This window comes from Gouania willdenowi, chromosome 12, assembly GCF_900634775.1.
Source record: "Gouania willdenowi chromosome 12, fGouWil2.1, whole genome shotgun sequence".
NCBI lineage: Eukaryota > Metazoa > Chordata > Actinopteri > Blenniiformes > Gobiesocidae > Gouania > Gouania willdenowi.
Genome location: NC_041055.1, coordinates 31483896 through 31628074, shown reverse-complemented (window position 1 = coordinate 31628074; position 144179 = coordinate 31483896). Strand labels below are relative to the sequence as shown.

General features: G+C 36.4%; 7 protein-coding genes across 12 annotated transcripts in view; 6 read left to right on the top strand and 1 right to left on the bottom strand.

Annotated features, from left to right (window-relative positions):
* Positions 1–2317, top strand: part of LOC114472953 (KN motif and ankyrin repeat domain-containing protein 1-like) — a 10790-nt gene extending 8473 nt beyond the window's left edge. The window contains exons 9-11 of the mRNA XM_028462272.1: positions 71–271; positions 1289–1384; positions 1483–2317. Coding sequence (XP_028318073.1) covers positions 71–271; positions 1289–1384; positions 1483–1539 — 354 coding nt within the window. The 3' untranslated portion in view covers positions 1540–2317. The remainder of the gene's footprint in view (positions 1–70; positions 272–1288; positions 1385–1482) is intronic.
* A 3789-nt stretch (positions 2318–6106) lies between these two features.
* On the top strand, positions 6107–17055 carry LOC114473055 (probable global transcription activator SNF2L2). Of its 4 annotated transcripts, none has more exons than XM_028462446.1 (7): positions 6107–6210; positions 6398–6438; positions 9001–9227; positions 9834–9939; positions 12316–12417; positions 12510–12654; positions 15495–17055. In XM_028462446.1, the coding sequence occupies exons 1-7, from the start codon at positions 6135–6137 to the stop codon at positions 15620–15622; spliced, it is 825 nt and encodes a 274-aa protein (XP_028318247.1). In that variant the 5' UTR covers positions 6107–6134; the 3' UTR covers positions 15623–17055. The 4 variants fall into 4 exon arrangements, with proteins under 4 accessions (XP_028318247.1, XP_028318245.1, XP_028318248.1 ...); XM_028462444.1 differs by having other exon boundaries at positions 6398–6513; XM_028462447.1 differs by having other exon boundaries at positions 6111–6210; positions 6340–6438.
* Positions 17056–21372: 4317 nt separating this feature from the next.
* tnpo1 (transportin 1) lies at positions 21373–51833 on the bottom strand. 3 transcript variants are annotated; one of them, XM_028462419.1, is made up of 25 exons: positions 51731–51833; positions 51492–51609; positions 47010–47085; positions 44713–44862; positions 43923–44029; positions 38317–38450; positions 37402–37483; positions 36954–37076; positions 35838–35956; positions 35534–35594; positions 33521–33689; positions 33275–33427; positions 32976–33201; positions 31624–31795; positions 31355–31441; positions 31147–31254; positions 29680–29838; positions 29515–29602; positions 29303–29401; positions 28601–28696; positions 24398–24473; positions 23375–23474; positions 23218–23292; positions 22467–22600; positions 21373–22367 (listed from the first exon to the last, which is right to left on the bottom strand). In XM_028462419.1, the coding sequence occupies exons 2-24, from the start codon at positions 51594–51596 to the stop codon at positions 22493–22495; spliced, it is 2673 nt and encodes an 890-aa protein (XP_028318220.1). In that variant the 5' UTR covers positions 51597–51609; positions 51731–51833; the 3' UTR covers positions 21373–22367; positions 22467–22492. The 3 variants fall into 3 exon arrangements, 2 of the variants coding, with proteins under 2 accessions (XP_028318220.1, XP_028318219.1); XM_028462418.1 differs by having other exon boundaries at positions 51492–51612; positions 51731–51832; XR_003675212.1 differs by lacking the exons at positions 21373–22367; positions 24398–24473 and having other exon boundaries at positions 22535–22600; positions 51492–51612; positions 51731–51832.
* A 3650-nt stretch (positions 51834–55483) lies between these two features.
* LOC114473060 (MOB kinase activator 1B) lies at positions 55484–70262 on the top strand. The gene is made up of 6 exons (XM_028462451.1): positions 55484–55790; positions 60221–60387; positions 62661–62754; positions 64172–64305; positions 67704–67867; positions 67962–70262. Exons 1-6 carry the CDS (start codon positions 55777–55779, stop codon positions 68037–68039), a joined length of 651 nt encoding a protein of 216 aa, XP_028318252.1. The 5' UTR covers positions 55484–55776; the 3' UTR covers positions 68040–70262.
* Positions 70263–73161: 2899 nt separating this feature from the next.
* On the top strand, positions 73162–76839 carry dck (deoxycytidine kinase). Its single transcript, XM_028462450.1, has 7 exons — positions 73162–73317; positions 73607–73722; positions 74673–74866; positions 75250–75397; positions 75473–75588; positions 75727–75826; positions 76498–76839. Exons 1-7 carry the CDS (start codon positions 73236–73238, stop codon positions 76522–76524), a joined length of 783 nt encoding a protein of 260 aa, XP_028318251.1. The 5' UTR covers positions 73162–73235; the 3' UTR covers positions 76525–76839.
* A 1798-nt stretch (positions 76840–78637) lies between these two features.
* Positions 78638–124422, top strand: LOC114473030 (electrogenic sodium bicarbonate cotransporter 1-like). The gene is made up of 25 exons (XM_028462407.1): positions 78638–78972; positions 86879–86952; positions 88026–88187; positions 94598–94730; positions 97496–97656; positions 97744–97923; positions 101062–101138; positions 101657–101814; positions 101889–101976; positions 104384–104538; positions 105466–105576; positions 106861–107035; positions 110494–110627; positions 111756–112018; positions 113134–113186; positions 113315–113500; positions 116005–116118; positions 116935–117096; positions 118688–118866; positions 119098–119170; positions 121219–121287; positions 121885–122058; positions 122634–122798; positions 124135–124208; positions 124307–124422. The coding sequence occupies exons 1-25, from the start codon at positions 78953–78955 to the stop codon at positions 124410–124412; spliced, it is 3246 nt and encodes a 1081-aa protein (XP_028318208.1). The 5' UTR covers positions 78638–78952; the 3' UTR covers positions 124413–124422.
* Positions 124423–134097: 9675 nt separating this feature from the next.
* Positions 134098–136807, top strand: LOC114473047 (neuropeptide FF receptor 2-like). Its single transcript, XM_028462436.1, has 3 exons — positions 134098–134425; positions 135736–135835; positions 135919–136807. Exons 1-3 carry the CDS (start codon positions 134098–134100, stop codon positions 136805–136807), a joined length of 1317 nt encoding a protein of 438 aa, XP_028318237.1.
* Positions 136808–144179: the final 7372 nt, after the last annotated feature.

The window sequence follows — 144179 nt, the reverse complement described above, 5'->3', positions numbered from 1 at the left end:
TATCATAAATATAAAGTGAGGCTCAACTGTGTGAACTAACCCGCGTTTGACCGTTCTCTCCATGATGCAGGCGGGTCAGACGGCTCTGATGCTGGCTGTGAGCCACGGGAGGATAGACATGGTGCGAGCACTGCTGGCCCAGGGGGCAGAGGTCAACGTCCAGGACGACGAAGGCTCGACGGCGCTGATGTGTGCGAGCGAGCACGGCCACACCGACATCGTAAAGCTGCTGCTGGCTCGGCCTCAGTGTGACGCTACACTCACAGACAGCGTACGTGAGTCTGAGAAAGAAAAACAATATAGTTTCACTGATGTTAATAATATTTGTTAAAGGGTCAATGACGTGACACCTAAATATTCTGCATTTATTTTAGTTTAAAAAAGGTTTAAATGCATAAAAAGATTCCAAATATGTCGTAACTCTGAGTATATATGCGCTCACTTTGATGTTTGAGAAAAGAACCCATCATAGAAAACTAAAACTTTGCTTTTACAGTAATTGGGACATTCTGATCTCAAATAGCAAAGAACTATTTTAGGCAAACCCAGAACTTCCAAAATCTACTTCCTGTATAAATAAATCGCATTCTAACGTACTACTCATACAGTCTGACATCAAAATGAGTATGTAGTGCGTAGATAGATAGTATGCATGGTGGGCACAATAGTCATAGGCCATGTTGTAAACGGCACACACTGTACTATACACTACAAACTCAATGAGTATATACTCTTTTCTGTCAGAATTCTAAAGAAAAAAACTCTGAATACTTTATTCTGAGAGAACTAGTCATAATCAACTGTCCCGTGATGCATTGAAAAGTGACTGTAAAATGGCTCTGGGACCAGCTTCAAGCTAAAAATCATACATCCCCATTCCAAAATAAAAGCATCTCTTCTTGTCTTCCTTTAGTTTTAGCCATTTTGTAAATAGGGCTCTTGTTTTGAAGTTAACAGGAAGTTTCACCAGTAGCTCAATGGAGGGTCTCTGAAAATGTGTGAAATGTGTGAATGAAATGTGTCTACGTGAGTTTTATGGATCAAATGAGCACATGTTGATATTCTACTTGGTCACTTTCTCACTTCAAATGTTTTCAGAACTTTCAAAGTAAAAGTGGAGAATCGACAGAGATATTTAGCCTTAGTGTGAACAAGGTTTTTAACGCTGTAGGTTCCAAATGCATCTTGGGAGACTTGGACGTATACTTCAGTGGGAACGCTCATCATGATAATCATACTTGTAATAGATAGTCCACAGTTGGACTTTATTGGTTGTGGTTTCTTCCAGGACGACAGCACTGCTCTGTCCATCGCTTTGGAAGCAGGACATCATGACATAGCGCTGCTTCTTTATGCACACGCCAACTTCTCCAAAGCTCACACAGTACGTGTGTCTCCTCCTCACACACTGATCTACAGATCTATAGTCTGACACCAGAGTTTCCTTTAACATCTCACCTCCTCGTCTCTGTGTCTCTACAGGCATTTGCTCATCACAGTGGGAAGTTTCTCTCCCCTTCTGGAGGAAAAGACGTCTGAACGGTTTCTGAGCAGTGGCTAAACAAAATATGGCTCACTTATTCTGTAATATAACTCTTTACTACCGTACAACTATCCATCATATTATTTCCTAATAATTTCTTACTGTTATGTAATGTTCTGCTCTATTGCCACTTTAAAGGAATTCTCTGGTTAGTCAGTTATTCATTATAATAAATAACCATCCAAAGTCTCATGTTACATCAAAAAGGACTACTTTACATCATTTAGCAGCTTTTTACATAATTTAGCAGCTTTTTCAGTCAAAATAACAACTTGTGCTGCTTTTTGTTGCCCTAAAAAACCAGTAAAAGTTAAAGATGTCGACGTAAATCTCTTTTGTTTACTAAAAAAGGATAAAAACAGTTGTGACCTGGGAAAAAAAATCAGTGACCGCTGGGGGTGACAGTTCCAACTCTAAGGTTTTGTAAATAATCTTAATATCCGTTAAACAGTGCGCTGACACGCTATGGTGGCTGAAGTTAGCGAGTGATCACAGATTGTTGAAGGACTCCCACCCAAAAGGACTTCTATTATAAGTTCAGAGACCAGCGCGTCAGCCACGCACTGTTTAAGGGGAAGTAAAGGCTCCTTAGGAGAGCTCTTCTTCTCTGCTTCATTGTCGACTATGAAAACTCATAGTTGGAACAGTAAATAGAAATAGAAACAATAGAAAACAATGGGATGTTTACAGGCAGTGGGGCCGTGTGACATTTTAAGATGGAGGAACACAGGCTCTAAAACTGTAAAGTAGTCCCCATGTAAGGCAATTAATTTAATATGGTGCAAAATAATGTTTTTTTTTAGACAAAGATCAACTAATAAGTAAATTTTAAAGATTTTAGGCCAAACTTGTAAAAACAGTGAAGGATCCCTTTAGAACAGAGTGGTAAAAACTGCATTTATACAAGATCCAAACATTCGACGTCAAAGCTATAGATGAGAAAATAAATCAACACCTTTGGAAATTGGGTAAATTCAGTGATAAATTCTACTCTGAGAATGTCGAGTGCCTCGTACCTCCGTTGATTTACAAACACTTCTGCTGCAGTTTGCTCCTCACACACAAGATGGTGCTGCTTAGTCTATGTATATGATATAGATTATTCAATGAAGCAAAGCCTGTTATTATATTTGTTAATTAATAAATGATATTTGATACTTGATTTTTTTTTTTAAACCAATACCGGTAACGTGTCAATAGCATCGTGCATCACTAAAAAATTAACTGCATATATTTATTATTTTGCTTTTGGTATACATTTTGTTTTTCCCTCTGTGTGTATATATATATATATATATATATTACATTTGATTTACAGGGGTTCTTTTCCCTAATCCAAACAGTTTATAACACATGAACACATTTCTATTGTGTCTTATGTGTAATGTCTCACAGTTTCAGCTAAATGATCAAATCTCATAAAATAAAGATGTGTTTTTCTCTCTGTTCGACCCCTGTCTGCATGCTTTATATATTGTCTGTTTTTTTTCTAAGCATGAACAACAATAAATGGAATTGTCAGCTCATGAGTTGACGCTGTCACCTTTTGTCGTTGGATTTCTGCTCCTGTTCTTTTTTGTCTCTCCAGTGCCTCCTGAGAGCTCTGTGCACGTGTGACAGAACAAAACCTCTCCGAGTCATTTTCCAAGCAACAGCAATAAAACACAATGATCTACGAGGTCCATTATCAAAAATTTCCAGTTGCCATGGCAACAGCCTTCACTTTTTGAGCGAGTGTTTGGTGCCATAATTTACACGTAACGTCTGCGACTCATAAAGGTGAACCGCTGTCATTGCTAAAAGCGATCAGATTATGAAGAAGGATAAAAAACATCCTTTTTTTTTTTTTTTTTAATCAGTATCAGAGGTCGTTTGAATGTTTGAGGTCGTTTCATGCGACGCATGAAAAATGAGCCTTCATTTTGTTTGTTCGCAGGGAGCGACACGAGCTCATTACTGACGACATTTTCCACCTTCACGACACAAAGTGGAATAATATTAATCCAGTTTCTCACAATCATGTTTTAATTCAGATGTTTGGGAACTAAGGTGGAAAATCAAAGTACCGGCACAAGATTACATCTGGAGTTTATCTGTGAAATTCTGCAAATGCATTTACATAAAAACCTCCAGCAAATCAAACGTGTGTATTTGGAGCTAATTTGTGGTTAGACTCACAAACTTTTAGAGGTGAATTTCCGTCTGTTTGTGGTCAATTTTATTGCATCAACAATGGAGAAAAAGGAGAAAATCAAGACTTTTTTGCAAATCACTTAAATAAGTTTAGCTCTTGTTTTTTCTTTATTCACTCAAAACAGTCAGTTTATCCAAGTGTTGCTAAATGTTAACATCGTTGCTTTTGACCACCTGAATAAATAATGGGCGTTTTACTTTAAACCAGTGGTTCTCAACCTTTTTTTAGCCCACGACCTCCAAAATAAAGGTCCCAGAGAGCGGGGACCCCCACTGAAGGTGGTTGAACACAGACATGAACATTGAAGAACAGTCATGTGGAGACAGGACCATCTATAAGGGGGAATAAAGGGGAGAGATTTTTGGGGTTCATCCATAAAGTCAGTAAAATGATGGTCCATTGTTTTATGAATCTGTGATAACCACATTTATTTATTCATCTGAATAATATCCACTGTTATCCAGGAACGTTTATTATTATTATTATAGTCATCTTAAAGATGAAAATCCTGGTTTTAATCAGAAATAAAATGGGTTCAAAGTGACCAAAAATGGTGGAAAATTTGGTGAAATGGGATTTTTTTTAAAAAATGGTTAAAAGTTGCAAAAAAGAGTGGGTAAAAACAGATGGAAAAAGTGGTAAAAATGGTTCAAAGTGTCAATACTGGCTTAACAGTTAAAAACAAGCATGTTGCAAAATATGACGAATATGGTGAAAACAGTTTAAAAGTGACAATAATTCCACATTAGGTGTAAAAGTGGTGGAAAGGGTTTATAAGTGCTGAACATGTCTGGAAACTGGAAAAAATGTTCAGAAAAGACATTGAAATGTGATGTAGAAGTGTCAGAAATTTGAGTAATGTAACAAAAACACATTAAAATGAGCAAAAAAATGGCAAGAAAAAGTGATGAATATAGGTCAAAATATGGAAAGTTTGGTTGTAGTTGCAGAAAAAGGCTAAAAAGAATTTCTTCTTAGTCTCTTAAAGGCATCTGATGACCACTCCCAGTGTTGAGAATTTGCATCCACATTAATAACCCTACAGGCCTACAGTATAGGTCCAAATGTACGGGAACCCCATATTTTTAGGCCGTGCTACCGGACTCAAAACGCCCTCACTTTGTTGTTGTTGTTGTTGTTGTTGTTGTTGTTGTTGACACTAGTTAAAATCACTACTCACTACTACTTTGGTAGCTATAATCTATGGATGCGTACGCATCAACGCTCAGAGCCAGATTTTTGCTATGGAGCCCAGGACAGTTGGTGGTACCCAATCATTGGCATATCTCAATATATGAATGCGGCCCATTGCCCCGTACGTGTCACAGGGGCACCAGGGGGCCCCCTTATTCAAATGACTACTCCTCCGTTAGTTCTCGTTGAATCGGGCTGTAATTTGACATGGATATTCAATGAACGGATGTCAAGAGCCTCTCGGAGACCTTTTTGAAGGGGGGAGGACGGAGGCCACCCCCTTTTCCATTCAGTTCTAAAATTATCGGAACATAGTCGTGTGATATATCGTTTCAAAGGAAATTTAACGTAGATTAGGATTTTACCTCCAACCGAGTCATTAGACTGAATTCCACGTTACGCAGGTCCAGCTGTAGTTCATCCAAACTTGTCAATCATTTAATGTTTTTACCACTGATTATAAATATTTTCACTGCTGATTTTATTGTTCTTTTTATGTTTTCTGTTACACTTTTTAAATAATGTAAAACTCATTGAACTGCTTTGTGTATGAAATGCGCTATACAAATAAATGTGCCGTGCTTTGTCTTTGGTTAAAAAAAAAATTCTGAATTCTGAAATGCCAGTAAAATTATTATAGAGTTAGTGAAGTTAAATATAGAAACAACTGCCAAAATTAATGATGGATGGATGGATGGATGGATGGATGGATGGATGGATGGATGGATCAGGCTTTTGTCCTCACTTAAAATACAGATTATTTTTCTTGTTTTGACTCCAACACAAACTTTGTTGTTTTTTTCCATCAGGCTTTTGCACAACTGGGTGAAGAAAAAAAAAAATACCAGTAAACGAAATGAATCCCAGAAACCAGATGTGTGTTTAAAAGTCAGCCCAAAAACACCCTCCACCCCCTCCTCCCTCCCTCCCTCCCTCATTTGATGTCTTGGCATCAGTATTAAGTGTAATCTGAGTACACATGCATGCATTAATCAGCCTGCAGGAATTTTCTGTGGCTTGTGCACACATTGTGTAGAAAACTTTGTGTGAACTCTCCCACATATCTGCATAAATGGATGTTGTGTTATGTATATAAAAAAAAAATTGGAGCCGATAACTTTAACAGCGGGGTAGGAAGAGGAGGGGGGGGGGGGGGGGGGGGGGGGGGGGGAACAGGGTCTGGCAACAGTGGATATTAAAAACATGCAGTGGGAGACGAGCTCGGGGCCTTCCAGAGTCAAGAAAAAGACTTCATCGCAGAGACAGAGGCAGGAGATGGGTAATGCATTTGTCTTTCCCCCCCTCCACCCCCCACCCCCCCACCAATTGATGTGTGTATGAAAACATAGCGCGTTCCTTTCCTTCGTTTATTCTCCCCCCTTTTTGGGCTCTGCTTCTGAGTGATCAGCTGATGAAGAGACTAGCAGCTCGCCGCTATGCTGGTTTGTTAATTCTCTCCCCCACAGCCGCAGCCCATCCCGACAGCACGCCTGCAGACCACGCGCAGGTAACAGCCGCCTCCTCCATGTCTCGTCTTCCTCAGGATTCATCGCATGGGAAGAGAGGAAGAGATGGAGAAAACGTGCGTGCGTGAGAGAGTGCTTGCATGCATGTGTGTGTGTTAGTGTGTGTGTGTGAGAGGGAGGAAAAGAGAAGGGGGAGGTGTGTGTAGGTGTGTGTTGTAACACACGAGAGGGAATCGTTGCAGATTAGTGCTAGAAGAGGAAGGCTTGTTAGGATACAGCACGGGAGCATCACATGCACACGCACGCACGCGCACAGTCAATCAGCTGGTGGATTCAACTCCATCGGTTGTGATGTGAAGCACTGCAGCCCCCCCACAGGGAGCTGAGTGATGATGAGGAGGAGGGTTTCCATTGTTGTCTCCCCTGATGCTGCTATTGCTGCTGTTTCTAACTGTATTTCCTCAGCCTGTGCACATGTTCATGTGTGTCCTAGTCTGTCTTAGTGTGTCCTAGTGTGTCTTAGTGTGTCCTAGTGTGTCTTAGTCTGTCTTAGTGTGTCCTAGTGTGTCCTAGTGTGTCCTAGTGTGTCTTAGTCTGTCTTAGTGTGTCCTAGTGTGTCCTAGTGTGTACTAGTGTGTCTTAGTGTGTCCTAGTGTGTCTTAGTGTGTCCTAGTGTGTCCTAGTGTGTCCTAGTGTGTCTTAGTCTGTCTTAGTGTGTCCTAGTGTGTCCTAGTGTGTACTAGTGTGTCTTAGTGTGTCCTAGTGTGTCCTAGTGCATGCTTTTGTTCCACGACGTATGATGACTGATGCATTATTAGACAGCATGTGGTTTTTTTCCCTGTTTTTTCCTCGTGGCTGATGCTGCAGAAAAGCTTCTGCTGCATGAATGCATGTACGATGCTGCTGCTGCTGTTTGACTCTAATTGGCTTTGGTAGAAAACAAAGTGGTGGCTGCAGATGTTTTTAAAAAAAAAATAAAAATCCATTTTCTTTATTTTCAATTATTATTATTAAGCACAAACAGCAGGAATTAGGACTGGGCAATATATCAAGATTCAAGGTTCAAGGTATATCAAGTTTTTTTTCCTATTTTGGTGATATAGAAAATTACAATATCGTATTAATCGATATATATTGTATATATTTTTACAGCTTATTTTGTTTTAAAACACTTGTTTTAGGAGTCGCTGCTTTCACTACTCAGCATGAAAAGCACGGTTGGATGAATTACTGAGTGCGTTCTAACCCAGGCCTTCACCTAAACAAGCCACACTACAGAACTCACTCACACGTGCTGTCTCTTATAGTACTCTGGTCTGTTAGGGGGGGAATTGTGCAAATTTGTCAAGAAGCATGAAGTTTTTGACCTTCTGAATTCAGATCTGTTGGGAGGCGGAGCCAATTCTCAATGGGGTCACCATATTGGACAATTCAAAATGGCGGCCACCCAAAAACAGGTTTTTAATTGCCAACCAAAAGTTCACATAATTAAAATTAAAAAAAACATTTCTAGGGTTCTAATGGTAGAAGTTCTAACATCTATTGGTCCTCACACCAGCCTCACAGTAGGTAAGTCATCCACCAGATTATCTGGTTACTATTTGGACCGTAACACCAGAAAACAAAACAATAAATCCTAAAAAGAAAAAAACCATTGTTTGTGTGGAGACCTGATCCAGGACCAGTGAAGGGAAACCGGGTTCAGTGGACTTCAGTTCTGGTTCTGTTTAATATTTTAATTTTAAAACAGAAAAACACTTCTTATCTGGGTTTTTTTTAAATATATTTGTGTTTTGGTTTTAAGTCAGTAAAATAAAATAACCACACCGTTTAATTGTTATTTTGATTTGGTTTTAAAACAGAATAACCAAAGAATGAACAGTAACGGATTTGCTTCCCGTCAGGTTCAAATCTATATTTTTGTAAACACAGTCGGCGGCCATCTTGGATCTTAGCTTCTAGCCAAAATTGTCGGGATTTTTGTGAGCAACGTGGGGGCTAATTTTTTTCAAATAGGTCCATAGAAGTTTTCGGAAGCTCATTGCATTTACAAAAAAAAAAAAAAAAAAATTTTGGTTTTTCTGAATTGAATTAATTTGGCCCTGTTTTTCTGTTCTTGAAGGGAATATTTTTCATTTTTTTCTGAGTTGATGAGATATAATAATATTTTTCTTTTTCAGTTCAGAAAAACCCAAAAATATTTGCCATAAAAAAATTATCTCATCAACTCAAATAAACCAAAAAAAAAAAATTTTCTATAAAAACAGGGCAATTTTTAGATTTTGTTATTTTTATCTCATCAATTCAGAAAAACCCAAACTTTTTTCTTCTGTAAATGCAATAAGCTTATGTAGAAGTCAAAACTTAACAGCCCAAGATTTTTCTCTGTTTGAATAATATTACTTAATCAAGAATTTTCTAACAATTCACACTAAAAAAAATAATAAATTCCATATGTACGATCGTTGCAGATATCGTATCGGCCAATTTTCGTGGCAGCAATATCGAATTGGAAGTGAAAAAGTCATGTCGGACGGCGCTAATATACTGTATGTATAAGTCAACAATGTGTTGAGTTGATGTTTTGCTTCCTGCGGCCTCAGCCTGCAGCAGAGAACGGATCCCTGGATGACATGGATGAGGACGTGAGTCTGAAGAAGCGTAAAGCCGACCACCAATCAGAGAAGGAGCTGACGGTCGGCCCAGAAACAGGAGAGAAGGTGAAGAGGAAGCGAGGACGTCCCCCCGCTGAGAAACTACCTCCAAACCCACCTGAGCTCACACGGACGCTGAACACGCTGGTGGACATGGTCATCAACTACAAAGACGGGTGAGTCTGGTTCAAAGGGCAGACGGAGAAACGAGCCGGACGCGTTTCTTAATCGTTTATTTAGAATTTGAAATGTGATCGTGTGCACACATCATCTGAGTTTACCAAAGCTGTGCCCGTGTGGGAGATTTCTGTGCCAGCGTAACATCATCACAAGTGGCAGAAACAGTTTATTCACTTGTTGCTTTTCCTGAACATGAAAATCAATAAAATATAGATACAATTCAAACATGGAACAGCTGATCAGCTGTCATACTTAGCCAGTTAGCTTCATTACAGCTGTTGTACTGGGGTAAGCATGGAAAGGGATTTTTATTAATTATAATAAAATTACAAAATGTGTACATTTGTGTTTGTGTATGTTTTTTCATGTACATAACAGCATATTTTGTGTTTTTTTTAAAGATATTTGATATCTTGATTTGTAATATTTTTGTAACTATTTACAGTAGTTGTGTAAAATATCACTTTCTGAATATGTTTTATTATTATTCTACTTGTATAGTTTTTTTTAAATATACTTCTCCCCTTTCCTTTAAATACTCTGCATATGATATTAGGGATTTGAACTTTGAATGAAACCCTTTATTTAAACTGTGCTCTCAGGTTGGGACGACAGATCAGCAAAGGCTTCGTCCAGCTTCCGTCTAAGAAGGAGGTCCCAGAGTACTACGAACTGATCCGAAAACCCGTGGATTTCAGGAGGATCAGAGTATGTGTACCTTTACTCTGTTGCCTAGGTTACCAAAGTGGGGTACGGTCATGAGGGTACGTGAATAAAAATGTAAAACAGCGAAACAACATCGGAGACTAGAATATAAATATAGTAGTAGTCAGGAGCCTCCATGCATTGCCACTAATTACACACTGGCCTCTGTCAGACTGCCCTCTAGTGGTGACAGAGAAAATCTGACGAGAGCTACATTGCTTTGTGCGAGTAAAACGTGCTGGATGCTAACACGTACATGTGTGAAAGTGGATTTTCAGCTTCGAAAAACATGAAAACAAAATAGAGAAAAAGACTGTGTGAAAAATATTTAAGACTCAAATTAATCCAAACATTAGCGTTTTCTTAATTTTCTCAACCTCAGCTTCTCATTAAAGTTGTCGTGAGTTGTATTTCACAGTTTCAGGGTGATGAATATGTTGTATAACTGATAACTGAATTATTTATCCCAAAAAAAGAGATTGTTTCTCACTAAAAATGCCAGTAGATTATTTTGTTAAATAAATCAGATTATATATATATATAATTTTCAATGTAAGGCTACAATGAATATGACATTAAGTTATTATAGGGTGAACATATTTTGATTTCCAAATACTCAAAGTATTCAACGTTTACTTGAATCAACCTTGATAACGACAAAATACAATTTACAAAACAAATAAGTCGTTATTGTCCATCCATGAGATTCTCATATATACCTTCCTAAAATCTATACTATAACAGAACAGTAAATAATTAATAAATATACTCTTCATTTAATAATTTTTTCAATTAAATCCACTGATATTTTAGTCTCTTAATCTCCCTTTCTTGGACTTTACTCTTCCTCCTCTTTTCCTTGTGACGATTTTGTCAAACAATTTTAAATTTACTGTAATTACCCACATTGGCTTTAAAGAGCAACTCGTTAGCTTTCAGAAACTGGTGGAATTTATTAGACAGAGCAAATATTAGAGGGGTTACTTTCTTTTAAATTAACGTGTTCCTCAAATATGCGTTCAGGGTCCCTGGGAAACCTGGACAATTTTATCAATTTGTGAAATATCCCTGGACCAGACGTGAAAAGAAGACATGTCTGGGTAAAACTGGACGTACGGTTACCCTAATTATTGTGTTTTTTAAGGTACAGTGTCTTAAGGGGTACGGGACCAGGAAAAGGTTGAGAACCATTGCTTTACTTCATAATGACGACAAAAGTTTTGAATACTGAAGAGATTTGTCAGTGTTTAAAGTATGGGATCAAATTAGGGTCAGATATTTAGTGTGTGTAAAAAAAAAATCAGTGTGTGAAAAAAGTATTCGTATTTGTAAAAACCATTTTGTATCTGCAAAATACCTTTAGTGTGTGTGTGCGTGTGTGTGAGAACTTTAACTACGCAGCTGCTTAAACTGTCTACCATAATCAACAATTAAAATTCACTTCCACGTCCCTTGTTAAAGCAGAACTAAGTCACTTTTTCACCTTAATAACAAACACAATTAAACCAGTTTCACAATTTGTCTGTATTTGGTTTTGTACTTGTAAGAGAAAAGTTCTCACGCACCCAAAATGTCTTTTACAAATACAATTTTTTTTTTCACACAGATTTTTTTTTTTTTACGCACACAATCTTTATGACCCTAATTTGATCCCATATTAAAGTCATTTAACTTTGACATGTTTATAGACCAGGGGTCTGCAACCTGTGGCTCTGGAGCCTCACGTGGCTCTTTTACTTTTTTGCAATGGCTCCTTATAGTTTAAAAAAATCAATTAAAATCATGAATTGTTATTTCTTACAGAGGATATTGGTGATTAATGATATTAACTTCAAATAAAATTATGATAAAACCATTTGTTAACTTAAAAAGAAATCATGTTGTGCAATAACATTCCTTCTTCACCTCCTTCAACATCGACAGTTCATCAACTTTCCTACACCTGTGGCTAACCTTAAGTTTTAAACCTCTGGTAAAATAACTAAACTAACAAAAAAGACTATTCTGATAGAAAATAGGGATTTTATGTGTGGGGAAGGATTTACTGTATTTAACTGTCAACATGCTGGTTTAGTATGCATACTTGATATGTTGCAAGAAATTAGCAATTAGCTTGTGTTGACTGACGTGTGTTATTTTTTGTAAATAAATACATGTTTACATAACATTATTTGATATAGTTTTAACTGTATACAATTTTATACACACATTGTCTTCAATGAGAAGGTATTTTTTGGCTCCGGAAGCACTTTAATCCAGGTGAGTTCAGGTAAAATGGCTCTTTTGAGAGTAAAGGTTGCAGACCCCTCGTGTAGACACACCTAAGCTAATTTATAGTGTGATTTATTTAAAGTCCAGTTCCTCTATTGTGCGTCACAGGAACGTGTGCGTAACCACAAATACAGAAACGTCGGGGATTTGGAAAAGGATGTTTTCCTCTTGTGCCACAACGCTCAAACGTATAACCTGGAGGGATCTCAGGTGAGGTTTATCTACTTTAGTATAATAAAGCTACTGTAAGGTGTGTTCTAATCTCCAGTGTGTGTGTGTGTGTGTGTGTGTGTGAGCCTCAGATCTACGAGGACTCCATTGTCATTAGGTCTGTTTTTGAGAGCGCCAGACAAAGAATCGTGACAGACGAGGACACAAAGGAATCAGTCAGTACCAGTCACAGCGATAATGGAGGACGAGCTGAAGACCAGTTCATCCCATCCACAGGTGAAGGATGAACCAATAATAAGTCGCTATTTTATTTACATTTAAAAATGAGGAAGTGACTTATCGTGCAGTGCGACCTGCCTGTGGAGATATTATTTTATTTTTTTAGCCAGTTGGCAGCACCCTCTAGTGGGCAAAAACTAGAATTACTAGTTTGAAACGTGAACGGCTTTGTATGAACGTAAACGGGTCATTACATGTCATTTCAACAAATTTTCAGGATTTTCAGAAATTTTTACCAATTGTTCCATTTTTGTGCAATAAATGATTGTAAGACACTGAGCCAAGTGATCATGGCCTCATGTAAAGGATTTTCAATATTGACGAGTGATGAAATAATTCAAAGTTGGGGCCCAAAATAAAAAATTAAAAAATGTTTTATATCCCAATAAAGAGAAACATTTATACTATAAATTAAAACAGATCAGATTTGTTTCTTACATTCCTACATGCAGTTATGGGCCAATACAAAGAGTTAAAAACAAAGTATGTTGTTCATATTTCCAGAGCGTGTGAGTCTAGAACCAATGCATATCTGTGACTAATCAATAGTGATGTGAACAGTCTATGTTCATAGCTCTAAGCTGATCACATTACAGGGAGCTGAGACATATGTTAAGTAGTTTACTGAAGACACAAACATGTTCCAGACCCAAACACACACTGACTTAGTGACTATTTAGAGGAGCTGACTTGTCCACCAGATATATAGGATGTATAGCAGATCTATTTCTATATTCTGAGAGAGTGGGTGGAGCTTATTACTATACCATATTTACCTTTCTATGTGATGGAGTTACAGATGTTTTGGAAGATGAACATGGAAGAAAAATACGGACACACCCCCCCCTCACTAAATTGTCCATATCTCAAAAAGTATTGATCAGATCAAACTGAACATTAATTTTAAATAATAATAAAAACTTAAATATTTCCGAATTCTTTTAGATTAAAGGGCGTGTCCCATTTGTTGAAATGACATGGAATAGTTTCCCAAAATATGGTTTTTGCTCCCGATTTGAAAAGCAGATCTTAACCCTTCAACACCTGCTGCGTCGCCGGCGACGCATCCTGGTATGCGTACGTTATAATGACCGTAACTCTGTTTGAACTCACTTTATCGGAAAGATTCCAACTGTTTCTGAAAGCTAACATGTTGTGCTTTACTGACAACCTACAAACTTTACGGTAATCATGTTCCCTCCTTCGTAGAAAAGCCTGCAAACAATCACTTCAGCTTGCGATTGTTTATAGTTGCCATAAAATGGCCGTTTTTGCACATTTAGAAACATGGAAACATTTTTTTTGTTGTTGTAAATAGTTCTGTACATTCTAAATTTTATATATTTTTAGAAAAAAATCTGTTATTCATGTGAGCTTTCACTGTTTTCTTCCTACTAAATCTCAAAAAATCTATTTTGCTTTTGTGTTTTTCTTCATTTTAAACTGATATTACACTGATAGAACATGTGATGAAACGTTAAAAAAAGACAATTATTGGAAGTCTAAAGCAGTGGTTCTCAACCTTTCTTGTCTTGTGTACCTTGAGCCTTTTTGTCATACCATGAATACCCCCTCACTCATACGTGTGAACATAACAACTGAATATTTAACGCAAGTCATTTTATTTCATCTTCTTAAACTGAACAATTAATATTCAGGCATTATCTTCTTATTTAACTCAAATTAAACATAAAATGACGTTGCCTTCAAGGCAATAAAAATGATAAATATAAGAAATTATATTATAGTAAACATTTGTATTATTAATACTAATATATTATGATTATATTGTTATTAAAGAAGAATAATGAAGTTGAAATTAGAAAAATAATAATAAATAAAAATAAGTTATATAAATAAATATAAAACAAATAATTAACCTGCCTGTGTTATATATAACTTTTATGACATTTACCACAAAATGTCCCCTTTAAACAGGCATTTAAACTTTAAAAACAAGTCACTACGCACACGTACCATTTTATTGACGAACTTATGAAATGAATATTTTTTATTATCTTGGAAATAAATTCTTAATTTTTCCACGTACCCCCTGCAATGTGCTCACGTACCCCTAGGGGTACGTCTACCCCTAGGGGTACGTGTACCCCTGGTTGGGAAACAATGGTCTAAAGTGTTATGGCATAAAAGCGTAAAAGCACTTCATAAAATGACATTTATTGACCATTTTATAGACACAATAAGCAAAAAAAAACCCAAGAGGAGATATTAATATTACAGGTTTTAAAGGGTTAAATACTAAATGTTTATGGTTTTAATTTGAGTTTAACATAATTAGGAAGGCTAGCAGTAACTTAAAAAGTTCTGAAATGTTTACGTTTCAACATACAACACTGTATTTCTCCTAATTTATGCAGTTGTTTCATTTTCATTACATTTCATAGATAATTATCATCTTCCTATTTTCCTAGCTACTGAAAAACAACTTTCAACTAATCGTAAAACATAACATTAATGTAAAATGTAACAATTATGTCATAGTTTCAAAATGTACCTTAACTTTATCACGTGCAGCAGTATTTAACTTTAATAAATATTAACTACATCTACTGTCTATTTATCTTTGTTAGTTTGAATCTTAGGAAGTAAATCAGATTTCAGATGCAGCTCATTGGTGACTAGAGCACCTGAGGGCCCATCACATGGTCCATGTGGGCTACCTGGGGCCCGCGGACACCATGTTGGTGACCACTGATTTATATTATCTCTTTTTCAAATGTCTTGAGAGGTAAAGCATCTTACCTGGTTTGTTTCCGTGACAACCAATGCACTGAAGCATATACCGACTCAGTTTTCTGCTTTTTTCTGGTTGACAGTGAAAGCATCACTAGTCCAGACCCTGAATGAGGAAGGAAGCAGAAACACATCGTTGGTCCATCAGATCCACAGTGGCTTCAACATCGATGACGACTTACACGGAAACATCACAAAAGACGAGGGTTGAAGTCACTCTTTTCTACACCTGTCCATCACATCCCTTTTTTCATTCTTTTTTACTGCATTTTCTAATCAAAGGATCATGTGATCATTTTAAAATCATTCACATTTCTCCTGCTTTGGTCTCTGTCATTTGCTTTTGCAGATTCCGTGTGTTACACCGTGTGGTGCTGAATGTAAAAAAACTCAGTCACTGGTTCATAAACGAAGACATGTTTTGAACTTTTAGCTCATTTTCATCACATTTGGCTATTTTTTCTTTAATTTGAGGCAGAAATTCATGTAAAACAGCATGTTCTATACATCATTGTTAAAAGGCCGTGGCTATGGATACATTAAACATAGACTCGTATGCGCCCTCATTGGCCAGTTTACGCCACGTGATAGGTGCATCACGTGACTTTAAGTTCCATCAGTTTTATTTTAGCTCATATTTATTTTTAGCTTCCCCGCTAATGCTTTTATTTTAGCCCGAACCGTAATCCAGGAAATACCCTAAAATGTTGATTTTTTTCCTCTCATATGTATATTTAAAGGTGGAATTTGCCGTGTTAAATATGTTAAAATGAAAAAATGTATATGTCAAATTTGGGATTCGAGCCCAAGGCAGAATTCTTGAGTTAGACGTCTTAGACCCCTCAGCCATCCTGACACTTTGAAAAATGGGTAAAGTTGAAAAATAAATCTAAATGTGAAAGTTAAATGTAAATCTAACTGTTAAATTTAAATCCAAATGTTAAATTGGTCGCCAAGTGTAAAGCGTTTCAGAAATCATACAAAATGGTAAAGATTTAAATTTACATTTAGATTTAATGTTTACATTTAGATTTAACATTTAGATTTACATTTAACATTTAGATTTAACGTTGACATTTAGATTTAACATTTAGACATAAATTTAGATTTTAACATTTAGATTTACATTCAACATTTAGATTTAGATTCAACAGTGATATAGAACATGCTGTTTTACATGAGTTTCTGTCTCAAGCGAAAGAAAAAATAGCTAAAAGATCAAAATAAATCAGCTATGAAATAGTGACTGAGTTTTTATTTTATTTTTTACATTCCATATTTCAACAGTTTTCCTTCCTGTGTTTGTAATAAATACCTGAATGAGTCTCTGAGCAGCTCCTGATCAGATGAAGCAGAGGAAAGACACCATGTGGACTATTGATTACTTCATTAAAAAATATGTGAATGGGACAAAAAGGACGAAATATCTTTGATAAAAACATACAAAAGGTTTTTTTTTTTTTTTGTGTGTGTTTCTGATACATAATAATGATGATAAATAATGCTTTAATTTGTACTCCACGTGCTCTAATATTCTCACTTGTACAGTTTGTGTGAAACCTTGTTCTCCTCTACTTCTACTTCTACTGCCCCCTGGTGTTTGGGATGACGGGAAAAATATCATTGTTCAGACAATCCCTGCAAAACGTGTAACACTTACAACACTTTGAAAATAAATTTAAACAAAAAGTTTGCACTGCTGTTAATGTTTTTTTTTTTTTTTTATTTCAACCAATGCCCTTTCAAAAATATTAATGAACTAGAATCCATAGTTCTCTATTATTTAATTATTTAATCTATTTTAGAAAACTAAACTATTATTATTTTAAATCAATTGGCATTATTAAAAAGAAGAATTTCAACAATTAGACATAACTAAATAACCAATTTTTTAATCACCAAGTATTGTAAGAAAATACTTTGTTACAGAGGCTTGAGAAATATTGTAAATTAAAATGAAAAGAAACACTAAACAAAAAAAAAAGAAAGAAATTAGAAAGAAAAGGTACATAATTAAGTAGTAGACTGTTAATTAAATGGGGATTAAATACAAATGAACACATCACAGTAGAATACTGCTACTACTATTAATATTAATATTAATAATTCAAATATTTATAATCTGAAATTGGAATTTGTCTGCATATGTTTCTGTTTATTGCAAAACTTCTCTTTTAAACAGACAAAAAAACAATGTAGGAATAGAATTTTTATACACAATTTTACATCTAAACATTAACTAGATATTAACTTTTATAATTAATTATTCAGGGTTTTCCCCCTCTCATACGGACTGGTGATTATATTTCCATTACTTTGTCGCCACCTAGCGGTTAAAGTGCAACATGAACACTGTTCATGAAACAAACGATTCCTCACCTTTTAGAGTTTATCTTTTAAAAACTGTAGACATTTGTGTCCTCATATTCATATAACAACTATGTTATATGCATTTAACCTAAACATATTTTATGGAATAATTATAGCATGTGTTTAATTTTTAATATTGATATTTCTGTAATAATTATTGGCTATGTATCAACTTAAATTGTTTATAAATTATGAGGACATTTAAGTAAAACCAGTGTTTGTATATATATATTTTAAATAAAGATCTATGGTCTCAAACAAAGACTCTCCGCTACACACAAACCAAACTGAACAGACAGAAAGTTTTGTAGTTATTTTTGTGTTTAATTTGTCACTTTGGTTGTTTTTGGAGTCATTTTGTGTGGTTTTCTGTCCTTTTGCGATATTATTTGTATCTTTTAGCACATTTTTGAGTCATTATGTGTGCATAAATTGTCATTATGGCTGTTTTTCAAATCATTTTGTGTGTTTCTGGTATTATATTTGCATCGTTTGGCGTGCTTAAGTTGTCCGTTTGGTTGTTTAAAGTAGTAATTTTGTGATTTTCTGTCTTTTAATGTGTGTGTGTGTGTTGTTTTTTTAAGATGTTTTGTGTATTCTTTGTATTATTTAGCACATATTTTGAGTGATTATGTGTGCTTAAATTGTCATGAGTGTTTTTGAAATTATTTTGTTGTCGTTGTCATTTAATGTGTATGTGTATTATTTATGCAGTCATTTTGTGGGTTTTTTTGGAGTTATTTTAAAACTTTCTGTGTCCATACGTTTCACAGTCATGTACCAAATGTCACTGTCATTTTTAATTACTGTATGTTCATACTATTAATTTAAATGACAGTGAGCAGATGATGGTCAGTAAATATCCTTTTGGCTGTGCAGGGAAAAGCAGCTTTTAACAGAATAAAAAAAGTGATAAAAATCTGACCAAAACAGTCAAGTACGCTACAAATAATGAAAACAATTTATTAGAACAATGTACAGATTCAAGCAATGGTAACCAGTCACACACCCACTGTATCGTCTTACAAAGATTACAAAATTACTACAGTACAATATAGAGTCTTTGCATGATCCAAAATATTTGGTGGCCCCAAAGTTGCTTTTTTTTTTTTTTTTTTTTAATACATTTTTAAATTCAGCAGCTTATTTTTAAAAAATCAAATCATGTCTATCAAAATGACGTTCATTTATTTATTAGCAAAAAGGATGAAGGCAGGCTATCTGATCAGGATTAAAGGCTGATTTAACAGTTGGGCACAGAAGCTATTTTATAAAATACATTTTAATTAAGATTCAAAATAAAACATGTCACAACCAATTCAAACCTCCCTAGTTTTGTCCAATTCTGTTCATCTGATGGAAAAACCTCTTAAAAGCTTCTAAGTATCTGCTCTAAAGGCATTGATCACCGTAGAGTGCAAGTACATAGAATTACATCTACACGTTAACACCCACATGTGAAGGGCAAGCGTTTTACTTCTCAGTAGTCGATGACGAAAAACACACAATGGCAAACAAAAAAAAAACAATAAGGAAAATAATACAACAAACAACAATAACAACAACAACACTGGACACAAACAACCTGAGGTAAACACAGAAAACAGATTCAAGTGGTGAGACTATATGACGTATAGCAGCAGTCGATTCAGGAATACAACACAGTAACAACAGGATAAACACACACACACACACACAGTGCAGTTACTGTGTTATTTACACACCAAACAGCTGGAATGTGAGACAAAAATCACTTTGAAACACAAAAAGTGACGTGTACACACAGACGCCCTCAGTATTCCATGATGTGCTTCATCCTGTCCTGACTTTTATTCATAATTAATACATTTACTACAATAATCTAAAACGTTAATGTTCTACAACGTTGCAAAAACCCAATTGCATCAGACGCTTATTGCATGTCTCGACTACATTTGATTTTTTAGTAGCAATAAATTAACACTAATAGTCATGAGCTTTTTGGCTACATCGTTCATTTCCAGCACTTGTTTTTAAATTCTAAGTAAAATACTGCAGTTCTCACTCTGACCAGCAGAGGAGTAGTGACTGGCTGTGCGTGAGCAAAACAACAACAACAACAACAAACAACTTTAGTTTATCTCCATCCCATCATGGAATACATTCAGGCTGTAACTAAAACACTCAGACACTTTAAAAAACAAAAGTGGAACAGCGCAAAAAACAAACCAAAAAAAGAAAACAAAAACAACGAGAATGGACGTCGACATTCTTGTAATTTCACAGTTTTAAAGACATACTCCACTGTTTTTACAAATGTGGCCTAAAACCTTCTCGATCTATGTCGAACAAAACACATTATTATGCACCATATTCATTTAATTAAGATTTAAAAATGTCTCTACTTTACAGTTTTAGAGCCTGTGTTCCTCCATCTTGAAATCACGTGACTGATGATGTCACACGGCCCCACTGCCCGTAAACATCCCATTGTTTTCTATTGGAGTGAAACATCCAGGATGATTTTTACATAATTTATCAGATATTTCAGTCAAAATTACAACTTTTGCTGCATTTGGTTGCTCTAAAAAAAAAAAAAAAAAAAAAAGATCAACAAAAGGTAAAAAAGTCGATGAAACCCTATTTTGTTTACTGAAAAAGGATAAAAACTGTTGTGACCGGAAAAAATCTGTGACCGCAGGGGGCGACAGTTCCAACTCTGTGGTTTGGTAGTAGACACACCAGCCTGTCATTGCCCGATCTCATTAGATCTTTGAAGCGAAGCCGGTCTGGATAGTTTGGATGGAGACCACTGAGAATTCCAGTTACTTGGGCAAGGCACTTCACCCACATTACCTAGTATGAATGTAGTGCGTGAGTGAGTGTTGGTGGTGGTGGTGGGAGGAGCCGATGGTGCACCATGGCTACAATAGTAGCTTACCACCACTAAGTGTGGAGTGAAAAAAAATGAAGCCTTCATTCTGTAAAGTGCTTTGAGTGTCTATGATAAAGCACTATATAAAATTCTATGTATTATTATTTTATTATTAATAAAGCAGAGAAGAAGAGCTCTCCTGAGGGACCTTTACTCTCCCTTAAACATTGCGCTTAAGTTAGTAAGTAATCACAGACGGAAGGACTCCCACCCAGTAGGACTTCTATCCTCAGGGTTTGTGTGTCTTTAACTGTCCGTGATTACTTAGTAACTTCAGCCACCAGAGCGTGTCAGCGCACTGTTTTTACCCTCTTTCTGGTTGCTGATTATTTACATCAACCAAATACAGCACAAGTTGTCATTTTGAGTAAAAAAGCTTCTAAATGATCTAAAAAGCTGAATGTTTCACTCCAATAGAAAACAATGGGATGTTTACAGGCAGTGGGGCCGTGTGACATCAGTCATGTGATTTCAAGATGGAGGAACACAGGCTCTAAAACTGTAAAGTAGTTCCATTTTTAAAAGACAATTAAATTAATATAATGCATATTATTGTACATAGATCTATTAATAAGACATTTAGAAGATTTTGGCCTCATTTGTAAAAACAGTGGAGGATCCTTTAAGAGCCATACATCCAGCTAAAGGGGTTTAGAGTTTGAAGGTTTAAGTCCCCGTGTTGTACGTCCCTCCCTCCCTCCCACGACCCCCCCTCACTGGGTTGTGAGGGGCCACCAACATGCAAGAGATGAAAGCATCCACACACCCGACAGCGACGACCATCCAACACGTTTACAGTCATCCTGGGATCATGCTGTATGTAGTGCAGTAAGAAACAAAACGGCTTTTACAACTACTTCCATGGTTTGAGGTCACACACAGGTTTGTGTCGTCACCGTTTGGAGTCCAAGAATTAAAAAATGAAATATACTAAGATCCAAACTAACACACAGGAGGTCACTGCGTGCTCTTCCTTCATTTTAACCACACGACACAAAGAAGACGCTTTCTGATGACACGAAAAACAAAAGAATCACTCCGACAGCTACACTTTCTACTCTTTGTGTGTGTGTGTGAGCCCTGCCATGCTACGTCACAGCTAGCTGCTATCCAGTCTCCAGAGGAAACACAACGCGATTTAAATACAAATTACGAGATCAAAGAAGAAGAGCCTGTAACACGTTACTAATGATTCCCACAATGACACGAGCAACGAGCATGCTACCTAAACAGAGCCGAGCTGCTCATCAACACGTCTGCTGTTATTACGTTAACAGAACAAACAGCTTCTGCACTGCTGGAAAAAGGAAGGTGGGAATAATCTTGGATGAAGGTGAACGGTTCTTTTTTTAAAGCAACAGCAGCTCTTTTATGAAGAAAAGCGTTGATGGAATTTATCAAACGGTTCCTAATTTTTGGGATGATTGATTAATCAGTCACTAATTGTTTGTACGTAAGTTTTCCTCCCGTGTAGCTTTCTGCCAATTCCCTTTTCTCCCTCCGTTGCCGGTGCAGGAGGAGCTCCAGGAACTGCAGCTACCACCTCCCTCCCACCCCGTCCTCCAGGTCCAGGAGGGGCCCCGACCCCTTCCCTTCCCTTAACAGGTCCCCTCCATACAGGGGAACGTGTTCCCTGGGATGGTTCCCAATGTTGTCTCCCATGGTGATTGACCTGCACACAAACACAGACAGGCCTCGTTAGCATTAGCATGTAGCTTAGCATTTTCTCATTAGTTAAGCTTTTTTTTCAGCTTCAGGGGAGGAAACTGACCCCGAGTGATGAGGCTGAAGATGCAGTTACACGCCGTAAAATGTGGCCAGTCGTTCCTTCAGAGGCATCGGGAACTGATCTGAGAAACGCCTCCAGTTTTCTTCACCCACTTGGTTTTTGAAACCGTGAAGAATCTGAAATCAAACACCAGGAAGAGTTCACATCATGTTCAAACATTTCTTAGAATGTACCACTAGGGGACAGCCAAGAACACTATATCAGGAAAGAGAGCTTTATGTCATATCATCAAGGCTCTTAAGGCCATGCTGTAAATGTCATACTAACATTCTACTCATACTAAGTGTGAAATGAGTAGCCTAACTGAGTATGTAGTGCGTTCACATTAGATAGTATGAAAAGAAAGAATAAGTGAGAAATACCTATATGTATACTATATGGGGACATTTTTTAAGTATGCATGGTGGGTTACTAGTCATAGGCTGTGTTGTAAATGGCAAACTCTGTACTATACACTACACACTCAATTAGTGTGTACTGTCTTAAATTCAAGAGGAAAAAGTCAGATTTTTTTAATGCTAATGAAAGAAGTCAGTATTTCTTATTCTGAGAAAAAAGTCAGACTTAAAACATTTTGGACTTTGTGGCCCTGATCCTCTTCAGTAATTATAGGACAATCTTGTATTTGGCTTCAAATATATAAAATAGAATAGGTTTAAATTATCTTCCAGGTTTAAATCTGTTAACATCGCAATGCACAACAAAAATGATTTATGTTCTAGATTCTCTTTACCTTACAGAACATGTCTCTGAGATCATCCTTGGGGTTTATCCAGGAGGCCACTGCATCACAGAAGAATATAAAATCCTGTTCCAGGGAAGAGACGTGAGGAGACGCGACAACGTACACAACAAAAACACAACACAATAATAACACAACAAAGTCTCACCTGCACTACGCCTCCAGGGTTCACGCTGATCATTGTACAAATCCCCCTGAACGCAGAGTCCTTCTCTTCATTGTCTCTGATGTTGCGCAGAGACGTGCACCTGGAAAGTGGGCGGAGCCAATTTAGCTTGACAAATAAAAATAAAAAAGTAACTTTAAAAAAGAAAAAAAAAAAGAGAGAAAAAGAGAAGACATTTTCCTCGTAGCTGTAGTAACTGTTGCTATGAAAATAAAATATTTTGTGAGAAGTAACAGCAGCCAATTGAGTATAATAAATTAATGTTATTATTGCACTAATCTGACTATATGAGGCTATTTGTTTATCTTCTTCTGATTGTCTGACATTAGCAGCACACATGAAGCATGCACACACACAACAGACTAGACTAGAACACATGTAACATAGTCTACAGCTCCTCTATAGCACCTTGAATCTAACATTACTTTAGTTTTTGTTTTATTTTGGAGGGATTGACTATAAACGGACAAATTTGGGGGTCACTTGTGGACACAGGCACATGCAGCTGGGTGACCACGACATGAGAAAGGGCTTTTATATTAAAGGACTGCATCCTTTCTCTGGTGCTGAACCAGCGGGCATGTGGAATAAATCTGATCCCATGCATCTTTTCAAAGTGACGATTTAACCATGGACAAAAAACTAGAAATCAAATGGATTTAAAAGTAGAATAACATGAAGGAAGGTGCTACTGAGGCAAAAAAAAAAAAAAAAAACACAAAATCACAGAGAGGACCTAAAAGAGGACAGGGTTAGTCACAAGGTTTGGCAATGATTACAAACTGAGAAGAAAACACAACAGAAAGGACTTTTTTTTCAGAAGGAAAGTGAGGAAAAGAAGAAGAAGATGAAGAAGAAGAAGAAGAAGAAGGAGGAGGAAGAGGGCGACAGAGGAAGAGGAACAATCAGCCGACAAATGAGGAGAGAAGAAGAAAGACAGAAAGAAAGAAAGAAAGAAAGAAAGCAGAGGAAGATGAATTAAAAAAAAGATTGAATAATACACACCAGGGTCTTATAAACTGCTGTAGCATGGGTGCCACCTCTTGAGGACAAACGTAACCAAGACGACCAATTGTTATTGCTAAGGTAACGTAATCACGGTTACACACCACCAAACGGCAACCAAGACATGAGCAATGAGGAGGGGGAGGAGAAAAAATAAAGAAAAAACAAACAACTCAGAGACATAAATCAAACAGAATCTGTGTATGATAATAAACAGAAGAATTCACTGGCACTCATTGTTACTGCCCCCTCCCCTTTGCTTTCAGGGGGGGGAGAAATGTAAAACATGACACTCTAAAAAAAACACATAGAACACGTTTAAGGGAGATCACATCGACAGCTCAGACAGGACATTCATAGAGAATATAAACACTGGTTTCACTAATCATCTGCTGGAATCGTTGGTGAATTAAAATTACATGCTAACAAAAGGTAGCATAGCATGTGACTGCCCCGGTTAAAGGGATCCTCCACTGTTTTTATGAATGTGGCATAAAATCTTTGAAATGTCCTTATTAATAGATCTATGTCTAACAAAACACATTATTTTGCACCATATTCATTTATTTCCCTTTTAAAAATGGCCCCACTGCCTGTAAACATCCAATTGTTTTCCATTAGAGTGAAGCATTCAGCCTGATTTTTAGATCATTTAACAGCTTTTTCAGTCAAAATCACAACTTTTGGTTGCTCTAAAAAAACAGGAAAATTTAAAGATGTCGATCTAACTTTTGTTTACCAAAAGAGGATAAAAATAAATCTATGATTAAAGGGGGCGACAGTTCCAACTCTGTGGTTTTATAGGAGACAATGAAACAGAGAAGAAAAGCTCTCCTAAGGGACAATTATTCCCCCTTAAACAGTGTGCTGAAACGCTCTGGTGGCTGAAGATAGTGAATAAATCACGGACTGTTGAAGGACTTCTATCCTCAGGGTTTGTGACATCATCAATCATGTGATTTCAAGATGGAGGAACACAGCCTCTAAAACTGTAAAGTAGTCCTATTTTTAAAAGGTTATTAAATGAATATGTGCATAATAATATGTTTGTTAGACATAGATCTACTAATAAGGACATTCCAAAGATTTTCAGCCACATTTGTAAAAACAGTGGAGGATCCCTTTAACAGATTTCTCCCTTAAACTCACACATCTTACTTTTACATAATAAAACAGAAAGGTCTAGATTTGTCTCTTTTTGAAAAGCAATGACAGGTTTACTCCAAGCCAACTACATGTAGGGAGGGAGACTAGTGTCCAGCACAGCAGGTTCTTATGAGGCAGTGTAGGAGGGAGAACCTAAGTTTAAGAGACACAGAACTATGCAAACATTCTCATTAACAAACAGGCATTTATGAACAGTCCAATGACACATGCAGAAAGCAGATGGTAATGCTTATTAGAGAGAAGTTCAGTGCAGGATCAGCTGATCCAGCGTCATCACACACACACACAAAGGGAATTTATAGCCACGCCCACCTCCTTAACGTGGTGTCTAAACGCGACATATGTTCACATTACATCTATTCCAGGTTAACACTCCACTCTCATGGAAATGATTCGAACTGTTAAAAAAATGGGTTTCCAATTTGAATTTAAAAAAAATGAAAGAATCTTCAAGAATAATTAATTTTTGTCTTTTTTTTTTAATAATATGTTAAGGTTTCATTTATTTAGACAACTTTTTTCAGAAAATGTAGCTTGATCTAGGGCTGGACAATATATCGAGATTCAAGCTATTATCCAGTCTTCTATTTTGGCGATAAGAGAAAATTACAATATCGTCTATATCGATATAGTTTTTTACTTTATAGCTTATTTTGTATTAAAAGGAGGAGTCACTGCTATCATGAAAAGCACAGTTGGATTGATTACTGAATGCGTTCTTACACAGACCTTCCACTAAACAAGCCACACAACAGAACTCACTTACACGTGCTGTCCCTTAGAGGAAAAAGGCAAAAGTCGCAAATATTGTGCAGCAGTTTGTTAATAAAGGTCCCAGTCCAATTATGCATCTTTTCTCTTTTTTGTACTTTTGTTCTTTTGTGTATTTCTCTGTTTATTTGCAAGTTTTTGTGTGTGTATTGTGTTTGCCTATGAAGTATGTGTTGTTTTTTCGTGCATTTTTCTGTTAATTTATGTTTTTGTAGTAATTCTGTGTATTTTTTGCTACGTGTGTTGCCCATGTTTGTCACACACACACACACACACACAAGTGTGGCTATTTGTTCATTTAACCCTGAAATGTCTTTCTGGTAAGACGTCATCTTGATTAAAATGATTGAAATTTATATCGTATATCACCATTTTGTGAAAAAAATAATGAAATATGAATTTTGGTCCACATTGCCCAGCCCTACTTTGTTCTTCCTCTGAGGAAGACTGACAGTTGGTAGTGCAAACAAGTCAGGAGATCAAAGTACATTTCCAGAGAAAAGTAATTTTAATTAATGAAACCTAAACAAATTAAATGTGTGTGTGACGGTCACCATTGTATCCTGCATTAAACACTGGCCATTCTTAACAACATTTAACATTTATTTAGCAGATATGCATCCACATTTAGAGAAACAGTAAATTAAAACAAATAAACTTGACAGCAAACAAACAAGAACAGATATACACAATCCCTTGTGGATTTTATTTTGACGGGGTCACACTTCGCACTCACAGGTCGATTCAGTTTCTGACCTGCGACTGTGAAATGTGACCCTAGGGTGAGTTTAAATGGCTCCTGGACTAACTGCTCTATGTTTTGTCAGTGCAGGCATGTGCTATGAATGTTCAGGGTTAGTGATTGATTAGAGGGTTAGTGGATGTGCTTACCAGTGTTTCTGTGGGTGTGTGCAGGTGTCAGTCATTCCGTTAGGATAACATTTGTGACGCAGCGTCACATCATATTCTTATGATCAAAATTTAAAATTGATTTGAGTAATGCTGTGCGATATAAAAATATTTAGCGTACAATATAACCCTCTAATGTTTATATGTCTAATGTAATGTGTGTGGCCCTGGTCCCACTCTAACCCTAACCCGGAATCATCAATTAGTCTGGTTACAAACTGTGTCACTACAGCAAATATTGACTCTTCCAAGCAAAATAGCTGCAAACGTGTCTCACAAATGTTAGTGTTAATTCATCTTCTGCTGCTCTAGAAGGACTTTTAAAGAATAGAACTTCAACTATCATATTCGACTCCATCTTTGAATCAAATTCACTACAGGTACGATTTAAAACCATAGCAGCGGCCATTATTGTTGGGTTTTGCGCCCCCTGGTGGCATTTCCACATACACATTTACAAATCAGAACACGTGACAACAGTATATGTACCAAAAGTCACAAAGATTCCTTCATTGAGAAGATTCTTAAAGGAGAAGCACCATTTATTTTGGGAGTCTTATATATAATAAAATAAATAAATAATAGCAATTTACCATTCATTTGATGTAATTTTAAGGAATAAATACTGCATCAGAATATACATTGTTATCGGGATATAAATCTAACTATATTGTAATATAAAATGTTCTCCATATCGCACAGCACTACATCTGAGCTAGACTACTAGTCGATAGCAGAAGGTTTTAAAACTAAGTCTGAAGCTATGTTGTAAATGTCACACTACTATACACTAATACTATAGTATGATTAGGATGATGAGCATTCCCACTGAAGTATACTTCCAACTTTCCCAAGATGCATTTGGAACCTTCAACAAAAACCTAAAGCACACTGAGGCTAAATATCTCTGTTGATTCTCCACCTTTAAAAATTCTGAAAGCATTTTAAAGTGTAAGTCCACCCTAAAACCACTTTTTTCTGCTGAATACATAAATAATTAAGTATAAAGTAATGTAGTTTGTATGACTAGTGTGCCCACTGTGCATACTTAAAAAATGCCCCCATATAGTATATATCTGGGTATTTCTCACATACTCAGTCTTTCTATACTATCTAATGTGAACTCATTACATACTATCTCTGACATCAGACTTAGTATGAGTAGTACATTAGTATGACATTTACCACATGGCCAGTGTCTCTGCGTGACTAAGCTGTTAGCAGGTGGCAGGACACAGATCATCACTAAGTTTGTCTTTCTCTGTGTGTGTCCGTGTCCGTGTGTGTGTGTCCGTGTGTGTGTGTGTGTGTGTGTGGCGACCTGGCTGGCTGGCTCACTCTACCACCCAGTGGTACCTGTGTTCTCCAGGAGAGTCTTTGGGGTGTTGGGCCTGTTAATGATCTCCACCAGCTGATGTAGCACCATGGCAACGTATGGCTGCATTTCAGGCCCTGTGAAGAACCAGTGAAACACATTAAAACTGTAGATAAACAAACAAAGGTTACATTGACATCTTTAAATTTTCCTGTTCTTTTAGATCAACCAAAAGCAGCACAAATTGTCATTTTGACTGAAAAAGCGACTAAATGATCTAAAAATCTGCTAAATTATGTAAAAACAGGCTAAATGTTTCACTCCAACAGAAAACAATGGGATGTTTACATACAGTGGGGCCGTGTGACATCATCAATCACGTGATTTCAAAATGGAGGAACACAGGCTCTAAAACTGTAAAGTAGTCCCATTTTGAAAAGGTTATTAAATAAATATGGTTTTGTTAGACATAGATCTACTAATGAAGACATTTCAAAGATTTTAGGCCACATTTGTAAAAACAGTGGAGGATCCCTTTTATAATGTTTGGTACCATTTCAGAAAGTTTAAAAGCCAGTAATGTCATCTGATTAGGTAAAACTAGTGAAATGGAACATGGTGAACTCTAAAAAGGAATTCAGGAAATTTTTAAACTGGAAAATTGAAGCTTCAACAAGACATCCAAGTGAAATCTTTTTGAGATTAATTCTTAAGTTTTGATTAAGGGATTTTGCAGCACTTACCCATCTGTATTGATATCTCGCCAATGGCCCAGGTTGCATTGTTGCACACTGATATTAACTCTGGGTTTAGGTTGGTGCCCAGTATAGGCATGAAATCAGCTAGAGGAGAGAGAGCGAGAGAGAGAGAGAGAGAGAGAGAGAGAGAGCAGCTCTTAGCAGATGATTTATAAAATAAACAGATATCATATCAGTGCCGACTGTAGCAAACCTACCAATGCATGATTTGACGTGTTGGAAACACGCTTTGGTCAAATCTCCCAGGAGAGCAAAGGAGCTCTGACGGACCTCTGGCATTTTGTCCTGTTACAATAACAAACGGTCAGCAACACAAGGGAACTTTCCCATCGGATTACGGTGGTTTAAAGTGGCCGATTTACCTGCATGCACTGGTACATGAGGGTCAGGATGTTGCTTCTAGCCACCAGCTGTTCAATGGTTCCTCCTAAACCCTCAGCCAGTCCACTGAGCAGATCCAGAGCCACGATCATGAAGTCTTTATCTGGGGACTCGTACTGATCCGGCTGTGAGTGATGGAGCTACAAAGAAGGATTAAAAGTTTATTTAATCCTCCGTGGTCGCATTTTTCATCAATATTACAGATTGAGAACACAATAAGTTGCACTGAGACACAAAGAGCAACTGAGGCTCATGTGACACTCATATTTTGTGTTCTCGACAGACTAAAAGAAACACAATAACATGAACTAATAACATGACCATAAGAACCTTTCACAGTATGGCAATCAACCATAGTTAACATCTACTAGTGTTTAAATATACAGTTACTCATAGATGGTTTATTAGTGTGTAAGTATACTTTACTAGTGATGTGAAACATGTCACCAGTAAGCATTATATACTAATGAGGAGGCGGAGAAAGCAAATTCAGGCTTGCTATTGGCTTTTGAAAACATTACAACCAATCAGGGAGCTAAATTGGGTTATAATTTCACTTTACTTTGCATTACTCGTAATTAAGGGTGTAAGAAAAAAAAAATATTGATGATTATTGGATCAATCCAAAAAATGTCCAAATTGATTTTTTAATCATGTTTTTTAACGGAAAAAACATTATATTGTGCTAACATACGCATAGCATGTAACGGCCTGGTCACAATGCATTCTAGTTTGGAAGTTGATGTACTTTATTTTATAAAACAGACCTGGTCTAGTGCTAGTAGTGAGATTTTTTGTATTAGGAATACTAGTTAACATTTGTTTGCTAGTAAATTGCACAAAATTGTCTAATAGACGATTTTATGTCACTAGTAATATGTCTAGTAGACTTAAAATGTTATTAGTAAAAACTCAAAGCTTTACTAGTACTGCTAGTAACCATTTTGCTTCACCAGTAAGCTCTACTCGTGCACTCGGGCACCAAAAACCTTTATGAGCAGAACAAAATGTTTTGTTTACTTGTAATATCTCATGAGAAGTACTAGTAGACTGTTTTTAGTCCACTAGTAGTACTAGTAAAGCAAAAAAAGATTCACTAGTACTAGTCGACCTAATGCAAATAAAGTAGAACCAATTAGAACCAAATCCAGCTCCCTGATTGGTTGGAATGTTTTTAAAAGCCAATGGTCAGCCTGACTGTGATTTTCTCCGCCCCCTTTATTAGTAGTGAAGCTTCATAGTGACACGTTTTGCTTCACTTGTCGTACTATTGACACTTTTGACTTCACTATTAAATTGTAAATTGAATTTAAGTACTAGTGCAGTTTAACTATGATGATAATTTATGCTTAAATACTTTCCATATCAGTGTCTTCTAATCTGACGCACTATTTCATGAACATATAGATAAATTAACTAAATCTTAATGAATGTGTGAGCAGACTCACCATGGCTTGAGCGAGGGTCTTCTGGACTAGATTTACACATCGTTGATAAACAGGTTCACAGTACGGCAGGAAGCCACTCTGCAATGCCGTTGCTACAGACGACAAACACTGACGGCAAACAAATAAAGTAATTAAATGAAGTCAGAAAACTTCCAAACAAAAGCTACCGTTTCAAATCTTTCCTTTGACAAGAGAAAAAGAAACTGACTTCCAACAGAGGGAAGAGATCTTTGTCTTCATCTTTCAGTTGGTTCCACTTCTGGATCAATGGTGGCATCAACATTTGAATAAACTCCTGAAAATAGCAGAAATAATCTGTGTATAACAACAAAGAGTTGTTTATTCATAATTAACTCATACCATTACAAAGTGTGTTGGTGTTTTAACGTCAACTTACCATCACTGCCACAAGTGAAGTACAATAAGGATTGAGAAGATAAAGTGAAGGAGAAGTGGGACGACGACTCGTTAGCCTACCGGTTTGTTGAGGTGATGACCCACAGAATCAGCCAGGGTTCCTATGGCGTCATACAGAATGAGCAGATTCTTGTGCTGGTATTTACTAAAAGCAAACACCAGCGTGTCCAGAATGAACGCCAGGTAGGGAACCAGCTCCGTGCACGCCTCCTCCTCTAAAGTAGCGAAGGCACTGAGCGAGAAAAAGAGTACAAAGTGTGAGTCACAAGTGACAGTAATGTGTCAGAAGTAAAGAGGAAACCCACGTGTTTATGGATGGGTACCTTATAACAATTCAAGATTAAAAATGACTGCCACTGTGTGATACAGGGTTCGCTCCTGCGCTGTTGAGCGTAGGGGACCCCGACGTTGTAATTTTGCTCCCCTATAGAATAATGTCACCCCCTATATTCAGTTTTCAGCAACATAATAGCTATTTTCAGTTTTTTCCTTTTTTAATCAGTTAATGTACATAAGTTCCGCCTTCATCCTATAGACCCCTACACAAATATAAAATCGCGCCACGATCATCTAGCCAATAGGTTTCGACTTCCTGTCGCGGAGACTGACAAACAAGGCCACGCTTCACAACAGCAAACACATATCTCTCTGAGCAGCATAGCATCATGGAGGAGCACTCCGGAACGCCAAAGCTTCTAGAAAAGTCCGGGTACAAAGCTTCCAGATAAACTTCTTTGTGACCGCAACAAAATTTATCTCAAAGCTGCTTTTCAAAGGGGGAGGGACTTGCTGCTTTTAAAAGAAATCTGAACGGACCAGGATTTGGTGACATTTCTCATGGACAGGTAATAAACATGTTTTAATCAAACTACCATAAGTGTTTTATGAGTGAAAAACACTCATAACACTCAGAATGTTGGTATGTTAAAGACGATCAGAAATTGGATCATCGTTATGCTATGCGCGTGCACAAAAGTAGAGACGTAACTTCTGGTAAATTGTCAGAGGCAGGCGGAGGAAGTGGAGCTGTTTAGGAAGGGACATTGAGACGTTCGCTTTTGAATTTTCTCTTTTTTCATCCTCCAGATAATTGCCTTAAAGTATGGCTGGAAGAAAAATTAAAAAAAAAAACCCAACAAAAGAAATCAACTTTAGCTTTACTTCACTAAATTTGGCCCTTTGAGAGTTATACATTTTAAAATGTTCTGCCCCGGTGGTGCTTGCTCGTGCGCCATACGATCCCCCCATGTTGTGAAAAATTCCTGGTGAGAACCCTGCTTTCGGTACCCAAACATGACACCGATTAATTTTACGTGAATCGGTACAACAGAATTCGGTCGGTACCTAAAAACGTACTGAATTCGGTACTCATCCCTAGATGTGTGAGCACTGAAGCTGCTCTATTAGCTTACCTGCAGGCAGCCTCCTGCACACGTTTGTTGCTGTCCAGAATACGCTTGAGTAGCTCAGTCATTAAAGGCTTCAGGTAAGTGTCGGGGGGCTGGCTGACTACCCAGTGAGCGTAGCGGCTCAGCGTCCAGCAGGTGATGGACCTCACCAGGGCTTTCTTATCAGACAGACACTGGATGAGGTGGGGGATGAGCTCAGGGAGGTAAGGGATCATTCCCTGCATACAGCCTGGAGATGAAAACATGTGATTAACCTGAACCTGTAGAGAGAATAGTTTTACTGATTATTACTGATTCCTTACCCTCAGCTATGGCCCCAAGCACCAGGATACCAGACTCTTTAATGACCCACTCAGGGTGGAACAGCAGCTCCTTCAGCAGAGGGAGGATGGGCAGCAGCAGATCATCTCTGAACACGTTGGCCAACACGTCCAACGCTGCTGCTGAGCACTTCCCTAACATCCACAGAGCAGGGTTACACACACACACACACACTAACACACTGTGCACAAACATGCTGCTTCCATCCACACACACTCTAAACTCACGCAGGTTCCAATCAGAGATGGTGTCATCATCATCCAGCTCATCATCCTCGTCCTCTTCGTCTTCTATCCCATCACCCTCGTGTTGCTGGGCCACTGTGCGTGAACGGTGGAAACGAGGTCTAATGTCCTGCTCGTTGTCTGGAATGGCCTCGTCCTCCTCGATGTCCCCCTGGTTACAACAATGAATATAAATATAACATGTTGATTTTAAAACTGAACTTTCAATCTATTTGCATGTGATGGAAGTGAAATAACCTGTGTGTATTTTGCATTATGTGAAGTCAGAAGATCATATAACAGGGTTTCCCAGACATTGTGTGTGGAATTTTACAGGAAATGATGCAACCCTACTCCTATTAGGGAGCATTCTGTTAACAATGTTTGTAGAAGTCAAACCTGAATTCAGTGCAGCAAGCACAACTCAACATACACCAAGATTAAGCGTTTGCCATCTAAGCAACACAATTAAATTATTCAACCATTATCACAATTTTGGACGCATCTTTTTTTCCCCTATTCAGGGTTTTTTTTCCTCACTTTGTGGCTATTTCATATGTTTAAACAAGGTTTATGTGTCAGTATCAATCGACCATCAATCAATCACCAAAACCTAATTAATCATATTACAAAAGAAATGAAAAAATATAAAAATAACTAAAATATTAGCTTATTCAGCTCATTCAATCTGAACCAACATAAGCTAGATTTTCAGTAAAATAAAGACTTTCAAACAAGCAGCATAAAGCACGAGAAAATAAAATGTTTTGCAAAGCAACTTTAAAAACATAAAACCAAAAACAACATCAGCTCTCATAACACTTGTAAAATTTGGGTTTTAAATAAACAGTGGATGGAGGAAAAAAAAAAACAATTAATTAATAAATCAGGTCAAACTTTGGTTCCGTGAGCAGCGGCCGTGTTCCCATCGTTTAGTTATTATGAAAAACAATCATTTTTGAACATTATGAATAGTTATTGATTTGTCACATGTCGAATCACAATTAATCTAACAATTGATGTACAGTATTGGCTCACTTCTACTATCAGGGTTGGGGTCAACTACATTTTTTAGTTACAATTATGTTTTCAATTACCCATGTTCAATTACAATGTAATTACAATTACAGTTCCCAGCATTTTTTTCAATTTCAAATATTTTTTCTTCTTCTCAGAAAGTCAATTACAATTACATCCTCAATTACTAAAATTTCATTACAATTGACCACAATCACTGAGCCTGAAATAAAAACCCTAATAAAAGTTAAATTTCCTCGTGTTAGCATCTCTTAAGCTAACGTGTCCTAAATTGGCTGTAAAATACACTAAAAACACATATCAGAATTCTTTTCTATCTATTGATCACCTCGTTATGCTTCCTAATCAATGAAAATATAAGTTTTAATATTTTTGGTGTGGGCATTTGAGTCTTTTTTATGTCACTATACTCCTAGATTTCAATTATTTTAAATGGTAAAATGTGGGAAAGCTTGATATGAAATACATTTCAATAATTGTTAACTACATATGTGTTGAACTGTACATAGAATGGTAACATTGTTCCCCAGTTTAGTGTTAAATTGTGATTTTTGTTATTTATCATTTTCATGGCAATTACAATTACAATTTAATTAGGATTACGACAGCATTATAATTTTAAAATTTCAATTACAGTTATAATTACATTATTGTAATTAATTATCAATTACAATTGTAATTGACCCTAACCCTACCTACTATACTGAGATGCATTCAGATTAAATGTTGTACTTTAAGTTCAGGCTAGAATCGATCAGCTGTTATAAATGCATTGATTTGTCTCACCGTATTAGGCTACTTTGGTTTGTTTTATTGACAGATACACAGTATTCTTTGTGTGTGTTTTCTGTACACACTGTCAGGTATCTATTGATAATGTGGTGCTGAGAGCGTAACAAATGTGTTTCATGTCACCTCGAGTCATTGAGGGATTGATCACAGCACCTTTGTGTAAACGTATTAACCACATAAACTGACCTTGAGCAGGATGATGTCTATCTCAGAGTACTTCATCCCGTTGACCAGAACCGGAATGAGTCTAGAGCAGCAGGAGGAAATATTGAATCAAACGGAGGCCAAGGAGAGGTCAGAGCTCACAGACCATCACTCACAGCCACTTCCTACTGAGGTAAACATTTAATCAGCCAGAGGTGAGGAAGAAGAATCTCATCTTGTTACAAGGTCTCTGCTAACTCACTGCCAAGGATGCTATCAATCAACTGCACTGGGTGTCAGTCTGTGTAACGTGTGTGTGTGTGTGTGTGTGTGTGAGCATCCTTACTGGGAGAGGTGACCACACAGCACTTCCTTACACACCGGCTGCTCAGCCAGTGTGAGCCAGAACTCACAGGCCTCCAGGGCCACGTTCTCATCGTGGTCCTGAGTTCTCAGCAGCATGTACTGATGGAGGAGAATGAAATAACTTTACAATAAATCTTTTATCTGTTATCATTAAAGGCCAATAATAAAGACAGTGGGAGCAAGAGAGGTCACATCAGGACAAAAATATTGATTTCTGCCTTTCTGCCACAGATTACTGTTACCGTGGAAACAACACAATATCATAACAGTATTGAAATGTTCTCATACTCAGGACATTTAGAGCCAACAAAACATAAGAAACACTGAGGGAATCTGAGCTAGTAGTTCAGGTTCTGTTCAAACCTGTAAACTCATACTCATCCATCACTGACTAATAACATAGATAATATAATATCGTGATAAAAGAAGCACCAAAACTCAACAAAAAAACAAACTGATTTTATACAGTTTTTGCATATAGATTTAATGCAAATTATTAAAAAAAAAATGAATTTGTCTGCATTTGCTAGTTTTTGTTGCCTAAAGCAGGCACCAACTGTGTGCTGTGAATAACTCAAGTAAAAGATCAAACCAATAGAAACGCTATTTATGTCTTAATGCTACAGACTGAAGACGAGCTATTTACTGCCTTCCAGTATGTGTTTACCCTCCATTAATTTAACCAAACACACTGTGGCTTGTTCTCACGTTTCAAATAAAATGAATGCATTGGATACACTGGATATTTATTTCTGAAACTTTCATAAGCTATTGTGGTGTTAGTATGGCGTTTACTGTTGGGTTTTTTTTTAGCTCAGCAGATGCAAAAATACTTTTGGGTCACAGAAGAAAAAACCCTTTAGAGGGAGTGCACGATCCAGCAAAGAAACTGTACCCAAAATATTATCAGATGAGCAAAATCATCTGATAATATTTCAGATTTGTTTATATAAGTCTGAATGTGAATGAAACAAAACTACAGTAATGAGTGTAAATTGAGACGTGGGTGCTGATGTGTCAGCATTCTGCATTATTGAACAAATAAGGGTGCAAAAATAATTTTAAAAACATTACTACGAATAATTCATTCATTTACCTCTATGATGTTGTGCATATGTGGCAGGAGACGATCCAGACGGACCTCCAGCAGCATCACCAGAGCTCTGCACACATTCTTCCTCACCTCTGGCTCTTCATCAGTCGCCAGTGCAAACAGGTTCTACAGGAGGACAAAAAACACAAAGGATCATCAAACTACCATGACTAACACTGACACGGAGCTCAAGTTTTTTATGGAATGTGTGCGACTACAATGATTGATTCAGTAGGAAATATCTGTAAGATACAGTTGGCAGTCGAAACATGTCAGGAGATCAAAGCACATTTCCCAAAAAAAGTTGCAAAAAGACAAAATGAATTTGCTGGAAGTACAAAAAAAAAACCACATATGAATGTAAATAAATTATTTTTTAAAAATCACACAAAAAAATAACTGCAAATTCAACCATTTAATTAGAGTATGTGTGCATTGCGGTAGGACTTGCCTCAATGAAGGGGTCGATGTGCAGCATGAGGGCCTGGGTCCTGCTGATAATGAACTGATTCACACAGGCGATGGCATGAGACCTGCAGCACAATGACAAACACTTTACAGTCAGACCCATGTGTTTTTATAGCTCACATGTTATGAATGAAGCCACTGTAATTCTCACAGCACTAGGACACTCAGACATCACATGTTACATCAGCAACGCAAACCTTTTGTTTGAAAAACATCCTCACAGCCAAACTCTCAACTATGACGGCGTATTAAACCACATTAAAATTAAGAGAAATCTGAATCAAGTTGTCATTTTATGAAAAAAAAAATCTTAATTTTATGTAAATAAAAACTAAATTTTATTAATTAAAGTCGTAATTTTATGAGAATAAAACTGTATCTTTAAAAACTAGTAATGCTGAGAATTTCCTGCTTTAGTAAACGCAATGTAATAGCGAAATCCCTGAAGTCAATCACTTCTTCCTCCACAATAAAAGAGGCTATTTGCTCCAAATCAGTCTGGTTCTTTGGAAGAAACAAACGCAAACGTCTGCAAAATGTCTTAAAGTCCTTAAAGTGATAACAGTGGTGATGATGGGCCAAAAGGCTCAGTATTTCACCTTGTGTGAAACAAATAGAAATATAATCTCACTAAATGCTCCATACACAATATCCTGTTTGTCTTTCAATTTTATTGTCATAAAATTACGACTTTAATCTTGAAATACTATGACTTTAATCTCATAAAATTACAATGTTATTAAGATACGACTTCAATCTCGTAGTGTCCAGATTTTTATTGTATTTTAATGTGGCCCTAATACGCCATCGTACTCAACAGCCCTTGTTGCACAATGGAATTTAAAGTTTAATTGGATGTAGTCATAAAAAAACAAATAAAATAAAATAAAAAAATTACCTAATCTTTGGACTGTTGTGCTTGAAGAACTGTAAGAATTTAGGAATCATGATGTTGAGAGGACGGTCCAACATGTCACTGTCCAGGATTTCAGCCGAATCCTCGCAGATCTTCTGCAGAGCACCGAACGCTCCCTGGAAACATAGACAAACAGCAAAGGCACGTTTTAACCACCCAGAAAACAGAAACCGTACACGTGGAGCTGCAGGTTGAACAGGTTTCACTTGAAAATACTGAAAAAGTGGCACAATATTAAAGAAAAATACTATGGGTGTGCATTGCCACGTCAAATCTACAACACATTCTGCCTTTTTTTTTTTTTTTTTACAGTAAAAAAACGTCAAAGAGGCTGACAAGAATCAGCTCGGCTCAAAAACCGACTTTGTCTGGACTGTGTTTCCATGGAAACCACTACAAGTCGACATTCCTGTCACATAAAAAAAAAAAAGAAAAGTGGAGCAGCCGATGGTAATGATGAGGAAGGACGGGGGGGGGGGGGGGGGGGGGTGTCAAGGTCACGAACAGGAAGTGTTTTCCTTTGGTGAAACAATGACCGTCAACTCCAGGTGTGATGTCATCATTAACTCATTCAGTGCCAGCCATTCTCAGATTTTCAACCTCCCTCAGTGCCAGCCGTTTTTGAGCATTTTGACTGATTTTAAAGACCCACAGAATATTTTCTACTATGACTGATGATTATGTCTATGATCTGAAATCTGACAGCAGATTCTGATAGATTGAAGACTCTACTTTCATCAGCAAAAAAAATGTGTTTCCGGCTCGTTTCGTTTCAGAGCAAAAAGCTCAGTGAGTTTAAAGCTATTTTTTTGCTTTAGTGACAACTCAAACATCTGAACATCGTTTCCTTATATAAAACAAAAAAAAACACAGACCGGGTTTGTGATCGCAAAATTATTATTATTTTGCTATCTGGGTCAGAGTTGAATGGATTTATTACTGTATTTTGGCATTCCTCCAACTTTCTCTCCCGTCAGTCTGCACACACGCAACTTCCTCTTCCTCCCAGACATACAGAGTGTCACTGCTTACCCCGTTTTTTATGGTTTTATCTCACAATCGCCACATTATCCATGAATTCCACACTTGCTCTGGTCGGAGTGTGCGCTGCTGGGAACGTCAACCCTGTACGTAGCGCCATTTTCTGTCTCGTGAACGCCTTTCCTCTCTCACTCTGAGCTGTGCTGAGCATGGATGATCTCTCATCCAAAAGTGCGCTGCTACCTCCTACATGTCACCTATTATTTTGCTATCTGGCTCACAGGCTGGGGGTATTTTGTACCCACCTCCACACCCCCCCTCCTCCCGACATGCAGGGATGACCCGTTTGGCCGGATAGTTGAAGGTTTTATCTCACGATCACAACATCATCAATAATCCACAACGGTACACACATGTTCTGTGGTGTTGTGAGCTGCTGGATACGTCACAATGTCACTCTGTAGCGCCATAATTTCCCTTCTTTTCCTGCTTTGCTGGGTAGCATCAGTGGCTAATCTCTCAGGACACAGTTGGTCACTACAACACCCCACAGCTTAGATATTGATGAGGGACCTCCGCCAGGGTGTTTTCTAGTAATCCCCGTGAAAAAATGCAAATGACGAGTTATCTCGTCAATGGCACTGAGTGAGTTACAGGAAATATGGAAAATTCAGCGCAGACTTTGTGACGACCCTGACATTGATGTAATTAGTGAATATATAGTAAACATTTCTGCCTTTCACATCTTTTCAAACAACAGAGAAGGGCAGAGCAACGAGAGGGACCTTGGATCATTCCTAAGACATTAAAGCAGGGGTGTCAAACTCATTTCAGTTCAGGGGGCCACAGAGTTTATGCTGTAAAACAAGTAATTTAAAAATGATTGTGTCCAAGTTTGCACTTTTACGTATACATAAAATATAATATATGTAAGAAACCGACTATATCCAAGCAATAAGTGACAGATATCTGTCTTAACAAGATGTTCACTTTAAATTTCTGAGATTTTGTGACCAATTTCTATTTAATTAAAGGAAATATTCTGTCACAATTTGAGTCAAATTTAAGGATTTTGCAAGAATTTTTTTTTCCCAACAATTTAACATTAAAATTGACTGCAATCATGTGGTATAAGCTCCGGGAAAACTGTGAGCCCTGCAAATATTCTTGAGTTTCATTTACACAATAATTCACATTTTCTCTGTCATTTTTACTTTCTCCTGCGGGCCAAATTGGAGGCTCCATCTGGCCCCCGGAGCCTTGAGTTTGACACGTGCATTAAAGTGCCTCTGAAGGTCAATCAACACAAAAACTCACTTCATAAACACGAACAAAGTCAAAGAAACTTCCTTTCAAACAGCTGAGCTGAGCAGCATCTTTGAAAAAAAAACTGATGTAAAGACACAAATAAGCATTAAGTTGACTAAGTATTATCATTAATGATCATGTGATTCCTAGACTCCGGTGCACTTTACACCCACTGAGCCAATGAAATCACTGTCAGCTGCACTGAATCATGACAGTAAAACTGCTTTCAAGGCAGAAGCTAAATAAAGCCACACACTGACATTACATTACACTTAGCATGCAGCACACCTGCTTGTGTCTTTTTATAGAGCTGCTGGGGGTGGGGTACTGTGTGGCGGAGGCATGCGGGGGGGGGGGGGGGGGGGGGTTAGCAAGAGGAAAGCAGAACAAGACCAACTGGTACAGCAGCACCTCTGGATGTCACCTAAACACTGTAATTCTGAGTTTCTAAGCAATCATGTTCATGTTTAGAAAGCCATCATTGGCCACATTTAGATGACAGCTAAAATAATAATATAATAAAAATTAAATCCTCTTTAAACTGACATTGTAAACACTTAATTCTGTATTAAACTTTAGTCCGGAATAGGAGGCTGGTTTATTATGATTTTAATTCCGAATTAAATAATTACTCCATCTTGTAAACATTTAATTTCTCTTCAAGTTAATTCCGGTCGTTCCGCACATACTCAACTCAACTTGTAGTGATGACGCGCTGGAGACAACATAATCCAAGATGGCTGCCTGAAGCAAGCATTGGACTCGAGCAAAGACTATTTAATAAGAGCCTTAGAATACATGGATATAATGAAAAGAGTGAATGGACGAAAACATTAACATGCAGACATTCACACGAACTTATTTCACACACATCGGACATATTACACGTCGGAAACACTTCCGTTGTGGCCGGTTTGCATTCGTGTTGTGACCTGTTTGCATTCGTGTTGTGACCTGTTTGCATTCGTGTTCGTTTCTGTAAATGTATTCACCTGACACTTCCCAGCCACCGTATGTGGCTCATGTTGAACCGTTAGAGACTCTGAATAATTGATGTGTCCTTTGAAGTTTCCTTGTCTGAATGAATGAAACCGTAACATATTCTTTAAAAAAAAAAAAAAAGAATCTTGCTGGAATTAACACAGAGAATCGTATATAAATCTGTACTAACGGAAAAAGTGAAAAGACGTGGATCTTTCAGTCAGTATCAGACATTAAGACGCTTTCCAACCACCAAGCTGCTTTTGAAAAACATAACAAGACCCAGCAGGAGTTTCTACATTTGGTCGTGGAGTGTTAAGCCTGGCGCGCACGCACACACACACTTTAAGATCCTCTGCAGTAAGTAGCTGACCTACATCACAGCTTCTGAATGAGCAGGCAGTCATTTTAAATCCAACAACCCTCTTTTCGCTGAGGAGTAGTGGCCTTGGAATCACCCGCCATCCCTCCCTACAGTTGATTATATCTCTACAGTGTAGTGCAGGGGTGTCAAACTCGTTTTCATCCAGGGGCCAAATACAGAGTAGTTTGATATGTAGTGGGCTGCAGATTTTAGGAGCAGGAAAAAGTAATTTCAACATTAATGTGCCTTAGTTTGCACTTCTTTTGCAATAAATGACATATTTGAGTCCTTCCAGGATCTTTACTTCTAAATTCCTTGGTAATTTACACATTGATAAATGTATTCCTTTCTCCTGTGGGAGAAAGGAATACTCTAAAGCAGGGGTTCTTAACCTTGGGGTCAGGACCCCATTTTGGGTCACGAGACACTGGGGGGGGGTCACCAGATGCCTTCAAGAAACTACAAAAATGTTTTGAGCATTTTAAACCCATTTTTGCTTATTTTTACCCTTTTTCTTCAACTACAACAAACTTGCCATATTTTTTGCTCCTTTAAATGTGTTTTTTCTACATTACTCCCATTTGTGACACTTCAATGCCCTTCTTATAAACCCTTTCCACCACTTTTCCACCTAATGTCACATATGTTGACCCGTTATTGTCACTTAACCTTTTTTCACTAGATTTCATGCTTATTTTTGCCAATTTAACCACATTCACCATTTAGATAGATACTTTATTCATCCCGCAGCAGGGAAATTTACTGACATGACAGCTCAAATATAAAGTGCAACAGAAAAGACAACAGAAGGTAACAAACAAAAAAACCAGAAAGACACCCAAAGAAATAGTACAATGAAGATAGAATGAAATAAACAATATAATAATAAAAGCTATACATAAATAGAAAAAATAATCTAAAAAGACTAAAGGACAACAGATATATACATATTATTATCATGGCCATTATTAAAGTTTAAACCTACTTTTTAAAAAGACATTACCCCAACACCCCTAGCCCCATTTCTGCCAGTTTTAAGCCATTATTGACACTGAACCCTTTTTATTACTTGATATATATTTGGCCACTCTAATTTGCTATCTCAATTTCACCACCTTTTCCACCATTTTTGGTCACTTTTGACCTATTTTATTTCTGATTAAAACAAGGATTTCCATCTTTAAGATGACTATAACAATAATAATAAACTTTCCTGGATAACAGTGGATATTATTCAGATGAATAAATAAATGTGGTTATCACAGATTCATAGAACAATGGACCATCATTTTACTGACTTTATGGATGGACCTCGTGCCTTGAGTTTGACACACGTGGTATAATGCATTACTCTATTCTAATAATCCAACAGACACAACAAGCTACTGCATTGTAGTTTTTAAGTTTGCAAAAGAAGAACTGGAACTAATTTATAATGTAATACATGCAGAAGTGTCTCCTTTGTCAGAAAAGAAAAAGAGGCTCTACTGTGCTTTGTTTTGTTTGGGAGTAAAGTGTGAAACTGGTGAGGAAACGGGGTCAATGGGTACGTCTCAGAACAAACGAGCCAGCGCTGAATAATCTGTGGGTTTTAGCCACTGTTCCAGCTGGAACGCTGCCTTCAGCTCATCAGGGCCAGCAGGAAACTGTCCAGATGCTGCTTTACAGCTGAGCCAGTGCAAATAAATTAATAATAAACAAATAAACATGCACACACACTGACAGACTGATGTGCTCAATTATTACACACACACACACACACACACACACACACACAGCTGTGCCGTGTGCAGTTGATCTCAGCCTGAGGATTAATTTGTCATGGAGCTGCAGGAAACAGCAAAGAATCAGAAATCTATGGACCCAGTAACTAAGAAGTGGTTGTTTGATGACAATTTAATTGAAAAGAGCGAATAAAATCATTTATTCATGAATAACTGTGGTTCCTGCTCACCTCGCATGTGTTATAATCCTCAGAGTCCAGCAGCTGGCACAGTTTAGGCAGAAGATCAGGCCAGTTTTGTAGCTCTCCTTTAGAGGCAATAGTAGTGATGAGGATACCTGGGATGAGAAGAAAGGACCGTTAGTGGCACAGAATTAAAATTATTAACCCTCAAATAAAGACAAGTCAGATAAATTCAACATTTCAATCATTCAACCAGTTTTTAACAAAAATACACACAAAGTGGTACAGCTGTGACTGGGAAAAACAGCAACAATATAAAAAAATGAAGCCATATTAAATCAAAAAAAAAAATCTGAGCACTACGAGACGAGAAGCTGTATTATTTTGAGATTAAAGTGGTAATTTTATGAGAATAAAGTTTTAATATTTATTAGATAATAGTCGTATTATTAGGAGAATAAAGTTATAATTTTGTTAGATTAAAGTCGTAATGTCACTTTAATCTCGAAATATTACACATTGAATCTTGAACTATTATGACTTTCATCTCGTAAATTTACAATTTTATTAAAATACATCTTTATTCTCATAAAATAACTTCATTCTCAAAATATTACGTCTTTAATCTTGTAAAATGTAATCTTGTTAAACATCCTAAATTCCCTAATACAATGAAGCAACAACAAAGTGGATAACTTTAGGGAATACACATTTAAAAAAAACAAAAATGCAATGACAGTTGTTGAAATCAATTTTACATGTTTTTATTTTTAGTTCAGTGCTCAGAATAATATAATTTCTCTTCAATGGAGCGCAAAAAGCAGAAAACGTGACTCACCCACAGTGGCCCGTATGAGGGGGGACGAGTCTCCAATGTTTTGGAGGCACTCGCTCTTAATAAACTCAGACACTCCATTGGGGAAGTTCTGGTAGTGAGCTTTCACGTTGTTCTTCAGGATCAAACCACTCAGAGAGCGGGTGGGTTCGTCTAAGGAGAGATGCACATTTTAGATACTTTTCTTTATTTACATGTCCAACCCCCATGGGTTTATAAAACACCAGAGATAAAAATAAAGTGTTCCCCAGATAAAAGACAACACTAAATCATAACAGAAAGTTATATGATCTATTCACAGCTCAATAATAAACAATAAACTCAGATTAAAGCAGAATTAAGTAACTTGCGCTTAGCGCTCCCCCTAAATGTCCCTTTTGGTTATGTCACTGTCGTAAACACCGAGGCAGCAGCTCCTCCCTCCCGCTACAGTGAGACGGGCAGCGGAGGCTTCCTAAACGTACTGGGACAAAATTAAAGCGGTTAATCTTGAATAAGCGTATACATTCTGAGTGAACTCATCCTTTAGTAACTCAGTAAGTTGATCATTTATACCTTAAAAACTGTGCTGTTTATAAGTGAAGTGATCAGCCAGTTGTCTCCCGTCACCCTGCTGTGCACACACACACACGCACACACACGTGTTGCTGCTGAGCTGTCACTCCATGGAGTTGCTCCGTTCTTCAGACAAAGGTCTTCTCTGCCTTTTTTTGCTGGCTCTGCCCTGATATACGTTTGAGAAACATGAATGTGTAGACAACCGTGTGCAGCCACGGGGCTGGTCATAATCTAGCATTAGTTTGTATTGGGCAGTCGTGAAGCAGTACGTCTGCCACCGGGTCAGAGGCAGGAAAGTTACAAGTGCTGCTTTCAGGCCAGAGACAGCAGTGGGAGATGATAGAACCCCCCAATCACCCCATAAACACTTGTATTACCCTCACAGGGACTATGAGAAGGATTTATTAAGGTGAAAAAGTTTCTTAGTTTTGCTTTAAATCTGCTATAGTTAAGGTTAAAGGTAGGGCTGCACAATTAATCGAATCTTTATCGTGATCACGATTATATTAACCTGATCGTCAGCAATACTAACATTTAACATGTGGGCTCTGCTGCGTATCTAATCAAGCACTTTCTCAACCATTAGTCAGCAGCAGCTTTGAGTGATTTGGTGGATTGATGAGAACTGTGAGCTGTAATTGTTTCCAATGAGTTGCATTTCATAAAAGCACTCTGTAATAGTGTATTTATTCAGTTAGCCGTTGGTACATTTTAAATTCTTGGGTTTATTTCTTTTATTTTTTGGTATTATTTTTAATTAGAGCTTCATTTTGCACTGTAAACTGTTCATATAGTTTGTTTTTTTAAAGTAGTGCAAAAGAAATACTGATTTTTCCCTAACATAAGTAATCGCGATTACAATATTGATCAAAATAATCATGATTATCACTTTGGCCATAATCGTGCAGCCGAAACAGAACTCAAGTTTTTTGTCATCATCAAACCAGGAAGTCAGCATTAAAAAACAAATCTCTTAAATCATCTACACAGACAAATAAGATATGGATCTCATTCTTAATTTCACCAAAGATACACAATAAACACTGTTTTCTAGTTATGATAGTTCACATAAGACTCTACCTCGTTGGTAGTTTTAGTTTGTACTACATATTGACAGACCATTTCTGTCTGTACATAGTAAACGTTGAACTTCCTGGATGACACAATAAAGACAATTTTCAGTGTTTTAGCCCAGGGAAACAGTGAGAAACATCTCAATTACACATCTTTTTAGTGAGTCTCTGATTAGACATCCGTCTAAGTCTCTCCAAAGCCGCAGCATTTCACATTTGTGTCTGATGTTACATATACATACATTGGTAAAATGTCACTATGTGCTATAATGAGGTGTTACAGTCATAATGCATGTAAACTCATTTATTATCAACTCAGAAAAACACTTTTAAACTACCACAGTGAACAAATGCACAAATCTTTTGCGGTTGCATCCTAACACCACTTAACATTTGTGTCCATTACAGAGCAGACAGTTTGAGCCAAAAGCCGAGCAGTGCCAGGAATTGGATTTAAAATTAGAGTGACCCATATCCCCCCCCCCCCCAATCATCATCATCATCTGCAGCAAAGCCTCCACCACAGGGTCGCAGAGTTACAGCCAGTTACAGGCGACGACGACAACGTGTCCCTGTGGCTCAGCTACAGTACATCACACTGACAGCTGTGTTTATAACCACAGCAGCTCAGACACACACACACGCGCGCACACACAGGAGGAGGCTTACCTTCAGACTTTAACTTGGTCAGAACAAAAATCAAATAATTATTAAAATCCGGAAACTGGTTGAGCTGCTCGAGTCTCTGTGGAAACGGTTGAGGACAATAAAGTTGGAGCTGTAAATGATCAAATATAGCAGGGGTGTCAAACTCAGTTTAGTTCAGGGGCCAAATACAGACCAGTTTGGTCTCAAGTGGGCCACTGATTTTATGCATTTAAACAAGTAATTTCTACATAATTGTGCATTAGTTTACAGTTCTACGTATACATAAAATAAAAAAATATGTAAGTCCCAACATGATCTACATTATAAATTTCCTAGATTTTGTGACCAATTTCTATTAAATTAAGGGAAATATTATGAAATAATTATAGGAAAGTTTTAACAATGAAAAACAACTGCCATCATGTGATATAATCTCCTGCAAATATTGTTGAGTTTTATTTACACAATAATTCATGTTTTCTGTCATTTCATCCAATAGCTGTGAATACGCATTATTAAAGCAGTCTGCATCACTACAAAGAAATATGGATTATTGACAAACTAGTAGGAAAAAAAGATGCTGCCTCTGCCCTGTGTGTGCGTGAGAGTCATAAATGTGTGGTTTGATGTGAGTGAATGACATACTGTACTGTACTGAGTTAATGATGCAGCTCATAATATGAAGTGTTACATAAGCACATCACTGAGGATCAGCAGCAGTGCTACATAATTGCTCTCTGATGTCAAAGAATGCACTAATGTGTGTTCTGAACACAGCATACTTATGTTTGACAACAATTCCAAAGCTTCCAGCGACCGACTAATAAAACGCTTAACGTCTCACACACACACACACACAGCTACAGTAAGGACACCATGGTTTTACCCATGCACTGATTACATGCTAGGGCTGGGTTTAAAAAAAAAAAATGATTAATTGATTTTCTTTTGAATGGCCCGATGTCGATCAATAATGGTGGAAAAGGTGGTGAAATGGGTTTTTTAAAAACCACAGAAATTAATTAAAAGTTGCAAATTAGAGTGGCCAAAAACAGACAAGGGTTCAAAGTGTCACTATTGTCACTATGTGCCGTTACCTTGGAAATATGGGGGTGGGTACATCAGCCTTTATGAAAAAATAGCTTAAAAGGGGAAGAAATGGGGGAAGGGAGGGTTGGGGTAATGTCATTTAAAAAGGAAGAATGTTTAGTTTAAACTGAAAAATAATGGGCATGATAAATCATAAATGTGGTTAAATTAGCAAATCTTCACATGAAATATAGTGAAAAGAGGTTAAATATGCAACACTAGGTGGAAAAGTGGTGAAATTGTAGTCAAAGTGGAAAAATTGTGCAGAAATGCAGAAAAGGCATTGAAATGTGATGTAGAAGTGTCAGAAATGGGAGTAATGTAGCAAAAATGCATTAAAAGGAGCAAAAATATGGCAATGAAAAGTGATGAAAATAGGTTAAAATATGACACGTTTGGTGTAGTTGTAGAGAAAGGGTAAAAAATAAGCAAAAATGGGCTCAAATGATATTCTTAGTTCCTTGAACGCATCTGACAACCCTCCCAGTGTCTTGCAACCCTATATGGGGTCCTGACCCAAAGGTTGAGAACCCCTGGTTTTGACTACGGTGCCGGTTGTTGTAAATAACTTCGTTCCACCACCCACAGGCCTTTAGTGTAAAGCTAAGTGGTTTATTCCAGGTTTCCTGTAGTCATTTATCCATTATAGTCTTTAACCACGTTATCATTGCAGCTCATTATTAATTCCTTTGTTCTCTGACAGGAATATTTATTGAGTTTGGAACTCCCTGCTAATAACATTTACTCTGGCGGTCCCTTTGTGTACTGAAGATGATGATAAAGAGATAATTCTATTATTTAAAGGGAAAGCCACAGCCACCTGTGTCCCCCCCCCCCCCCCCGTTTACTCATTTCCTTTGTGAACCAGACCAAAAATAAGCAATAACAGGTCGAAAGTACAAAATGAAAGAAATTAGAAATTAGAAAGAAGGCAAAGTGGGATAGGACGCAAAAGTATAAACATAAAATGAATAGATTGAAATCATCTGAACAGCAGTAAAGATTTATTAAATAAAAAAAAAAAATTCTGTTGCGTTAGATTAGTAATGTAGCAAGAATTACATTTTTTAAATATATATATTTTTGTTTACCTTTGCATGATGATAAATGAAGAAATGTGCTGTTAATTTTAGTTTATGGGCTCAAACAGTTTGTAAGACGGTTATAAGAAGAAAATTTATTAGTTAACAAAAAAATAATGACAATTTAAATAAAGAGAAGAAGAATCTGTATTATTTGATTGAAGTGATATTTTTTCTGAATGAAAATATTTTCTTTGTTGATTAAAGTGATTTTCTTTTCTATTGAATAATAACAAAATACATCTACCTCTATACATATAGAAATATACACTTAGTTTAAATAAAATGCAGTAAAATAATATCTGAGCTGGAAAAATTTGTCACTAATTCTGTATTTGTTACGCTGTAACAAACATGATCATAAAGTAATTCTAGAAGAAAAAAAAATCTTTGGGGTTGTCAGAAATGGTGGTATCGAAATGGGGTCACGATCCAAAAAGTGATTTGCAAAATCCTTTATTCCATGTGTTTCGGTTTTCGGCCACAATACGTTGTCAACCACTGTGGGACGGACACATTTTTTAAATAAACTTACAATTTACCTCAATATATTGTTGTTAATATCTTGGAAAATAAATTAATATGTGTAGGGTAGGCTACACATATTAAACTTAAAACTTAAACTACATGTGTCAAACTCAAGGCCCGGGGGCCAAAGCCAGCCCTTTGGAGCATCCAATTTGGCCAGTAGCAGAAAGTAAAAATGACAGCGAAAACATGAATCATTGCGTGAATAAAACTCAACAATATTTGCAGGTACTCACAGTTTTCCCAGTGCTTTTATCGCATGAATACAGTCATTTTTAACATTAAACAGTTGAAAAAAACTCAAAATTGTTACAGAATCTCTGAATTTTCCTCAGATTATTACACATGTTCCTTAAATAATAGAAATTGGTCACAAATCTAGGAAATTTAAAGTGAAGATCCTGTTGGGACTGATATTTATCACTTATTGCTTAGATATTTTCAGTTTCTTACATATTTTCTATTTTATGTATACGTAGAAGTGAAAACCAGGGCACAATAATGTTGAAATTTCCTTATTTAACTTGTTTTCCAGCATAAAATCTGTGGCCAGTTTGAGATCAAACTGCTCGTATTTGGCCCTTGAACTAAAATAAGTTAAAAAAGTGGAAGTCCCACTTCCACTTTTTGCTCAGAATTCTGTGAATGCTCCACTATAGGTCATAACAATGGAATGAATCAGTAATAACACATTTTAAAGCATCTCATTTTGTAAATAAGTGGGTTGAAAATGTATTTAGTGTCTCCTGAATAGATTTATTACTATAGTTTTTTATCATTTCTTGTCAACTCCCTCCTGATGTGGGACCAAGACTCACTCACATGTATTTTCAGTTCATGTTCTAATCAAGATTATTTCTAACATCATTTTGTGTGTTTTTGGTGTCAATTTGTTGTTGTTTGTCTGTTCTGTTTATTATTTAGTATATTTTTCTCTTATTTTGTGTGTTTTTGTCATCATGTTGTTGTTGTTGTTTGTATTATTTGAATTGTTCTCTCTCAGTGTGTGTGTTTTTGGTGTCGTTTGGTTCGTTTCTTAGGTAGTTTAGTATGTTTCACTGCTATTTTTCTGTATTTTGTAGTGATCTTGTGCATTTTTCTCTCATTTAGTGTGTCTTTGTTGTCGTTGTGTGTGTGAGTGTGCGTGTGTGTGTGTTGCTGGTAATAGTATTTTTCTCTCAGTGTGTGTTTTTGGTGTCATTTTGTTGTTGTTTGTCTTTTCTTTATATTATATATTTTTATATATCGTCTTATTTTGTGTGCTTTTCTTGTCGTTTTGTGAGTTGCTGGTGATACTTAGATGATTATCATTTTTAACTAAAAATAAACATTATAAACCCATATTTTTAATGCTTTCATTTGTTAATTTCCCCCCTCTCTCTTTTTCTCTCTCTAGTGTACCCCTAGGGGTACACGTACCCCCATTTGAGAAACACTGGTTTACAGAATCACAGCTGGTTTCCATCAGGCAATCAGGTGTTGGTATTTCATAGCTTTTACTTTGACGAAATAAGCTAAATAGCGCTTTAGTTCCCATTTGTACGATGTTGCCCAGTAAAAGGATGTTACTCAGATGTAACGTTGTTATTAAATGGTTAATAAACTGCACGTCTTGTCTGTGTTTGACCGTATTTCAGGTCACAGTGTCTCTACCTGATCGGTGTTACCACCCAGCTTTAGCTGTTAGCTAATGCTAATGCTAGCCTGTTGAGTCTGCTGTCTGCGCTTATTACAAGCTAACTACAGCTAATATTACAAGCTAACTACAGCTAACACACAGTTTGGTTTCCCAGGAAAAGGATACTTGCTGGACGGATCTCTGCATGGACGTATCCGGGGACTGAGACTCCTTTAGCAGCTGTAGAATCTGTGTGAGTCCCTGCTCGTCTGGTTTCCACTCACACTCCATCTTAGTGAATCTGCTGCTGCGGATAAAGAATAACCTCAGCTCATACGTACAAAGGAATTCCTCCTACAAAATATACATCTACAGCTCCTCCTGGGGGATAAAAGAGGTGGTTTATGGTAGAAAGAGGTGTTTACCTGCTGGTGCCCGCCTGGTGTGATGTTGTGAGGGTGACTTTGGTTTAAAGCAGGGCTCCAGTCTGTTGTGTCAGACATTAGTCTGTGTCTAAGGCTGGAAACGTTCAGTCTGACTGAGATCCTGCCTTTATATAGGGCTGCACCAACAGAGGAAACACGCCCCTGGGTCCTAGTGCCTACCGTTGAATTTACAACAGCCCTTCTTCTTCTTCTTTTGGTAAAGGTATAATCTATGGATGTGTACGCATCGACGCTCGGAGCCCGATTTTTCTTTGGGGTCCCGAAACGAAAGTCGATTTATCATTTATTTGAGTCAAATATTATGACAGTTGGTGTTAACGAATCATTGTCACATACCAATATATAAATGGGGCCCATTGCACCATACGTGTCATGGGGGCGCCAGGGGGCCCCATTTTTCCAATGACTACTCCTCCATTAGTTCCCATTAGATCGGAATGCAGTTTGGTATGAATACTCTATGAATGAATATGATGAGTCGCTTGGGGGCCCGGTGGTCCACCACCCATTCCGGTAATTTCGAAATTTATAGGAACATAGTCAAGTGATATATTGTTTCAAAGGTAATTCAACGTAGATTATGATTATGCCTCGCACAATTCTATTCGGGGCCCAAGGTGCCCGGAGGCCCAACCCCCTTTTTTTGGCAGTTGCCATTAAAGTAATTTCCTCATTTATTTGTGAGTCAAATATTGCGACAGTTGGTGGCACCGAATCATCGACGACACATACCAATATATGAATGAGCCCCATTACTCAGTATGTGTCACGGGGCGCCAGGGACTGAATTTTTGGGAAAGTGGAACGTGCCATTTGACGCAGAGACGTTCTTCGGGCCCGGTCGTAGTTCATTCATTGGAACTTGTTTAAAAAAGAAATAAAAGAAAATTCAATTTTATTGACAAATTGTAATAGTTTACAAATCAGTAAAACAACATAAAGGGAACAAAGAACAAATTCAGGGAAAACATTGTAAAGAATAAAGCAAATACAAATGTGGCGCCGATTGTAAAGTTTCAAATGCTAAAATAAACAGCAACTTTTTGGAACCACCTTTATAAAAACATGAATTTTTTTATATTACTTTTGACCAGATTGACAGCAATATTTGCAAAAATATGATGTCTATATATATATATATATATATATATATATATATATATATATATATATATATATATAAATATAAATGTCACTGGTGAAACTAAATAGTTAGCTAATATGTAAATTCACTAAAATGAGCTTTTTTTTTGATGCTACCAATGAATTTGCATATGAACTAAATATTTAGTTTCACCCGTGATATTTATATTTAACATTTAGATTGATACGTAACATTTAGTTATAACATTTATATTTATATTTAATATTTAACATTTTGATTTAGACATTATATTTTTATGAAAAAATACATTTGACAAATACTGCTGTATATCTGGTCAAAAGTTGAATTCATACATGGTTTGTTGCTAAATATTGTAAAAAGTTGCTGTTTATTTTACCATGTGAAACATTACAATCGGCGCCCCAGAAATGCAGGCATAGCAGAGTTCTTTCACCTTTTCTGTTTTTCAAAAAACTTTAGAGTATTCATATAATAAATAAACTAGATTAAGAAAAAATGTAAATTGGAAGGTATTTTGATAATTTTGATTTATGAATATGGAATTGTACCATTAATATGATGAGACTAATGTTGAAAGATATGGATTTATTTTTGTTTTCAAAGATAAAAGTTACAATTTTTGTTGTTCATACTGTCATGTTTTTTGTTCTGTTGTATACAAAATCCTTAACTGCATTCTAGAATAATAACATATATGGGCAGTGGCAAAACAAAATTATTTCAGCTTCATTAAAACAAAAAGTAAATTTTTCACTCTTATCAGTATATTTAGAAAGTTTGAAATGTACTTCAAATGTACTTGATTTTAATAGATATACAAAATTGAAAAGAGCATAACCAAACTTTTTTCCAGTTTATATTTTCAAAAAGCTTTACCTCTGGGTGTGATTTTATTGTGAACATTTTCTTATATGTTTATTATTATTATTCTTTTTAATATCAGGTAGTTTTACACCATTTAACATTAAACAAGGGAATTTTGGTTTACATATTTGATACTTTAGGTGACCTTTAAAAAGTACTGTAGCCTTTAAATTCTAAACTCATTGTAAGTTACAAGAAAAGATTTAGTGTTAATAACATTTTCATAAGAAGAAAGAGATCCATTCTCATCAAACAAATATATGAGAAACATTATGCCCCTCTCAATTCATTTTTGGTTAAATACACTTTTGTTTTTAACAGTAATGCTGCCATTATTCCGAATTATATAGGTATGAGGAGAAAATTTATGACAGCATAGTTTCCAAGATAGCAGAGCTACAACAGCCGTGAGCATATCATCAGCTGTTCAGTGACTTTCTTTGTTTACAGTGATTTACATTAAGTCCACAAAGCCTGGGGTGTTAATAGTAAATTTACTCCAGAGGCCAAAAACAACTCGGACTGATCCTGAGTTAGCCAGAAGGTCAAAACATGAGATAAAATAAGATGAGATTAGAATAGATAAAATAAATAAATGATGACACGAGGAAAGCCGGTGGTTCTCAACGTTTTTTTAGCCTGTGACCCCAAAAATAAAGACACCGTTTTGGTGTCAAGATGATGGTTAAATTGGCAAAAACAAAATAGATTATAAATTATAAATGCTGAAAATGACTATGAGTGAGAAAATGTGCAGACAAGGCATTGAAATTTGATGAAGAAGTGTCAGAAATTGGAGTAATGTAGCATAAATACATTAAATGGAGCAAAAATATGGAAGGAAAAAGTTAAAAAAATAGGTTGAAATATGGCAATATGGTGTAGTTGCAGAAATAGGGTTAAAAAAACAAACTAAAATGGGCTGAAATTGTTCAACAATATTCTTAGTTTCTTGAAGGAATGGGAGAACCTCTGACATAAGTGAACATAAAGTTTGAATACATTTGGTTAAGTTAAGGTCTCTTTTTAACACATTTTTCTGCCCGAGTTTCGACTTTCATGTATAAATGATATAAAATATGGAAGGCACCTACATTATTCAAACAATAAGTCTCTGCAGGGTCTTCACTTCAAATTTGACCAATTTTTACATTTAATTTGGTTTCATTTTGTGGAATAATTTGTGGGGAAATTGCAGGATTTTTTGGCTGTGACTGTAACTGTCTTTTAGTAGCTCAGTGGGACCCTATACCCAGGATGTCTCCTTGTTTAGACCCTGGGACAGTTGGGACAGGCTAAATCACCCAAACACAATATCACTTAGCACAGTATAAGCAAGTGAAGAATAGTAGAGTAGCTTTATTGATCCCGCAGTGGGGGAAATGTACTGCCATGACAGCTCAAAGTGCAATAAAAAAAGACAACAGAAGGCAACACAGAAAACTCAAGACACCCGAAAAATAGTGCAATAAAGACAAAATAAATAAATAAATAAATAATAATAATAATAATAATAATAATAATAATAATAATAATAATAATAATATACATTTAATGAAAAATAAAAATAAAAATAAAAATAAAAATAAAAATAAAAATAAAAATAAAAATAAAAATAAAAATAAAAATAAAAATAAAAATAAAAATAAAAATAAAAATAAAAATATTTCCATGCACTAACGCATTCTGACCGCGGGGTGTCAGTATATCACACTGAGTCTCCTGCGCTGCTCTGAGGCTAAAAAGAAGAAGTTAGCATTCTGTACTACAGCTACTGCTACAGTTACTGTTACTACTCCGCGAACAGAGCAGCGCTCAGTGGAGCTCCCGTTATCAACCATAAACTGATTTAATTTATCTTTAGTTCGCCTTTTCTTTGGCCGCACTCTTTTATTTTTCCTCAATTCTCACGTGAGCAAGTCGAAAAGAGCTGCGAGACTTCAGGATTTCCACAAACATCTCGTTTGCACCGCCTCCCCCTCCACTACTGGGCTAAATCTACTAAGAAGGAACATTTTCAACAGCTGTAGGAAAAATGAGCTTTCTTTTGTAAGTGCTACTTTTATTATGAATCTTTTAATGTGTTTTCCTGCTAATTTTGGGTCTGGGTAAATGTAGAAGAAGCCGTGTTAGTTAGTTGGTCAGAAAAGGGGCTAGCATAGCGTGGGCTAGGACTATGTCCTGGAGTCCCTCTAGTTGTTCTAATGCTACATTTTTAGCATTGGGTTTATATAAATAATTTACTGTTTGTTTTATAGAATTTGCATCAATAATGTTCAAATGTCTCCAAATGTAAACAGTTTGAGTAGTTGGAGTTGGGTTGGGTTTGAGGAATGGATCTGGATATTTTCTGGATGACGTTTAAAACTCGAACAGCTCAGATTAAACTATTCTACTTTCTATATAAAACACTCCTATAAACTGTTGACATTTACCAGGTTATATATAACAGCAGTGATTCTTAAACTCTGTAGGAGGTGAATTATTAGAAACATTTAGCAGCTGTTTCACAGATAAACACGAACTTAGCCTGAGAATTTAACTGTGCACAAATAAGCCTTTAACATGTCAAGTGTGTCCAAGTCAGTACACAATACATCTTAATAATAATAGTAATAATAATAATTACAATATAATCCTTACTAGCCATTTTTAGACCATTAACAACAAGTGTTTCACTTGTCCTTTGTTTTAAATTGAATTGCATTACGTTAGCTTCTTTTTATTCACAACTTGCGCAGATCAGACATAACACTTTGTAATATTTGTCAGGTCATGTATTCCACTCAGGATTGGAAGTGGATTAGTGACAATTTTGATGCTAAATAATTTGGGGAAATCAATAATAAAGTCGAAATGTCGAAAATCAACTCAAAAGACAATATCGTGATAAAAGTCGAAGGTTTGCTAATAAAGTCAAATCTACGGAAGTGGACGAGGGCTACAATTTTTTTTTACAGATTTACCACAACGAACATGCACAAAACTGCTCAGAAAAACTTACAAAATTACAGAATATGAACAAAATAAACACATTTTCTACAGAAACTCGACACGACACACGAGGACTACAAATATACACAATAAGAAACACAAAATGACTCCAAAAACACACAAAACAACTACAATACACAAATTATGGAAGCGGATTAGGGCCAATTTTGATGTAGAAAATAATTTTCAGCAAATCAAGAATAAAGTCCAAATGCCGAGCTTCAAGTTGAATTGTCATGAATAAACTCAAAATGTGTTAATGTCCTCAATAGCCACAGATGGACTGAATGCTCCACCTCTTCATAACTTCACTGGTTTTTCCTTCTGAACACATTCAGTTTTTGTCAATATCTCTTCAAAGTCCTTAAAGACACTACCACGCTGTGTTTATGAGATAAAAGAGAGAGAATGTCTTTGTTATTAAACACAATTTTAAAGTATAGTTTCATCGATACATGGCCATAATCTGCTATTTGTTGTCATATGGTGAAATGGTCCTAGTCAGCTTCTGTAGATTTTACTTTATTAGCAAACCTTCAACTTTTCTAATTTTTCGACTTAAATCTTGACAATTAACATTTCGACTTAATTCTTGATTTGCCCAAAATTATTTCCTCCCATATCCACTTCCGTACAGAGGCTAAAAACTTCCCGGAATATTCAAAAATATAAACTTTTTGTGAGTATTATTTATCTGAATTGGGGAGTAATTTTAAATAACTGATGCCGATATTTTAGATGATGCTAAAATATATTTTCCTGACTATAACATATATACAGTGTATACGGAAAGTATTCACAGCGCTTTGCTTTTCCCACATTTCATCATGTTACAGCCTTATTCCCAAGGGGAACAAATTCACTTTTTTCCTCAAAATTCTACACATAATACCCCATAATGACACTTAAAAACGTTTGTTTGAGATTTTTGGCAAACTTATTAAAAATACAAAATGAAGAAATCACTTGTACATAAGTATACACAGCCTTTGAGATCAAGCTCAAAATTGAGCTGAGGTGCATTCTGTTTTCACTGATCATCCTTGAGATGTTTCTGTAACTGGAGTCCACCTGTGGTAAATTCAGTTAATTGGACATGATTTGGAAAGGCACACACCTGTCTATATAAGGTCCCACAGTTAACAGTGTATGTCAGACCACAAAACAAGCATGAAGTCAAAGGAATTGTCTGTAGACCTCCGAGACAGGATTGTCTCAAGGCACAGGTCTGGGGAAGGGTACAGAAATATTTCTGCTGCTGTAAAGGTCCCAATGAGCACAGTGGCCTCCATCATCCATAAATGGAAGAAGTTTGGAACCACCAGGACTCTTCCTCGAGCTGGCCGTCACTCTAAACTGAGTGATTGGGGAAGAAGGGCTTTAGTGAGGGAGGTGACTAACAACCTGATGGTCACTCTGACAAGGCTCCAGGGTTCCTCTGTGGAGAGAGGAGAACCTTCCAGCGGGACGACCATCGCTGCAGCACTCCACCAATCAGACCTGTATGGTAGAGTGGCCAGACGGAAGCCACTCCTTAGTAGAAGGCAAATCGCAGCCTGCCTGGAGTTTGCCAAAAGGCACCTGAAAGACTCTCAGACCGTGAGAAACAAAATTTTATGGTCTGAAGAGACAAAGATTGAACTCTTTGGCGTGAATGCCAAGCGTTATGTTTGGAGGACACCAGGCACCGCTCATCACCTGGCCAATACCATCCCTACAGTGAAGCATGGTGGTGGCAGCATCATGCTGTGGGGATGCTTTTCAGCAGCAGGAACCGGTAGAATAGTCAAGATTGAGGGAAAAATGAATGCATCCTGGAAGAAAACCTGGTCCAGAGCGCTCTTGACCTCAGACTGGGACGACGGTTTATCTTTTAACAGGACAACGACCCTAAGCACACAGCCAAGATATCGAAGGAGTGGCTTCAGGACAACTCTGTGAATGTCCTAGAGTGGCCCAGCCAGAGCCCAGACTTGAATCCCATTGAACATCTCTGGAGGGATCTGAAAATGTCTGTGCACCGACGCTCCCCATCCAACCTGATGGAGCTCCAGAGGTTCTGTAAAGAGGAATGGGCCAAAGTGGCCACAGATAGATGTGCCAAGCTTGTGGCTTCATATTCCAAAAGACTTGAGGCTGTAATTGCTGCCAAAAATGCCACAACAAAGGCAAAGGCTGTGAATACTTATGTTATGTACATGTTATATTTTAATTTTTTTTTTCTAATAAATTTGCAAACATTAAAAAAAAATGTTTTTCATGCACTCATTATGGGGTATTGTGTGTAGAATTTTGAGGAAAAAAATTAAATGAATCCCTTTTGGAATAAGGCTGTAACATGATGCACTGTGTGTGTATATATATATATATATATATATATATATATATATATATATCCCATTAATTCCCATGGAAAGTTTCTAACTTTGAAAGTTCCTGGAATTTTGAATTTTTTTTTATTCTATTATTTTTAATTATACTAATATTTCTCTTTGGATATAATAGTTATTTAAAAAATATTGCCAGTGTCTGGTTAATTTCGATAAATAATTAATTCCTGCCATGAAAAGTTAATATTTACAAATATTCCTAATATTCCGAAGCTTAATTTCCAGTGTAAATTTACGGGAAATCTTCTGCCCCTTTGCAACCCCTAATTCCACTATAAAGTTTTGGATGTGTGCTGTAGTATGTGGAATGAACAGATCCACATGTATTCACATCAGATAAGATGATCAAAGCAGGATATGTGGAGCATCATCGTGAAATGATTCATGACAGGAAATGAGTAACAGATTAGATTACCTTTCATAATATTACAGTTTGTAACATTCACTCCTTATTCATCCTCTCACAGAAACTAAAGTTCACTGATCTGTGTTCATTTCATCAAAAACAGAAGCTAGAAATCAGGATTTGTCAAGTCAGAAACTTTTTGACTCAAAGAGTCATAAAGAAAGCCAAATTAAATGACTTAAGGTGTTAAAACACCTGAAATAAATAATGATAAACTAATTTCTTCAATTTATATTTTCCAATTAAACACATGTTTAACACAGTTGTTCATAAGTCAGAAATTATAATTTTTATTGTTACAATTTATTGTGGAATTGGCAGTTTAGGAGTTCATAATGTAAGACTTCTTTATCAGATTAAACTCCTGTTAAAAATTACACTGATAAACTTCAAATATCCTGAGTTTGACATAAAATAAAACTTGAAGCTCCAATGAAATGGAAAAGTCTTTTGTGTCCAATCCTCCGTGATGTAATGACTCAAAAATTCTTGTCTAATGGGCCTGTGGGAGCGAATGAATACAGTAGCTCTGGAAGTGGCCTCATTAAGTATTTTGCACAGTTCTAGGTCCCCATTTGGTTCAAAGCTTAAAATGAGTCATATTTTTGTCAGAAAATGTCCACGTATTACATTTTTTAACATGTCTTCCTTGTTTATTGTACTATTTGTCTTTCTGATGTGACTCACAGCGGAGGACGTGCAAACAAGACGTTTAAGCCCAAGAAGAATATCCCTGAGGGTTCTCATCAGTATGAGCTGTTGAAACATGCCGAGGCCACGCTGGGAAGTGGAAACCTGCGGATGGCCGTCATGCTGCCTGAGGGCGAGGATTTGAACGAATGGGTCGCTGTGAACAGTAAGTACTCACCCACCCACGCCCGTTTCTTTTTCTGTAAACAACTTGAAATCAACCATCCTCTTAAAAGGATCCTCCATGTTTTTACAAGTTTGGCCTAAAAAATTTTTGAAATGTCTTCATGAGTAGATCTGTGTCTAACAAAACACATTATTATGCACCATATTCATGTAATTAACTTTTAAAAATTGGACTGTTTTACAGTTTTAGAGCCTGTGTTCCTCCATCTTGAAATCATGTGATTGATGATGTCACACGGCCCCACTGCCTGTAAACATTCCATTTTTAGTGACCAAAAATGGTGGAAAAGGTGGTGAAATAGGATTTGAAAAATGCCAGAAATTGGTTAAAAATTACAAATTAGAGTGGGGGAAAAACAGACTGAAAAAGTGGTAAAAAGGGTTCAAAGTGGCAGATATGGTGGGAGGGGAGATTGGGGTAATGTACTTTTAAAAGCAGGAATAATTAATTTAAACTGGCAAATAATGTGCATGACAAATCATGAATGTGGTTAAAATAGGCAAAAATAAGCATGAAATATGGTGAAAAGAGGTTGAAAATTAGGTGGAAAAGTGGTGGAAAGGGTTTATAAGTGCTGAAAAAGTGGAAAAATGTGCAGAAAAGGCATTGACGTTTAATGTACAGTAGAAGTGTCAGAAATTGGATTAATGTAGCAAAAATGCATTGAAAGGATTAAAAATACGGCAAGAAAAAGTGATGAAAATCTACTAATCTACTAATAAGAAAAACTGTAAAAACATTGGAGGATCGTTTTAAAACAACTTTATTTTCACATCGTAACCAGTCCCACTTTGAGGCGTCTTCCTCTTTCCTGAAACCTCATTTTTTTTCTTCCTTGTCATGAAGCTGAGGCTTTATAATGAGGGTGTAAGATAAGATCTTGGCGTTTCCCCTTTAAAATGTGCTCAGGGCAGACGACTCGTCTAGAATGTTAAACACACTTTTGTTTGTTTGTGACCAGAGCATTTTTGTTTTTTTTTACATTGATCTGTATTATTGAGGTGAAAATCTGTTCGGTCCAAAGCTTAAGATTCCCTCTGAGGTACAGTAAAACCCTCACTAGATGTTATATCATTTATTTTTAAATGAAAAGTTAGATTAGAACTAATTCGGTGGTTTAAGGTAAATAAAGTGTGTGTGTGTCTAAGTCCGTGTGTGATCAGTCGCTGTTACACAAGCGTTAACTTGCTCAATAAAAGGAAGTCACAATGAAGCTTTGTGAGCTTTTCTGCCTTCAGCTGATGACTGTTCACATGATCCACATTTTAACTTTGACCTGATTACATTCTGACAGCGTTTAAGAGGAAATAACGTTTGTCTGCTGTAGAACAGTTGTCCTCAGCCTTATTTGTATCATAAGTAATTTCTCCTAAATATTGTTTGAGCTTTAAATGTGTTAGCAGGACTGCAGGCTTCCCTCAACTTTATATACAAATCTGTTTTTTAGTTGTCGTTTTCAATTACTTTTGTAATTAGTTGTTTTGTTAAGCCATTGTGTTTTTTTTTTTTTTAAATCATTTTGTGTTTTTTTTGGAGTACATTTTGTTTGTTTTTTGGAGAGATTTTTGTATATATTAATTGTAGTTTTCTGTGTTTTTGTTGCCATTTTGTGTTTTTTAGTCAATATGTGTACTTTAGTTGTCATTTTGTGTAATTTTCTGTACTGTGTTATAGGGTTTTTTTTTTGGTGTCATTTTGTGCATTTTTATTGTCATTTTGTGTAATATGTCATTTTTTGGAGTCTTTCTAATGTTTTTTTTTCCTGTTTTTGTCATTTTATGCTTTATTGTCGGTTTGAACATTTTTGTAATTTTGCATATTTTTTGTAATTTTGTATATTTTTGCTGTCATTTTTGTGTAATGTATGTTTTTTGGAAGCTTTTTGCATATTTTTATTGTAGTTTTCTGTACTTTAGATGTCATTTTGTGTATTTTTCTGTAGTGTATGTTTTTTGGAGTCGTAGTATTTTACTTTTTTTTTTTGTCATTTAATACATTTTATTGTCATTTTGCTTCTTTTAAAAAAAGTAATAATTTTGCGTGTTCACTTTGGAAGCTGTACAAAATTAGCATTGTAAATGCATTTTAAACCTCTTTTCATGATTTGTCATGCCCATTATTTGCCAGTTTAAAGTCATTGTTCCATTTATTTAAAATGACATTAGGTTGAGAACCACTGGGTTAAATCATGCAGCTTGTCTTTCCCTTTTCTAACTGTGTGCATTGGTTTTTCTATAATTTGTTCCTCCCAGCTGTGGATTTCTTCAACCAGATCAACATGCTGTATGGCACCATCACAGACTTCTGCACAGAGGAAAGCTGTCCAGTCATGTCGGCTGGGCCGAAGTAAGTGAATCAGGGCGTACGCCAAAAAAGTGTGCCTCCAGGCTTTTCTTTTTTCTTCATCAAAACACTCGACTGAACAGGGTTTGGCTTTGGTTTGGATTCCAAATAATTAGTAGCTCGTCACACCTAGCTGCAGAACTCATTAGCTAAACTCAGAGACTGAATAGTCCCTCCTATCTCCTTTCCTATCCACTTTTTTAACCTTAGATGTTAGAAAATGGCGATCACTTTTTGTTTTAACAAACGTCACTAGGTGACGTAATAATCCGACAGCTGCGAAGGTTGGTGAAAAAACTGCACATTTCCGAAAACGGACTATAATAATAATAATACATAAATTTGATATAGCGCTTTATCATAGACACACAGTCACTTTACAGAATTAAGGGATTATTCTTTCACTCCACACTCAGTGGTGGTAAGCTACTATTGTAGCCATAGTTGCCCTGGGGCAGACTGGCAGACACGAGGCTGCCATAGTGCGTCATTGGCCCCTCCCACCACCACCAACACTCTCACACACTACATTCATACTAGGCAATGTGGGTAAAGTGCCTTGCCCAACGAACAGTGACAGATACCACTGGGGTGACTGGAATTCTCAGTGGTCTCTCATTCAAACTATTCATATTCAGGCCCAGACCTGCTTCGCTTCAGAGATCTAACGAGATCAGGCTGGTATGGCCACACACACACATATATATATATATATATATATATATATATACACACACACACACATATATAAAGCACATACACTTTCTGCTGATATAATCTAAAAAATCACAAGGTTTGAAATCAAAGAAAAAGGGGCTACCAGGAACAAAAGTCAAACTGAAATAACGTCACATTGAGAATGTGGCTAAAAATGTCTCTGATCCCTTTTTATGTCAGTTATAATCTGATAATATGTCTTACATATATTAAGATATGGGTTTTAGATTATTTAAAGTTGTTCAAGGCATAATATTGCATTGGTAATTTACATGATCTCCGTCTCTTGTTGGTCATCGTGAACGCTAGGCTGTGCGTGTCCCTTTAAATGTTGTCGCCGCAAGGAATTGTGGGTCAGCATTATCTCGTCTCCTTTGGTAAAGGATGCATCAGTGTTTCCTAGGCTAAAGGTTATTAAAAAAAAAAAAGCATTCAGCCTCTTCTCCTTAGCTTAAAGAGAATTGGAACACACCTTATCATGGCCGCCACTTAAACACTTCTAGAAATTAAGGAAAAGTGGATAGGAAAGGAGATAGGAGGGAATATTCAGATGCAGCCTAAATCTAAGGATGTTGTTTGCTTACTTGCCAGAAATTAGAAATTGTTCTCGCCTCGTTTCAAAAAAATCTTTCAGACTTTCAAAAACCACATTTTCTGGTGTATTTCTTCAGATAGTTTTTATATTGATCTTTATTTCTTTTAGGTATGAGTACCATTGGGCTGATGGCACCAACATCAAAAAGCCCATCAAATGTTCAGCTCCCAAGTACATAGACTACCTTATGACCTGGGTTCAGGACCAACTGGATGACGAGACCCTTTTTCCTTCAAAGATCGGTAAGACGTGGTCTTTTTCCTATTCAACTTTTATTAAAAATAATACATTTCATTTTAAAGTGATTTTCTAGAAACTCAGACACTTTACAGTTTAAAATAACAACAGCAAATACAGTAATAAAAACAAATAAATATAAATCAGAAAAACAAAAGAACATCAGTAAAAAAGCAGGAAACAGGCACGAGTGAGTGGATAATTAAATGTTCTGTCAATCAGAATAGTTCCAGGAAGTGTTTGTTTAGGTTTCATTTATTCAGACAATTGTTCTTCAGGAAATTTACTTTGATCTCATGACATATTTTGACTGTCAACTGCCAGTCTTCTTCAGAGGCGTCTGCTGATCGCTTTAATGTTTCCTTGGAATTCTGTGTAATTATTCCAGCAAGTTCTTTTTGAATATTAAAGTTATATTATTCAGTAAGAATTTACTGGAATTATAGTTTTGCTAAGGCTTTATTAAACAATACATTTTGATTGATCTGCGATAAAGATACATCTGTACACTATGGTGCAGATGTGTGGCAAAGCAAGCCATCCATGTGCATCTGGGTTGTGAAAACACTTCCCCTCCCCCGTTTTCACTGTGCACACCATCAGAGGCCTTGTAAATATGTTCTTCTGAAGGCCTTGTTTAGCCCGACAGCAACAGGCTGTGTTGATAGTGTAGATATGAGAGACATAATATTAGAAGCTCCGCCCACTGTGCTGCATTACAACAATCAACCACTGCAGCTTAGTTCAAAACCATCATGGATGTGATCACTATTTAATCTTCTTTAGTATTCATGGTAAAGCTTTGGTATTAAACATATCAGATTGTCCTTTTTGCACTCTAGAGGTTTCTATGGAAACTGATAAATATAAATAAACTGTTGTTGGTATCAGATTAAAGGTGCAGTCCGCAACTCTCGGATCCCTCTCTCCCCCTCCCTCCCCGCTGCTCTCTTGCCCTGCCTCCAAACTTTCCAAAGTCCCTCCCTCAGAAGAGCTAACAAGCTAACGTCAGTCCGACAGCAGCATCACAGTAATATAACATGCTCTGTTAAAAGCATATTACTGCAGTGCTTCTCTCTCTATGTGCACACCGCAGCAACAACAACAACGCAGTGTCACTTACTGTAGCCCATACGGAGGCTGCTGCTCGCACATGAACAACACATGCACCACAGAGTTCTAGTGTAACAGTTACAAATCAAACATACTGTAAATCAAGCAGCAGTAATTACCTTTCAAGCAGAAAAGTCACCAATTCCATCTTCTACTCCTCCAGACCATACACTGTAAAAAAGACGGCGCTACAGCCCTGGGAAAGGGGCGGGGACTGTGAGCAACAGCTGTCAGACAGCCTATCAAACACAATCCTGGCTCTGATTGGTTCGTTTTGCTCGGTCGCGGTGCATTGTGGCAATCTGCCAAAGGCTGCAGGAGCAGCAGGGGGCGGGGCTCAATGAGTCTGTTTTTTTTTCAAAAAGTCACTCTTACAACAGTTGCAGACTGCACCTTTAATCAATTCATGACTAACCAGCTACAGCTAACGTAGCCTAGCTCAGTGGTTCTCAAGCTTCTCTGTCCACAACCTATCAAAATAAAGGTTCCAGAGAATAACATCTACTGTTATCTTAGAAGTTTAGTATTATTTGGGCCTCAGTATATAGACATCTTAAAGATGGAAATCCTTGTTTTAATCAGAAATAAAATAAGTTAAAAGTGACCAAAAATTGTGGGAAAGGTGGTGAAATGGGATTTTAAAACCACATAAATCTGTTAAAAGCCAAAAACAGACAGAAAAAGTGGAAAAAAAGGTTCAAAATGTCAATATTGGCTCAAAAGTGGCAGAAAAAAGTTGTTTATTCTGGCAAATAATTTGCATGACAAATCGCGAATGTGGTTAAAATGGCAAAAATAATAATGAAATATGGTGCAAAGAGGTTAAATGGGACCATATTGGGTCAACGTACGTGACTTTAGGTGAAAAAGTGGTGGAAAGGGTTTATAAGTGCTGAACATGTCTTGAAAGCGGAAACAATTTGCAGAAAAGGCAATGGAATGTGATGTAGATGTGTAAGAAATGCGAGTAATGTAACAAAAATACATTAAAAGGAGCAAAAATATGGCAAAAATTAAAATAAGCTCAAATTGTTAAAAAAAAAAAAAAATTCATCGTTTCTTAAAGGCATCTGGCGACACTGAGGTTGAGAACCCCTGGACTAGCTTTTCCAAGAGTATTCATATTATTTAAGTTTATGAACTTGTTCTTTGCATGGTGAGTTATGCTGTTAATAATACTCTAAGTATGTTTGTGTATGTAATGTAATCCAATCAAAGGAGACGTAAATAGATATAAATGCTACATATTGTAGCTGAGCTGCTGTTATCAGATTGTTAATCTAAGCAGAGGAACTCCTCCACATTCTTAATCTGCTACAGTTTTAGTCATCGTCCTCCAGCTGAGGCTTGTGCTTTTTAGGGTGGAGCTTTGTTTTCTCTGGGTTTAAGCCACTAGGAATGAAAAATTAGATGCTTACAAGTCAAAAGTGCAACATGTGCTAAACTGAACTTAGGTAATGTTCATTATTTTAAAGTGTCAGAGCATGTTTTAGATGGAAGTGTCAGAGCTTACGTCTATGTATTAGTTTCCTTGTTAAAATCAGCTGCTCTTTGTCATGTTAGTCACAAGCTTCCTTTGAATAATTGATGCAGTTTGTGATGTTGGAGGATCACTGTGCAGTAAATAAACACACGCGCACCTCAGTCTGTGAATGAGTTTGTTGAGAGGTTTTCACGTCTCTTTAATTATGTTGTAACGTGCCTGTGAGAATAAAAAGACTGGCGTGTTCAGTTCAAATGTATTTAAATAATGCCAAAACTGACCGTAACGTGTAATTAAAGGACAAAATGTTTTCTATGCAGTCATGAGCCTTTTTTCTCACAGCAGGGGCCACAAAGCTATTATTTGATCCAAGATAATTTAGAACAATGTGAGCATTAATACAGGAAAGGTTTGTGTTATGTTGACTCAGAATTTTTTTTCGTACGTTTAGTGTTTTTGTTGTCATTTTTTGAGCCGTTATGTGTATTTGTTGTCATTTTGTGTTTTTGCAGCCATTTTTGTGTTTTTTGGGGGGATTTTGCATATTTTTATTGGAGTTTTGTTTGTTTTTGTTGCCATTTTTGTGTTTTTGCAGTTTTTGTGTGATGTGTGTTTTTTGGAGAGATTTTGTTTATTTCCATTGTAGCCTTACAGTACTTGATTTGTCGTGTTATTTTCCTGTACTATATGTTTTTTAGTCATTTTAGTGTTGTTTTTTTGTAGGCTGCACAAAATTAGATCAAATGAACCCGTGTGTGTGTTCTAACACTTTCCATGTCTTCTGTTCTCCGCCCTCTCTGTCTTAAGGCGTTCCTTTTAAGCGTAACTTCATGTCGGTGGCGAAGACCATCCTGAAGCGTCTGTTCAGGGTCTACGCCCACATCTACCACCAGCACTTTGACTCCGTCATGCAGCTGCAGGAGGAGGCGCACCTCAACACCTCCTTCAAACACTTCATCTTTTTTGTTCAGGTGAGAACAAAAAACAACCAACTCTAAATTCCCTTCGTCGATCTGTTCTTCAAAGACGCTCCAGTTCACCCTTTACTTTTCTTTTATTTTGTAGGAGTTCAACCTGATTGACAGGAAAGAGCTGGTCCCACTACAGGAGCTGATTGAAAAACTGACCACCAAGGATAGATAAATAGCCACGAGTCTTTTTACTGTACTGTTCTTCTTCTAGTTTTTGCACAGAAACCCACCCCCCTTACCCTGGCTGTATGTATGCAGTATATTCTATATTTCCATTTGGGGAAATGATTTATTAGGGCCAGGACCAAGGAAAGGGTCGAGATACACGTCTAAACATAGCAGGACTAACGCTATCAGGGATCACACACACACCTGAACACACACACACACACACGTAATGGAACCAACTTTTAGATTAACTCTATTAAAAAAAGTCTCAGTGACACAGAAACAACCCCCAGTTTAATACCTGTATATTAGTTTATTTGCTCTTTTTATTGGCAGCAGTTTTTTGCCCTTTTTTGACTCGTTATTAGTTTGTAAGATGACGATTTACTGTTTCATATCCTGATATTTAAACTAAGGTGTTGGTGGAGAAATGTATTCTTTTACAAACTCAAACTTAACCCTAAGTGCCTGACATGGCTCATATTTCCACAGAGAGAGCGAACCGTAAAGACCGTATATGCATTTCACACAACGATGATGATGTTCTATTTTTCCATTGGAGTCCCTGATGCTGTACTTTGGATTTGAAATGCTGTATACTCCTTAAACACCATCTTTAACTGTTTTAAGTTTAAATTTATCTTAAAGTTATCTGTGCTGGTTCTGATTAATGAATGTGTTGCTGGACGTAGAAGTCCACTTTCAAAATAAAAGTCTAGGTCACTTGACATGATACGCAGGTGAACGACACACTGCGAGGGATCTAATAATTGAGTTTGCGTCTAGAAATATCAAAGTAGATGCAGAAACTTTAACTCTCCAGCCATGAAGCACTTTGAACTCTTTTTTTCCTCTGACTTTCTCTCGCCTGAATGTTTCTTGTCCTGCAGATTCTGTGCTTTAATGGAAGCTTTGTGATGTGTGTGTGTGCTTTTTATTTTTTAATTTACACCCTCTTCCCCCCCATTTGTCCCCCTCTAATGAATGTTACCTCTCGTAAACTGGTGAAATCAGCTTCCAGGCACAGGTTTGAACTGGGTTGGACGTTTTTAACTTGAATTGCATGAACCTTTTTTCTCTCTTTACTCTAATCTCTCAAAGTGTAGTTTTACTATGCAATGATGTCACAGTCCTGAGGTCAGTTCACATGTATCCAGGTTTAATTTGACCTCCGATCCACGTGAAGTTTTTTGTTACAGAATTAAATTTAATTAAATTTGATTTCTTTTTCTTTTCATCAGGCAGCATTTGCAGTTTTTTTTTTTTTACATGGATTTTAATAGTCGGTCACACCTAGAAAAATAACTCTAAATATTCTGCTAGATTACGTGTCAAACTCGAGGCTCGGGGACCAAATCTGGCCCTTTAGCTCATCCAATTTGGTCCTAAAGAAAAACATTTATTATTACCTGACAACACTTTATATCTCAATTAGTTCTAAGAACTCCCAATTTTTCCAAAATCCTGCGTTTTTTTTTCCCCTTAAAATATTAAATCTAATTTCCCCAAATTAAATAAAAATTTGTCACAAAATCAATGACATTTAAACGAGGAGAACATGCAGACACTGATATGTCATTTATTGTTTGGATATTGTCATTGACTTGCATACTTTAAATATTATTTATATGTAGAAGTGCAAACAAGGGTACATTAATGTTGAAATTACTCATTTTCCCACCTAAAATCTGTGACCCACTTGGGATGAAACCACTCTGTATTTGGCCCCCGGGCAAAAATTAGTTTGACACCCCTGATCTAGATGTTTGATTAGATGCTTATTTATTATTGTAGATGGTGAAGCTTTACCGTTACGTCATTTGTAGTTCAAAAATGCTTATTTTTGTCGCCGAATTGCTAAACTTCTGGTAATAAATATGTATTTTTGTGCCATTTGTTGTGTGGAGGAAACAAAAGGAAAAACTCCCATCTGGATACGTGTGGACAGGGCCTAAACCTTATTACCAGCTGGCCCCTTCTCACCCAAAACTCCAAAGTAACCTTCCTTTATAGTCGTTACATTCTGGCGTGTGATGAATTTAGCTAGTTACAGTTAATAATAGTTGGTCTCAGCTTTAGTAAAAACAATGGTTTTCTATCCGATGCTTAGCAGCACAAATGTAAATATGAAGGTTTAAACGTGGAGCATGGAGTGAAATCTTTGGTTAAATGAATGCGTTGAGTCTTTTTAGAGGCTGCTTTTTGGGATAATAAAGATCTTATTTTATTTGTTTGTTTTTCCATCTTTTTCTCTTCTCGTTCCTTTAGCTACTATGAATGTTACAGCTCACTACATATCTCCAGATGTTATAAAACGACTTGGTCATCCTGAGAGTTTCTCTTCTTTATAAAATGCTGCTGCCTACAGTTTATTTTTATTTTTTTTCTCCTCGACTGTAAGAATTATTGAGATGTTTGTAAATATAATAGCTTGGTAGGGGGTTTTAAAATGCCACTGAATTGATTTATGCTGTCTGCGAGGCAAATAAAGTTGGTCTTGACTCTTTGAATCAGTTGCACATTGTGAATTTTCTTTTCTTTTTTTTTTTTTTTAGATTATTTTTTACAAAAACATGATTAAGAAGAAATGTAACTGACAAAAGTGCTTTTTAAAGTAGCATTTTTATAGCTTCCAAAGATTGTAAAGCATTGAAATTAAGGTTGTTCAATAGTCGATATTGTCTAACACTCATGGCTACTTTTTCTATTCCACAATTTACGTAACATAGTCAACCCTAACAAGAATATTTATTCAACTTAAGTGACGAAAGAACTACAATATTAGGTTTTTTCCCATTGTCTGATACAACAGCACATTGATTTTTTGACATCTGTTAAAAAACCAATACATTTTATGATTAATCGGTTGATAATATCGCCTATCTCTATGTCGACGGGTAAATGATGTAAACCTTAAATATTCTGTCCAATTGCATTTCTTTTAGTGTAAAAAAGGTTTAAATGCATACAAAAAATACGAAATATTTAGTATATATGTGCTCACTTTGATTTTTTTTTTTAAATGTTACTTACTAAATTACATCTGTAATTTATTCTGTTTTTCAAAGTGTGGTGCAACTATCTGGCCATTACTGTTGTTTTGACAAAAATCTTTAAAATTACTCTAAATCTATTAAAATGTATGTACTGCCATATTTTAGTTCTATTATAGTCCTGTATAAGATTTCAAAGTACTTTGATTTTTATTTCCATTTTAATATTCATGTAAACCTTGCCTGATAATGAACATTTTATGAAATATGCGTTGAAATCCTTATACATCACTGAACCAGAAATATAAGGTTATGGATGTGGCCTGTGAATATAACCAGACATTGATGTGGGAGGAGAATTAGTGAATATTTTTTTTTAAAAAAAGGGAAAAAGAAAGTGTTTTTGTTTATTGTTAACAGGGCTGGTTCATTTAAGTGAAAAAAATTATTGAAAGCAAGGTTTATATTTAATGCAAAAATAATATAATTGAGCTATTTATTGCTTATGATTTCATGCACGTGCTCCACTCAAACCATCAACATATTGATTCAGATTTTTCATCAATTTGATTTGAGTTAAAACAACCATCCCAAACAATTAATGAGTATTGGTACTAGTAATAAAATAAATAAATCCATTATTTTTCATAGATATTTCGCACTTGGGTAAGAATTCCTATAGTTATTGTTTGACTAATAAGTGTGTGTTATTTATCAACATTTTCCAAAGTCATTCTTCTGTATTTTTCATTTCACAGTGTTTAAAAACCCCATAACTAACTAAAACTTTATGGACTTTTTTACATGAATATTCAACAGTAAATAAAAGGACAGAAACAAACAACTTGTGTTATCTCGCCACCTGCTGGACTGGAGTAATAACTGCAGGCTTTTTGGAGGAAATATAATGCATCATTGTAAAATATAATTATTGTGCACCTATAATATTAAGAATAATGACTTTTTGAACTTCATGATTCAATGTGAACTAATGACGGACAAGTAGGACAAAGTATACGCAACACACACACTTATAGGAATGTACAGAAGCAGATTAGGGCCAATTTTTAAGGAGAAAAGTCATCCTTTTTCCTGGAAAAAGTCAAGGGAAAGCAATTGGACACAAAAATGTAACAGTTTGAAGTGCCTTGACGGTTCATTAACTAACAAAAAACATTTCTTCAAGAGGTGTATTGCATTCCTACGGAAACAAATTTGGGACACTTTTGATGGAGAAAATGATTTTGGACAAATCAAGAATAAAGTCAAAATGTCGAGATTGAAGTTGAAATTTTGAGAATAAAGTTTAAATTTAATGTTGCGGTTGAAGTTGAAAAGACAATATTAAAGTCGAAATTTCGAGAAAAAAAACCCTCAAAATACAATATTGTGACAAAAGTTGAAGGTTTGCTAATAAAGCCAAATCTACGGAAGCCAATGATGGCCAATTCACCATTAAAAAATTATAATTTGGCTAAAAAATAAGCATGAAATATGGTGAAAAGTAGTTAAAAGTGACAATAATGGGTCAATATACGCAACATTAGGTGGGAAAAGTGGTGGAAAGGATTTATAAGTGCTAAAAGCAAAAACAAATTGCAGAAAAGGCATTGAAAGTTGATAGAGAAGTGGCGGAAATAGAAGTAATGTAGCAAAAATGCATTAAAAGGAGCAAAAATAAGAAGAAAAAGTGATGAAAATAGGTTAAAATATGGTGTAGTTGCAGAAAATTTGTAAAAATAGGAAAAAATGGGATGAAATAATATTAGTTTTTTGAAACCCCAAATGCGTTCCTGATCCCAAGGTTGAGAACCACTGCTTTAAACGTTCTGATATGGTCCCCGAGCCTAGCGTTTGACATATACGTTTTATACAGGCACCATTTCAGTTCCTTTAAAAATGTCTCTGATTTTACGTTGAAATTGTTGCATTTTTAAAAACACCACACCACCGTATTTCCGGTCAGTCTTTTTGAAAACTAATAAACAGCCAATATTATATAAAAGTGTCAAACTTTTCACTTTTTAAATAACTTATTATCACGCGGGAACTCGGCCAAACTGGCAACGCTGATTACCGGAAGCTGTTGTAGTGACGTATGCGGGGTTTCCGGTAATCAAGTCCGTTCCCGCCAAGTGTTCACAACAACAACTGTGTTTCCTGTAACAGCTGCAGAGCTCCGAACTATCACTTTTATTCTGTGGAAAATGTCTTTAACTGTGAAACGATCTCGTTTGGACGATTCAATGGAGAAAAGAATAAAGCGCATTTCAATCGAGGGCAACATTGGTGAGTTTAATTCAAACGAAGAAAAAGAAAAATTAATATTAAGACTAATTAATTGTGTGAACTACGGAGCAAATAATCATTTGCGAGTAAATTAGTCCAGTTAAGTTAATTTACTCTCAATTAAATTGATGTTTTCTGACAATTGCAAGCTACTAATTTGACATTGTGTGCATTATTTTGTATCAGTAAAGTATATTAGGGCAACGGGGTGTTTTTTTTTAACTGAGCAAATAATAAATAACTATTAAATCTTAGTAAAACTAGTGGATTTCTGCATGTTTTTCTGCAGCGGCGGGGAAATCAACTCTAGTTGGTCTGTTGGAGCGGGAAAGTTCAGACTGGGAGGTAGTACCAGAACCCATCGCTAGGTGGTGCAACGTCCAAACTAAAGGCAACGACTTTGAGGTAATATATTACTAATGTGTTTATGTCTAAATAGAAAGAAAGACAAGTCAGCACCTCCTTATTATTACTAATAATAGCAATAACATTTTACTAGTGAGAAAAGCAGTTTTCATATTAAATGCAAAACATAAGATACAAAGAAAAAGCAACATTGTCAATCAATGATGATAATAATATATATATATATATATATATGTAAGCTACAGATGGAAAAGTACCTTATGTTAAATTGGCCTTCAACTAATGATAAATTTGTAAAAGGAGAATTCTATCAATTGTTCCAATGTCTAATTACATAAAATATAGTTTTGCTCAAAGGTAAGTTTTAAATATATAAAATAGAAAATAAGACTAATCACTGAAAAATACCAACCAAATTGTTTCCTTTAAAAACATTTTTTTTACATACATATATATGTATATAAAATAAAAATAAAAAACATGCACATTTTTGACAAGTTCACTACATGTTGTGTCAAACTAAGATATTAAATGCAGGCGTGGTTATAAATTAATTTATTAAATGTCATTTTTTTTATTAAACAAGGCTGAGAAAATTCAACATTTATTTTTCATAATCTCGGAATTGTCGCAGCTATCAATAACAATTCCTTCATTTTGTATTCCGATATTCCAAAAAGGGTCATTTCGTGTCATTTTAACAAAGTCCAGAACATCTACCATTTGTTCCTAAATTATTCAGTAGACACACTGTACATTTTTGGTTCGATTGGAGATATGAACAAGCTGAAAATGGAGGAAAAATAAGAACACATACCCTCCCCCCTAAGGAACAACTGGGAAACATTTCAGAATATATTGAGACCTAAATGTGTGGACATGAGTTGAAATGACCCAAAACCAAACAGTGCTTTATTCATATAGAATTGGTAAATAATGAATTACTTTAATAAGCACACGTGTGATGGTTGTATCATGTGACGTCTCAGGAGCTGACCACGTCCCAGAGGAGCGGGGGGAACGTCCTTCAGATGATGTATGAGAAACCTGAGAGGTGGGCGTACACCTTCCAGAGCTACGCCTGCATCAGCAGAGTCAGAGCCCAGATACGATCAGCCAATGGGAAACTACGAGAGGCCGAGAACCCCGTCATGTTCTTTGAACGCTCCATCTACAGCGACAGGTTCACGCACGCAACTACTCACTAATTAGGCTTTTCATTGAAACCAATCGGTATTTCATGGCAACAAGTTAGTATTTTATGGCAACTAATTAGTATTTTATGGCAACAAATTAGTTTTTGTGGCAATTAAGTAGTATTTCAAGGCAACAAATTAGTTTTTTATGGCAACAAATTAGTCTATTTTGTAGAAAGTAAATAGTATTTTGTAGCAACTAATTTGTATTTTGTTGCAACACAATACAAATTAGTTGCTACAAAATACTATTTACTTTCCACAAAATATGCAAATTTGTTGCAACAAAGTATTGTTTTTTTCCATGTCATGCTTGTGGCTTGTAGTGTGTAGTTAACAGTGTGTACCTGTGTCTTTGCTGCTGTCACAGGTACATCTTTGCATCCAACCTGTATGAGAGTGAATGCCTGAATGAAACAGAATGGTCCGTTTACCAGGACTGGCACGGATGGTTGCACCAAGAGTTTGGAAAACACATCGAGCTGGACGGGATCATTTACCTCAGAGCTGCCCCAGAGGTGCCCTTACCTCCCAATATTTATTATTGATTATCATTGGAAGAGGTTTCTAATCATCAATATGTGTTATTTCAGAGATGTTTAGAGCGGTTACACATGAGAGGACGAGAGGAGGAGCAGGACATTCCTCTGGAGTATCTGGAGAAGCTGCACTTCAAGCATGAGAGCTGGTTACAGCACAAGACTATGAAGTACACACACACACACACACATTGTGTATAGCATGTTTGTGTTAAAAACCTCATGTTTGCATTGATGGTGGTCATTTAGAGTCAGAGTGGCTGCTCCTCACACCACTGGCGTGTGCGTGTGTGTGTGTGTGTCCATAGAACCGACTTCCAGTACCTCACATACGTGCCCGTTCTGACCTTGGACGTGAACGACGACTTTAAACGAGACAATGTGAAGAGCGCTGACATGATGGAGAAGGTCACTAATATTAATAACAGTAATATGAATATTATTACATGAATTAATGCAAACGTGTGAAACCTTTTCTAACAACATTAATGTCAGCGTTTAGAAAAACTACAGAGATCAAAGGCTTTTGTCTGCTGCTGTTGTTTTTGTTGTAATTTCAAGTTCTTTTCTTGTGTTTTGAGTCATTTTGTTGTGTTTTTGTCATATTATATATCATATTTTTTTCTAATTTGTATGTTTTGAGAGTTTTTGTGGTAAGTTTTGTATTTTTTCTCTTGTTTTGTGTATATTTGTTGTCATTTTTGTGTATATTTGTTGTCATTTTTATATATATATTTGTAGTCATCTTTTGTGTTTTTAGAGTAAATGTGTACTTTTGTTGTCCTTTAATTAATTTTTCTATAATTCTGTACGTTGTTGTGTTTATATTTTAGTATAGATATAAAATATTATATATATTTGTCTTGTTTTTGTGTGGTTTGATGCTTAAATATTCAGAATCATTTTTTAATGTTACTTTTGCAAAGTGTACTAAGTCTAGTTGTTGATAAAAACAGCCAAACCCAGAGTTATTATATTTAGTTTTAAGATAAATTCACATCCTTAAATCAAACTATTTCACTGATGCTCATTGTGTATTTAATGTGAATCATAATTGATTGTTTTTTGCTCATTTTCAGGTGAAAGAATTTCTGTCCTCGTTATAAACGACTTCTACTGACGAGAAGACGGAGAAAAATTGTGTTTTTTATTCACCATTTAATGGTCAAAATCAATTCCAACCACAGAACAATTTTTTATAAGCTTTTACTGCTTCTTGTTGTTGTTTTTTATATTTATCTTTCACCGTGTCATTATGAGATTGTGTGTGTGTGGTGTGCACTGGTATTAGTGATTAAAATGATCAAATTAATTGATTGATTTCATGTGTTTTTTTTAAGTGATTATTTTCAATGAATTCACATAAAGCTACAGTAAAAACAAGTTTGTCCTAAATGTATTATTAAATTATTCAACAATGTCTGGAGGTTTCTGTTCATAAACCATGCAGCTGTTTTCTGTAGTTTTACATTTATTTTACCAATAAAGATTTACAATAAATAAAACATGACTTTTATTTGATTTTAATGACTCAGATTGTTTTTGCTGCTGATGTAAAATGTATTTATGACAAAAATCATGGATGATTTGCAGTTTCACAGAAAAAACCTTGCAAAATTATTGTGCACTGCACTAATAAATCTAAATAAAACGGGACATTCAAGACTTTTTTATCCTTGAGTTCATTTGCAAACATACTTTTATTAGTAATCAAAGTAATGCTAATGCTAGATTAATGTTAATGCTAGGCTAACATTAACCAATGCTAAAGTAAGATTAATGCTACTAAAGCTAGACTATTGCTAGGCAAATATGATTGTTAGGCTATTGCTAACGCTAGGTTAACGTTAACACTAGTTAATGTTAACGCTAGGCTAATGCTAACCTAACAGGGGCCAGCACCTGCATCCGCACTTGCATTTTTTTCAGGAAATGCAAATATTCTAGTTAAAGTTGTTTTAAATTGATTTAAAACTGCTCAGAATTTCTATCAAATTTCAATAATTCCAAAGAGAAGTTTCTATTTTTTAATATTGCCAAAATTCCCGAGCTTAAATTCCAGTGGAAATCTGCCAGATATTTACGTCTCTTCCCAACCATACTGAGATAACCACAACTACATTATTTACAATGATTTTCTGTTTTAAAGCAGTGGTTCTCAAACCTTTTTGGTCTAAGTTCCCCACTTTATGTCCAACTAGAACTTTTTCCTCAGAATTCTGTGAAAAAACAACTAATATAGATCATAAAGATGGAATGAATCAGTGATAACACACTTTTAAAATAATCTCATTTTGTAAATAAGTGAATAAAACAGTATTAAGTGCCTCCTGAATAGATTTATTTCTAAAGTTTTATCATTTACGTTCATCTCCCTCCTAAACACTGACCTTTGTATTTTCAGTTCATGTTTTAATCAAGATAATTTCTATCATTATTTATGGTGTGATTTTGTGTGTTTTGTTATTGTTTGTTTGTTTTATTATTTCAGTATATTTTTCTCTTATTTTGTGTGTTTTTGGTGTCATTTGGTTTGTTTCTTATGTCGTTTTGTAAGTTTCTCTGTTATTTTTGTTGTATTTTGTGAGTTGGTGGTAATAGTAAGTGTTTTTCTATCTCAGTGCGAGTGCATTTGGTGTCATTTTGTGTACTTTTTTGTTGTTTGTCTGTTCTATTTTATTATTCTGTATATTTTTCATCTTATTGTGTGTGTTTTTGTTGTCGTTTTGTGTTTCTGGTAATATTTAGTATGATTGTATTTTTTAACTGAAAAAAAAAACATTGTAAAATTATATACATGTATTTTTAAATCTCTGATGTTTTAATTTTCCCCTCTCTGTCTCTCTAACGTATCCCCAAGGGGTACACGTACCCCTATTTGAGAAACACTGTTTTAAAGGGCCGGATTTGGTCTAAATTAATAAGAAGTTGTTGATTTTCCCTAACTTTATTTAGTTAAATCCAAACCTAGTATTACAATAAATTATTTTTTTTAATAGAGAAATAAAACTTAACAGTGCGTATATTAAAAATAAATAAAGTAAAAGAAAAGATAAGTTTCTCACTGTTTTCGGATGAGTTTGAGGTTTTTCTTCCTACAGTTAATAGTCAAAGTGTGGGCAGCGACCCCCAGTGGCCGCTCTGTGAACTCCTCCCTCAGCCCCCTCCCTGTGACGTCACAGCAGGAGGCGGGATGACACTTTAAATATGGAAAAAGACACGCAGAGCACGGACACTAGGCACACGGTGCCAACAGGACACAATAGAAGCTGCTTTTTATCTGTTAACATGTTCATGTTTTCACACAGCGAATTTAATCCGATCAACACGTTCACACAGCAGTGGAATGAGGAGCGGATTCAACTTTAACACGGGGAAAGAAGAAGAAAAAAAAAAAACCGTCGGAGATCCTTTTTCTCACTTTTTTTTTTTTTTTTTTTTTACTTCTTTGAAACTACTTCAAACACAAGTGTCTGTGTTAAAATCTCTACATAAAGAGGACTGACCAGCTTTAAAAGGCTAAAAACTGTCACCATGACGACCGACAAGAGCAAGTAAGTCTTATTTTGAAAGTATTACCAATAGAAAGTGTTACAAATACGGGGTTCAGGGCCTGTTTACATGGCAACAAAGTAGCTTTGGAGGCCAGTTTATATTTAAATAGTATTTAACTCTGTGTGTTTGATGATTTATTTACACACACAGTGTATATATATATATCTATAATATATCTGTACACAGATGCTGACTAATGGCCCTCATGGGGACCAGGTGTTATCCTCACATTACCCAACGTTTTAATTCAGTTTGTTTCCATTGATTGGAGGATAAGAACAGGCAGGTAATAATAAGCCCTGATCCCCAGAAACCTGTCGACATTAATTAGGGACAGACCTGTTGATCCTCCCTGGGTCAGTGTGAGCCACGTCCCCACAACACACACACACACACACACACACACACACACACACACACACACACACACACACACACGATCCAACATGTGCTCCTGATTGCGCAATAATCTGAAAACTAGAGGAATTCTCAGTACTAATGTATCTTACTCAAGTAGAAGTACTTTTACTTCATTTAAATTGTACTCAAGTACAAGTAGCAGCAGAGTTGACAGAAGTATTTCAGTCAGTAAAAGTATTGATACTTGAATTAAAAACACAAACACACCATGTGGTTCTCTGAGCTCCAGGATCCAGATCCAACTTTTGCTCATTAGTATTTATTGGCAACAAATTAGTATTTATTGGCAACAAATTAGTATTTATTGGCAACAAATTAGTATTTATTGGCAACAAATTAGTATTTATTGGCAACAAGTTAGTATTTATTGGCAACAAATTAGAATTTTGTGGCGGCAACAAATTAGAATTTTGTGGCAACAAATTTGTTTCCTGTGGCAATGAATTATTTTTTTATGACAACAAATTTATTTATTTTTTTCCCATGTCATGTCTGAGGCTTCGTAGAAAACTGATGAAATGGAAAAAGTGCCATGTGACGCAGAAATGGGGAAAATCCGAAACGGAATTCAGGAAATTTTGAGATGACAAGTCGGAGGCCCTAAACATGTCATCAGTGTAACACACACACAATCCATATCCAACATGTGCTCCTGATTGCGCAATAATCAGAATAAAATTCTTAGTGTAAAGAATACTAATGTGTCCTATTCAAAGAGAAGTACTTTTACTTGATTTAAATTGTACACGTAGCAGCAGAGTTGGCAAAAAGTACTTCAGTCAGTAAAAGTATTGATACTTGAATAAAATAATGACTGGTATAATTATTGAAGTTGTTCCCTTACTTGAGTAAAAGTAAAAAAGTACACGCTATGAAAAGTACCCAAGTAAGAAATTAAACAAATGTCCCTTAAATAATAAGACAGGGTTTTGTTTAAAGAAACTTGTAGAAAACTGGTACATGGAAATAAATTAAATCTGTTGCATTTGAACTCATAATAAAATGTGTCAAGAAAAAAAAGTGCAAGTTCTCAATAAAATTTGGAGCAGCTTTAAGTTTAATATTTATAAAAAATTGTAGAAATCTGTTTCCCTTTATAAACATCTGGAGAATTTAGCACTCACTATAAATACAATTTGTAATGTAAGAAGAAAAAAAATCAGTTAAACCCTGGGTTTAATGTTTTTAAAAAATTAAAAATATTAACCGTAAAACTAAGGGACCGTCTAACAGACAAAAGAAGCTCAAACTACCAACATTTAGCGTCTTTTCACGTTGTGACGTCATCTTTGAAGGTCTTAAAAGTAACAAGCTCATTTTCAAAATGTAAGGAGTAGAAAGTACAGTTATTTGTTTGAAAAAGTAACAAGTAAAAGTAAAAAGTTGCCAAAAAATAAATACTCAAGTAATGTACAGATACCAGAAAAAAAAAGCTACTGAAGTTTTGTCACCTCGGAAATCAAAAGGAATTGATTTCCTCAGTTGTGGTTGTTTAAACATGAAACTTTGGACAACACAACATCTTCCTTCTTGTTCTATGTTGTATAAACTCTATAGATTCCTCATTCTTGTGTCTTTTGTAGTAACTTCAGTGTCACGTGGACGTTTTTCCCGTTCTTTTGTGCCTCAGCTTTACTTCCCGTTCGTCTGTGACAGTGTCTTTTGTGTATTGATGAGTGGTGTAATGATTACCCAGAATAGGTATAAATTCATTTCCTCGTCACTCAAGGAAGTTTGAAACATTCCTGACCAGGACGGACTGGATTTTTGAGTTTATCACCGTGAATTTCCAAAAATGACTTCAAAGTAATTTTTAATATCACATATGTTTTTTTTTTTTTTAAATTATCATTTTGTGTGGTTTTAAAGTCATTTTGTGTATTTTTGCTGTTTAGATGATTTTTCCTCTTGTTTTCTGTGTTTTGGAGTCATTTTTTCTGTACCCCTCGTCTACTCTACGAGTTGTGAAAAGTACTGATATATCTACTCAAGTGCAAGTAAGTCATACATAAACAAAGAATCAAGTACAAGTAAAAAGTACTACCATGCTTCTTTTGGTAATAAATCTTGCCACGGTTTCCTTACATACGGTAAAACAGTTTTTCTTTTCTTTTAAATTTGTATATTTGCGTCATTTTGTGTATTTCTCGACCATTATGTTTGTTTTAGTCCATGTGTGTCTTTAAAGTCATTTTGTTATTTTTCATCTTTGTTTTGTACATTTCTGTCATTTAGTGTCTTTTTTTTTTTTTTTTTTTTTTTTCATTTAGTGTTTTCTTTACAGTCATTATTTGTGTATTTTGGAGTCAGGTTGTTTGTTTTCCAAGTAATTTGGTGCGTTTTTGTTATGTTAAGATTAGCTGAATTAAACAGTACTCAAAGTAAAAGTTACTAAATACTTTCACCCACCACGTTTATCTTTGGTAATAAATCTCTCCACGGTTCCCTTGGATACAGTAAACATCTTATGTTTTTCTTTTTAAATTTCATTTTGAGTTTTTAGGGGTAATTTATTGTGTTTCTGTAGTTTTTTTTTTTTGGGGGGGGGGGGGGGGGGTTGTCTTTGTTTTGTATATTTGTATATTAAAATACAGAGTGAATGAAGTCAAAGTTTAAACCACCTCCAATATTACACACGTTTAGTTTTGTTTAGTAGGTACAATGAATGCTAGCTTAAAATACAAATACAGTATACGTACATCTGTGAGGTACCAGGACGAAGTTTATTATATATATATACCGATGACGCTTATTTCAACATTATTTTCTTCTGTCACTGAAACATTTTTTGTAAATATACAATATGTTTTTAATTAAAGTTAAATTAAGTTTTTGCTTAATAATGCCAGCAGTTCTTTTGGTTTCATTTATTCAGACAACTTTTTTTTTTTTTTTTTTTTCTCTTCCCAGGAAATGTACTTTGATCTCCTGACTTGTTTTAACTGTCAACTGCCAGTCTTCCTCAGATTCAAAAAGAAGAGCAAAATTGACTTGCTGGAATCATCAAGTCAAAGACACATCAAAGTGATCAGCAGATGCCTCTGAAGAAGACTGGCAGTTGACAGTCAAAACAGGTGACGGTCAGGAGATCAAAGTAAATGTCCTGAAAAACAGTTGCCTGAATAAATGAAACCATAACATATTATTTCCATTTTTGCTCTTTAGGGTAATGTGCGATAGCTAATAATAAGTTAGCGCGTTGTTGTAGTTTTTATATGCAAGGAATTGGGGACAGACGTCACAGTTTTCTTGCTAATTTTAATTATTTACTGGTTTTACTTTGATGCTAATTTGAACCTTTTTAAACATCCATGTGTGGTACGTTTAGGTGCTACTGTATATTCTTCACTGATAGGCTGCGTCACGTCACTCTTGTGAAGCGATGAGATGGGGGGTGGGGGGGGTGGGGGATGATCCCTGATCCTGATCAGCTGATCTTGACTCCTCATGCACTGACACCAGCTTTTATCCAAGTCTCACACAAGGTCACCAACAACTAGATACAAAGTTAAATATTCTCCAGTGATGAGATGAGCTGGAAATAAATAAGTAATCAGAAGAAGTTGCAACAGGAAATGGGAAAAAAAAGTCAATAAGATTACAGGCTTTTGTATAAAAGTAACGTGTGATTATTTTTAATTTTTTTTATCTTCTCTGCAAGGATGTATTTTCACTTTAAACTTAGTGTCCCACAATCTGTGATAATCACATTTATTTATTTATCTGAATAATATCCACTGTTATCCAGGAAGTTTACTATTATTATAGTCATCTTAAAGATGGAAATCCTTGTTTTAATCTGAAATTAATATGGGGTAAAAGTGACCAAAAATGGTGGTGAAATGGGATTTTAAAAACCACAGAAATTGGTTAAAAGTTGCAAATTAAAGTGGGCAAAAACAGACCATAAAAGTGGTTTAAGAAAAAGGTTCAAAGTGTCAATATTGGAACAATTAGTTTAAATTGACAAATATTGGGCGTGACAAATCGTGAACGTGGTTAAATTGGCAAAAAAAATGTTGGGAAAAGGTGGTGAGATGGTGTTTTTTAAAACCATAGAAATTGGTTTAAGTTGCAAATTAGAGTGGCCAAAAGTGCACAGAAAAAGTGGTAAGTGTTTTGCAGTGTCAATATTGGCTTAAAAGTGGCAGAAATGGAGTAATGTAATTTAAAAAGCAGGAAAAACACTTTAAACTGGCAAATAATGGGCATGACAAAACATGAATGTGTTTTATTTGGCAAAAAACAATCATGACATATGGTGAAAAGAGGTTAAAAATGACAATGGGTCAACATATGTGACATTAGACGATCAAGTGGAGGAAAGGTTTTATTATTATTTTTTTAAGTGCTGAAAATGTCTGGAAAGTGGGAAAAATGTGCTGAAAGGAAAAGTGTCAGAAATGGGAATAATGTAGCAAAAAAATATTAAAAGGAGCAAAAATATGGCAATAAAAAGTGATGAAAATGGGTTAAAATATGACAAGTTTGGTGTAGTGGCAGAAAAAGGGTAAAAATAAGCAAAAATTGGCATCTGGCGATTCACTCCAAGTGTCTCGCAACCCCAAGGTTGAGAACTCCTGCAATACAGAACAGAAACAGGCTAAACTCCATCTTTCATATGCTTCCCATTATTAAATTCCTTTGATCTTCTATTTAGGAGATCAAAGGAATTTATGAAATCAAAGTAAATCTCCTGAAAATCCAAGAGTTAAACCTGAGAGAAAGGAGGAGGGGCCAAAGAATCACGTGTTAAAAAAGATTTATTGTTTTTCTGTTTTAATTTTCTTTTTCTAATCTTTGATCTTTTATAATTTTCCTTTTTTTTTCTTTTAAGAAGAGATAAAGAGGGACATCATTGGATGCTTTCATTCTGGTGTAATGTGAGCAAAACACATGAAGACATTTCTTTTTTTCCAGTTCACACAATTTTGTTTAGCAAAATCTGAAATATTTAATTTTTTTTAATCATGTATTTACATTTTTTTTTAAGTTTCAAAACCTGTCTATAATAGTTATTTTCCTTCATTTACTTTTCATTTAAAAAAATAATCCTTTAAATTTAGAGACATTTTAAACAGACTTTATGGGATTTAAATTGAAGCAAAACAATATAACAATTAATGAGACATATGATAACCTTTTCTATGAGCTCCGTCCGTTACAATAGGAGATCAAAGTACATCTCCTGGAAAAAGTTGTCTCAATAAATGTAACCTGAACATTTATCTGTTGTTTTTAAAAAAAAGAAAAGAGGATACATTATTGAACTTCCTGGTAGTATCAGGTACTATTTACAGCCACACAGTGAAGTACAGTCCTCACATTTTTTTGCTTTCAGACATTTAAGTCTTTCATGTAATTACTTTCCGGCATTTCGTTTTAACAGCTCGGAGCTTAAAATGTACACAAAGTAAAGGTTGTGATGCTTGTAGTGTTGCTGTTTTATTTACAGGTCACAGTAACACACAGTGAACGTTTATACTTTTTTTTTCTTGTAAGCATCACTTCTAGTTCGATCAGGAGCTGCTGGAAGGACAACATTAAGTCTGCGTTGGTTTCACTGACAAAGTCAGATTTCATATCTAGAAGGGAAATGTAGATGAGCTCACGGTGCAATCACAGGAACGACTCATATCCTTCCGGACTTTGTTTATTTGTTGTCTTCGTACGCAGAGATCATCCCTTTGGCTTTATCTGCTGGGTCACTTTCAGTATTTAAGTGGTCTAAAACCAAGTATTATACACTTCTTAAACAGAAAAGTAGTCAGATTATCCCCAAATAACTTATCTTATCAATAAAACTTCAATATTTTCAGAACAAAGTAACTGCTGCAATGTTTTTATATTAAAAGCGTGTAGATGGTAAATAATCAGGGTGTAAATCACTCGTTTCTTGATGATGCAACATTGATTCTTTGGCAAAACTTGCATTATTTTCCAATATCACAAAGTCTGAATTTCAAATTTGATTCCATTCACAGGCCTTTCATCCATTTGATACAATTTATTATACTGTATTTAACTCAAAGGTAGAGTTAAAAACAAGCATTTTTAATGTTTTGGCGAATTTAATTACTAAAACGTTAAATGCATTTTAAATGAAAATCATTATTTTCTAACAAAAAAGACCTACTCTAATGTCTGTTGCTTGAATTGATCGGATTGTTGCTTAACTAATCAATATATTGTTATACCTCTAGTAGTTTATGGTCTTAAGTAATATCACATTTACATGCACAATGGCAGAACTAAAAGAATAATTAAAAGCACCTGCTGCTGTTAGCATGCTACGAGCTAACAACAACAAAAGCATCAGCAATATTTGGAAGTAGATTTAACAGAGGCTGAATGTAATTCCAGCAAGACTCTTTTTGATTATGTTAAGGTTTAATTTATTCAGACGACTTTGATCTCCTGACATGTTTCGACTGACAACTGCCAGTCTTTGTCAGAGGCGTCTGCTGATCGCTTTGATGTGTTCTTTGAAGTTTCCCTGACTTCTGCGCAGTAATTCCAGCAAGCTTTTTGTCGTCTTTTTGAATAATAGAAGAAGAAGAAAAAGCAGGATTACTATTGCAAAAACTCATAATTCGCAGTAGGGTAAAACTATCTTAATTCAAAGGAAACATCAAAGCGAAGACTGGCAGTTGTCAGTTGGGATATTAAAGTGGATTTCCTAAGGAACAGTTGAAACCGTAACATATTAAAGGCTGAATGTTGTCCCATAGAACTGTGGAACTCATTTTTAGTACCAGCTTTTTTTAAAGTTGGTAATTGTGTGCACAATCGTAAAGTACCGGTACCAGAGCTTTCCAACCCTGTAAGACAAGAGCATGAAGTGTGGTACAAGCATAATTCTTGTTCCTACGGTTAATTTAGAGACTACATTAAACAGTTTCCTCCTGCAGCGTTCACAGGAAACCACGACTCAAGGCTCTGCAGAGTCAGCACGGAACCAGGCCTTTCTCACCGCGAGCCACTGACACCGATTTGTAAAAACCTTAAATTGTTGTACCAGAGTTAGGTTATTAGCCTGGTGATGGTCAATGTGGAATAGCATCGTTACTAAGTGGAATTAAACTAGAGGAAGTGTAGAGGTGTTTGATGTTTAGTAGACAGCCAAGTTTGAGAATCAAAGGATTCCCACATTTAAAGTCTGCAGCAAGTTGAGACTTAGACGAACGTTATTAGCCTGGAATGGAACTGGGGGAGCTGCATTCCTTCTAAATATCAAGGGAATTCAAGGTCACATGATCAAAAGAAGCTTTGGGTGAGAAGTCTTTTTCTGATACCTGGAAGCTAAACAGACCTTTGGAATAAAGACCATGAGATTGGTCTTTATTCCAAACTACTGCGTTTTAAAGGAGTTGTAGAACGGATCGTTGGAGTAAACCTGTTTGTTCTGTGTCCTAATGTTTGCTACGCTACGCTTTGCCCTGGAATAAAAAAACGAGTGTAAAGATTTTCCTGTTATATTTGCAGAGTGGAGGACGAGGCCGTCCTGGACAGAGGAGCGTCGTTCGTCAAACACGTCTGCGACGAAGAAGAAGCCGAAGGTGAGTTCAGGGAGAAACTCCAGTTTGGTATCTCGAAATTAGTCATAACATATATGCATATATACAAGTGCTGAGGGTAATATTGTCTCTATGGAGATGTGCATTTATCGTATCGATCCAAAAAAAAGTTCAAATTCATTTTTTAAATCATACTTTTTAATGGAGTGTGCGAGTGTGTGTGTGTAAACTCCCAGTCACTAGGTGTCAGTGAACTCACCATCAGACCTTGTTAAACTACCTCACTACTCAATACATTTTAGCAGGAAGAATTGCACTTAATTTTCATAAAACATACTGGACACTTTTATAGACGTATGTGGTTACTATTTTTTTTATATATATATTTTAAGAACTTATCAGAATTTGTTGTAGAAGCAAAAGTTCCAACTTTTTTGAAAAATGTAATTTGACACTTTGATAAACATACCACTTGTTTTTGATATTTGTATTTAAAGGTAGGGTAGGTAATATTCTCCAGATACACTTTTTAAGTTTTTGGTTGAAATTGTCTTCATGTGGTAATGCTCTGACTTCATTGTGCTTTTATCCTAAAGCCTGTGAGGAATTATTGTGGAGTCACCAAACGAATTGACTTTAAGACTTCAACATATTTCACTAAAGGTCACTTAATGCTGCAAACAAAGGGTTCTGTTAGTCTGAGGTCAACCTGTTCCTGTACAATCAGTTTCCTCACTCGTCTTTTTCCTTTTATTTTCCCTTAGCCTGACATCATCACATTAGTCGTGTTTTATCTGCTTTTCTCATTACTTTATATGACATAAATCCATTGTTTCCTTTATGAGCTGCTGTAGCCGGAGGTTGTTGGGATTTACACAAGGTTGGAGTGACTAAATGCCCAGTTTTTATGTCAGACGGGGGAATAATAATAACAGTAATAATAATAATAAATGTTCTCTGTAAAATAAACAAACGTCTCCTACCAGATTAGCAGGGCCCTCCATTGTTCGTGTTCAGCCAGTGAAAGATAAGGATTAATAGCCTTCACGATTAATGTGGTTTCCTTTCCAACTGTGAACGTAATCTGATCCTTTCCGTGCATTGTATCTTCACAGGCCACCACACTGTGTACATTGGCGTGCACGTTCCCAAGAGCTACCACAGGCGGAGACGCCACCGACGCAAGTCCAGCCACAAGGAGAAACGGGAGCGGTCGGAGCAGAGCGGGGAGGGCTACAAGTCGGACGGTGACGAGACCAACTTCCTCAAACCTCTCAGTGAGTCTCGACGAGGCCAACAAACGGATGGATGAAGGGATGGATGAATGAATGGGTGAAATCCAGCAGTATTAAAGAAAAACAGTTTAAATTTCTCAAAAACGTACCAGGAAAAGTTTTAAATGGATCCTCCAATGATTTTACAATTGTGACCTAAAACCTTTAAAATGTCCCTATTAGTAGATCTATGTAAAAAAACAAAAACAAAAAACAAACACATTATTTTTCATTTCCTTTTAAAAATTGAAATACTTCAGTTTTAGAGCCTGTGTTCCTCCATCTTGAAATCATGTGATTGATGATGTCACACGGCCCCACTGCCTGTAAACATCCCATTGTTTTCTATTGGAGTGAAACATTCAGCCTGATTTTTACATCATTTAACAACTTTTTCAGTCAAAATAACAACCTGTGCTGCTTTTGGTTGATCTAAATAATCAGGAAAAGTTAAGTGTCGATGTAAACCTCTTTTGTTTACAGAAAGAGGATAAAAACAGTTGTGATTCGAAAAAAATGTGTAACCTACTAATGAGGACATTTCAGTGGAGGAGTTAGAAGTTGTTAAACACTGAACTCTGGCCCTGTGCTGCTTGATAACAGGATAAAACTCTAAATCTGCTCTAAAATGAATGTATCAATGCTGGGGAATGTGAACTGCATTGTGTCCTAATCTGAAAATGATACGGGATTGACTTCATCGTGTCAACAATCTCATCCGTCACCTTGATGGTTGATTTAGAATTGTGTAGGATTTATGGGGAAGTGTTTCCCACGTGGGATGAGACGTAACAACATGAAGCAGGAGGACGCCTCACCTCACCTGCTCTGTAGGACTTAAAGGAACCCCAAGAAGAATGGTTTATCTTTTGTAACAGAACTATAGATCTGTACGGAATGTGTATTAGAAAGCACAGCACATCTAATTCCATCTATAGGAGCTTAGGGAAGTTTCTTAGTAAAACTGGTAATCCAGTGATTATTTCCCAGATCAGAAGGAGTTATAACTCTGACGTCTTTAGATTGTCGTGAGATTCGTGACTTTTCTATAGAAGCCAAGAGTTAAACCTTAGAGAAAGGGGGAGGGGCCAAAGATTATTCTGAAAAAAAAAACAGGATTACATCAGAGAAAGGAAGATCTATTAATTATAATAGAACATAATTTATTTTTTTTTATGTTTTTTTTCTTTTATTGATCTTAATTTTTCTTTTCTTTTACTTGTTTTGCTGTTTTTCTTTTCTTTTTTCTTTTAAGAGTGGATGAAACAAAGGGAGATAATTTCTTGTGTAATGTGAACAAAATAAAAAATATTTTATATTTGTTAATCATGTATTTTACATTTAAAACCCCATTTTAAATAGAGGTTTTTTTTATATGATTTTCTGTTTTTGTTTCTTTCTCCATTTACATAATCCTTTGAATTTAGAGACATTTTAAACAGACTTTACGGGATTTATGTTGAAGTGAGACAATATAACAATTAGTAAAACATAATGATAACCTTCTCAGGCTGGAAGTTCCCCTTTGTTATGAGTTCCTTCCACAATAACAACAATTGAAGTCTAAACGAAGCATGAATTATCTATATCTATATATTTTTTTACATACTGTATCAAAACAAGGATCTGACATCCATCACTTTTCTCCCCTGCACCTGCAATGTTTAAGTTGTTTATTTGAGTTTTTTCTCCCACACCTTTTGGCCGCTTTAAGTCGTCGTTTCTTGCCTCGTGCAGCAGACGAGTGCTTGAGTAATCCTCTCTACGGTGACGCTTTAATCCTTTGTTACACCTTGTGCTCAGCTGTAGAGCAGCCCGTGTGTGCACGCTTAGTCATCCTAAGGTGCCGCCCGGTGATAAGGACTCAGCTTCATCTCTGCATCTCGATCAGTCAGTGATCAGTGTGACTCACAGTAGTTATAGTTACATGTAGGGTGGCTCGCTTTGACTTCTTTCTCAAACACAGTAAAGGTTGTCAACACTTAAATACAAACCTGTAGATCACATGTGTCAAACTCAAGGCCCGGGGGCACAAATACAGCCCGTTAGAGCATTGAATTTGGCCTGCAGGAGGAAGTTTTACAATAACAGAGAAAACGGGATTGTGTAAATTACCACATAATTCACTTGTAAATATCGTAGCCGCTACAAACACTCAAACAAATGCTTACATCACATGATGGCAATCAGTTTTATTCTCAAATTGTTGAGAGAGCGCACAAGTTTTCTAAAACCCATAATTCCAGCAAGTTTATGTTGTCGTCTTTTTGAATAATATGTTAAGGTTTGGTTTATTTAGACATTTTTCTTTCAGGAAATATACTTATTAATTAATTATGATAGTTTCAGCTATTTGCAGCAACACATTCTGCATAAAGCTGTAATTTACTACATCAGGAGCGTCATTCTTTAGTCCTGTGTCTTCAAACGGGGATTAGATTTACATAACGTGTGAAGGTTTCCATTTATTCAGACCAATTTTTTCAGAAAGTTTACTTTGATCTCCTGACATTTTTCGAATGTCAACTGCCAGTCTTCTTCAGAGGCTTCTGCTGATCGACACAGCTTTGTCTATGACTTCTACGGAGTAGTTCATTTTGTCATTTTTTTTTTTTTTTGTAATATGTTAAGGTTTCATTTATTCAGGGAGTTTGTTTTTTTTACTGAAGAAGACTGGCAGTTGACAGTCAAAACATGTCAGAAGATCAAAGCCTTTCTCTGAATAAATGAATCCATAACATCTTATTTAAAGAGAAAACTAAATGAATTTGCTGGATATATTGCGTGGAAGTCATGGCTAAAACTGTGTCCAAGCAGCCAGCAGATGCCTCTGAAGAAGACTGGCAGTTGACCGTCAAAACATATCAGGAGATCAAAGCAAACTTCCTGAAAAAAGTTGTCTGAATAAATGTAACATTAACATATTTTCCAAAACCCTGAAATTGTGCTTAAAATTATTCTTTAAAGTTTCCCCAGATTAAGTAAAAATGACACAAAAGTCAGGGAAATTACGTGAATTTAACTTTAAGGTTACTTATTGCTTGGATATTATCTACGTGTTATCATTTATACATGGAAGTGCACATAATCTGCAACTTTCTGTTGTGTATTCCGTATATTTCTAATAATAAACCATCTATTGCTACTCAAACATTGATCTATTGTCCAAATTTATAGATTTGTATGTATGGCCTGTTTGGGATTAGTTTGAACTTGTATTTTTGTAGAAGTTGTGCAGTTTAAATAGTTTTGTAAAGTCTAATATGAAGGCTGAGGATAGATCTACCGTACGGTTAAAGAGTTTTCCTTTTTTCAGTCATCAATCACATCTGCAGCTTCGTACAGATGTTTTTATCTTCCCTCTTTCCCCTTTTCTTCATGTATATCAAGGCAAATCGCTGCTTCTCCATCTCAGCCGACAGCTTTCGAGGAATTATGGAAGAGCCTAATGGGACGTAGACAGTGTGTTTGATGTGTAAGCAGCAGTGTGTGTAAGAATGTCACTACAGTGTGTATGTGGAGCTGTGCTCACGAGTTACACAAGCGCTGACGGTCCATTATGAGGGTTAGACCCACGGGCCAGACGACTAGAACCCCAACTCACAACACCCGCTGGCAGACGTGGCGCACGCTTTCATCAGCTAATCGTGTTTTCTTGTGTTTGGCCCCCGCACCCACCTCATTGGTTCCGTCACATGCTGAGGGCCCGGCCACTTAAATGTTGTGTGCAGCTACAACAAAGGCTTGGTTTTTATTGATAACACTAGTTGGGAAGGCTTCAGAGGTGCGTGGTGTTGTGTACACCATGTGACGTCAATCACACACACCTCGTGCATAACTGCGTATCCACCAAAACACAGCAGATGATGCCTGGGGCCTTTAAGGCACATTCAACAGATTCTTTTCTTCATTGGTCGACGATAATGGTCAAGAATTTTATATTTTTAATGAGCTCTTATTGATTACGATTAAAGTCAACTTGAATATGGCAACATTTGATGCTAACGCTCTCTTGCTATTCATAAGATACCACACACTTTTAGCTTTAAACCAGACATGTCATTTCAACAGTTTTTGGGACGTCCCACGCACTTCGGCCTCAAAAAATTCAGGCATTTTTACCAATTGTTCCATGATTTTTCAATATTCACACTGCCTTTTTAGTTTAATACGATCAATACTTTTTAAGATATGGATAATGTAGTGGGGGGGGTTCCATGTTCATCTTCCAATATGTCAGGAACTCCATCACATAGAAAGGTAAATATGGTATAGTAATAAGCTCCACCCACTCTCTCACAATATAGAAATAGTTCTGCTATACATCCTATCTGGTGGACATGTCAGCTCCTCTAAATAGTCACAGTCCGTGTGTGTTTGGGTCTGGAACATGTTTGGGTCTTCAGTAAACTACTTACTATATGTCTCAGCTCCCTGTAATGTGATGAACTTAGAGCTATGAACATAGACTGTTCACATCACTAATGATTAGTCACAGATATGCATTGGTTCTAGACTCTCACGCTCTGGAAAGATGAAAAAATATACTTTTTTTTTTTTTTTAAACTATTTTCATTGGCCTATAACTGCATATGATCTGTTTTAATTTATAGTATAAAAGTTACTCTTTCTTTAGATATAAAAACATATTTCTCAATGCAACTTTTTCATTTTTATTTTGGACCCAAACTTTGGGTCAATGAAAACCATTGTTGCTTTGCTCTGTGTCCAATAATCATTTCTTGTTTTTTTATTAGTAACATAATAAATATAACAACCATTGCATATGAACACATTTCACATATTTTACATTTTCTCTTTTTTTTGTTGAGGTGTTTTTCCATCAAAATACAGTAATATATCATTATCAAAACAGTAATTCTAATGATCAAAAAAAAAATTGCAGTGTGCCTATCGAATAATTAAGAAACATTTGGTAAAAAGTTCTGATTTTTTTTTTTTTTTTTTAAGACAACTGCGTGAACCATTTGTTGAAGTGACCCATAGGTAGATGGTTTACCTTTTTACAATCTGTGCAAATTAATCTATATTTCTAATAGATTTTACTGCTTTAAAATGTTTTGGGTGATATTTCTTTTTCATGCTCTCGTCTCATGGCAAAGACAAACGTTCTAGAGTTGAATAGTCGTGAACAATGGTCGTAGCCTTCCTGATAACGAGTTGCGCTGCTCTCGACCTTCACATTGGCTAACATGAGATGGCCCCGCCCACTTCCAACTGTCCTATCTTAAAAATAGTATCTTAAAGGCAGCGATTGAGGATTAAGAGGTTGCTTATGCCTCTGCGGAATCCTTTACATCGAGGAAGACTCCGGAATAGTCTCAACTTTCTACTTAACCCCGACTTCACCTGAAGGTTGTACAACGTTCCCAAAAAAAGTGTTTTTAATAGTAGAAATGGAAACGGGGTGGTTTTTGTCTTTGTTGTGTAACTAAAGCCTTTAGAGAGGAAAGAATCAGATTGTTCTGCACTGATCAAAACAGAGAAACTCAAATGTCACAAAGTTCCTCTTTAATGTGGGTGGGCTGTGGAAAAGTTTCCATTCTTAAGCTTCATCCTCGTGCAAAAGGAATTAGTTTAATAGAAAAAATAAGACAATTTTCCTTTAAGTCTCTTTTCTTTTTAAACGTCTGATATAAAGTTGATTTAACCATTCCAGAAATGTAAATCTCAAGCACACAACCTTGTTTTAGCCTCTTTTTTTGTCTTATAAAACTTTCCTAAATGCATATTAAACTCATTGATTCTTTACAGAGTATCTAATTATTCATTGCATTTTATTTAAAATATTTGGTTTTTAAGGCTTATCCTCAATGTTTTGTGCCATGTGTTTCAACCTTGTGGTCCTGACCTCGTGTGTGGTCACCCAGAATTCAAATGGGGTCGCTTGAAATCTTTAGTAATTGATAAGAAATAAAATTAACAAATTGAAATTATATTTATGTATTTTTAAATTATTCTCTTTTAAATTATTTTAATTTATTTAATTTAATTAACCTTGTCTGCACATGCTGTTGAAGGTAGTACAGTCTTTTTACGACAGCTACGCATGTTTTATTATTGCAATTAAATAAATACATGTATTTTATTGCATAATTTCAAATTAAAACACCACACACAGTCTCAAATAACTGTATGTTTTATACTTTTACTTTGTCAAATGTAAGTCTAGTTCAGATAGAATACAGTATAATGTCTCTGTCGCCAGAAATTTGTGATAAAATGGGGTCACGACCCTAAAAAGGTCAGGAACCACAGTGCCCCCCCCCCCCCCCCTCATTTTTCTCTTTTTCTCCACTGATTTAACCAATGTGAGTGACCTTTCTTTATTTGAATGTTGAATCATTTTATTGTCCAGTTCTATCCGTTAACTTTCCTCCGTCTCTCCGTAGTTTCTCCAGCCGAGCGGATTCGCTTCATCCTCGGTGAGGAAGATGACGGCCCGCCCCCTCCTCAGCTTTTCACCGAGCTGGACGAGCTCCTGGCCGTGGACGGACATGAGATGGAGTGGAAGGAGACCGCCAGGTGAGCCCCCCTCCACCCTCCTCTAGTGTTAGGGGGGTGAGGGTGAGGGTGGGGGTTTCCTGCCTCACAATCCCTTAAGAGGAACTCAATCCCCCATAAATAGTGTTTAGTATGTGTAGGTAAACGGAGCTCCTGCTTGCTCTTATCTGAGATCTGTTTTACCTGCAGGGGAAGAAAAACAGGAGTCATAGCTTCACTGTTGTATTTCTTTTTAAAGTAAAAAAGCCTTTTTTCAGGCACCTCTTTTTTGGCATTTTGCAGCATTTGTTGTAGATTGTAGCTAAATTAATGTTATGCAAGTAAAGAAAAATTAAATTAAATTTATATTTTATGCACAAATGCAGATTTACATGCATTAGTATTTAAATTTAGAAAAGAAGATTTGACGATGATTGTTTTTGTTTGTTTTTTTTAAACATTAAGATGGTGTTTAGGGCTGTGCATTGCCATGAATCTAATGATACGATCTATGATTAGCATGATGTCACGATACGATTTATGTCCCGATACTAAACAATACGTTATACGTCGTGTTATCTATAATTAAAAATGTCACTTTTGCAAAGTACAAAATAGTATGAAATACTATTTATTTTAAACTTGTAATAACAAGTAAATGGTAACTAACTGTAATCAAAGCACCAATATCAAAAGCAAGTGGTATATTTATCAAACTGTCAAATTACATTATTTCTAAAAGTTTAACTTTTGCTTCTACAACAGATTCTGATTTTGTTAAGTTCCAAAAATCTTTTAAAGAAAGTAATAATTAGCGAAAGTGCCCAAAATAAAGTGTAATCACTGTTTAAGCTAAAATCCATTGTGGGGTGAGGTAGTTTAAAAAGGTCTGATGGTGCGTTCACTGACACCTGGTGACCCAGTGATGACGTTCTATTCATACGTTTAACAGTTTTCAACTCTTAATGGGGTTTGTGTGAACTCTAGAAAGTGTTTCCTTCAACATGTTCTAATATATTAGACACAACCAGACAGAGTTTCTTTCCTTTGTTCTGCTCGTTGAATGAAGGGAAATGTGAATAAAGTCTGAGGTCGAGGACGTCGTCTAGAACTGACTTCTCCCACTGAGTCAGCCCGTCATGGGCATGAGGCCAAAGCTGGAGGGATACTCTATCCCTGGAGGAAACAGCATCCCCAGGGCCTGAGCAGAAAGGCTCTTTGTGAGGCAGGAGCAGAAAGACTTACCTTCGAGGTAATGTGGTGTGGCGCAGACGACTGTCGCCGTTCTAAACGCGCAGTGCACGTTCTGCCGTCTGGGTGCTTGTTTTTTTTAATTCCATGGCGTTCTGCATCCCCTATTGCTGACTCAACACTGAGACCAACACACAACACTGACTGACTGTTATGGAAAGAAAAGTGAATCCAACTTGTCGCCTTAGGTTGTAGACTCTATTTACTCATAAATATATACTTAAATCACTGTTATTCAATACTTTACAGTGAACTTTACCCTTTAGATCAGTGGTTCCCCAAAATAAAGGTCCCAGAGAGCGGGGACCCCCACTGTAGCTGAAGGTGGTTGAACACAGACATGAACATTGAAGAACAGTCATGTGGAGACAGGACCATCTATAAGGGGGAATAAAGGGGAGAGATTTTTGGGGTCCATCCATAAAGTCAGTAAAATGATGGTCCATTGTTCTATGAATCTGTGATAACCACATTTATTTATTCATCTGAATAATATCCACTGTTATCCAGGAACGTTTATTATTATTATTATAGTCATCTTAAAGATGGAAATCCTGGTTTTAATCAGAAATAAAATGGTTCAAAGTGACTAGAAAAGGTGGTGAAATGAGATTTTAAAAACCACAGAAATTGGTTAAAAGTTGCACATTAGAGTGGACAAACACAGAGAGACAAATGGTAAAAATGGTTCAAAGTGTCAATATGGGCTTAAAAGTGGCAGGAATGGGGGGGAGGGGCTTGGGGTAAAACTAATTAAAAAAGTCGGAACAATTAGTTTAAATCGGTAAATATTGGGCATGATAAATCGCAAATGTGGTTAAATTGGCAAAAATAAGCATGAAATATGGTGAAGAGGTTAAAAGTGACAATAATGGGTCAACATTAGGAATGTCACGGTTCCTGATCAAACATTTTAAGCAGCCAACAAAGTAAATGCACAAAATGACTCCAAAAATGACACAAAATGGCAACAAAACAAAAAAACTCACAAAATTATAGCACGATCACAAAACGACAACTAAAACACACAAATAACTCACAACAACATAAAATGAACTGAACAAAATATGCTAAGTGACCACAAAAAACAAAAAAATTTACATCATAAATGCATGAAATGACAACACAAACTGTTTGAATGATCTGAGCATTAATAAAGGAAAGAACAGACTCAACATATGTGACATTAGGTAAAAAACTGGTGGAAAGGGTTTATAAGTACTGAAAATGTCAGTTGAAAGTGGAAAAATGTGCAGAAAAGGCTTTGAAATGTGATGGATAAGTGTCAGAAATGGGAGAAATGTAGCAAAAATCCATTAAAAGGAGCAAAAATGTAGCGATAAAAAGTGATGAAAATAAATTACAATATGGAACGTTTGGTGTTTTTGCAGAAAAAGGGTAAAAATAAAAGGCAAAAATGGCTCAAATTGTTAACAAACATTCCTTGATTCCTGAAGGCATCTGGGGACCCCCTGCCATAGAGACCCACTTTAGGATGTTCAAACTGTCGTCACCTCTGACCTTTCCTTGGTGTGTTTTGATGCTCTGGTGTTTAGGTGGATCAAGTTTGAAGAGAAGGTGGAGAAGGGTGGAGAGCGATGGAGTAAACCTCACGTAGCGACGCTGTCCTTACACAGTCTGATGGAGCTGAAACGTTGCATCGAGAAAGGAACCATTATGTTGGACCTGGAGGCGTCGTCGCTGCAACAAGTTGTCGGTAAGAGACACGGGTCAGACTCCTCCCCTCTGATGAAGAAGTTCATTTCGTCTCAACTTGACTGTATTTTATTTATTTTTTGGTCAGAAATCATCACTGACAACCAGATCGAGACGGGCCAGTTGAATCGGGACCTGAGGGAGAAGGTCATGTACACGCTGCTGCGAAAGCATCGCCACCAAACCAAGAAGTCCAACCTTCGCTCTTTGGCAGATATCGGCAAAAGTGTCTCCAGTGCAAGTCGACTGTTTTCCAACCAGGAGAACGGTACGCTTCTCCCTCTAAACCTCATCTGAACTTAGACACTCTGAACTATTTTAATCTCATTTCTTTTTTCTTGCACTAACCGCTACAGCTAATGCTAACTCTTCCTTTTTCTCCTGCCTTTCCTTATCCAACGTTGCTGTTTCTGTCTCTGCTTCCTGCTGTCTGTCACTTCCTCTTCTCTGACATCCACCACGCTGCAGCACGCAGTCCTCTAGAGCAAACCGTGCCTTGTTTAAACCCACAAGACTCAGAGGAACCGTGTGAGGTCACCAGGAGCTCCAGCATGGGATACCTCTGTAAGTGAGGTCACTAGATTTAGTTTTAGTCCAAAGTCTATGATTAAAACTAAAACGTATGATCTCCTGACGTGTCCCGTTCTTTGTCAGAAGCTTCAATTCATATTTATAACCTGATGTTGGAGGATGTTGAGGCTTGTCCCTGCCTTCCACGCAACAAAAGTAGTTTTTAATTGGATAATTTCCCCAAAACAAACTTATACTGTCTACTGTATACTATACTGTATACTATAAGTAATCACACTGAGGCTAATTATCTCTGTTGATTCTCCACCTTTACTTTGAAAGTTCTGAAAACATTTGAAGTGAGAAAGTGACCAATGTTCTCATTTGATCCATAAAACGTAGACACATTTCAGAGACCCTCCATTGTGCTACTTACTAGGCTTCCTGTTCACTTCAAAATAAGAGCCTTATTTACAAGAAAAGTTAAACTAATGGAAGACAAGAAGAGATGCTTTTATTTTAAAAAGAGGATGTTTGATCTTTAGCTTGAATTGTCCCAAAACAATTTTACATTCCACTCGAAATGCATCATGGGAGGGTTGAGTATGACAAGTGTGCACACCGTGCATACTTGAAGAATCTCCATATAGTATACATCCAGATATTTCTCTCATACTCGATATTTTCATACTATCTAATGTGAACGCACTACATACTCATTTAGACGTCATACTTAGTGTGAGTAGTCAAATAAACACTGGTGACAAAGTATTTGGAGAACAGGAAAACTACCACCATTTATTTTAATTTTAAACAATGTAATATCCAGTCAATCTACCACACGCCCCATGATCATGAGTTATAGGCATGACTTCCTCTGTGTTGCTACTTTTTGCCTGAGGTTTGAATGAAATCTTTTTTTTTTTTTTTTATACCATGTCTGCACATGCTGTTGAAGGTCAACAATACATGTAGTGTAATCTTTTGTGGTATCTACAAATGCTTTATTATTGCAATGAAAGAAACACTTTTTTAGAGGAAAAGATGTGAAACGAGAAGGCAGGGTTACACCCTGGTGAGGGGGAAGGTAACAGGGGAAAGGAAGTTAGGGTGGGACAATGGGAGTGATTTTGGTTGTAAGTATAATGCGATGCTACTGTTGTGCATAATGTGTTCTATTAAACGAGTCCGGGGACAAAAGAGGGTGAGGCGACACCCGGTTTAAGTATAATGATGATGAATGTGAACTGAGAAAGGAGCCTGAGGCATGCCAGTGAATACACAACCCCAATGTCCCACCGCCCGCAGAATCATCTAAATGTTAAAACCAACCATACAGGAGGGGGCGTGGTCCTCACCCTACAGGCCAATATGTGAGAAACTACCCACACACACAGACACACACACAGACACACAGACACACAGACATTCACTCTACGTCGTACAGTGAATGTCGTCAGATCAGCGTAACAGACGACCAACATTAACCAATCATCCAATAATCATGTCCATACTGACACCTGTCAGCCAATCACAGCTCCGCCCCTGTACAATTCCCATTACAAGTGCTAAGAATATCTGTCCAAACAAAGTTTCTAATTCATGTAAGCTTTGCCTGATAAAGCACATTATATGAAATATTATGCAGTAAAAACTCCATTAATCACAGCGTATTTTACAACATATTTCCATCTAGAATGAGAACTAAAGCCACAGAGGAGCTCCTAATATACATATTTTAGATCTTAGAGAGCGCACGTAGCCCTTGTCCACCTCTACCAGACTCCAGTATTTTCTGGGATTTTTCTCTTTTGTGATTATAAGAAACTTTATATCTGAATTATTTTGGCCACAGGACAAACAACCAAACACACAGCAGCTCTTCAGCATGATGACACAACGTTGTTAAAACCTAAACAAATATGACGACCGGCTTTGCTGGATTCCAGAAATGTGGAATGATTGACTGTTACAGGTCCAAATTACAATTTCATCTTTATTTATTAATTTTGGCCACTGTATTATGTAATTGAAGTAATAAATGTAAATTTAAATGTAATGTTTTTGGTATAATTTATCAGAGCGTGGTTTATTAAAGTATTCAAGCATTTTATGCTAATCGCTGAGGCATCGAGCTTCAAACTAAGTATGAAGTCAGAAAGTTGGCATTAGCTTCGGAGAGGGTGGTAGCCGCCCCTCTGTACCACTACATGGGAGCCCGGCACCCTCCACTCTCCACGGAGGCTGTAGCCTACACTAGATGCCCCCCCCCCAAGGCCCCCAGTCCAGTCTGAAGCAGCACGTGCAGCGTCACATCAAACAGCGTTTAGACAGCAGACAGGCGTGCCCCCAGAAGGCCCCGCCCCAGAAACCCCCAGCCCTGACACGTAGCCCACGTGTCCTGCCAGACATAGGTCTGGTGCCCCCCCCACCCACCCCCTCCAGGGAACCCAGCTGGACAGGCCCGACAAGTGCATTCCACAGCTGGATTTTCTTATTTTCAGCAGTAGTTTTCAGAGATTTTCTCCACTTTCACTACCTTTAGTGAAGCTTAATAAAGCAACAGTGACGTCTGCACTCGTTGATCCTGATTTTAATGTCAAACTGGTTCGACTCTAGACTTTCTGTAAACGTGACTCACAGTGAGGAGCCTGTTGATGCATGACACTGGTATGTGTTGTGACTCGCGTAAAGCGTGATTCTAACATCAGATCATTGAATGGTTTAGTTAATGTAATTTAACACCTGTCTCCTCTATGGCACCAGGCCTAAACCTGATGTTTCTGTCTCTCTCTGGACATTTCCTCCTTTGCTTTTCTCATCCTCCAAACACCAAAGTCATGGATACAAATAAATATCTCATTATTCAACCTTTATCTCACCTATTTGTTTGCAGGCAGTCCAACAACCGCCCATCGTAACTTCACGTCCAACAGCCTGAATGACTTTTCTGATAAACCAGAGAAGGATCAGGTAAATGTTTCATTCACACGTCACAAATGCCTTTGATGTTTGCCTTTGTGTCATTCTGTGTATCTACCACATGTTTCTCCCACAGTTGGAACTCATTGGTGTTAAATAAAGCCCCCCCCCCTGTTAAAAAGTAACGACTGGCATTACGCTCCAGCGACTCCTAATGAACGTGAACATTTGTCAAACCACTGACCTTTGGTGTCGCGCTAGATCCTGTTAATATTCTATCAATCTCACACATGTTCTTCTTGTAAACATTATTCTGCTTAACTCGTACAGAGATTTACACAAGCTTCAGAAATGCCACCAGGTGCCCATTACTGTTTTTAGATTTTCACATCATAGATTGAAATAAAAATTACAAATTTAGTCTTGTAAAGCTTTTCTTAATATTTCACCCATAATCATAAGGCGCAGACATACTTTTAAAGACAATAGATTTGGTTAACTTAAAGCATTATTGTATTGGCAGTATTTCATTTTTTTGTTATAGATAATTGTCACATTCTCTGTTTTAGTTGAGGAATAAGTTCATGAAGAAACTTCCCAGAGATGCCGAGGCGTCAAACGTTCTGGTTGGAGAAGTCGACTTCCTGGAGACTTCGTTTGTGGCGTTTGTTCGTCTGCAGCAGGCCGTCATGTTGGGAGCGCTCACCGAGGTCCCAGTGCCCACCAGGTACAGGGTTGTGTTATCATCGTCCCAGTGTGGGGACACGTTCACAAGCTTCTGCTAACGTTTTCTGTCCTCAGGTTTCTATTCGTCCTGTTGGGACCAAAAGGCAAAGCGAAGTCCTATCGAGAGATTGGCCGAGCCATCGCCACCCTGATGTCAGACGAGGTAAGGTGGTGGTTCGCCATCTTTGTTTGAGTTTAAAGCTGCTGGGGACGATCCTGATATTTTATTTTATTTTTTAACACTGATAAATATATAGTCTAGACTAGTGGTACCCAAACTTTTCACGCTCCCGCACCCCTTCAGACATTTAACCTGAAACCATGTACCCATGTACATAATAATGTAATGTCATATACAACGTAGCCCTACAGTGAAAATCTGGCCCTTTAGATGATCAAATTCAGCCTGGACGAGAAAATAAAAAATGATTGTCCAGATTACCAAATAATCCAGTTGTAGATAAATCAGCTCAGATATTTAAATATACAAATTCAATATATATTCCACAATATTTGGAGAATCCTAATTTTACCATGACTGCAGTCATTTTAAATTTAAAATTGTTCAAATAAGTCAATATTCCTGCAATTATTTAACATAATTTCCACAAATTAATTAAAAATTGCAGGATTTTGAAAAAAAAAAAAACGTAATTTACGCAATGATTCATGTTTTCTCTGAATCGGATGCTCTGAGGGGGCCTTGATACATGGGGGGGTGAAAGTTTCATTATAGAAGTTTAAGAAATGTTTTTATTTTGTGTTTTTTTCACCAAAACAGGAAAACAGTGATTCGCTTTCTGTACATTTAGTTCTGGTTTATTTATGGTATTTTTGGTGATATGACGTTACATTTCAGGTTTATTTCCAGTGATATTAACATCATTAGGCCCTGTATGTGCCACGTCTTTGACAGTTGTTTTTGTGGATTAGAACAATATTAGGGATCATTTTTAGCACTAAATACTCTTTGGAAACAATAGAGAGAATGGTTTGTGGTTATTATCTACAGGAACGCCACAGACATTATCCTCCCCAGGTTTTCATTACATTTGTTTATGTGAAATCTAGTCATTTGACCTTTTGGGATCTTTTTTGATACGTTTTCCACACAAAGATAATGGGAGTGATACTATTCCAGGTTCTACTATCAATGTTTGTTTTAATGAAAGACTTTATTATGATGGTCTTAAGCCAATAAACAAAAGGTAACTCAAAACTATTTTGGGGGGAAATGAATCGTTCAGCCTTTTATTGTTGATAAGGTGGATTTGTAACGTAGCCTTTCCTCACTGTTACAGCGGGGCCACAAAATATGATTTTTCTGATCCAAGGGCCACATTATCAACATTAATGTCAACATTTAGAATAATGACCCATTAGAGCATTAATACATGTTAGAGCAAACAGTTTGTGTTGTCATTTTTTGTGTTTTTGTTCATTTTTTTTGTGGTCATTTTGTGTAATTTTTCTCTTATTTTGCTTTTTCTGTTGTCTTGTCATTTTGTGTGTTTTTGAACACATTTAGTAGATTTTCCCTTCATTGTGTTACTTTGTTGTTGTTCTGTGTGTTATGAGCCAATTTGTGTATTTTTGTTGTCATTTTGTGATCTTTCTATATATTTTTATGTTTTTGTTCCCGTTTTTGGAGTCATTTTGTGTATTTTATTTTGAGGGCTGCTCAAAATGTGTGATCAGGAAATCTAACTGATAACCAATGAGCATCGTGTACCCTAGGGGTACAAGATGGCACTACAGGGGGTACTTGAGAGATAGTGGAAAATTAACAAATAAAAGCATTAAAAATATGGGGTTTCATAATGTTTATTTTTAGTTAAAAATGATAATCATATTAAATATTACCATCAACTGACAAAATGACAAGGTTAGACAGTACAAAACGACAATAAATGAGATAAAAATACACAAGATCGCTACAAAATACACAGAAATAACAGAAACATACAGAACGACAACAAAAACACACTGAGATAAATTTAAATGATACCAACAACACAAATAAGATAGAAAACACACAAAATTATTTTGATTAAAACTTGAACTGCAAATATGTCAGTGTTGGTTCCACACCAGGAAATGACCATAAATGATAAACATAACTATAGAAATAAATCTAAATACTTTCATTCACTTATTTACAAAATGAGATATTTAAAAATGTTTATCACTCATTCATTCTATTATTATCATCTATATTTCACAGAATTCTGAGCTAAGTGTTGTCATCGTTCTAAGGGGGTAGTTTGAGAACCACTGACCTAGCGTAATATTACCCACATGCCTCAGCTCCTCCCAGCGTTATCTCATGTGTCAACATCAGTGTACAGGAAGTGTGTTTCCAGGATTTCCTCCTGGTAAACATGACCCTCTCGACTCTCCTTTAACGGTTTATCACCACCCAACGTTTTACGCTCTGTGTACACTGTCAACATGTGGAGAATATTCCAGTGTGCTGCTTGTTTGGGGTCTTTTTTTCCCCTAAAACCCTCCACGTTGTGTTTTTCTGCTGAGCTGAGTATCAACAGAGCTGCTATTTTGGTTTGCTCCAGGTTTTCCATGATATCGCCTACAAAGCGAAGGACAGGCAGGACCTGCTGGCTGGGATCGAGGAGTTCCTGGAGGAGGTCATTGTGTTGCCTCCTGGGGAGTGGGACCCCAACATTCGGATAGAGCCCCCAAAGACCCTCCCCTCCCCGGATAAGAGGTTAGCTCCAGTCTGATCACATGGACAACGTAACAACGTGACAAAAATCATCCCTATAAATCATAAGAACCCCAGATTTGAGTCAGTTATGTTTTTTAATTACAATTACGTCTTCAATTATAATTAAATACGATAACAGTGATCAGCATTTTTCCCAATTACAATTACATTCTCAATTACTAAAGTTTAATCACAATTACTGAGCCTTTAATAAATGTAATAAAACGTAGCCTTCCTCTTGTGTTAGCTTTGTTAGCATCTCTAATGATAACGGATCAGTTTTGAACCATGTTTTAATTATCTATCATCTAATTAGTTTCTCATCTCTTGGTTACCTTCTTAGGGTTCCTAATCAATAAATATTAGTATTAATATTTTTGGGGTGGGCTTTTTTCTGTCCATATACATCTAGATTTATTAATTAATTTTCAATTAAAATGACATCATAATTGTAATTTATTATCAATTGGTTTATGACATCATGACACATCATATAATTATTCTGCATCTGAATAACTTCAGCTCAACGTCTGTGTTTTTACTGTAAAGCACTTTGTGATTTCTATCTATGAAAGTGTTTTATAAATAACATTTACTTACTTACTTAGATCTCAAACATGTGGAATGTTGCTTTAATGCACTTTGTTAACTTTAAACCCAGGGTAGAGGCTTCAGGTCAGGGCTGTCGAACTTGTTGCATGAAAAATACAGTTTCAACCTTTGTAACTCCATTTATGGACCATTTTTAACGTTATTTTAGGAAAGATTGCAGGATGAAAAAAACACTATTTTCAATTAAAATGACATCAATTGTTGGAATAAGACTAGAGAGAAAAGACAAATTATGATTGCAAAATAGTGTTTGTAATGGTGTAGAAACACGTGGCAGGTTATAAATGTCAGCTTTGTTTTGGTCTCGTCCTAAAGGAAGAACATGTACGCTGGGTTAGAGGCGCCTCAGATGAACGGCGACGCCCCCCATGATGACGGAGGAGGAGGGGGTCACCAGGTTGGAGAGGAGCTGCAGCGCACCAAACGGTAATTTTACTCTGTACTGATCTGATTAATAACTAGTAACTAAATAATCTGAATATATGGACTTATTCTGTAAGAATCTTATTAAAACATGTTAAAATGTGGATGTTTTGCAGTAAATTGGATTAATACCTGATGTCTGTCAATGTTTCCTAGTTTTGTAAAGGCGCTGATATTTTTCTCAGTTCACAAGAGAAAATGATCTGCACTGGACGAAAAGAACAAAAACCTCTTTCACTGTAGTTTTCATTGAGTTACAATGAAAATAAAAGCATCTCTGTTCTCCATTCTTACGCCCTGTTCACTAAACCGTAAAGGCAGTAAAACATGACATGACGATTGGGGGGGGGGGGGGGGGGGGGGGGGCGATACCTTTTAAAATCTTAGCATATAATATATATTGCATTTATAAAGGGGTGAATCACATATACAGACATAGGCAACTGGTGGCCATTGGTCTAATTTTATGTGGTTAACGTACAAAACGACTGAAAATTACTCAAAACAAAAGCAAGAATGCATTAAAAATACAAATAATTAAAACATTGCAGGAAAATACAGTAAAAGACAAGATAAAAAACACAGGAAGTACTCCAAAAACACACAAAACTACAACAAAAATGAACAAAACGACTACAGTAGTACACAAAATTACTCAGAAAAATATACAAAATTACAGAAAATGACAACAAAAGTACACAAAATGATGAAAAATGGCTAGTACTAACTAACAAGCAAAACAACAACAAAAATACTCCAAAAAAACACAAAATGACAACACAAATACACAATATGACTCCAAAAAACACATATTTTACAGGACAAATACACAAAAGGACAACAGAAATGCACAAAACACTTCACAACGAGCAAGACAACAACAAACATGCACAGAATGACAGAAAAACACACTTTTACTTTGTTCTGTCCTGTATTAATGCTCAGATCGCTCATTATTCTAAATGCTAACATGAACGTTGATCATGTTGCCCTCTGATCAAACAAACACATTTTTTGGCCCTGTTTTGATAACAGTTGTCTACCTCTGAGTCCTCGCTGAAACAGATATTAACGGATTAAAGATTACGCTGCAGTTTCTGAGCTGAAACGCATCCAGTGGAAATCCAGGGTGTGGCTGTTTCATTTGACACTGTTTGGTTTGACAGATGAGGGCGTTTCATTTGATGAGACCTGAAGATGTCGTAAAATGTACACCGCCACATTTTTCCCCCTGAAGTCAAAGAGTCTTCAGCGTATTTAATCCTAATGTTGACTCTTAACTCCCAGGTTTTGTGGGGGTCTCGTCCTGGACATCAAGCGAAAGCTGCCGTTTTTCGCCAGCGACTTCTACGACGCGCTCCACATCCAGTCCCTGTCGGCCATCCTCTTCATCTACCTGGGAACCGTCACCAACGCCATCACCTTCGGAGGACTGCTGGGGGACGCCACGGAAAACATGCAGGTAAATTGCAAAATGCGTCTCAAAGGCTACTGCGCCATTATATGATGCTACTGTTTATCAGGGTTGGGCCAATTACATTTTTCAGTTACAATTACGTTTTTAATTACCTATGTTCAGTTATGATTACTATCCTCAGAAAGTCAATTACAATTACCTTCTCAATTACTAAAGTCCATTTAAAAATTAATCTCAATTACTGAGCCTGAAATAAATAACCTGTGTTGTTAGCTTTCTGTTAGCATCTCTTATGCTAACAGGTCCTAAATCAGCTGTAAAATACACTAAAAACAAATATCAATCATATCATTTATTTCCTATCTATTGGTTACCTTGTTTGGCTTCTTAATCAATGAAAATATAGGTTTTAATATTTTTGTTGTGGACGTCTGAGTTTCTTTTTGTGTCAGTATGCTCCTAGATGACTTTTTTTTTAATGGTAAAATTTGGAAAACCTTAGATTTCAAGGAATAAAATGTTTAAATCTATTTTGGAAAAGTTTAGAAAGATCATGGTGAAAGTGTGGGAACCTTGTATCTATATGTGCTGCAGAGCCTTCTATTATGTAATTAACCTCCTCAGCTGATAAGCCGTGTTCTTCTAGGGCTGAGAAGCATCTGTCGTACCTGCTGTTTAACACCCTGTGCCCGTATTCATGAAGCTTCTCAGAGAGATCCTAACTTAGTCTTAAAAGTTCCTGAGCTTAAATGGGATTCGGGAAGTTTGTGAGAACAACTCTGAGTAGAAAGTTCTACAGTCTCCCATGTACTTATGTGTTCTAGAGAATGTAGGCATAGAGGTACCTGAGGACCTGTAGGCTAAACAAGAATGTGTTGAGTTTGCTGAAAACAATTCGATTTTCTATGAATGTTTGGTACAATACGCCTGTACAGTACTATTTGGGTGATACTTGAACGCGCCATGAAGCTCCCGTCGGCTTCTGATGGCTTTATCGTAATACGCGATGTAAACAAGCATTCTACTTTAAACCGCTGATTATCTCGAGCCCTGAGTAAGTAAGTCAGGATCCCCGACATAATTACTCCCTTCTTTTTTATCTCATCTATATCCCTCACTGGGCTCCGTAGTGGTTGACCTCGTTGCTGGGTATGATGCATTCTCCTAAAATCTGTGATTGGTTGGTCGAGAAAGAGGGGAAAATAAAATAAAAAGCGTTCTGTGCTCCTAGTAAGGAATGGAGAATAAAATCAACGGATCATACTTGGACTGCATTAAGAAATGTGTAATCATGAAATTAATTTCATTTGTTCACAGCTTAACATGTTGAACTTGCCAATTATTATATTGATCTACTTATTATTGTTAACTGTCCAGCTTGGTGTTTGTATTTGATATTATTAGTGGAGCAGACACAGCTGTCAGTGATTCCTGTGATTGCTGAAGCTCTTTTAAATGTGAAATACACGAGCATTAAAAGGGAAACTGGGTTCTGATTATGGCACACGAGAAAAAGCAGAGCTGGGAACTTATTGCTCTGATAATCAATGTGTGGTTCCCTCTCCTGTGTGCGCACACTGGTACCTGGTCCAATCAAAGTGAGGGCGGAGATTGTGGCACACAGAGAAGGGAGCGAACGAATCACACAGCAGTACAAGGCTGTTATTACGTTACACTGGGGCAATAAAACTATTCTGAATCTGACTTTTCTCACAATTAGAGTTTGAAACAACACAAGGAATGTGACTTGGACGGTGGGAAAAAACAAAAACTAACCAGAAACACTATATTAATAATAATATTAATAATTATAAATATAAGCCACCTTAGTAGCTCTTTTAGAGCCTGAGATTATTTTATCCTAACAAGGAAAAATTCTAAGAAAAATCTTAAAATTTGAGGAATTCTAAGAGTGACATCACTAAAGCTACTTTTAGCCTTAGCATGCTTTGTGAAGATGAGCACAGGAGTTCTAAAGAGTTCACTCTGCTTCTCCTGTGACTAAGGTTCCATAGATTTACCCGCTGTAAATAACCACAGATCCAGCTTAGTGGAGCGCTCTAAACCCCCCCCCCCCTCTCCATGTTTCCCACTGTCCACAGAGGGATTCCCTGCCCTCACTTAACCTTCCTCTCATTCTGTACCTCAGCTGTATTCCATTTCATTACTCCACAATTACTATGTACTGTACAACTGCTGCTGCGTGTGAATGGAAACCAAACAGGCTGGTCCCGACGGGCCAGAGATACACGTGTGCATGTGTGTGTGTGTGTGTGTGCATGTGTGCAGGGAAAACACAACTTTCAACTGTCAGCAAAATATGTCACTGATTTACGGAGGAAATGGAAATTTACACAAACTCTGACCTGTTGGACGACGTCTGCACATGTGACACACGTTGACCTCAAAGACCAGAACCACAGAGTTCAGTTTAAGCAACATTTTACAGACTTTGCATTTAAAAAAATAAAGTGTGCAATGGTATACAAATGCTTTGTCACATTTTATGTGTATATTAAATGTTGCTTTGCTGAAGTTCTTCAATACTACGTAAACTCAAGATATGTTTGCTCATCAATAACAGTGTTGAATTAACATTTTTTTTTTTAACTTTCTCAAGATAATTAGGCTTAGAATTGTCTCTTAGTAACCTTAACCCTCCTATATTATTATATATATATAATCAGTGGGGTTAATTTGACCCCATTCAATGTTTATCATTTGAAGAAATAAAGTTGACTTTTTTTCATGACTTTTCCAAATTTGACAGCTATAATTAAGCATAAAATTATCATGACGATATTTTTTCATTGTGCTAAACACATATTGCATGCATTGGTGTTTTTCTGGTGTCAATATGACAATATTCTCATGACAGCAAGTGCACCCCAAATTAGGAGATTTTTATGATCTACCGACTCTAAAACTGAAAGTTTGACCTGATGCAGGAAAGGTCAAAGGTCATATCATCACCACAACCAATAGAGTTTATACTGTAGTGTAATAAACTAAAAAATTTGGTCAATGATTTTCTGAAAATCATTTTCTGGAGGCAAATGTCCCTGGGGTCACATTGACCCCAAGGGTAAAATACGTCATATTTGAGGATAATAGGAGGGTTAAAGTATTTCCACACGGCACATCTGTATCGTAGTGTCTTTAGCTTAGCTTAGCTTTAACAAACTTTTATGTCAAGGTTTTGCTTCAAAAAGAACCAGAAAATGAACTCTTAACATTCCAAAATGTGCCCATGTCTGGTCCTGGGGGGCTCCTGTCCTGCATGTTTTTATGTGGTCTCCTGGTCATAAATGCTAGCTTGTTAGCTAGGAGCGGTCCAGATATAAACACATGCATTTGTGGCATTTATCAACATAAAACGCAACAAGATTTGAACATTACTTTATTTCTCTTTACCTTAAATTTTGAGTTAAATCTTTTGTAAATGTGTTTATTTTAGATTGTACTACATGTTAAATCCTGTTATTTTTCTGCATGTGTTTCAGGGAGTGTTGGAGAGTTTTCTGGGTACGGCGCTAACGGGAGCCGTGTTCTGTCTGTTAGCTGGTCAACCTCTCACCATCCTCAGCAGTACGGGACCAGTGCTGGTGTTTGAACGACTGCTCTTTAATTTCAGCAAGTGAGTGTTGGATACGCCTCAAATTCATTCACTGGTGATATGGAGATGGAATAAAAGTATTAAAGAAAAATAAAATAAAATTCTGATGATCAAAGGCTTTCTGTGCTTTGATGTTCAGGATTCTCAATTTTAGCTTTTTTTTCTCTTTGATGTACAAGTTGGGAACAAAAACGTTACGTTTTGACACAATTTGTCCAAACCTGGCTGGAGGTTACGGCTGGTTGACTCCTCCTCCCGTATCTTCCTCCTCCTCCTCTTCCTCAGCCTGGATCCTCTCCTTGTGTTACCAAATGGCCGATAATGTTCCATAATCAATTATTAACACATTTAATTTTACACAGTGAGGAGTCTTGTGGTGTCGTCTGCGTCCTGCAAACGTTTCCACCTCCTTCTGTTAATGTGGCGTCAGTTCATGTCATGTTCCAGGATCAGCCAAATATTACCGCGCCTCTGCAAAATAAAAGCTAAGAGTAATATGTTAAAGTTTTATTTATTCAGACAACTTATTTTTCTGGGGAATTTACTTTGATGAAATTTGCTTTGATGTTCAGAAAGAACTCATAAGCTAATAACATCAGGGGATCAAAGTAAATCACTAGTTTCCTTGATGATACAATGCAAGAAAATAAAAAGCTAGAAATAAAAACAAACATATTTGATGTTTTTGTGACGTTTCATGCATTTTAAATGAAAATCATTCCTTTTGAACAAAAAGGCGTATCCTACTGACTGTTGATCGATTAGAATGTATTGTTACACCTCTACTAGTTTATGGTCTTAATTGACAAACATGTGCAAATAAAATATATGCTAATATCACGTTTAAATGCCCAATTGCAGAACTAGTAGAATAATTATAAGTATATTATAGTAGTTACATATTAGCGTGCTACGAGCTAACAAATCTAATTCCAGCAAGATTCTTATCGTCTTATGGTTTAATTTTTTCAGGAAATTTACTTTGATTTCCTGACATGTTTTGACTGTCAGCTGCCAGTCTTCCTCAGAGGCATCTGCTGATCGCTTTGATGTGTCCTGATGAGTTTTTTCTGGACATATCAAAGTTAATTTCAACAACGTTAACATGTAATAAATGAATGAATCTGAGCACCTTTGCTGTCGTTTCAGAGACAACGACTTCAACTACCTGGAGTTCCGTCTGTGGATCGGTTTGTGGTCGGCGTTTTTGTGTCTGGTCCTGGTGGCCACGGACGCCAGTTTCCTGGTGCAGTACTTCACACGGTTCACAGAGGAAGGATTCTCAGCTCTCATCAGCTTCATCTTCATCTACGACGCATTCAAGAAGATGATCAAACTGGCCCACCACGACCCCATCAACTCAGACTACGACCCCAACCTCATCACCCAGTACGACTGTCGCTGCTTACCAGGTACGATCAGAACTGTGTTTACTAATGTGGCTTAAAACCATTTAAATGTCCTTATTAGTATAGATCTACGTCTAAGAAAACACATTATTTTCACCATACCATATTCATTTAATTGCTTTTTAAAAATAGGACTACTTTACAGTTTTAGAGCCTGTGTTCCTCCATCTTGGAATCATGTGATTGATGATGTCATACGGCCCCACTGCCTGTAAACATCCCATTGTTTTCTATTGGAGTGAAACATTCAGCCTGATTTTTACATCATTTAGCAACTTTTTTTAGATCATTTAGCGGCTTTTAAATTATTTAGCAACTTTTTTTTACATCATTTAGCAACTTCTTTAGATAATTTAGCAGATTTTTAGATCAATTATCAGCTTTTTCACATGTTCTGCTTTTGGTTGATCGAAAAAAAAACAGGGAAAGTTAAAAATGTAAACCTCTTTTGTTTACACAAAAAGGATAAAAACAGTTGTGACCTGAAAAGAAATGTGACCGCTGGGGGGCGACAGTTCCAACTCGTTGGTTTGGTAGTAGACAATAAAGCAGAGAAGAAGAGCTCTCCTACATTTATTTATTAATTTGACTAATATCCACCGTTATACTGGAAGTTCAGTATTATTTGCACTAGTATATAGTTATGATCCTTGTTTTAATCAGAAATAAAATGGGTTAAAAATGGGAAAAAATGGACAGAAAAACATTTTTAATGATTCATGCAACATTATACACCACGATATAAAATAAATACTTGACAATTTTTCAGCACAGTTTACATAAAAGAAGAAATAAAAAATCTCTGAACATTTATTATCATTTGTTTCATAACTTTAAGCTGCTTTTCTCTGCATTAAACTACCGTTATGTTTCCTTTGTGCCATAATATAAAGATTCAAATCATACCTGAGATGAACATATATATATATTATTGGTATTTGCTCTGTTTGCAGTAGAAATAACAAATGATACTAGCTTAGTGAGCCTTCACATACCCTCTGTTTACTTTCTCAGCAGTTTTATCACCTCAGTGATCTGACTTTCTCTGTACGATGTTGGCACAGCTCTTTTAATGTCGCTGTTTTTTGATGATTAAATGTTTTTTTTCTCCTCACCAGGCAACTCGTCGGTGGACCTTGATATCTTAGCCATGTCAAACAGCACTGATCTGGTCCGTGATGTCCTCGTTACTCTTTTTTTTTTTTTTTTTTTTTATTAACTTTTCCTTGCATATAATAAATCAGCTTTTAATGTTTTCTGTGCTGTTTTTTGCTCATATCTTTTTTTTGTCCTGTGCAGCCCGTGAACGCCACGTGGGCGTCTCTGACCAGGCAGCAGTGTGTGACGTACGGGGGGGAGCTGGTGGGGGAGGCCTGTGGTTACGTCCCTGACATCGCCCTGATGTCCCTCATCCTGTTCTTTGGAACCTACATCTGCTCCATGGCTCTGAAGAAGTTTAAAACCAGCCGCTTCTTCCCCACCAAAGTGAGTGGAAAATAACACGTGTCGGGGGCAGTTTTAACTGCAATTGATCATTATTTACAGTTATGACGTAATTCTAAATTGGCAAAAAATTCTGCTGCTATTGTATTGAATTCAGATAATTTACTTTGTAATTGTAATTGCTATAGAAATTCTATAAAAACCATCAATTACAATTTAATTAAACTTGAGACGCGTGTCATAATTCTGACTGACACATACATAGTTAATATTTATAAAAATATGTTCTTTTAATGATGATTTTACAATAATAATAAATTAAATCGAGGTGTATACTGACACAAAAAGGCTCAGACTCCCACACCTAAAATATTAAAATAAATAAATAAATAAAATAGGTATTTTACAGCCGATTTAAGACAAAACCAATATGTTATCATTAGAGATGCTAACAGAAAGCTAACACAAGTGGGAGGTTATGTTTTATAGGATTATTTATTTAAGGCTCAGTATCTGGGATTAATTGTAATTGAACTTTAGTAATTAACATAATTTTAATTGACTTTCAGTATTCATCGTATTTGGAAAAAATGCCGGTTACTGTAATTGTAATTGAGTTGTAATTATGCATAAATAATTGAAGATGTAATTGTAATAGAAAAATGTAATTGACCACAACCTTGGATAGGGTTTACACTTCCTTCTAACATCTTCTGCTTATCAGTGCACGTTTGCAGATGAATCCACTGCATTTCTACAACATTTACACATTTAAAACAAACAAAGATACACATTTACTCCAGAGATTTAGAATTGAACTTGACATTAAGTTAATTTGTCACAAGAAGGAGGAACCAACCATGGTTCAGGGTCAGAGACGTGTACACGAGGTTACTCTGTGCTTAAGGCTCTATATATATATATATATATATACTGTTAGTAGTTAATTACGCACACAAAGTATAAGGATTTCCTAAAATGTTCATCATTGGCAGGTTTGTATGAATTTTATGGTGAAAATAAAAATGTTAATTAAATAAAGTGTTATACAGGATTATAACAGAACTAAAATAGAGCAGAAACATCAGTCATGGCCAGACAGTAGGTCATATTTATTGATTTAAAAAAAAAAAAAAAAAATCAAAGTGAGCATATTAGTATATACTAAGTCAGTGGTTCTCAACCTTGGGGTCAGGACCCCATTTGGTCATGAAACACTGCGGGGTGGGGGGGGGGGGTCACCAGATGCCTTCAAGAAATTATTTTTGCTTATTTTTACCCTTTTTCTGCAACTACAGCATATTTTAATCTTTTTTCATCACTTTTTTTTCCATATTTTACCCTTTTAATTCATTTTTGCTAGATTTCTCCCATTTCTGACACTTCTACATCACATTTTAATGACTTTTCTGCACATTTGTTAAACTTTCTGCACATTTTCTTTTTCAGCACTTATAAACCCTTTCCACCACTTTTACACCTAATATCACATATATTGATCCATTATTGTCACTTTTAACCTCTTTTCACCAGATTTCATGCTTATTTTTGGCAAATTTAACCACATTTGTCATGTCTGTTATTTGCCAGTTTAAACTAATTATTTTACTTTAGTTTATACTATTCCCCCCCCCCCCCCCCCCTAATTCTTCTTACCACTTTTTCTGTTCGTTTTTGTCCACTCTAAATTACAACTTTAAACCAATTTCTGTGGTTTTTAAAATCTCATTTCACCACCTTTTTCACCATTTTTGGTCATTTTTAACCCATTTTATTTCTGATTAAAACAAGGATTTACATCTTTAAGATGACTATATACTATAGCCATATAATAAACTTCCTGGATAACCCCTTTTTCACCTAATGTCACATATATTCACCCATTATTTGTACTTTTAACTTCTTCTATTTAATGCTTATTTTTTTGCCAATTTAACCACATTTACCATTTGTCATGCCTATTATTTATAAATTCAAACTAATTGTTCTGACTTTTGAAATTACATCACCACTTTTAAGCCAGTATTGACCCTTTAAACCTTTTTTTAAAGAAGATATAAAGTTATCAGTGTGTGCGTTGGTTTATGTGAAGGCTCATCCAAACGTCACACAGCTGTTATTCTTTGCAACTGTGGTGCAGATTAGTGGTTAATTATGTAAGAGTTAAAATTTGATTAAAAATAAATAAAAACTTGGAAAAATCCTGATTTATTTTTTTTTGTCTAAATGTGCATCATGTGAAAATGGTGTAAATAATGATAATTGACTGGTCGTAAAAGTGATGTGTGGTTGTTATTTTCTGTGTTTTCTTGGTGAATAAATGAAAAGATCTAACCTGCTTTTCTAGTGTCTGTCAGTCTTTGGTATCGTCCTTTAAATGAGATGCTGATCTTCTGGAACAATACACCCCATTGACTCTTTAAAAGTCACTGGTTGAACTGGTTTAGTCTGTTTGCTCAGCAGTGACACACTTTTAACACGTTTGAATCGCCACGTTTTCCTCCTCCAGCGTGTTATTGAAGTTTTTTGTTTTTTCCTCTTCCCAGGTGAGGAAGCTGATCAGCGACTTTGCGATCATCCTGACCATCCTCTTGTTCTGTGGCGTGGACGCGCTTGTTGGCGTGGAAACACCCAAGCTCATCGTGCCGAGTGAATTCAAGGTGGACATCACGTTTTTCACCGTTTCTCTGAGCTTTAAGTTTTCCTCTGCAGACTGAGGATAAAGTTTCAGAAACGTACCACCTGACCCCACCCCCCACCCCCCACCCCCCATGCCCAGCTGTAAGCAGTGGGTATCGTCTGATTATTAGTGATGTGAGAACACAGACGCTCCTTTAGTGGACTGAACAGAGAAATCTTTGTGTAACTCAGTGTTTTAATTCACTTTCTCTAACATGTAACGCAGCACCAGGAAGTAGAAGCTCTATTCAGAGATAGAACCACTAAAAGAGCTGCTTCAGTCTGTTTTTATTATAGGTGCACCTGGCCTGCCAAAAATATTCATTTACATTATTTTATTTTATAATTTAATTAATTTATCTTTGCTTAATTTAATTACATTTTATTTTTCCAATTTATTTTTATATTTTAATTAATGTATCTTTGTTTATTTTTATTTGATTTAATTTTATATCTTAATATTTTTTATTTGTTTTGTTTAATTTGATTAAGTTTATTTACACTGAATTTAATTTTAATTTTAATTAATTTATCTTTGCTTAATTTAATTAGATTTTGTTTTTCATATTTTATTTTATCATTTAACTAATTTATCTTTGTTAAATTTTTATTTGATTTAATTCTATTTTATTTGATTTTATATCTGAATTTTTTTTTATTTGTTGAATTTAATTTGATTGAATTTAATTTATTGCAATTCTGTTTTATTTTAATGTATTTTATAAGAAATTTCCACACTGCTTTTTCAGAGTGGTGGTGTTTGAGCTCTTAGTTTAAACATTGTTTGTTCTCTCCAGCCCACTAGTCCACTGCGAGGCTGGTTCGTTCCTCCCTTCGGGGGAAACCCGTGGTGGGTTTACCTGGCGGCCCTTCTCCCTGCTCTGCTGGTGACCATTCTGATATTTATGGACCAACAGATTACTGCCGTCATCGTCAACAGGAAGGAGCACAAACTTAAGGTGAGTCACATTTTTTTTTTTTGTATGAAGTGGAATTTCCAGAGAAGTTTCATTCTGTTTTTATGAATAGAAGACGACAATGTATCTGTTCGTTTTATTATCGCACAAATTTGTCTCAAATTACTTTTTTTTTGTGCGTGTAATAATATAATTAAAGACATTTGAGAAGAAATTACTGGTAATTCCCCTCCTGGCCTTTCTAGTTTTAATGAACGTCTGATATATTAAAGTAACAAACAGTCGTCTAATTAAAGGGAAAATATCAGTTAAAAAACAATAACAAGCCTTTAAAGTTGATTAAATTAATTTAAAACCTTATATTAGAGCAGTAGTTCTCAGCCTTTTCAGCCCGTGACCCTCCAAAATAAAGGTTCCAGCGAGCGGGGACCCCCCACTGTAGCTGAAGGTGGTTGAACACAGGCATAAACATTGAAGAACAGTCATGTGGAGACCACAGAAATTGGACAGAAAAAGTTGTAAAAAGGGTTAAAAGTAGGAACAATTGGTTTAAACTGGCAAATAATGGCCATGACAAATCATGAATGTGGTTAAATTGGCAAAAATAAGCATGAAATATGGTGAAAAGTGGTTAAAAGTGACAATAATTGGTCAACATATGTGACAAAAGTGGTGAAAAGGTTTATAAGTGTTGAAAATGTCTTGAAAGTGGAAAAAATGTGCAGAAAAGGCATTGAAATTTGTTGAAGTAGCAGAAATGGGAGTAATGTAGGAAAAATGCATTAAAAAGAGCACCACAGTATATAGTCATCTTATTGTTTTAATCAGAAATAAAGTGGGTTAAAAGTTACCAAAAATGATTAAAAGTTGCAAATTAGAGTGTTGTCAGTGTTGGCTAAAAGTGGCAGAAATGGTTGGGGTAATCTAATTTAAAAAAAATAGGAACGATTAGTTTAAACTGGCAAATAATGTCCATGACAATTTGTGATTGTGAAGAATTTGTCAAAATAAGCATGAAATATGGTGAAAAAAAGGTTAAAAGTGACAATAAAGGGTCAATGTATGTGATATTAGGTGGAAAAGTGGTGGAAATGGTTTAAGTGCTGAACATGTCTGGAAAGTGGAAAAAATGTGCAGGAAAGGCATTGAAATGTGATGTAGAAGTGTCAGAAATGGGAGAAATGTAGAAAAAATACATTAAAAGGAGCAAAAATATGGCAAGAAAAAGTGATTGAAAATAAGTTAAAATATGGAAAATTTGGTGTATTTGAAGAAAAAAGTTAAAAATAAGCAAAAACTGGCTCAAATTGTTAAAAATATATATTCTTAGTTTCTTGAAGGCATCTGGCGACCCCCTCCCAGTGTCTTACGATCCCAAATGAGGTCCTGACCCCAAGGTTGAGAACCACTGCCTTAGGGTTAGAAGCTTTATTATTAGTGATGCAAACCACATTTTTTACCTTTGACCACTTTTCTATTTGATTTTTGCAACTCAAGTCAAATGGAAAAACAACTGTTTACTTTTTAAAAGACTTTATTGTGAAGTAGTGTTGACGTTTTACTGTGAAAGTGCTGAAGTCTTTGCGTCTTTAATCTAAACCCCTAACCCTCACTGGTCTTTGTGCCCGGTCAGAAAGGGGCGGGGTACCACCTGGATCTGTTCTGGGTGGCCATCCTGATGATCGTCTGCTCCTTCATGGGTCTCCCCTGGTACGTCGCTGCCACCGTCATCTCCATCGCTCACATCGACTCCCTGAAGATGGAGACGGAGACGTCGGCCCCCGGGGAGCAGCCCAAGTTCCTGGGTGTCAGGTGAGCCGCGATAACACCACGTCATGGTTAGCACAACTAGAGTTCAAGCCCCTGTTATGTTACCATGGTTACCAGGGTTCCCACAGATCCCTAAAATGTCTTAAAAGGCATTAAATTCACGAATCTTACAATAAAAACTATGATTTTATGATTGGTATGAGCTTAAAATAACTGTATATTGAAATAAAAATGTAATAAAATGCCCCTGTTTTATTTCCTGTTTTTATCCAGAGAGCAGAGAGTCACTGGTATCTTCGTCTTCCTCCTGACGGGACTCTCGGTCTTCATGGCTCCAATCCTCAAGGTACAGCTCTAACCTTCTTTTTTTATTATTTAATTCCTTCTTAATAAAAAACATGGATTAATGTCCACCCCCATCAGGATAAATCCTGTAACTGACCACTGGTGCCAAACCTTTTTATTCTTCCTTGAGCTGGAATTAATTTAATGTGAATTAGCCAAAGAGAGATTAGGATTAAACTTTTTTAGTTTTAATTCCCTTTAATAAACTTTAAAATATAAATAAAAAATTATGGACTTAAGTGGTTTGTGGCGCCACCGTGTGGACGATTTTATACAGTTTTCACAATATCATGAAATGCATTTGACCTCCTTGAGATGTTCAACATTAGCTTTTTACACATTTTCTGGACATCCCACGCACTTTGGTCTAAAAAAATTAGGGGTGTCCTGATCTGATATCAATATCTGATATCGGTCCAATATCAGCCTGAAATCGGATTTCAGATTCAAATTTCCTTTTTTTATTTTGCAATTCATTTCTTTCTTTATTTTTTTCAATTGTAGAATACTGTAGATATTATGTAACATTTGGTTAATAATAAATGGGTCAGTTTTTCTCATCCCTACTGTTGTTGACTATTGTTCTCTGTTTCAGTGACATCACTTGATCAAACCTTTTCTAACATTCCACACTACAAAATAAATCATTATATTTTCATTATTAAAAAAAAAAATTCAGTAATAAAAGTATGTATGATTCATGCTAATATCTGTATCAGCCGATACGCAAGGCTGCAATAATCAGTATATCGAAAATTAAAAAGGACATCCCTACAAAAAATTCTGTAATTTTTACCAATTGTTCCATGATTTTTCAATATTCACACTGTACATTGTCAGTTTGGTCTGATCAATACTTTTTGAGATATGGACAATGTAGTGAGGGGGGTGGTGGTGTGTGTATGTTGGGTTTTCTTCTGATGTAATAGATTTTATGTTATATTATTAGTGAAAAATGAATAAACAATAAATGATTATAGAATAGAAGGCTTTGATTGTCATCGTACACAATGTACAACGAAATTAAAGGACAACTTTGGTGGTGCAAGAGTACAGGTATTAAGTAAAAGAGTATATGATAAAATAAAAACACAAGAAGATTGTAAAAATAGGAAATAAAACAAAATAAAATGTACAATAGGGAGAACATTATAACAGCAATGGGAATAAATAAATCTAATTGAAGAATGACTGAAACAATGGAACAGTGTGTGATTACTGTGTGTTCAGTACCCTGATTGCACTCAGATAACAAGTGTTAGTGAATCTGGAAGTGCAGGCCCTAATAGACCTGTACCTCTTCCTCAGGGCAGCAGTGAGAACAAGGTGTGCCCAGAGACACAGATACAATAATGACCTCATGTAATGGATTTTCAAGTCAGCATCAAAAAAAAAAATGGTTGAGTCGCATAAAGGAAAATAGTTTTATATCCCAATAAAGAGTAACATTTATACTATAAATCAAAACAGATGGACCAATGAAAATAGTAAAAATAAGTATTTTTTCATATTTCTAGAGCATTTGACCCAAGAACCAATGCATATCTGTGACTAATCATTAGTGATGTGAACAGTCTATGTTCATAGCTCTAAGCTGCTCACATTACAGGGAGCTGAGCTATATGCTAAGTAGTTTAGTGAAGGACCAAACATGTTCCAGACCCAAACACACACTGACTGTGACTATAACAGATCTTTTTCTATATTCTGAGAGAGTGGGTGGAGCTTATTACTATACCATATCTACCTTTCTATGTGATGGAGTTACAGACATATTGGAGGATGAATAAGGACACATAACCCCCCCCCCCCCCCCCCCCCCCCACACACTAAATTGTCCATATCTCAGAAAGTATTGATCAGATCAAACAAAAAATGTAGTGTGATTATTGAATAATCATGGAACAATTGGTAAAAAAAAAACAAAAAATCTGAATTTCTTGACACCTACAGTAAGTGTGTGTCATGTCCTGGAAATATGTTCTCATTTAGTTTTTTTCCAAATGTCTAACCTGAACTTATGGTGATGATGTCATTCTAACTTTTTAGTTCATACCTATGCCTGTGCTGTACGGAGTGTTTCTCTACATGGGCGTGGCTTCTCTCAATGGTGTCCAGGTGAGTCATAGATCAAAGGCTTTTCCCTCCTTTGTAATAATAATAAATCAAAGATGAAAACATCATTCCAGAATGTTCACTTTGTAGTCTTTTTATAAATAGTATGTTAAAGTTTCACATCTCCTGCCATGGTTCAACCTTTCACCTGTCAGTCTTCCTCAGAGGAGTCTTCTGACCACTTCTTTTGTGTTCATATGAGTTCTTTCTGGGCGTGGCAAATTTAACAGTTCTGTCAAGCTAGCCACGCCCCCTGTTTGCCAATGATCTCATCAAAGCGACTGGCAGTTGAAACCATACGCATAGTTAGCGGGGGGGGGGGGTTTCTTCTGTTACACAATTCTTCTTCACAATGTAAATGGTGAAGAAGAAGAATTAAATGATGCGTAACATTTTCGTTGCCAACATTATCAATTGTTACTCTTCATTTTTACATTATTGTATAAATGTTACACACAAATCTCGAGACGGTTTATAAATTACATTCTCCGGTAAGAATCTCAAACTCTGCCTCAGGTCGCAACATGTCAGGAGATCAAAGTAAATTTCCTGACTAAATGAAACGTTAACATATGAAAGACGACGTGTGTCTGGCTACAGTTCATGGATCGTCTGATGCTGCTCCTGATGCCGGCCAAGCACCAGCCGGACCTGATCTACCTACGTCACGTCCCCCAGCGACGCATCCACCTCTTCACCTTCCTCCAGGTCGTCTGCTTGGCTCTGCTCTGGATCCTCAAATCCACCGTGGCGGCCATTATTTTCCCCGTTATGGTGAGGAACGAGTGAATGAGGGCGGAGCTACCACAACAACGTGTGCACGGCATCTGAACCAGGGTTGGGGTCAATTATAATGACTGATAATTAATAGAAATTATATAACATTTCTCAATTATGGATTAATGAAATGTAAAAACATACGTAGTTAATAATTATATAAATATGTTTCCCACTACCTCTCAGTCCAGTTTCTGTCATTTTCATTTTGGGTTTTTGGAGTCATTTTTGTGTATTTTTCAGTAATTGTGATTGATTGTAATTCAATTTTAGTAATCCAGGACACAATTGTAATTGACTTTCAGGGTGAAAATAATTGTAATTTTCATTGTAATTGGAAAAATGGCTGGTAATCATAGTTGAGCTGTAATTCAGTCAAAGTCAGCTTTATTGTTGGATCCACTAAAAGTACAAGACATGTAGAGATTAAAAAGGACTGTTTTCTCCGCCCCACACATTTACAAACACAAAAACACGACAATGCATGGATAACTGAAGATGTAATTGTAATTGAAGAATGTAATTGAGCCCAACCCTGATGTGAACGTTTCTCCTCCTCTGTTCGTTCGTAGATCTTGGCGTTGGTGGCCGTGCGTAAGGCCATGGATTACGTGTTCTCTCAGCACGACCTCGGCTACCTGGACGACGTCATCCCAGAGAAAGACAAGAAGAAGAAGGAGGACGAGAAGAAGAAGAAACACAAGAAGAAGGGAAGCATCGACAGTGAGATGGAGTTTGTAAGTGAAGCTGCTCGTCCTTTGATGGCTGTCCTTTGATGTTGTGATGATTAACTCCTGTAGATGGTCACGTGTGTGTGTGTTAATGCTGTCCCTCCCCCACAGTCCGAGTACCCCTACCATGACAATGTCCCCAGTATAAAAATCTCAATGGAAACCATGGAACACGAGCCAATGTTGGGGAATAAATCTGAGGATAGTGAGTACGAGAAATAACGCTCAGCGCTGGATGACTTACGCTTCGCTTTCTTTCCTTTACTTCATTTATTGTTTCTATTTATAAACAAAGCATCGAATGAACACATTTCTATGTATTATTCTGCATGTTGACCGACTATAAACAACTATAAATGAACTTCAACCATTCTCCAAATAATTAGAAGCATGTAGCATGCTCAAAAAGACACTTTTAATGATAATCTGCTTTTTTTAAAGACATTAAAACAAGTTTTTTTTTTAAAAAAAAAAAATTAACATCCACTTATTTAATGATTTAATAAATAAATAAATAAAATAAATTTTTTTTCATGCTAGCATTTGGAAAAATGACCAACCTGAGCATAATTACAGTGTCTGTTTTTGGTGTAATTTCTGTGTATTTTTTTTTTGTTTTTTTGTGTGTTTTTTAAGTAAATTCTTTGTATTTTTAATTCTTGTCCTTGTGTTTTTTTTTTTTTTTTTTTTGTCATTTGGTATATTTGAGTTTATATTTGATGTCATGTTTTAAGGTCGTTTTGTATATTTTAAGTCATTTTTGTGTTGTAGTTTTGTGTTTCTGGAGTCATTTTTTGCGTATTTTTCTTGTCCAGTGTATTTCTGTCATTTTGTGTGATTATGAAGCCCATCTTTTGTAATTTTTTGGGGTTTTTGGAGTCGTTTTTGTGTATTTTTATTGTCCTGTTTTTTTTTTTTTTTTTTTTTTTTTTATTTATTTTGATATCATGTTGGGTCTACTTTTTGGATTTAATTTTTGTGTACTTTTCTGTCATTTTGTGTGTTTTTGGAGTTCATTTTTAGTATATTTGTCACCCTGTATGTTTTTGTCATTTTTGGGTTTTTGTACATTTCTTTATTTGTATAAAAGGAACAGAAATCATATGTAAACTGCTTTTGCTACATTTATTCAGCATTAAAGCTTTAACCTAAAAACACACAATGCCTTTAAAATATTTATCAATGTTAAACTAAATAAAACAAACTAAACATAATGTTATAGAATTTATTGCATAGATCTGCATAGATGCAGCTTTGCACTGCTTTCTTTCTCTCGCTTTATTAATTATGAAAGTTATAAAATATGATGCTAATGTCGCTAACGCGTCTCTTTCCTCTGCAGGAGATGAGCCGCCGTCTTTCCTTTCCCCGGATTCCAAGATCTGATCGTTACTCTGAGTCTCCCACTGTGGCTGAGTAAGTGAGTATCGCCTCTGCACTGAAGTGGGTCGGAGCGATGCTTCACCTTCATCATCATCATCATCATCATCATCATTTCTCTCTGTCTCTGTCAGTCTAGAAAAAGGTTCTTACATGAAGGCTTTGCCTCAGATTCGAATCCAACGTGGCTCTGAGGACAACGGCTTCATCTGGAGGAAAGGCTCTGAGACCGAACTGTGAAAAGCATCGTCCAAAGACATATATATATATATATATATATATATATATATATATATATGCACCAGAACCCCACCACTGAGGATGGCCATTATTTCCTATTCCATCACCACTCCAGGCTGTATTCTCTTTGTTTTTATCTAAACATGTGTTGGTACTGAATGAATGTTCTACAGTGTGATCTGATAATAATCTATAATCTATGCAGTTATTGATGCTGTGCTAACCAGATGGTGAAGCGTTAGTCACTTTTAATGCACAGTAACAACGTGAAAAGCTTCACCTATGATTTTTAAGCTGTTATTTTTACTTTTTTTATTTTATTTTGTTTTATGGAGGTACTTCTTTGTTTGAAGGAAAAGGGGAAAAGATTCAATTAATTTTGATTTTGCAAACCCTGAGTTTATGCATTATTTAACGATTATATGTATTTATATTTTTATCCACATCCTGAGGGAGAATTCAAAACTAAACTTGTTTTTTTCTCATAGACTTTCTTTTTATTTATTGTCTCCACTCACTGCTAAATAAAAAGTGTCCAATTTAATGAGTTTTTTGAGTTTTGACATTTCAAAATATTATTTTTTTTTCCTGTAAGCTCTACCTCTCATTCATTGGATATCAAACTCGTCTGAAGCAATGATTCGAGATCAAATGCTGATTATTTCTTTTTTTTTAAATCAGGCACTGCATGGGACGCCTGGATCTGAATCTGTCGGTTAATTTTAATTTATCAGCACGAACAAAAAACGTGATTGTTTTAAGGGCGGTTGAACCGTAAATGTTTTCCTTTTTCCTGATTTAAGTTGTTTTCTTATTTTTGGAACGTGACAGCTGGGCGCTAAAATGTTTGTTCAGTTTATTGTTAAATATGAACTCAATTTGAGCCAAACCTGCTTTAAAATGTGATTTTCATGAATTCCTTTGATCTTTTTTGTCCTTTTTTTGTTTCTTCTTCTTCTTGCGAATCAACAATCAATGTGAGAACGTTACATGGATGAATCTGACAGGATTGAGTCTGACTTGATAAACTTTCTTCTATGTTAGATCAGTATTGTTTGATAGTGAAGGGCTCCAATCGTCATATTTCAACACCAATCAAAGGCTTGATCATGTGATCACCCGGACTGATAGAAAAGTTGTGCACAATCAGCAGTATTCGACTTTTCGTATCTCAAAATATGAAGCAAAACAGGTTAAAGTGCTTTAACCGTTATAACTATATATATTTATCCATTGTCTTCCACTTTATTCTGAGATCTGTATATTTGAATGTTTTTGGCTTCTTGGTTTTGATTTCTGCAATAAATGAAATACTTTTGATGTAACTTTAAAGGATATTTTCTACACTCATCTCATGTGATCCATAACCATAGGTTTGTTAGAAGGAAGAACATACGTTTGTTTTTTTAATGAAGTAGAATTTTAAGAGCAATAAAACCCTACATGTGATTCTTTAAAGCTCTGTTGTTGTTTTTCTTTGTCATTTTAATCAGTTGTACTATTTTTATTTTCTTATGAATAATTAATCAAAATTGAACTTTAATCTATTAATGTTCATATAAACCAGAGTTCATTCTCTAATAATCATCAATCTGATTAAATTTAGACTAAAGGCTGATAGTCTTAAACATTAGTTTAATCCACAAACTCAAAATAAGTGTATTTAGAAAATAAATACTTTCATGTTTCTCCTTTGTGAAATATATCTTATTAACTAAAATGTCCTTTACAGCAGAAATTAAACCTGTTTCAATAAATTACAAAAAAAGAAAAGCAGTTTATTGAGCAATATCAAAAAAAAAATAGTCTGTGAATGTTTACCTATGATTTAGAAAGGATTTGATGTTTCCAGGTATCTCTGTAATGTGCTCCTGTACCCCCCCAGGGCAGTTATGGGAAACTGGTGGTCCTAAATTTGTGTGGCCCCTAAAGTAAATGACTGAAAATACTCAAAATGACAGAAATACATGCAAAGAAACCACAAAAATATACAAAATAAGAACAGAAACTGACTCCAAAAACACGCAAAACTACAACAACATGCAAAACAGCAGAAAATAAACAAAAGTTACAAAAAACAGTTATATTAAGACGATAGAAATATACAAAAATTATAGAAAAACCACAACAAAAATTTGGAAACAAAAATGGTAAAAACCCACAAACCCTTTGTTGTGTCCTGTACTCATTATTTTCATCATTTATACATGAATCGTTAATCTGGCCCTCGGATCAGAAAATTTAATTTTTGAGGCCCCCGCTGTGGTAAAAGTTGCCCACCTCTGCTCTATAGGAGTATGTGTACCCTGGTTGGGAATCATTGTAAAATATAAATCTCACAAATTTAATTAATTATTTTTTTAAAATCCAATACAGAATGAACAAACCCCACTAAGAGGTTTTTCTTCATATTTTTTGGTGTTTGCATCTTCACGTTGCACCAAAAAAAAAAAAAAAAAAAATCCTCTTAGCATGATGGGACCCCCACCATGCTTTTGGATCTGAACTGTTGACTGGGCCTCAGTTTTGACCTTTAAAACTGTTGGTTTGGACACATTCTGACTCTATATAATCCTATTCTAAGTGTGTTTAGACACAGAATGAATTGGATTGAGCTAAAGAATTTGCTTCTGTCATCACATCTTGCTCTCGTCTCATTGAAAGATGAAAAAAAAAAGCTGCAGCTATAGTTTCCGTGCTCACCTGATTAGTCAGCACTAATGAAGCACCATTGGGTCATTATTTTGACTTCATTCAGAGGGAATAAAAGAGCAATTATGGTCCAGGATTATTCTTCAGGGATCATCTGCTGATTGTGACAGAGGCTGTTTGATGTTGGAATAACGTGAAGATTTCAGAGTTAGAGGAAGATTAGAACAGATTTGTTCATTCGACTGTTTAAAATCCAGCATTTTATGGTTTATCCTTTTTAATCTGTGATACTGTCGGGAAAACAACTGGATTTCAGGTTAAAAGAAAGATAAAAACAATGTTAAGATGATTAAGATTTGAACTTTTCAAACCAAACAACTTCAAGGTCAGTGGACCGTGACCTCCAAAATAAAGGTCCCAGAGAGCGGGGACCCTCCAAAATAAAGGTCCCAGAGAGCAGGGATCCCCACTACTGTAGCTGAAGGTGGTTGAACACAGACATGAACGTTGAACAACAGTCATGTGGAGACAGGACCATCTATAAGGGGAATAAAGGGGAGATTTTTGGGGTCCATCCATAAAGTCAGTAAAATGATGGTCTATTGTTTTATGAATCTGTGATAACCACATTTATTTATTCATCTGAATAACATCCACTGTTATCCAGGAACGTTTATTATTATTATAGTCATCTTAAAGATGGAAATCATGGTTTTAATCAGAAATAAAATGGGTTCAAAGTGACCAAAAATGGTTGAAAAGGTGGTGAAATGGGATTTTAAAAACCACAGAAATTGGTTAAAAGTTGCAAACTGGAGTGGACAAAAACAGACAGAAAAAGTGGTAAAAAAGAGTTAAAAATGTCAATATTGAAAGAATTAGTTTAATCTGGCAAAAAAATGGGAATGACAAATGGTGAATGTGATTAAATTGGAAAAAAATAAGCATTAAATATGGTGAAAAGAGGTTAAAAGTAACAATAAACGGTCGACATATGTGACATTAGGTGGAAAAGTGATGAAAAGGGTTTATAAGAATAAGAAAATGTCTTGCAAGTGGTAAACGTGCAGAAAAGGCATTTAAATTTAATGAAGAAGTGTCAGAAATGGGAGTAATGTAGCAAAAATGCATTAAAAAGGGCAAAATAATGGCAAGAAAAAGTGATGAAAATAGGTTCAAAAATGAATGTTCAAAAAATATTCTTGAAGGCATCTAGTGACCCCTCCCAGTGTCTCGCGTCCCCAAGGTTGAGAACCCCTGAGCTAGTGTGCAGTTATGAAGCCTGAACATGTGATGTATCTGCATTACTATCTTGTACCACTAGAGGGCAGCAGAGAAGTTTATGAAAGTGCTCATGTTGTATGTAATCAGAGAATTTGCTTTGCTGCACTTTTAAACTCAATTTTATTTTCTACCTGGTGACTTTGTTAATTTATTAGTAGACGTAAAGCAAAGTAGCCCAACAGCATGATGGAACCACCCCCGTGTAATACTGTTAGTAGACACCACGATAAAAAAAAACCCTCCTTAGTTTAACCATTCTCTGTAAGATTAAAATAAAGAAAACACTTTCATCACAGGATAAAAAGGAATGGGAGGATTAATATAATGAAATTATAATATTGCTGCAGGTGAAGCTGAATTATTTTTCAAAAGAAGATTAAAAAACCTCAACAAAAGAAAAAATCAAGGACTGACCAGTAGATAAAATAGATAATAGCAGATGCAGATCAGAGGAAAGTAAAGATAAGACAAGACATTACAAGAAAAAATAAAGAAAGACCAGGCAAAAAATTACAAGGAAACATATTCAGATAGAATTATTGTAAAACAGCAAAAATAAATCAAAACAAAGCCCACAAACTCTCAGAAAACAGGCGTTAAAAACTCATTTTAGTTCAGGGGCCAAACATGGAGCAGTTTAAGACCTGTGGCCCTCAAGTGGGCCACAGATCTTATGCTGGAAAACAAGTAATTAACATTATTGTGCTCTAGTTTACACTTCTACGTATCCATAAAATACAAAATATGTAAGAAATCGACCATATACAAGCAATAAGTGATAAATATCAGTCCCAACAGGATTTACACTTTACATTTCCCAGATTTGTGACCAATTTCTATTTATTTAAGGGAAATATTTTAAGGAAAATTTAAGAATTTTTTAAGAATTTTGAGGTTTTGTCAACATTTTAACAATATTAATGACTGCCATCATCTGATAAAAGCACAGGGAAAGCAAAACTGCAAATATTGTTGAGTTTCATTTACACAATTTACAGTCATTTTTATTTTCTGCTGAGAGCCAAATTGGATGCTCTACATGACCAGATTTAGCCCCCAGGCCTTAAGTTTGACACATGCTTTAGAAACAGCAGCAGAGATCAATACAACACGATAAACCAGGAACTCAAACCAATATTTTTTATTATTGACCCCAAAATAAAACCAACAAACCCCCATAATTATAATCGTTGGATCCTCCAATAACAAATGAACCAAAATAACAAAAGAATGAATGAATAAAAGCACTGAGAGGAAAAGCTTCATCAAGTCCAACAGGTCTCTGAGGTTTTAGAACAATGTCCAGATCAGCTCAGCATGTGTTTCTGAGCCATTAGTGAAGATCCCTCTGGACTTTAGAGACAATGTTAATTATAGGAAGAGGAAGGATTTATTCTGTCAAAACTAATAAAGAAACGCTATATTTATTTAATCCACTCAGAGCTTGCATGAGGCACCTATAGTTAATATTTAGATAAAAGAAGAATTTTAAAGTAGAAACTTGTATTTCTACTCCACCAAACTCACCATTTTAATCTATTTATATCATCACTTTTTCTTGCCATATTTTTTAAAGATTAAGATTAAGATTTTGCACCGTTTAATAAATTTTTGCTACATTTCTCCCATTTCTGACACTTCTACATCACATTTCAATGTCTTTTCTACACATTTTTCCACTTTCTAGACATGTTCAGCACTTATAAACCCTTTCCACCACTTTTGCACTTATTGTCACATATATTGACCCGTTATTGTCACTTTTAACTTATTTTTTAATCATATTTCATGCTATTTTTTGCCAATTTAACCACATTCACGATTTGTCATGCCCAATTTTTGACAGTTTAATAATTTTTTGGTGTTCGAGTCATGTGATCATCGTCTTCCTTTCAAGGCTACATTTTTGAGATTTTTTAAATATATACAATGGTTTTCTGCTGCTTTGATTCTAACATAAAACTGTTAGTTTCATGTCACAGATGTTAGTTCTACCTGTAGTTTAAGTTTTCAGTGAAATGATTCCAAACCCAGACTTTAGGTTGGTTCTTCTTCTGTTGCACAATTCTTCTTCATAATGTAAATGGTGAAGCAACACTGCGCCCAGCAGTTCATGTATGGTACTGCAGCAAAAATGAAGCCGAAAGATTTTATCATTAATTCACAACATTAAACGATGCTTCAAAGCAAATGTTTGTGGTCAACATTATCAATTATGTTACTGATCATTTGTGTATTATTACCATTATTATCTCCGCCAAGAGCAAAGCGCAGAAGCGAAGCGCGGTACGGTTATGTTTTACCCTCCGTTTGTCTGTTAACAAAACAACTTGAAAAGTTATGAACGGATAAGATGAAATTTTCAGGAAAATTGATAAATTGGTCAAGGAACAGGTGATTAAATTATGGTGATGTTCTTGCAAACGAAATAAAATATACAAAAATATGTACTGTATATATCCCATACTTTTCCCATCCACACTGTGGAACTTCTCTTAAACATTATTTTAGAACACTGATGATGTCATCAACAGTGATGATGTCAGAATTCTATGCTATGCTAATGCTAATGCTAATGCAAAGCTAATGTAGTGAGACGGTGTCTATCTGTCAGTTAGCAAGATAACTTGAAAAGTTCTGAATGGATTTGGATGAAATTTTCAGGAAAATTGATAAATGGTACAAGGAACAGGTGATTAAATTATTACGTTATTGTGAAGAAAGTAAACAGCTTATATAATAATGCAAGAATACTAGTATATTTTTTGGGCGGAAAAAAAGTGTACATAACTTACAGTAGGGGCCCAACAAGATGGTTTGTACCCAGGGCCCAAAATGTGGAGCTACGGCCCTGCCTGCATGTGTTCAGGTGTCTTCATGTCATCATCTCATCATGTCAGCAGATGTTTTCCATCTCACGTCTCCTCTCTGCTACAACGGACAGTTTGTATCCAAGGAAAAATGATATTAAAAAGTTTTTTCTCCAAACATCTAACGAGCGTGTGTGTCAGCGACAGTCATACAACACTTCTCATGTGTCAGAATGTCACACCTTCCCTTCTCTTCTGCCTTCACTCCTTCCTGTGATCCCACCTTCCTCACCTTTGGTTTCCATGTCTATCTCACACTCGTCTCCATTGATTTCCATTTCTCAGCTAATTATTTCATTCTGCAGAGGTGGCAAAGGTACTAGTCTTTAGTACTCAAGTAAAAGTATAGAGACGTGAATAAAAAAATACTCTGGTAAAAGGAAAAGTATTGAAGTTGATCTCACTAGAATAAAAGTAAAAAAATACATGCTGTTTAATGTACTTAAGTAAAAAGTAAAACAAATGTCCCTTCATTAATAAAACAGGGTTTTTAAACCAGCAAATTCAATATATTTTATTATTTTAATAAAGTACAGATTTTTTCCTGCTCTCCCTTTTCTCTCTCGCTGTGCTTTTACATAGTGTAAATATGGAAATGTAAAGGACTGCCAGAGGCACATTATTCCTTACTTTATGTTATTTATCTTATCTATGGAAGGACTTACAGTATGGATTTATTTTGCATCTTGATTATGGAGTGGGTGGTCTGCCCTCAGGTGAGCTGTGATTGGTCGTGACCCAGAAGATGAGAAGGTTCAACAGATGGATTATGACGATGATGACGATGATGATGATGATGATGATGAAGAGGAAGATTGTCTCTCTAAAGCTGATCCAAAACATGTTTTGACCTCATTTTTTGTCAAAGCAATGTTTAAAAAGCTGTATTTATGTGAATATATATATAAAGATTTATATATATATTCATATCCATTTCCCCCCACCCAACACTGAGAATTCCAACTACATCCACCACCTTCCTGACAGACGCCCTGAGACGGTTGGTCATCTCTGAGCTCAGCGAGGGAAGCTTTCTACACAAATGGAAACATTTCATCTCATAACAACAGAAGAAGAAGAAGCAAAACTGAACAGACGTTTCCTGTAAAAGGTAAGAAAACTATCAGCAAAATAGAAGAGACGGCGTTGCATTTTTATTTGGAAAACTTCCACTTATTCTTATTCAGTATGATTTAAAATCAATAACATGGGGCGTAATAATTAATATATTTATTCTACTGTGACAATATCTCATAATAATACATCACAGGTATGAATAACTGTAGGTTAGCTGTACAAGTTCAGTGGATTTGTGTTCCCATGACAACACAATTCTTGATTTTTGAGTTTTTAATCGTTAAAACTAACAGCTTGTTCTTCATTGCTACATGATAATGTGTTTAATACTGAATCTATGACCGATATATTTATACTGTAGATATAAATCTACAAGTGGGTCAATAATATGACACCTGAATATTCTGTCCAACTGTATTTATTTTAGTCAAAAAATGTTTAAATAGGTTGTGAATTAGTATATATGTGCTCACCTTCAGTTTCAGTTTATTTGTTTGTTTCAGTTAAATATATACAGTATATATATAAGACTGAAACAGGCAGAAGAAAAAAATGCTTATACGCCCCAACATAAATAACATTCAAGTAAATTATATTATATTCAACATTTAACAAAAAACACAAACATAATTCTACTGCTTCACATAACTCTTTTTTTTACATGTTACTTACTCAATTACTTCTGTAATTTATTCTGTTATTTAATGTGTGAAAATATGATATCATGTGGTGAGACTGTCTAGCCATGACTGCTGTTTTGGAAAAATCTTTAAAACGACTCTAAATCTATTAAAATGTATTTTCTGCCTTGTTTTAGTTTTATTATAGTTCTGTATAAGATTTGAAAGTATTTCTATTTTTATCTTAATCATAATATCCATGCAAACCTTGCCCGATGATCAACATTTTATGAAATATCATGCAGTGAAATCCTAAAACATCAAGTATAGATTTCTTAAGGTGTAACAGGGGACGCAGACACTATATTTTGTTCATTTCATGAACTTAAATGTCAATATAAAATCACTGAATCCCAGCTTTCACATGAGTCACTTTGCTCATCATGGATTTATTGTAGAGTGTGAGTGAACATTGTTGGACTGAATCAGGCGAGAGAATCAGAAGAATTGGATTATTGATTTCTATAGAGGCTGTATTGTTTTATGTAATTACAAGGTTTTCTTTTCCTGCTTCTTCTGGTCAGCAGGAGGGCGATCCTACAGAGAAAACACTGTTAGAGAGAGAGAGAGAGAGAGTGTCTGTGTGTGTGTGTTATTGAATGTTTAACCCAGACCATCAGGGGCAGGGGAAGGTGGTTGAGCACAGACATGAACATTGAAGAACCGTCATGTGGAGACAGGACCATCTATAAGGGGGAATAAAGGGGAGAGATTTGGAAAAGTGGAGGAAAGGGTTTCTAAGTGCTGAAAATCTCTTGAAAGTGGAAAAAACGTGCAGAAAAAGCATTGAAATTGACAGAAATGGGAGCAAAAAATTTATTAAAAGGAGCAAAAATATGGCAAGAAAAAGTGATGAAAATAGGTTAAAACATGGAAAGTTTGGTGTAGTTGCGGAAAAATGGTAAAAATAATCAAAAATGGGCTCAAATTGTTCAGAAAATATTCTTAGCTTCTTGACGGCATCTGGCGACCCCCTCCCAGTGTTTAACAACCCAAAGGTTGGTGAAAATCGCGATTACTCCTTCCTTTGACCTGAAGGTGTGAAGATGGGTGAAATCTAAAACTGGCTAACAGTGAGTCCTTATTGTGTTTCTTTCCTCTGGTTTTTTTGTAGAAATCACAATGACCCAGAATCTGGTTTCCAACTCCACTTGGGAGATATCGGCCCCTCCCAACTCGTCTGAACTGCAGGGAAAGTCCTCGGCCTTCCAGAACATCACCTACGTGGACTTCTACCTCCATAAACCTCCAGTGGCTGCAGTCTTCACCATCTCATACCTGCTCATCTTCCTCATGAGCATGCTGGGAAATGGAGTTGTTTGCTTCATCGTGCTGCGTAGCAGGAACATGCGCACCGTCACCAACCTGTTCATCCTCAACCTGGCCATCAGCGACCTGCTGGTGGGCATCTTCTGCATGCCGACCACGCTGGTGGACAACATCATAACGGGTATGAAAGAATCTATCAGATCAGACGAGCTTTGCTTAATGTCCATGTGTTGACAGTTTGTGGTCGACAGACATAAAGAAAATGTGAAAAAACACAAGAGTGCTGCAGGAAAACAGAAAGTATGCTTCGATATAGATCTACAAACATAGAACCATAGATCTACTTTAATATTCACATGAAAAGATTTGCTCATCTAAATTATAACTCTGGCAATTTAGACTCTAACGTACTGAAGTATCCACAACAGGACCTTGTTCCTGCTAGGCTAACATGCTAACCGCTACACCACCAGGCTGTTAATGCTAATGCTAATGCTATCTTACACCTGTGACAATCATTAGAAACATTTTGTAAAACACTATCTTAGACATTGAAAAACAATGACTGGTTTCTACTTTTACTTTTATTATGTCACACGTCAGAGAAAACCCTCAAATTTAAAATCAATGCTTGTCCCGAACCAATGGGAAGGAAACCAAATAATAAATCATAAAGCCTCACTTACACAAAGGAGGAGATATTTTCTTATACATATCTGTCGTCATTGGTGGAATTAAAATAATTCACATCTTGGTTCGTAATTTACTGATATTTATTTATGAAATTTGACTCCGTTACGTCCGGTAGCCTAAATAGGATAGTTAATAATGGGGGTGTGAAATATCTGACAAGCCTCGCTGATAGTTAAATTCTTCTGGTCCATATCTGGCCCAGTGGGCCCACACCTGGCTTGTTCCTCCGGTCGACAAACCCTATGGAATGATGGTACGCTCTACTTCTGTTTGCCAAAACCTGGCCATAATCAAGCCATGTCAATGTCAGACCAAATAGATATAGTACCTTATATATGGGCCACATTAGGCTCACATCTAGATTAGTCAATGCTAACTTGCCATAATTCAGCCAAAACTGGCCCAAGTATGTTAGAGATAAAAGATAACTCGTCTACATTTGTGGCATCATACGTGCGCCACAATGGGCCACTGTGATATTTGGCACTTGGCGGAGGTTTGCTCTCTCTGAGTATTTTTACAATTTTACCTCACTTTGTGATACAGCAAGAACTATTGTAATTTGTTGGGTTCTTATCTGTTACTTACATTTACAGTTAGGATGCCATTTGTACTGGAATACTTTATTTCTGATGACCTGAATAGGAAGTGCATTGTTATTTCTAATACTTTCTGATAATCATTTAGATTTTTCTTTTTATAATTTTGGAGCATAAATTTCCTATTAATAGACTTGTTATCTTATTCATTCATTTATTAATTTATTTTCAAAAGCCTGTTTTTCCTCCTTTGTACCAGGATGGCCTTTTGGCTCAGTGCTGTGTAAACTGAGTGGGATGGTTCAGGGCATTTCTGTCTCAGCGTCCGTCTTCACTCTTGTAGCTATAGCTGTGGACAGGTGAGCATTAAAATATCATCTTTAGATGTTTTCAGTCACATCTTGGCATTTGGTTTTTTTTTGAATCCATGTGTTTGTTTCAGGTTCCGATGCATCGTCTATCCGTTCAAACAGAAACTGACCATCGGCACCTCTAAGCTGATCATCGTCATCATTTGGGTGCTGGCTGTGTCCATCATGTGTCCCTCGGGGGTCATGCTGCAGGTCACCAAAGAGCACAGCGTCCAAATCGTCCTTAACAACAGCACCCGACCATTCTACTGGTGTCGAGAAGATTGGCCCAATCAGGAAATGAGGAAGATCTACACGACTGTCCTCTTCGCCAACATCTACCTGGCTCCTCTCAGCCTCATCGTCATCATGTACGCCAGGATCGGAGTCACCCTCTGTAAGACCCCCATCCCCCCTGGACGAGGCAGCGGATCTGGATATGGAAGAAGCAGTGGGAACAGCAAAGTGACCATGGAGAGCCGTCAAACCATCACCAGGAAGAAGAAGCGCGTGATAACGATGCTCCTCATCGTAGCATTGCTCTTCATTGTCTCGTGGCTTCCCCTGTGGAGCCTGATGATGCTGAGCGATTACGCTAGTCTGACCGAACGCCAGTATCACATCATCAACATCTACGTGTACCCATTGGCCCACTGGCTGGCCTTCTTCAACAGCAGCATCAACCCTATCATCTACGGCTTCTTCAACGAGAACTTTCGTCGAGGTTTTCAGGCGGCTTTTAAATTCCAGCTGTGTTCCGCCGGCATCACTCGGCAGAGGAGCTACTCCCATCGGATCCGAGGGATCGCCGTGCTCCCCGTTCAGCCTGCGGGTCCAAGCAGATCGAACTCCAGGGTTGGAGCCGTGTTTGTAGGGAATGGGTTGTGTCAACGCAAGACAGTTCAAAGCTCCACGCCCAAACATGTGACCAAACACGAGGAGTTGATCCTGAACAACCTGCAAAAGGTTTCCCAGATTTAGACTTTAGGTTGTGATGACACAGTATGACAGTCTTTACTATAAGACGAGCAAAAACAACATGAAAAATATAATTGGCATCGATGAAAACTTTACACACTTTTCTTGTCTGGAAAAAAAAAACCTCAATGTTTTGATTGGGAGGTCAAAAATTGAAAGTAACAAAAGTCAGTTTATCCCCATTGATCCCAAAGGTCCTCCATCGTTGTGGTAGAAAGGGTTGATTCTTCAGTGAAGAGGACCGCATTCCAACGTGCTTGAGTCCAGTGAGAGTGACGTCGGTTCCACTATTGCCGATTCTGGTGACAAACTGGTGTAAGAACGTTTAAAACTACCAGAACGTGGAATTGTCAGTCAGTAGCATGCAGTCTTGGGTGTACGGTACTGGATCTGATACGTGGCTGGTGTCTCTCAGATGTCTCTGCTACAGTTTGTGTTGCTGTGCGGAAACGGGTCTTGAAGGTGCTGGAAGACAATGTGACGATCATCGTCAGCAGTCGCTTCTCATTATCGTTCAGGATGTGCACGATCGTCCACGGAGTTGGTTTCTTGCCGTCCAAACACGTGACCAAACATGGGGAGCTGATCCTGAAGAATCTGGAAAAGGTTTCCCAAATTTATACTTTAGATTGTGACAACACAGTGTGACAGTCTTCACTTTAGGACGAGCAAAAACAACATGAGAAATACACTTGGCATCAATGAAAACTTTACACTGAATTTTTTTGTCTGGAGAAAAAAACCCTCAAAAGTAACAAAAGTAAATTTGTCCCAAAATGATCCCAAAGGTGCCCCATTGTTGTGGTAGAGGCAAAACCTCGATTCGTCAGTGAAGAGGACCTCATTCAGTTAGAGTGACGTCAGGTTCACTCTTGCCGATTTTGGTGACGAACTAGTGTAAGAACGTTTAAAACTACCAGAACTCGGGATCGTAGGTCAGTAGTCTTCTGCATACTAGACTGGATCTGATACGTGGCTGGTGTCTCTCAGGTGTCTCTGATGCAGTTTATTTTGGCGTACGGAACCAGTCTTGAAGGTGCTACAAAACAATGTGACAATCATCGTAAGCAGTTGTTACTTGTTCTTGTTCAGAATGCGCACGATTGTATATATATATATATATATATATATATATATATATAAACTCTTCCTCACCCACCACGGGTGGTCTTTTTTTTCCTTCAAGCTCGGGTCTTCTACCAGAGGCCTGGGAGCTTGAGGGTTCTGCTCAATATCTTTGCTGTTCCTATGGCGCTCCATGTATGCTTTCCCTGCCAGCATCTTACACCCTGCATGCAGTTATGTGCTGGATTGTCTCAGGGGCCTCTTTGCACAGTCTACACCTGGGGTCTTGTCTGGTGTGATAGATCTGGGCCTCTATTGCTCTGGGGCTCAAGGCCTGCTCCTGTGCAGCCATGATGAGTGCCTCTGTGCTGTCTTTCAGTCCAGCTCTGTCTAGCCATTGGTACGATTTCCTGATATCCGCCACTTCAGTTATGTTTCGGTGGTACATCCCATGTAGGGGCTTGTCCTCCCATGACGGAACATCCGGCACCTCATCTTCTGTTCCCCATTCTCTGTGACATTCACTGAGCACGTCATCTGTTGGAGCCTTGTCCTTGATGTACTTAAGGATCTTGGATGTTTCATCCTGGATAGTGGCTCTCACGCTCACTAGTCTTCTGCCTCCTTCCTTACAGCTAGCGTACAGTCTCAGGGTGCTGGATTTGGGGTGGAACCCTCCGTGCATAGTTAGGAGCTTTTCGTGTCTTAACATCTGTGGTCTGTATCTCTTCCTTTGGCCAGCTTATTATTCCTGCAGGGTATCTGATTACTGGCAGGGCGTAGCTGTTTATTGCCCGGGACTTGTTCTTGCCATCGAGCTGGCTTCTTAGGACATGCCTTACTCATTGGAGGTATTTGGCCGTAGCTGCTTTCCTTGTCACCTCTTCGAGGTTGCCATTTGCTTGTGGGATTCCAAGGTACTTGTAACTGTCCTCAATGTCTGCTATTGTTCCTTCTGGGAGTGAGACCCCTTCTGTGTGGACTACCTTCCCTCTCTTAGTCACCATCCGACCACAGTTCTCTAGTCCGAATGACGTCCCATTGTCTGCGCTGTAGAGCCGGGTGGTATGGATCAGTGAGTCTATGTCTCGCTCATTCTTAGCGTACAGCTTGACGTCATCCATGTAGAGGAGGTGACTGATGGGGGCCCAGTTCCTGAGTCAGTATCCATTGTTGATTATTTGACTGAGGGGGTTCAGGCTTATACAGAACAGCAATGGGGAAAAATACATACGAAGCAAAAGTGTAAAGTTTTCACTGATGCAGAGTATGAAGCAGGGGTTCCCGAGTCTGGTCCTGGAGAGCTCCTGTCCTGCGTGTTTTAGATGCTACAATGGTCCCCCACCACTGATTGGAAAGGCCTGATCAATGTCAGGCTTTCTTTAGAGCTTCATGGTGACATAATCATTATATTCAGAAGTCTGAAACATGCAGGACAGCGCCTCTCGAGGACTGAACTTCAGCACCACTGCCTTTGTATAAAGTCAATGTACGTGTGTTTTAACTCAGAGTAACCCTAGTGATCGTGGTATGTGTGCCAAACTTGACTTATAATGTACATAATGAGCCAATGATCTAATAATAATCAGCCTTTGGCATGACAGTTATTAAAGTCCTCAGATGATTTGTTGTAACCCTAGAAACGATAGAGACCGAGAAACCACAGCGTCTCCTTTTCAGGCGTCAACAATTCAAAAGCACATGGAATGACACTCGGCAACGCAGGAATTGCTGAGTGCTTTACAGAAATCTAATTTTATTCATAGAAAGGCCACGGTTAGAGCACTGCATGTTTGTTATTATGAGCTAAAAAACTAATTAAAAGACAACCCAAGCTTTTTAAAAGAATAACATAAGACAAACTATCGACTTTTAAAAACCTGATTGTGGACGTGTTAATGAAACACAAACAAGATAAATTATACAAAAATGAACGTAATTTAAAAAGTAGGAACAATGAGTTTAAACTGGCAAATAAAGGGCATGACAAATTGTGAATGTGGTTAAATTGGCAAAAAATAAGCATGAAATATGGTGAAAAGAGGTTAAAAGTGACAATAATGGGTCATCATATGTTAGATTGGGTGGAAAAGTGGTGGAAAGGGTTTATAAATGCTGAACGTGTCTGGAAAGTGGAAAAAATGTGCAGAAAAGACATTAAAAGGAGCAAAACTATGGCAAGAAAATGTGATGAAATTAGATTAAAATATGGTGAGTTTGGTGTAGTTGCAGAAAAAGGGTAAAAATAAACAAAAATGGGCTAAAGTTGTTCAAAAAAATATTCTTAGTGTCTTGAAGACATCTGGCGACACCTCCCAGTGTCTTGCAAAACCAAACAGGGTTCTGACCCCAAAACCACATACCCAATTAAAATAAATTGATTTGATAGTTTGATTCATAAAATTGACATTTTTGTAAGTGTATCCTTTTTCCTTTTTTTTCAGTAACTCAACTACATGTGAAAAAATACATTAATTATGTTCCCATTTTCAATTGTATTTATTTATTTATTGATCATTTTTTACTTTTACCAGAACTAGAAACCAAAATATTATCTTCATACAGCTTTGTATTATTTGATGTATATTACAAGTGCTTTGGGTGCATTTGACAGATAATAGTGATTGTAATTGTATGTTTATTAATTGTTTGTTTTGTGCCTGAGTCAAAGAAACGCGTCATTAAATTCATCAGAACCCCAACAAAATGTTTTCATCTTATTATATTATGTTTTATACAAGTGTTGCACAAAACAAAACAAAAAACAGCTTTGTATGATGCACTAAATGTTGTGTGTTGTGTGTGTGTTCCTCATGTAAGTGTCCAATAAGATGCCTGTTTACATATATGATCAATTGTAATTAAATGCTCATGTGAATGTGAATTAAAAGTGTCAGATGTGTGTTTGAATCCTGGTTTTTCCAAGAGAAGTTTGCATGTTCGCTTTGAGAGAGTGGGACGTTATCAGCATTTGAGTTGATTGACAATATTCCTTTTACAAAAACAGTCTGATAGATCAGGGGTTCTCAACCCTGAGGTCAGAACCCCATTTGGGGTCGCCAGATGTAAATTCATAGTCTTCTTGTATGTTTTGAAAATCCTTATGTGTATTTGTGTTGTCATTTTGTGTGTTTTTCTGTTATTTTTGCGTAAACTTGTGTGTTTTTGGAGAAAATGTGTGTTTTTTTGTTGTCACTTTGTGCAGTTTTTAAAATTACGAATGTTTTTGGAGTCATTTTGTGTGTCACTGTTGTTATTTTGTGTTTTTCGGTTTGTTCTTGTGTGTTTTTGTCGTCATCATTTTGTATGTTTTTGTTGTTGTTTTGTGTTTTTGGAGGCGTTTTGTGCATTAATTTTGGGGGCCACACAAAATAACGCAGAGGGCTGCATGTGGCCCCCGGGCCGCCAGTTGCCTATGTCTGCTGTAGACAATTGATTCATGCAGCAAACTCACTAAATATGATTAAATTATGGGGTTCGATCAGATTGTCAAAATCACTCATTGTTTAAAATCTTCTTTCATATTTGTGTTTTTATGGAAAACAAGGACCACAAATACTTCCCTGAAATGTTGTATCGCTCATTTCTCAACAGATCAAGATATAGAATAAAAGTGGAGGAAACATTTCCATAAGAACAGCATGAGTTGTAATCAGCTGAAATTACAGGTGATTATAGAGACCACACCAATTACCATCTATTAAATGTGTCTCTATAGGGTTATGATGAGGATTACTGTCACCTTTAACACTCACCAATCCTCCACAGCCATTAGTGTGTCCGTCTCCTGCTATATCTCTATATCTCCTGAGCCCTTCCATTATAGGTTTTACGTGTCATTTTATGGAAGGTTTTCATCAAGAAGATAAATGCGTCTCTTTATTTCCCAGAGCTGTTGGATTTGAGGAGCCATGAGGCCTTTTATCCTTCCTGCACCAAGACTGTTATTTAATCTCCAATCATCAGTGATCAGCTTTTGATTTGGAATCATATAAAAACAAAAATGCAAATATCTCACACAGTGGATTATTTTTTGATAAGTTCATGGTAAATCAGCACATTTGGCTGGTCTTATCATAATAAAACAAGAATAAGAACATTTCAGTCTAAATAAATGCTTAGAGTTAAGTTTTTGAGCTTGTATTATCACCTCATGCAAATGCAACTGTAAAAAACTCAAGTAAAGCAGAAATAAATGTGTGCTATGAGTTTGTCACACCACAGAAACATGTGTCATTGACCACTGAGCCGAATTTGAAAGATGAAAACAATCGATAAGTATATAAAATTAGGTCTCAAAATCATGGAAAGCAAGCACTTCTCTCTGCTCTGAGACGCTGGGGGCGTGTCATTTAGAGGCTCTGGAACCACGCCCACGCACGAGAAGGGCCCGCCTCCATTGTGTACTGTCTATGAGAGTGAGCAGTGTGACAGTTGCTCCAGCGTCGATAGTATTTCCCCTATTGGGTGTCCAAAAGTGCTCGAATCAGGCCAAACGAGTTGTCAGTCCGAATAACTGCATCTCTCTCGGGTAGAGTCAGAACTGCGCCCGCTAGAGGCAAAACACACATTCGCGGTGCAAAAAAAAAAACTCATTTAACACTAGAAGTCCCAGGGATTTCTATATCCCCCCAGAAGTCCCAGAGCAGGGTCAAATGAACTCTAGGACCAATCTGACGACTCTGATGGCTACAATTTGCATCTATTCATTTGTAAATGAATCACCTGAGAAATCAGCAGGGGGGAGAGCCTGACTCTAACAATGGAAGTCTGGAATTTTAGGGGGAAGTGCCCTGGAAGCTAAAGTCACAATGCCCCGTTTATTAACTCGTTCTGCTTGATGCTGGGGGAGAACAAACACAGACTACAAACATTGAAAGAAACAGAGTCACTTGAGGGCAAAAAAACATCAGATTTAATGTGTAGTGTAAATGGGGCCTGAGACAAATCCAGTAAGGACATTGTTACTGAGCACTTCAAGAACCTGGGTGTGCCTCTCAACAATAAACTGTATAATAAGGGCCATAGTGTAAAATTATATATATATTTTTTTTATTATCACAATCCCTTCACAACCTGGTCAAGACACTGATGTGCATCAGAATTTATGAACTTTGATGAAATCATAGCATGTTCAGAATGTGTTCAGAGTATGTTCACAGGTTGGGGTGGGGTAGGGAGGAGCTGGGATCATTTCCATACCTATAGGAATAGCCTATTTTCATGCAGCCTTTTGTGCTGTGGGGAATAAATAGCTGACTGCTTCCACCACACAGTCATTAAAAATAAATAATTTTTGTGTTCTTTTTGAATGAAGCTTGTGTTGGAAAGTTGACATTTAAAAATAAAAAAAAGTAACCAGAAAAATTGTAGATGTTATACAAAAAATGACAAAATCAGGAAAAAAGGTTGCTGTGTCATAGAGGGTTAAAGCCTCCACCTTATGAGAATTTTAAATATATATTTCTTACATAGTCCATAAACACATGTAAAAAAAACCAAAAAGAGTTAAAATATCAATGCAACTGTATATAACTATATATTAACTGAAATTCTTCCTGAACCCAGGATGCAGGGCCCCTCCTGTGGTGCGACACTTACTGCCTCATTGACATAACAAAAGCAGCTGAGGACAGGTGTTAGCTCAAATCCTTTGGGTCGAATGACCCCTCTCTGGGTTTTATAGGTAAAAAGTTCATTTGACACCTCTGTGGGACTTCTAGTGTTAATGGGAAATGTGGCACCAGTGGATGTGTTTTATCCCCCCAAGTCCCAATATGTGGTTTGTTTTTGGCTAGGGGCCGAATTGTGCTCGCTGGAGGCCTTAGAGTTTTGGTGTGCTTCAGCAGCGGGGTCGGGTTAATGCTAATGATGGCTCTGTTACGTAACGCAGCTGTGATTTCTGACATACCCATTAAATCCTGAACACAGAAATTTGAAACACAGTTTGTTAAACCTAGTTCCACTATTACATTATAAATGATTAAATGGCTTTTACATGTTTTAAGGAAAACATTTATGACCTATTTAATGTGTTTAGAAAAGAATGGATGAATTTGCTTTACACAGACTTGAAAAATGTTACTTACCAGACTGTTTACATCCTAAACCCAGTTTATGATGGAAAAGAAGCTGCTTGGAGTAATTTTCAATCAAAAAAACCCCACTTAGAATTATTATAAGTTGCAGTACACTATATATCCACCAGGGGGAAAATAATTAACGCCCTTTGGAGACTTGATCTTTATAGATTTGTGTCTTTATTATTAAATTAAAAAATAATAATAATAATAATAAATATTTTCAAATC

Bases quoted from the DNA above. Each gene is read 5' to 3' on its own strand.
- LOC114473030 (XM_028462407.1), top strand. From the start codon at position 78,953: ATGACGACCGACAAGAGCAA. The intron at 88,188-94,597 runs GTGAGTCTCGAC...GTCTCTCCGTAG, and splicing joins CAACTTCCTCAAACCTCTCA to TTTCTCCAGCCGAGCGGATT. The intron at 116,119-116,934 runs GTGGACATCACG...TGTTCTCTCCAG, and splicing joins TCGTGCCGAGTGAATTCAAG to CCCACTAGTCCACTGCGAGG.
- dck (XM_028462450.1), top strand. From the start codon at position 73,236: ATGTCTTTAACTGTGAAACGATCTCGTTTGGACGATTCAATGGAGAAA. The intron at 75,398-75,472 runs GTGCCCTTACCT...GTGTTATTTCAG, and splicing joins ACCTCAGAGCTGCCCCAGAG to AGATGTTTAGAGCGGTTACA. The intron at 75,589-75,726 runs GTACACACACAC...GTGTGTCCATAG, and splicing joins TTACAGCACAAGACTATGAA to AACCGACTTCCAGTACCTCA.
- LOC114473047 (XM_028462436.1), top strand. From the start codon at position 134,098: ATGACCCAGAATCTGGTTTCCAACTCCACTTGGGAGATATCGGCCCCT. The intron at 134,426-135,735 runs GTATGAAAGAAT...CCTTTGTACCAG, and splicing joins GGTGGACAACATCATAACGG to GATGGCCTTTTGGCTCAGTG. The intron at 135,836-135,918 runs GTGAGCATTAAA...TGTTTGTTTCAG, and splicing joins GTAGCTATAGCTGTGGACAG to GTTCCGATGCATCGTCTATC.
- tnpo1 (XM_028462419.1), bottom strand. From the start codon at position 51,596: ATGGAGTGTGAGTGGAAACCAGACGAGCAGGGACTCACACAGATTCTA. The intron at 23,475-24,397 runs GTGTGTATTATT...CCCACTTTCCAG, and splicing joins CAGCAGTTTATAAGACCCTG to GTGCACGTCTCTGCGCAACA. The intron at 22,601-23,217 runs GTAAAGAGAATC...GTTTGATTTCAG, and splicing joins TCAGAGACATGTTCTGTAAG to ATTCTTCACGGTTTCAAAAA.
- LOC114473060 (XM_028462451.1), top strand. The intron at 60,388-62,660 runs GTAAGTACTCAC...TGTTCCTCCCAG, and splicing joins CGAATGGGTCGCTGTGAACA to CTGTGGATTTCTTCAACCAG. The intron at 67,868-67,961 runs GTGAGAACAAAA...TTTATTTTGTAG, and splicing joins ACTTCATCTTTTTTGTTCAG to GAGTTCAACCTGATTGACAG.
- LOC114473055 (XM_028462444.1), top strand. From the start codon at position 6,135: ATGCAGTGGGAGACGAGCTCGGGGCCTTCCAGAGTCAAGAAAAAGACT. The intron at 6,211-6,397 runs GTAATGCATTTG...TCTCCCCCACAG, and splicing joins GAGACAGAGGCAGGAGATGG to CCGCAGCCCATCCCGACAGC. The intron at 12,418-12,509 runs GTGAGGTTTATC...TGTGAGCCTCAG, and splicing joins ATAACCTGGAGGGATCTCAG to ATCTACGAGGACTCCATTGT.